The sequence below is a fragment of the Chenopodium quinoa genome, unplaced genomic scaffold (assembly GCF_001683475.1).
Source record: "Chenopodium quinoa cultivar QQ74 unplaced genomic scaffold, ASM168347v1, whole genome shotgun sequence".
NCBI classification, from domain to species: domain Eukaryota; kingdom Viridiplantae; phylum Streptophyta; class Magnoliopsida; order Caryophyllales; family Amaranthaceae; genus Chenopodium; species Chenopodium quinoa.
In genome coordinates, this window is record NW_018745650.1 from 2,071,166 (window position 1) to 2,215,344 (window position 144,179).

General features: G+C 37.7%; 3 protein-coding genes across 5 annotated transcripts; all 3 read right to left on the reverse strand.

The window, feature by feature from the left end:
* Positions 1 to 38,865: 38,865 nt before the first annotated feature.
* LOC110716838 (protein RAE1-like) lies at positions 38,866 to 44,645 on the reverse strand. 2 transcript variants are annotated; one of them, XM_021895484.1, is made up of 12 exons: positions 44,603 to 44,645; positions 44,242 to 44,309; positions 43,975 to 44,061; positions 43,051 to 43,128; positions 42,752 to 42,945; positions 42,194 to 42,335; positions 41,308 to 41,388; positions 40,267 to 40,395; positions 39,689 to 39,766; positions 39,526 to 39,597; positions 39,324 to 39,404; positions 38,866 to 39,214 (listed from the first exon to the last, which is right to left on the reverse strand). In XM_021895484.1, exons 2-12 carry the CDS (start codon positions 44,302 to 44,304, stop codon positions 39,164 to 39,166), a joined length of 1,056 nt encoding a protein of 351 aa, XP_021751176.1. In that variant the 5' UTR covers positions 44,305 to 44,309; positions 44,603 to 44,645; the 3' UTR covers positions 38,866 to 39,163. The 2 variants fall into 2 exon arrangements, with proteins under 2 accessions (XP_021751176.1, XP_021751177.1); XM_021895485.1 differs by lacking the exon at positions 44,603 to 44,645 and adding an exon at positions 44,420 to 44,596.
* Positions 44,646 to 46,656: 2,011 nt separating this feature from the next.
* On the reverse strand, positions 46,657 to 77,460 carry LOC110716996 (dnaJ homolog subfamily C GRV2-like). Of its 2 annotated transcripts, XM_021895639.1 has the most exons (22): positions 76,334 to 77,460; positions 73,395 to 73,628; positions 73,117 to 73,204; positions 72,795 to 73,003; positions 71,218 to 71,319; positions 71,045 to 71,107; positions 68,691 to 70,901; positions 65,016 to 65,378; positions 62,950 to 63,090; positions 60,748 to 61,140; positions 59,974 to 60,453; positions 57,760 to 57,983; positions 57,315 to 57,659; positions 56,668 to 56,962; positions 54,395 to 54,853; positions 53,972 to 54,317; positions 53,549 to 53,892; positions 52,994 to 53,464; positions 51,618 to 51,742; positions 49,854 to 49,977; positions 48,626 to 48,694; positions 46,657 to 47,191 (listed from the first exon to the last, which is right to left on the reverse strand). In XM_021895639.1, the coding sequence occupies exons 1-22, from the start codon at positions 76,820 to 76,822 to the stop codon at positions 46,985 to 46,987; spliced, it is 7,782 nt and encodes a 2,593-aa protein (XP_021751331.1). In that variant the 5' UTR covers positions 76,823 to 77,460; the 3' UTR covers positions 46,657 to 46,984. The 2 variants fall into 2 exon arrangements, with proteins under 2 accessions (XP_021751331.1, XP_021751332.1); XM_021895640.1 differs by lacking the exons at positions 71,218 to 71,319; positions 72,795 to 73,003; positions 73,117 to 73,204; positions 73,395 to 73,628; positions 76,334 to 77,460 and having other exon boundaries at positions 71,041 to 71,107.
* Positions 77,461 to 80,469: 3,009 nt separating this feature from the next.
* Positions 80,470 to 101,300, reverse strand: LOC110716933 (protein SODIUM POTASSIUM ROOT DEFECTIVE 1-like). The gene is made up of 3 exons (XM_021895584.1): positions 100,810 to 101,300; positions 99,157 to 99,232; positions 80,470 to 80,674 (listed from the first exon to the last, which is right to left on the reverse strand). The coding sequence occupies exons 1-3, from the start codon at positions 101,137 to 101,139 to the stop codon at positions 80,553 to 80,555; spliced, it is 528 nt and encodes a 175-aa protein (XP_021751276.1). The 5' UTR covers positions 101,140 to 101,300; the 3' UTR covers positions 80,470 to 80,552.
* Between the last annotated feature and the right edge of the window lie 42,879 nt (positions 101,301 to 144,179).

The following is a 144,179-nucleotide window of genomic DNA, read 5'->3' on the forward strand; positions in this document are numbered from 1 at the left end:
GGACGACTGGTTGTCTGTTTCCAGGATAGATGATCAGTCGGCCATTTAATCAATCGGTATTCGAACTCTTTATTCAATTTGACCAAGTAAATAGAATTACCAAGTAGCCAAGGAATTTAAGTAGGAAAACAAGCGGCGGGTACCGGTTGTTTCCCTTTATTGCCAATGTTGGCCTCTAATTTGTTATTTGTTAACCTAGCAAGAGTATTGGTTGAGAGCCTTTGTTTATAAAAACAAGTGGACGACTCGTACCTTTTAGGCTCAGTACTAAGTTTGAGTGACTATTAAGTTAACATAGGAGTTACTTAGTCTTCGTCACAATCTTGATTGAGTAGTAAAGGTATCAGGCGGCGTAGGCCGGCTAGACCCCTTGATTTACCAATGTTTGTTGGCTATTTACTCAATAGGTTATCCAGTAGGAATAGGGGTTCGAGTGCCCTTGTTTGTATAAAACAGGCGGACGACTCAAACTTTTTAGGTTCCATACCAAATTTGAAGGAGTGACTATGAGTTAACTTTGGAGTTACTCAGTCGCCGTCACTTTTGTTTGAGAAGTAGAGGTACCAGGCGGCGTAGGCCGGCTAGACCCCTTGATTCGCCAATGTTTGTTGGCTATTAACTCAATAGGTACCCCCTGCATTTATCCCAAGTAATACAGGCGGTCATCTGACTCAGATGTCAACTGCTACCACTGGTTTGGTTAGTGATAGAGTTATCCTTGTCTCAAAAACGGCTACGTGGTTGCCCTTGGGGACAGTCGTATAGGTGCCGTGTAATTAGTTTATAGAACAATGTTCCACCCAAAAGGGAGCTGCTCTCTGCGACGAATTTCATCCGAATGGATGCCGCCGGACGCCTGCTATAATGTTGGGACAGGTCGGATTAGTTTTTAAAAGTTAGATCAGTTGACTAGGCGCCTGGTCTGATCATTCGGCCGGTGGCCTTGGTAAGTTCTTGGTGAACGTAGGTGCTAAGTCAAAGAAGGGTAGCCGCCTGTTAGGCACAGGGTCGGCCAGGCCCTAATCTTTTTAGCTAAGTATTGTGAGTAAAATACTCAATGGAGAGTAGCCGACTGTAAAGGTACAGACGGCATGCCCCTCTGATGATAGAGTGAAAAAACTCAATGGAGAGTAGCCGACTGTAAAGGAACAGACGGCATGCCCCTCTGAAGATAGAGTGAAAAAACTCAATGGAGAGTAGCCGACTGTAAAGGTACAGACGGCATGCCCCTCTGAAGATAGAGTGAAAAAACTCAATGGAGAGTAGCCGACTGTAAAGGTACAGACGGCATGCCCCTCTGAAGATAGAGTGAAAAAACTCAATGGAGAGTAGCCGACTGTAAAGGTACAGACGGCATGCCCCTCGTAATACAAAATTGAATAGTAAGTGCCAACTTTATTAAGTAGCTCTTTACTTTACATCATTCAAAAGAAATATTTCTTAAGGTTATCTACATTCCAAGTTCGAGGCAACGGTTGTCCGTCTGGTGTTTCCAGACGGTAGGTACCGTCCCTGACTTCCGCATAGATTCGGTAGGGTCCTTCCCAGTTGGGAGTTAGTTTGCCAGACTCGTTAGCCCTACCAACTGCTTCCATTTTTCTAAGTACAAAGTCCCCTACTTTGAGTGGACGCCTGTGCACTTTCTTGTTGTATGATCTAGTCATTCTCAGGCGGTAGATTTCATGGCGCAAAACAGCATTGCCCCTCTTTTCAGGAAGTGAGTCTAATGCCAGGCGCATAGCTTCCCAGTTTGCCTCTTCGTCATATAGCATTACTCGAAGAGTCGGCTCGTAGTGTTCTATTGGAAGAACAGCTTCTGCACCATAAGTTAGGAGGAATGGAGTTTCTCCAGTCGCCCCTTTTTCAGTCGTCCTAATGGCCCAAAGAACATGTGGTAGTTCATCTGCCCATAGGCCGCCTGCTCGTTCAATTTTTTTCTTGAGACCGTCTGAGATGATTTTATTAAAGGCTTCTACCTGGCCGTTTGCTTGTGGACGGCCGACAGATGCAAAGTAATGTCCAATTCCTTGGTCTCCCAACCAGCTTTTGAGAACAGGCGTCTCAAATTGGGGACCATTATCAAAAACCATAGACATGGGAACCCCGAACCGAGTGATGACGTTTTTCCAAATGAATGAAATTACATCTTTCGTCTTGATTCCCTTTACAGCCTCCGCCTCTACCCATTTAGTGAAGTAGTCAACGGCAACAAGTATATACCTTCTGCCGCCTGTAGCAGGCGTATATGGACCCAGAATGTCCATGCCCCACTTAGCAAACGGTAGTGGGCTGTGAATGGTAGTGAGGTCAGTAGCCGGACGGTGAATTAATTTGCCAAACCTTTGGCACTTGTCACATTTTTTCACCATCTCCATTGCATCTGCTTCCAAAGTAGGCCAAAAGTAGCCCTGCCGCCTTGCCCTTTGAGCAAGCATCCTACCACCTATATGGGAAGCACAGAAACCAGAGTGAAGATCATCTAGTATCTCTCGTCCCTTTTCAGGAGTAACACACTTTAAGAAGGGTTGAAGGTGCCCCCTCTTGTGCAGTTCCCCCTGTATCATTTCAAAACAGGAGGCTCGTTTTTTCAGTGATGCCGCCTGTTGAGGATCATCCGGCAGTGTACCGTTTGTCAGATATGCCCTGATTGAATCCATCCAGGTTGAGCTTCTGTCTAGAATTCCAATAGGATTTTCCTCGATGCTTCTCTTCTCCATTACTTCCCAAAACACAGTTCGAGGAGTATCGGAGGAGGCGGATGATGCTAATTTCGAGAGTGCATCTGCCTGGTTGTTTTCTGATCTCGGTACTTGGATCAGATGGAAATCCTCAAGGGAGCCGACTGCTTGTCGGACCGCCTGTAAATATTTGATCATGGCCGGATGTGTTGCTTCGTATTCGCCATTGTACTGACTCACTATCAGTTGTGAATCAGAACAGGCGTCTATTTTCCTTGCCCCGGCCGCCTTACACATGCGGATCCCGGCTAGTAAAGCTTCATATTCTGCCTCATTGTTTGAAGCCTGGAAACTGAAGCGTAGAGCATACTCGAACCTGTCGCCCTCTGGAGATTGACATACGACGCCTGCTCCACAACCGTTTGAAGTAGAGCTTCCGTCCACATATACCTTCCAGACTTGGTCTGGAACTTGAGAGTCAGGAGGACGAGTCATCTCTACAATAAAGTCAGCAAAGGCTTGCCCCTTCACTGCTTTTCTAGGCTCGAAAGTAACTTCGAGACTCTGCATTTCTATGGCCCATTTGATCATTCGTCCGGAGGACTCCATGGTGGTAAGGGGCCGCTTGATCGGTTGGTCGGTATACACGACGACTGCATGTGCCAGAAAGTAGGGCTTCAATTTTTTTAACAGTCATCACCAAGGTTTCTCAGAGCAGTCGTCCCAACTTTGACTGTTCGGTCAGGGCGGGAGTCGTCTAATATCAGGTCCGTATGCTCACCAGCCGGCTGAGGGCGGAACTCATCCGGCCGGTCCTCTGCCAATGATTGCTATTTTCTTGCCTTTCTGGCGGACTCTGTCTGGGACGCCTTTCTTTTTCTGTCGCTTGTTTCTTGAACAGGCGCACTTTCCTTGACATTGTCAAGGTCTGTTTTTTCTCCACTTGAGCCAGTGGCCTTAGCAGTGGGTTTGACATCCGAGAGATAGCACTCTCGGGCCATCCTCTGATCTCCCTTTAGGGAGCCGACTGTTCCATTGTCCCTTTCAAACTTAAGCAGCATAAGTGACGGGATTATAACAGCCTTGGCACTATTCAGGGTTGGGCGACCCAGAATCATGTTGTAGGCAGAGAGTTCCTCTACAACTAGGAATCGGACTACCATGTGTCGTCCTTCCCCTTTTTCGCCCAGGCGGACGGGTAGATCAACTCGTCCCAGTGGGTGGACGACTCCTCCTCCAAACCCTATTAAAGGGTGGGAGGCCGGATGTATGCAGTCCGTCTGATATTTCAGTTTTGACAGACATTTGCTGCTGATGAGATCTGAAGAGCTCCCAGTATCTATGAGGATTCGACCAACTCTCTGGTTGGCCACTTTACATTCAATAACGAGAGGGTCGTCATGCGGCCCCCTTATTCCTCCTAGATCCTCTTCAGTGATGACAATCTCAGGAAATGTATATTTGGACGGTCGTTCTTGGTGAACGGAATTTACATCTAACCGCCTTATATTATCTTTGTTGCCCCTAATAGTGGGGCCGCCTCCTGAGAAGCCGCCTGCAATGGTGTAGACGACTGCATCATCTGTATCGGAACTGTCGGCCTGTTGATTCTTTTTGGCCGACTGCTTTTTTGAGGAAGTATTCCCCGTAGATTTCTTGACATAAGTGTCAAGATCACCTTGATCAGCCAAGCGGTCTAGGTACCGCATGAGACTAATGCAGTCGTTGGTGTGATGACCAATGTCATCATGATAAGCACAGATTTTGTCTTGGTTCCGGTTGCTCGCAGAACCCTTCATGGGGAGCGGTTTCTCAATTGAGAGCCGTCCCTTTATTTCTTTTAGGATAAACTGGTTATCCTTGTTAAACACATACTTTGGGGAGTATGGTTTGAATTCCTTTTTCTTCTTGGCCGGCTGTTTAGAGGAATCAGCCGCCCAGACCCCTTTTCTTTTTTCATCTTTGTTGGACGACTGTTTCTGTCGTCCTTCTCTATTGTCGAACCTCCTCCCGTCCGACTGTTTCATTGTACACAGATCAGTCGCCTGTATATAGGCTTCTGCTTCAATCAAGGCCTCTTGAAGAGTCGCCACCCTTTTTCGAACTAAATCAAATTTGAAGGTAGACCCGTCTTTGAGACCTCTAAAAAAGTCAGTATAAGCTACCTCATCCGGTAACCCTTGAATCTGTATTCTCATCAGGTTGAACCGCCTGATGTAGGAACGAAGCCCCTCCTTTTCACCCTGCTGAATTGTTCCCAAATCAAGGGTCGTTTTCTTCGCAGGGATGTTCATTGCAAAGTTGGAGGCAAATAAGTAAGCAAGCGTCCTGAAACTGTTTACACAACCAGTCGGCAGGTTGCCGAACCATTGCTGTGCAATTCCCTTGAGAGTTGCTGGGAAACACTTGCACCAAGTGGGATCATCCAACCCTTGAAGGTACATCAGGTTGGTGAATGCCATCAGATGGTCTTCCGGGTTAGTAGTGCCATCATAGGCGCCTACTAAAACATTTTTTACTTTGGCCGGCTGAGCGGCTTCAGTAATTTCCTTGGAGAAGGCCGACGGCTGTTCACCAAGTCTAAGCAGCCGTAGCTGCCAGTCCATAGGTTGGACGTTTTTTGCTGCAGGTCCACCAAATGGAGGTGGCTGCATAAAATATTGTTGTTGCGGCACAAATGGCAAATTTGGTACCGCCTGCGCACTATGAAAGCCAGACTGTCGGGAGGTGCCGCCTGACTGACTCTCATGGTACGACTGAGTTGGCCTCATCGAGGCATTTCGCAAACTGTCCTGAAAATTTGAAGTAGAAGCCGACTCTGATAATCGGTCACTCCTCTTCTGCTCTAGCAGGTGCCGAGCATCTGTGAACGTTTGCTTTGACCCGTCCGCCTGAATATGACGAACCGGTTTCCTATTTCCCGTAGGATAACGGAGTTTTGTGAAATCAAGAGCAGACGGCTCCCGCTTCTTAGATTTAGGATGGGGAGTCGCCTCTCGCCCTTGAACTGGCTTCCTCTTCAGTGAAGTGGAAGGTTTTTTGGCCGCCTGCTCTTTGACTGAAGCAGGCGGTTTTTTGTTGATCAACTCTTGGATCTCTCCCTTGAATCCCCTCATGAAGGTCATGAGTTCGTTCCTTGTGATGGGAGCAGACCCATCAGTCGGCTGTTGCCGAGCAAGCGGTGCGCCTGCTGGCTCGCTTCCTGTTTGAAGATACCCCCGTTCCCTTATTTCAGTATGACGGGTACGGCGGGCCCTTAGGGTCCCGTCTGGAGCTGTATGAGTTTCAACTTCAAATTCACTTTCGGTATCATGGTCCGACTGAACTTGAGGGTCGTCTAGGGGACGCCTCTCTTCTGGGGTCGGTACAGACTTGGATGCCATCTCTGAAGTACTCTCCCCACAGACGGCGCCAAATGTTTCGGGGTTTTCTGATGTCCTGCGGGAGAGTTACAATTCCGAGACTGGAACCGGACGCCTGTACCTGCAAAATAACGGAGACTCCTGAGAGCTCCGCCTCCAACGGTCAAGTTAGTACCTGATTAAGGAGTAATTAATACAGAAATTAAAGTAATAAGGTCTCTCTAGGTGAGAGTATTTAATGTAGGTAATCTGCTTTGCTAGCGAGATCAGCCGGTTATTAATGTGTTCCGTAAATTATTCGGTCCCTCGATTAATGAGGATTAATCGAGTATTTATAGCCTTGGGAAGCGTGCAACTCTCTAGGTTTAAGGTAAACCTAGGGCCGATCGGGCTTCTAGACTGAAATGGGCCTTGATGGCCGGTTGTCCCATTTGGCATGGGTGGACACGTGGCGTGTCTTAAGTGGTCCGTGGAGGACGCGTGGCGGAACCTGGTTGGTCCACTTGTCAAACGGCGCTTGGTGGATAAAAATCCCCTAATCAATAATCATAACATATCAAGGCAAAACTATAACTATTTAGTTAATTACTTCTAGACTTATAGAAGAGTGATTGAGGGATGCTTATATGGAAAAGAGTTGGTCTCACGTTAAAAATTGGATTTTAGCACAACTTTTATACTCTCTTATAGTGGGTGAAATAAATTGAGATGAACGGAGTATATCTCTTATGTTCCGTTTCGGTAAAGGTGTACTCAATACTTGATACATAGTACATGCCTCTAAAACTTGCAACTATACGTAGTTATTGGATGGATTAACTCAATGGAAACAGAATTGTTAGACGATAAGAGGAATTTTTTTGGACAAGATTTTTAATGGGTTAGATTTTTTATTAAAAAGGATTAATACATGACCAAAATGTTAGTCCACTTATTCAAATGTACAACATACTTATTTTTGTTTCTCTCTATAATTTTATATCTTTGCTCGTTTATTGGTCTGATTGTGATCCATATTGAACCAATTTGCTTAATCACGATCAAATTTGACCCTCTTCTAACTCGACATGCTATTAGCCATGACCTCGCTCGTACAATTGCATACTAGCAACATACATCCTTCACATGTTAGAAAAGTATGTAATTAGAGTAGATAAACTGCAAAATTCATTCATCGAAATAGATTTTACCAATTATGATATATTGGTTAGATGATTAGTTATCGATCTACTTTGTAACTTAATTTAATTCAATTATCAATTTACCTTTTCTAATTACTTTTTCTTTTTTTTAAAACGGTAAAATACGGGGAGAGGTCCCCACCCTATCACAGAAATGGAGGCTATGAGCCTATGATGAATCGAACTCCCATCACTTGGGGGGAGATGAAGGGACAACCATCTCTCCATCTCTTCATTCTTCTAGTCTAATTACTTTATTACATAGCATGTCAATGTGTTAAAAGTTTTATAAAACAAAGTATGTATGTATGTTCCCCTCTTCATGATTAATTATTGACTTTTAAGATGTTTAATTCCTTACCGTTAATGACACCGTACTGACACATGTATCACTCTAAACACCTTACTTTTTCAAAAACAAAAGCTTCTCATAAAGTCGAAAGGTTGTAATTTAGTTATGCGTAAGATTCTTAGAAAATGATCGCATAAGAACATATCAGCCACACTACTAGCAATCGAAAAATGTAGTTCAAAGAAAAAATATATTTTATAATATAGAGTAGGAATAGTATATTTAAGTTTAATTTTTGATTAAAAAAGAAAAATACAAGCAAGTTGCCATCACGAGAACCGTCTTGCTATTTAAAACTCCAAATAATTGAAGAGTGTATAAAAAACTTGCTATTTTTTGTATAAACAAATAAGGTCAGAAATTGAGAGACCCCATATTACGTCTAGGTTCATCCATATCGAATTTGATGGATTTTCTCAATGCCAACCCAACATAAGCCAAGTGAACCCAATTAAAGAGTTTGAATTGGTCTCCTATAATACGATATATAGTAGTAATAATTTATATACATAAAAAAAAATTAGCAAACATATAAATATAACAATATACTCCGTCATATCTTTTCACTTAATTGTATTTTATGAGCTTTGTTAAGTTAATTCATTCGTTTCCAATTGTTCTATTTATTTTGGAATTTGATATAGTATAAACATATTTTTGGATCTCAACCATCAGCAATCATAAGCTAAAGTTTTTAGTTGAGTTGGTCTTTTAACATGATATCAGATCCAACATGACATAAACCCACTTTCAAGTAGAATATTTCGCACAGGGTATGCGGAGGGTACATGTTGCATCCACATTTTAAGCCCAAAGGGTTTTTATGTGAGTAGGCGTGATAGAGTATAAAACGTATTCGTGAGCCTCAACCATCAGCAATCATATATAAGCTTAAGTTTTTGGTTGAGTTGATTCTTTAACAGGAATAAAAAATTTGGAATCAAGACACTATTCACAACAACTTAAGAGAATTCTCTATATTCTCTCCATTATACATAAACAACATAGTACAAGAATTTAATCAAATGGTAAAATGTGCACTTTTTGGACAAATTTTTTATTAACGGTTTAAAATATGCATTGACAGATGTGTCAAAAGAAAATGAGAAGAAATACAAGGGACGATGGGAGTAAAACTATTAATTTTAATACTCCCTCCGTTTACTAAATATTTTCCTTTTACACCTATTTCATAATATTTGCAACATTTTCTTATTTGGTAAGAACCCACTATTATTTTATTATTTCTCTCTCTAACTAACAGTTAAATATACCCCGCGTTTTCTGTATGGTTGGCCATACCGTGTTGTCGGCTGACACACACTAAAACATTGATAAGGTAACCCCTGACCGATCGAGTAAACCAACACATGTAACCTTGACCGACCGAGTAACCTCAACCATACAGTGTGACCATCCACATATGAAACTTTGTGTAACTATCCTCATTAACTATATATACTTTATATTATTAAATTCCTTATTTGCTCCTACCATATAAATTTTCTAAAACTTTGTGCAACACTTAATGTTGCGATTATTACGAAATGAAGGGAGTACCATATTTGTAAATAATTTGAAAAGTTAATATTGTGAAACTAAATCTTCAGATGAATTGAATCTAATTATATGGTAAATTTTCAATAAATCTACACAAGTAGTGCAAAAGTTCGTCTGTCTCACTATAGTAGAGTCATTAGTTTTTGTAATTAGTTTAGTTATTTGTTTTTAGGGATTTTTTGTGTGTTAGGGTTTATTTAAAAAATAAAATAAAGGTAATCATCTTTTGCCCTATTATCAGTTTGCTGGTAAAGATTTATTCGGGATCGCAAACGGTTGTTAAATTTTCAAATACGTTCAAGTGAATCAAATGAAAAACATCCTCATGGGTACAACAAATCGTTAGACTGTCACTCTAAAAAGGCTTTATATTCCAGCGATGTATGCGAGAGATGTACCACAGTGCAAGATCTATTCCACGATCGTAGATTTGATGAAAGAAACCCTTATTTAATTGATTCAATTTTATGTATTTGTTAATTTAGATTTCATTTGTAGATGTCGTATGATTTTTTATTAATGATAATTTATATTTTCAAATAATAATTTATTATCGTATATAAATTAAAAAGTATAATTAAAGTTTTCAAAGTTTGACGAAATACATGCCTATCCTTGGATCTTAATTGTTTGATTGCATAGATAATATAAAGCTTTCCAAACAATTAGTGAGCTCCACATTACTGTGTTATGTATCATCAAGAGGTCAATTCCAAAGCTTTTATATTTAAACAATACAAAATATAAAAATTTATGTAATTATATAAACTAATGGCTGACAGAACCATGTTAGCTTAATTATATTTAAAGGAAGTTGGGTTTTCAAAATAATAGCAAAAAAGTTCCATTAAAAAATTTCATTTTACCTGAGAAATTTCTATTTTACAATGATGGGTTATGACTTATGACATATTAAGGCAATTCTTTTCTAGGTTTTTTTTTTCCATTAATTATTTTACTTCCCTCTAATCTCCATCTTCGAAATTATAAGGGTATTTCAGTTGACATTATCAATTTAGGGCAATTTGAGTAAATGAGGGAGTACATATATTGAATATAGATAATAAGTAATGAAGTCTCGTACAGAAGCAATGTTGAAATCTTCATTGTGTATACTTGATCGAATACTTTCACACAAGAATTAAAAGTGTATTCAATTCACTTGATTTTCAATTATTTGATTATAATATAGTTGTAAATTGAACTTGATCAGAATATCCTTTACTAATTGTTATATGATCAAAACTTTTTTTTTTCCCCAAATTTATATGAAATTACCAATCTCATCATTGTCCAAATTTATCTGAACTTAATTTTCTGAAATAATAAAAATAAGGCAAAACAAGACTTAACCGACCATTTGGTAATAGAGATTTTGGGAGTCAAATAAATATAGTTTTTAGTTAATATATATATATATATATATATATTTTTCATATATCTAAATTTGAAACTCAGGTACTAAATTTTTTTATCTTAAATTATTAGTTGGGAACTAATGTAATATAAATTTAGGTTAGATATGTTAATGAAACCTATGAGCTCTTAGCCTAGTGTCAATAAAAGAGTTGAGGGTCTATGTACGGTAACTCGTGATTTTATAGATAAGAGGGTTTGTGAAGGATGAAGACTTGATAAATGATAATAATATGTAGAAAATTTACTAAATACCCTTATTCAGTATCCCTTTCTATCGTCCCTCCTCCATTCTTTTTTTTTTTTTGGAAAGATCCCTCCTCCATTCTTCATAAAGGTAATATTGCATCCCTTACCATGCCTCCCTTAATTCTTTAAGCATAGAATTGATGTAATAGCTAGTGATGTCCCTACTCCTATTGTAATCCACTTTTCCCTAATTAAACAAAAAATTAGGTCTATACAGATAAAAAGATACTTCTTTAGTCAGTTGTAACCAGCAATTGTGGAATAACTATTGCAAATATGCAATCCATTACATTACACTTTATATTGTTGTAAGTTATTATGCTTAGTCAATGTGTACCATAAATTAAGAATGTTACAAACTTATGTGTAAACTGCCAGCCCTTTTTTTTTTTCTTCTTCTTCTTCTTCTATGAAGGGGAGGGGATAGCCTATTTAAAAGAGGCTACATTAGGTTAATAACACTCTTTATATGTTCAGATAAGTTCGGATAAATTCAAAAAAAATGAAAAACAAAAGATTAAAAAACACTCTTAGAATGAAAGCTCGTACAAGAAAAAATACCCCTTAAGTGATTTCGCAAGGGTATGCAACATATATTCAAGAACCTTACAATTCACAGAGGTAAATTCACTCCAAAGTCCAAACTAGCAAGTAAGACCTTTTAGGAGTAGTAGATGAAAAAAAGTTCACGAACTCTCTACACTTAATCATTAATATTGATTTTTTTTGGTTGATAAGGAGAAGGTCTTACTGGACCGAAACATCTCGCAGATCCTCCCGACCCGGATTATCCTTCCCCCACTCCCAAAGTGCCTTTAGTGGAATTTGATCCCACTGACACTAGACCAAGCCATGCTTGATAATATAATATTAAATATAGTTTGCCTATTTTTAGTCAATGCATATTGTACATACGAGTAACTATATACTTAGTATACTATATACTCCGTATATGGTATACCAAACACGTGCAGATGTGCCCCTAAATTCTTATCCCCTTCTACTCCCATCATCTTCATTACAAAATAATACGAGTTATCAAATATTTTATAAAACAACAACCGGTCACCATAAAATTTGCCATTGATAAAGATAGGAACTTCAGCTATTTAAAATAAATGCACATTTTTTTATTTTTATTTTTTTTGAAGAAAAAAAAAATGCACATATTTAATCATAGCATAACAAATTAAAATTAATAAGATGTTCTTTTCAAAATGAACGATTTTCATATTATTAAAAAAATTTCCAGATAATATAATCTACACTAAAACTAAGTTTTCATATGATGAAATAATAAAACAAAAAAAACTTACATGGATCAAGAGTATGGTCGTCGTCTCACCTCGTTCGTTTGTTTGATCAATTAATGCATTGATAATTTGATACGAGTATCATCAAAATCTTCATTGACGACTTGTACTTTTTATTTTATTTTGTATTAATGTTTACCTTCCAAATTTGCTTAAGATATGAGATTCGATTTTTAAGGGCTTTTCCAATTCCTTTTAATCTAAAAAAAAAAAAAATCATATTTTTATCATTATTAAGTACTTATTTATGCATATTAAATTACTCTATTTAAAAAAATAATTTATTTGTTATCGAATTATATCTACAAATTCTTATACTTCCTCCGTTCTTTTATTATTGCACCTTGAGTACACTTTTTTGGTAGTGGGAAAAAGGAAGGGAGAGAGGGGTAAAGTACAAAATTATCCATATGATGTAAACATAAACTAAAAAATCAAGTGTTAAAAACAAGGTATATTAGGTAATTGCAGTATGAACACATATATTTTGTTTCCTAAAATGATATGGTGCAATATTTGTGAAACTTCTTTAAAAGGCAAGCGGTGCAATACTTAAAAAACAGAGGGAGTATGTTATTTGATGGTGTGTTAGCTGCACATATACAATTAGTTGAGTAATAGAGTTATAGTGATGATTAAATATGTTACCTGGATAGATGTAGGGTTAGTTCAATGAAAAATAGGGTTATCCTTATAAATAACTAGTTTTGTGCCCCGTGCGATGTCCGGGTATTTTTATTAAATTATAAAATAAAACTTTTTATCTAAAATATATATGTTATTTGAAATTTTTACTCATGGATTAATATTCACTTGACAATCATACTTGTCGGTTTATGGGTATTTTATGATTAATAATCACTTGGCAATCTAAAAAAAATTAGATTTAATAATGTACAACAAAAAAGAACGATTGTCTAAAGTTGTGATCTCTTTTCATTTTCTCTGAACATCTAGGGAAAGACTGGTTGTGTTTGGGGTAAAAATATCCCTGACAAATGGACCTATACTAATGCAACACGTGTCCCTAAGCTCAGCGCTCAATGAGCCAATTAGAGCATGACATGTGTCATTCAAAGGGGAAAACGGGCTTTAAGCCCATAACCCTAGAAACCGTAAAACGGTGGAAGCCCATCAAATTAGGTTAAATAACCTAAGAGGCACTTGTCCCAAGACTCTATAAATACTGATCATTTACATCAGTTGAAGGGGGATTCAATTGAATACACATTTAATCCTCACAAATCAGAGAGCTAAAAGCTCAGATATTGAGGTTGTCTCAGACAGCCGGATGATCACTCCACTCTTAGGAGGAGCCTGATCCTATTTACATTCCGCACTTATTACATCCGTACACGTTCTAACTTGATCGTCGGAGGCGGAACTCCCACCCCCGGGAGTCTCCGTTGTTTTGCAGGTACAGGCAGCCGGAGGTCAGTCTTGGTGTTAAACTCTCCCGCAGGACATCCAAAAGACCCCAAAACATTTGGCGCCGTCTGTGGGGGAGAGTACTACTAAGATGGCTTCACGGCAGTCGGTACCGCCTGCTAATAAGAGGCGGCCAACGGTCGAGGTCAAAAGCCGAGTGCCCCCTCCCTATCCTGAATGTCTGAGTCGGCTTCAACGTCGACCAACCCAGACAACTTTCAAAATACCTCAATGAGGTATTTGCATTCAAGCGGAGTCAGTCAGGCGGCTAGTCCGTTCACACTGGCCCTCGAATAGTCCATTCGGCTCCGTATGCGCCTCAGTAGTCATACCGCCGAAAGGACAACCATGCATGCAGCCGACCCCCTTTGGAGGTCAGGCGGCAGAAAATGTCCAACATTTGGACTGGCATCCCTATCTGTTGCAGCTTGAGGAACAACCTTCTGTGTTCTTCAAGGAGATAATCTTCCACGGACGGTATTATCTTAACATCCTGGTGCGAAAGAGTTAGGCGGCCAAGTACTACAGGCGTCATGAGGCCAGCTTTCAAGCATAGCAGAGGTCAAATCATAAGGCCAAATGTCAAGTACTACAGGCGTCATAAGGCCAACTAGAGAGCAAAGTTTCGTGAGAGCAGCAATTCTTGTTGAAAGCATACTCCCTCAAAGGATCATTCTAGCATTCGCCTGTATATAGCAGGTCTTTCAAAAGCAATCAAGCCCCTCAACTCTGCAAATGCAAGCGGCAAATATGCCGACTCACATTACGGAGGACAGGCGGCATTATTGGGCTACTTGGTACCCTAGGCGTCTAAGCGCTCCCTTGCAAGCATGGTATACAAACGGTAATCACACCAAACAATAAAAAGGGTCAGCCGGGCCTGCAGCCAAAGCATCCCATATACACAGGCGGCACTACGCTTGACCAGCTGTGTTATTTGAGAAGACCAGCTGTGCTACTATCGTGGTAAACCGATCGGCATGCCCAAGCTTGTTGGCATACAAGCGGACTTGTTAAGCACCGCCTGGGGTAGATAGCGGCACTATAGAAGAGCCTCTTGATTGAGCATAAGCGCCAAAATACAAGACCCTCAGCTCAACCAACACACCGGTGTTATAAGCAAGTAGCCATTGAAGCCGGCGCCTCGATGATTGGCATTGGTAAAGCGACACCTTTTTTGGTCCTCAAAATGGCAGCAACCGGCCCAATCTCAACCACATACATACAGCCGGCTGGGGGCTGGCATAATGAGAGGTGGCAATATTATGATTGAGACTATCATATATTAATGAATATATGTAATCATATTACATTGGCAGCACCGCCTGTATGCATAAACTCAATAAAGAAAGCCATTCGTCCTTGAGAAATTTACAAGCTGCATAAGAAACCTTGGGAGTACAAGAGACAAGCGGTGTTATGCACCCAAGTGGCCCCTCAATCAGTCGGTATGCCCAAGCACCTTGACATGCAAACGGTAATCATACCAAAGCAATTAAACAAGGGTCAGCCGGCATTTGGTTGAAAGTGCGTGAGCTACTACGGTTCTTTATACTTTTGTCAATGGGGCAGCCAGCATTTAGTGGCTAGATGACCGTGAGTTTACTATTGAAGCCGGCTGTGTACATGCAAGTAAGCGGCATAGTTAAAAATCGGCTTGTGGGTCTTGGTCTTGTTTAAGAAAATCAAGCATCCATTGCCGAAGCTCTCCAGAGCTGAGAAAAACAACTTAGCGAATTGTTCAATCACACAAACGGCTTGAAATCGACTCCTCATTACCAAGCATCCGGTTGCTTATAACCATCCGGCCAAATTCTAAGCCGGTTGTAGGATTGTGAGATGAGCCATGAGCTGTCCGGATGGGTGGTGCATGTATGCATTACACCATTAATGCCGGCTGTGGGTGTATGTATCAATACCATGCCCAGCTAGCAACATGGCATTCGGCTAGAAATGCATCTAACTAGCCAGCACCAAATCAGGGCCCTATGCCGGCTGTGCGTAGGCCAAGCAGCCACGAAGGATCCGGTTGTCCAAGGCTATCAAACAAATTCTCATGGACGCCTAAGCTCGAGTAGCCGGCACCTACCTTGGTCCTCGCCATTAAGCTGGCATACGGCAGCTCAGCACATCCTAAACGCTTGGTTGCAGCAGCTAGCATGAGCATTCGGAAACTCAAATGCCAAACATAGAAAGAAGAGTTGAATGGCTTGTTGCTTCGAACACATACAAGCGGCATCCCTCTTGATTGAGTTTACATCTGTGGGTGCCTACGTACAACACCATGGTCAGCTAAAACCAAGCTCCCGGCCAGCTAACCGCGCATCTGGCACGAGTAATCCGGTTGTGTTTATACGGGTTAAGCATTGAGCAACCGACATTTATCGTCCATGAGAGACGGTCTTTTATGTGGTGGTTATCAAGGGGGTCAACCGGTGTTTGAGGATTATATCGAAACCCGGCTGTACGTACATGAGTGAAGCCATGAATAAACGGCTGTATATGCATGAGCGAAGTCTCGTGATTATAATTTATTATAATTCTCAACAAGCGTGATGAATATTCAAGTATTAGCATTAACATGAGAATCACTATTATGATTAAAGTAACGGTTGATAAAAATAAATAAATAAATAAAATAAAAAAACGAGCAACCAGCCAGCTCTAACCACCATTGAAGCCGGTTATGGGGGCATCCTTGCTAAAGCCGGTTGTATGTATGTGGTTTGAGCCATGAGCTGTCCGGTTGGGTGGTGCTTTTGCTACACCATTGAAGCCGGATGTGGGTGCAATGATCAATGAGTAGCCGACACTTAATGGCATTATCACAAATCTTTGAAGCTGAGCATTTGAAACAACCGGCCTTATCATGAGGCGGCCTCCGTGTGTAAGCACAAGCGTGGCTTCGAAGCTAATAGATTGGCCGTATGTATGGCTTGATCATTACCGCATGTATATGGGTCAATGCAACCTCATAAAATGCCATGGGTAATGACCGAGTGTGTGGATGTCTTGCCAAATAATTAGAGCTCGAGGTCGAGCTTGAAAGCAAGCAACATGATTGAAAACCGCATATTATAGCTCTGTTGGCATGAGTATTCAAGTTTTATCATTATTATTGTGATTGTAAAAATCATTATTATGATTATGATTGAAAAAAAAAGCAGGCATCTCAATAGAGAGCCGTCTGTATAATCCGAGAGAAAATTCGTTTCTCGAGCTCAGTTACTCGGCGTCTCATGGCCGCCTGTCACCATTGGAAGAGCTCGGTACCATGAATCAAGCAGGAGGTATCTCAATGTCGTCCAGCATATTGACAAAAATCCTCCATCAAAAGGTACCATTCTAAATAACTCAGTATAAACTGTGTGCTTCCTTATCGTTATTGATTAATTTTCAATAGTAAGACGGTCTAAGAATGTCCGCATCCTACTTGATTTTTTGAAAGTATTTAATATTGGTTTAAGTCTCCCTCAAGAGCAGCATACCGACCGAAAAATATTTAAAAAGTATGTTGAAATGGCTTAAGTAGAAGCACCGCCTGTGCAATGTGCAGGCGGCAAATAAATCAACCATCTACTCCAACATGAGTAGATATAAGTCTAAAAACTTAGCGGCTATGTGTTGTTCCTTTTAGAACAACCAATTGAGGCCAATGGCCGGATGATCAAATTAAGGCCAATGGCCGGATGATTTTAATAAATTAAACAATCCGTCAGCTCCAGCATGAGAAGGCGTCCGACAACACCCATTTGGGTGAATTTGTCGCAGAGAGCATCTCCCATTCGGGTGGCACATTGCTCTATAAACTTAAAACAAATGGCCCTATCGACTGTCAAAAAAGGCAAGCTCGCAACAATTTGAATTGATCAAATGAGACTAAGATAACAAAACTGTCGGTTGTTAAATACCAGCGGTACCCAGTTACTATCTTGGTCAGATGCCGCCTGTTGTTGCTCAAAATTTGAGGATATAAGCTAAGTCCAAAAACTTAGCGGCTAAGTGTTGTTCCTTTTAGAACAACTCTATGAGGCCAATGGCCGGATTATATTTAAAACCGTCTGCTCCAAACATGAGCAAACATAAGCTAAGTCCAAAAATTTAGCAGCTAAGTGTTATTCCCATTAAGGACAATCTAAAGAGGCCAATGGCCGGATAATATTGAGCGCTTACCCCCTACTCGATGGTCGATAGTCCGCCTAATCTGGGGCTATCATCATAGTGGGGCTAAAAGCAATAAGAGTCGACATCTGTCTAGTTCAGTGGCAATCATTATTATGATTGATTAACTTTGAAAATATCATACCGTTCAAGGTATCAAAATTTTCCAAGTTAATCAAGTCCCTTTTTCATTGAACTAGACAAATGCCGACCACAGAGGCATAAAGGGTCTCATCTTCGAAAGGAGAAATCCCTCTTAAAAGAGAGATTACTCCTTCCGAGGGGCTAATGTTTGGGGTAAAAATACCCCTGACAAATGGACCTATGCTAATGCAACACGTGTCCCTAAGCTCAGCGCTCAATGAGCCAATTAGAGCATGACACGTGTCATTCAAAGGGGAAAACGGGCTTTAAGTCCATAACCCTAGAAACCGTAAAACGGTGGAAGCCCATCAAATTAGGTTAAATAACCTAAGAGGCACCTATCCCAACGACTCTATAAATATTGATCATTTACATCAGTTGAGGGGGGATTCAATTGAATACACATTCAATCCTCACAAATCAGAGAGCTTAGATATTGAGGCTGTCTCAGACAGCCGGATGATCACTCCACTCTTAGGAGGAGCCTGATCCCATTCACATTCCGCACTTATTACATCCGTACACATTCTAACTTGATCGTCGAAGGCGGAACTCCCACCCCTAGGAGTCTCCGTTGTTTTGTAGGTACAGGCAGTCGGAGGTCAGTCTTGGTGTTGTAACTCTCCTGCGGGACATCCAAAAAACCCCGAAACAAGTTGCATGTTAAAACTTAAGAGAACCGTTATATATAATAACAGGTGATTAGGGGATTTTTCCCCACCAATCACCATCTGACAAGTGGACCAATCAGGTTCCGCCATGTGTCCGTCACATGGGCCAATAGGAGCCTGCAACGTGTCAAGCAATGATCCGTCCACTATGGACCAATTACGACACGACACGTGTCCTTCCCATGACACCTGGGATAACCGGTCACCTAGGCCCAACTTCCGAGGAAAGCCCAATCAGCCCAAGGTTAACCTAAACCTAGATTGGCACGTTTCCCGAGGTTATAAATACCTCCCTTAATCCTCATTAAGGGAGATTACGCAAAAAACGCAGATTACACACATTAAACACTCTCACCTAGAGAGACCCAATCACTTTAATTTCCGCATTAATTACTCCTTAATCAAGTACTAACTTGACCGTCGGAGGCGGATCTCCAATCATCCGGAGCATCCGTTTGTTTTGCAGGTACATGCGTCCGGTTCCAGTCTCGGAATTGTAACTCTCCCGCAGGACATCAGAAAACCCCGAAACATCTTGGCGCCGTCTGTGGGGAGTATACTTCTGAGATGGCATCCACGTTTGTACCGGCTCCTGAAGAGAGATGTCCCCTGGACAACCCTCTAGTTCAGTCGGACCACGATACTGAGAATGAATTTGAAGTTGAAGCTCACACAGCTTCAGACGGGACCCTAAGGGCCCGACGTACCCGTCATACCGAAAGGAGGGAACGGGAACATCTTCAAACTGGAAGCGAGCCAGCAGGCGCACCGCCTGTTTGGCAGCAGCCAACTGATGGGTCTGCTCCCATCAGAAGGAACGAACTCATGACCTTCATGAGGGACTTCAAGGGAGAAATTCAAGAGTTGATCAACAAGAAGCCGCCTGCTCTGGACAAGGAGCAGTCGGCTAAGAAACCCTCCACTTCACGGAAGAGGAAGCCAGTTCAAGGGCGAGAGGCGACCCCTCATCCTAAATCTAGGAAGTGGGAGCCACCTGCCCTTGATTTCACAAAATACCGTTTTCCTACTCCAGGAAATAGGAAACCTGTTCGTCATATTCAGGCGGACGGGTCGAGGAAAACATACACAGACGCTCGGCTACTGCTAGAGCAGAAGAAGAGACCGATTGTCAGATTCGGTCTCTACTTCAAATTTCCAAGACAGTCTGCGAAATACCTCGATGAGGCATACTCAGTCGTATCATGAGAGTCAGTCAGGCGGCACCTCCCGTCAGTCCGGCTTTCATAGCGACCAGGCGGTACCAAACTTACCGTTTGTACCGCAACAACAATATTTTTTACAGCCACCTCCGTTTGGTGGACATGCAGCAAAAAATGTCCAACCTATGGACTGGCAGCTACGGTTGCTTAGACTTGGTGAACAGCCGTCGGCCTTCTCCAAGGAAATTACTGAAGCCGCTCAGCCGGCCAAAGTGAAAAATGTATTAGTAGGCGCCTATGACGGCACTACTAACCCAGAAGACCATCTGATGACATTCACCAACCTGATGTACCTTTAAGGGTTGGATGATCCCACTTGGTGCAAGTGTTTCCCAGCGACTCTCAAAGGAATCGCACAACAATGGTTCGGCAATCTGCCGACTGGTTGTGTAAATAACTTCAAGACGCTTGCTTACTTATTCAACTCCAACTTCGCCATGAACATCCCTGCGAAGAAGACGACCCTTGATTTAGGAACAATTCAGCAGGGCGAGAAGGAGGGGCTTCGTTCTTACATCAGGCGGTTTAACCTGATGAGAATACAGATTCAAGGGTTACCGGATGAAGTAGCCTATACTGACTTTTTCAGAGGTCTCAAAGACGGGTCGACCTTCAAATTTGATTTGGTCCGAAAGAGGGTGGCGACTCTTCAAGAGGCCTTGATTGAAGCGGAAGCCTATATACAGGCGACTGATCTTTGTAGTACGGTAAAACAGTCAGACGGGAAAAGGTCTGACAAAAGAGAAGGACGACAGAAGCAGTCGTCAAACAAAGACGAGAAGAGAAAAGAGGTCTAGGCAACTGATTCCTCTAAACAGCCGTCCCAGAAGAAGAAAAAAGAATTCAAACCATACTCCCCAAAGTATGTGTTTAACAAGGATAGCCAATTTATCCTAAAGGAAATCAAGGGACGGATCTCAATTGAGAAGCCGGTCCCCATGAAGGGTTCTGCAAACAATCGGAACCAAGAAAAATTCTGTGATTATCATGAAGATGTTGGTCATCACACCAATGAATGCATCAGTCTCATGCGGTATCTGGACCGCCTGGCTGAGCAAGGTGATCTTGACACTTATGTCAAGAAATCTACGGGGAACACTTCCTCGAAAAAGCAGTCGGCCAAAAAGAATCAACAGGCCGACAGCTCCGATACAGATGATGCAGTCGTCTACACCATTGCAGGCGGCTTCTCAGGAGGCGGCCCCACTATTAGGGGCAACAAAGACAATATCAGACGGTTAGATGTAAATTCCGTTCACCAAGAACGGCCCTCCAAATATTCATTTCCTGAGATTGTCATCACTGAAGAAGATCTAGGAGGGGTAAGAGGGCCGCATGACGACCCTATCGTTATCGAATGTAAAGTGGCCAACCAGAGAGTTGGCCGAATCCTCATAGATACCGGAAGCTCCTCAGATCTAATCAGTAGCAAATGTCTGTCGAAACTAAAATATCAGACTGATTGCATACATCCGGCATCCCACCCTTTAGTAGGGTTTGGAGGAGGAGTCGTCCACCCAGTGGGACGAGTGGATTTACCCATTCGCCTGGGCGAAAAAGGGGAAGGACGACACATGGTAGTCCGGTTCCTGGTAGTAGAAGAACTCTCGGCCTACAACATGATTCTGGGACGACCAACCCTGAATAATTCCAAGGCTGTTATAATCCCATCTCTTATGTTGCTCAAGTTTGAGAGGGATAATGGAACAGTCGGGTCCCTAAGGGGAGATCAGAGGATGGCCCGAGAGTGCTATCTCTCGGATGCCAAGCCCACTGTTATGGCCACTGGGTCGAGTGGTGGAAAAATAGACCTTGACAATGTCAAGGAGAGTGCGCCTGTTCAAGAAGCAGGCGGCAAGAAGAGAAAGGCATCCCAGACAGGGGCCGCAAGAAAAGACAGAAAATAGCAATCATTAGCAGAGGAGCGGTCGGATGAATTCCGCCCTTAGCCAGCTGGTGAGCATACGGACCTGATGTTAGATGACTCGCGTCCTGACAGAACAATCAAGGTTGGGACGACTGCTCTAAGGGACCTGGGTGACGACTTTCACAAACTATTGAAAGAATACAAGGACATCTTTGCATTCGAAGTCCATGAAATGCCAGACATTAGTCCTGATCTGGCGGTACATAAACTGGCCGTGGATCCTGTTTCGGGGTTTTCTGATGTCTTGCGGGAGAGTTACAATTCCGAGACTGGAACCGGACGCCTGTACCTGCAAAACAACGGAGACTCCTGGTGGTGGGAGCTCCGCCTCCAACGGTCAAGTTAGTACTTGATTAAGGAGTAATTAATGCGGAAATTAAAGTGATTGGGTCTCTCTAGGTGAGAGTGTTTAATGTAGGTAATCTGCTTTGTTAGCGTGATCAGCCTGTTATCTCTGTAATCCCCCCTTAATGAGGATTAAGGGAGGTATTTATAACCTTGGGAAACGTGCCAATCCTAGGTTTAGGTTAACCTAGGGCTGATTGGGCTTCCCTCGGAAGTTGGGCCTGGGTGGCCGGTTTCTCCATTAGGCATGGAGTATGCCACGTGTCATGACATAATAGGTCCAAGGTGGACGAATAAGCGCGTGCCACGTGGCAAGCCCTGACAGTTTCAACTGGGGGACACTTGGCAGGACCTGATTGGCCCACGTGGCGCATTCCGATTGGTGGGAGCAAAATCCCCTAATCATTTGCCCCTCACAGGTGGCACGTGACTGGTCACGTGTTACCTGTGACAGGTGCCGCACTGTAACAGGCGACAGCCTGCTACAGGTGTCACTCGGCGAAAGGCCGAGAGATTCTCCCGCCCAAATTTTGAATTCTGGAAGTGACCCTTCGCCTTCCCACTTCGCCTATATATAAGGGAGTGTTGACTTCAGTCATTCACACTTGAGAACTTTGTGAGAGAACATTCGGACCCCTGAACTTGCTCTGACATTTTGGACTCTTTCTGCCTACCGCCTGCTCTGACAAGCCGACTGCAAAGGATTTTCAGAACTTAATCAACCGTCACTCGTTCAGGTAACCGTCGGTTCTCTTACTCTTAATTTTCTCTTTATTTTATTCTTTTTTGAAATGGCACCACGGAAGCACACGACACGACCTAGGTTAGTGATCAGCTGGTCACCGGGGACGGCTGAATCTAGGACTAGGAGTGCCGCCTGCCCTTTTCCGGACCCATCTTTTCCCTTTATACAAAGTCCGACTGTATCTGTGTCTATGCAGAGCATGATGGCCAGAACAAAAAAGACTGCTAGGATCTCAAATTCAGACGGCTCCTCCCACAGGGTGCCGATTAGTGAAACATATGACCAGGCGCCAGATGTGGAAGTGAAACAAAGCGGCTTGAAAGCCGGCTGTTCTGAGGGAGGAATCAAAGTGACCCCTTCCCATTTCACAGTTGACAATTCTTCATTCTCTCCTGCTCCTTTTAAAGGAGAGGAGGCGGGCCCCTCCGGGAGAGGGGAGGAGTCGTCCTCTTTGGACTCGTCAGAGGACGATTCCGAGTCTAGCTCTTCTGGCCATGCTTCTCTGGACACAGAAGAGAAAAACAATCGCCTGCAAGAGGCGAGGCTTTCTCACGCAGTTGAGAAGGGGGACAATTAGGCGGAGCCATCCGCCTCTTACCGAGAGCAAAATACCCCCTACTACTGCACGGTACCTCGGGGCCGGATCACGGCCATGCAAGAGAAAGTGGAGAGCTTTATCGCAAACCACACAATGGGCCCCAGCTTTTTAGTGTTTGTGCCGGATCCAGAAGACACAGTCGTCTGGCCGGCTGGTACCAGTTATGATAACGCCTGCTTTGGCTGCTACAAGGCGGCCATCAAGGCTGGGCTGCGCTTCCCATTACATCCGGCTGTTAGGCGGATCTTGGATGGGTATGAGTTGGGGTTATGGCAGTTAGCCCCGAACTCCTGGGTCAACGTACTCGGCTATGTGGCCGGGTGCGAACTGCACGGGGTGGAGCCGAGCTTCGAGGCTTTCGCCCACATGAACTACCTCAGCCGGACCCCTAAGGCAGGCGGTACCGGCTGGTATCAATTGACGAGCCACATGGGCTACCTCATGACGAGAGGTAAAGCAAACAAATGGAAGGACTGGCGGTGCACCTTCTTCATCATTGAGAGTTCAGACACAGAGCTGAACAAGCGCCTCAACAGGTGGAACAGGAATCCGCCCCTTCTTGCAGGCGGCCGCAACATGCCGCCTGTTCCCCCCAAAGCTAAGAAAGAGATCCTGGATAAAGGACTCTTTAAAGTAGAGTCGAGGGTCGACTCTACTTCAGGGGTACGAGAGCAAGTACCCCTGCACTGCGTCCCGAGCTTCCAATGGCTCTACGACGAGTACTTTTTGGCCGCCTGTGGTCTCAGCAGTCGGTCCTCAAGAGGTAGTCGGCCTGTCGAATACTCTGTTGTTCCGTGCATTTTGGTTATAACTTTTATTAACTTTGCTGTTTGTTTTTGCAGCGGACGCTATGAGCAAAATTACCGCCTCTAAGACTGCGGCGACCATGTTGCGGGCCTCCATCATGCAACAAGCTTCAACCGACTCCCCCAACAAGGGGGCACCCTTGGTGGGCTTCGAACCTTTCACCCTCTTTTTGGAGTTGTGTTTATGCATATACTGACTTTTTTCTTCTTTTTTTAGACGGGCGCTCCAAGAGCTTCTTCTTCCCAACAGCCGGACCCCAAGGCCCGGAGGACGACTGTTGCGAGCTCTCCTGGTTCTGCCAGGAAACATGCGGCGGCTGAGAAACAGCCGGCCACTTCTTCTAAAACTCCAGCTGGGCCGCCTAGAAGTATGAAGTTGTCCTTGTAAATTTTAGACTTGCTCCCTTTTTTACTAGGTCTAATCCGTTTGTTTATGCTTGATGCAGCCGGCCCTCAGGAGCCTGACTTGGTAGAGGTGGCCAAGTCTATGATCAAGGCCGTCCCTCCAGCTGAAAGGGAGGCGGTGAGGGGTGTCGGCACCCTTGACCTAGACGGGATTGCAGGGGTCCTTGCTGAGGTATACTTAGCATATTTTTGAGTATTTGAATTCCAGGACGCCTGTTTTCTTTTTGTTTGGAAACTGACGCCTGTTCCCCTTTTTACTTAGGCCCTGCTCCGAGTGAACGGCCTTCGCAAGCCGCTTGACCGGAAGAACAAAGAGGTAAAGGCTGCAAAAGCTATGGTCGCCTCTGACTGTGATAAGGCAATGTTTCAAATTGCCCAAAATGAAGTTCTGACCATTGATATTCTTTATTATCAAGCGCAGGCTACCGCCGCTATACGGGCTCAGTTAGAGGCGGCCCAGAAGAGGAATGGCGAGCTGGAGGCGACCATCAACAATATCAAGGCCGAGCTGAGACCTCTTCGCCAAAAGATGTCCTCATACGAAACCTTGGAGAAATCCTTGGCGAGCGTAAAGGTACGCCTGGTGACCCAGGAGAAGAGTCTTACTCAGGAGCTCTCGGAAAAGGCCGAGCAAGAAAAGAAAGAGCTGGTCCGGGAGATGATGGAAGACTCTGCTCAAATCCAGCGCATGACTTGGGGCCGCCTCTTCCCCAATGCCGACTTTGCCTCATGGGAAAAAACGTACCGCAAGTGTTCTAACACATATAATCAAGAGATCCTGGCGGCTGCTGAGGAAGAGGCGTTGGAGGAAGCGTTGGAGGAGGAGGAGCAGCCGGTAGTGGCGCTTGTGCCGCTTGGGGGTAATGCATCAAAGAAGGATGCAGCTGAAGCCGAGTCCAGCAAGAAGAGTGCTGACCAGGCGGCAGCTACTATAATTGAAGATCTGCCCCCTTCTTAAGCTTTATGTCTTCTTTCCACGGCCTGCGTGCCGTTTGTTTTGTATTTACCCGGCCAGGGGGCCGGGGCTCTGAATATTTTGCCGGTCTTTGATGACCGGCTTCTTTTTAATGAATTTTTTGTTTTGCTTCCAATTTGTTTAAGTATTGAATATTCTGATATCCAATTGTACATTATACCGACTGTTTTACATGGCCGATAGTTGCAGACAGGTACGAATAGTTAGTCACGCTGCCTATGCCCCTGGACGACTGGTTGTCTGTTTCCAGGATAGACAATCAGTCGACCATTTATCCAATCGGTATTCGAACCATTTTAAAGACTGGATCCCCTTTAGGAAGGCGGTCCTGTCATTTGTAAAATTTACCAAGTAGGAAAGTGGTTTGACCAAGTAAACATGATTGTTACCTAGTTTCCAAGTAACTGAGTAGTAGAGGTATATCTGGCAAATGGTACCCTGCCGGATGATCATCAACAGGCGGCAGCACTGAAAAAACGAGCAACCAGTTTTGAAATAATAAAGGGAGAACTTCACAAAAGGGGGTACCTTCAACCCTTCTTAAAGTGTGTTACTCCAGAAAAGGGACGAGAGATACTAGACGATCTTCACTCTGGTTACTGTGCTTCCCATATAGGCTGTAGGACGCTTGCTCAACGGGCAAGGCGGCAGGGCTACTTTTGGCCTACTTTAGAAGCAGATGCAATGGAGATTGTGAAAAAATGTGACAAGTGCCAAAGGTTTGGCAAGCTAATTCACCGTCCGGCTACTGACCTCACTACCATTCATAGCCCACTACCGTTTGCTAAGTGGGGCATGGATATTCTGGGTCCATATACGCCTGCTACAGGCGGAAGGAGGTACATACTTGTTGCCGTCGACTACTTCACTAAATGGGTAGAGGCGGAGGCTGTAAAGGGAATCAAGACGAAGGATGTAATTTCATTCATTTGGAAAAATGTCATCACTCGGTTCGGGGTTCCCATGTCTATGGTTTTTTATAATGGTCCCCAATTTGAGACGCCTGTTCTCAAAAGCTGGTTGGGTGACCAAGGAATTGCACACTACTTTGCATCAGTCGGCCGTCCACAAGCAAACGGCCAGGTAGAAGCCTTTAATAAAATCATCTCAGACGGTCTCAAGTAAAAGATTGAACGAGCAGGCGGCCTATGGGCGGATGAATTACCACATGTTCTCTGGGCCATTAGGACGACTGAAAAAGGGGCGACTGGAGAAAATCCATTCCTCCTAACTTATGGTGCGGAAGCTGTTCTTCCAATAGAACACTACGAGCCGACTCTTCGAGTAATGCTATATGACGAAGAGGCAAACTGGGAAGCCATGCGCCTGGCATTAGACTCACTTCCTGAAAGGAGGGGCAATGCTGTCTTGCGCCATGAAATTTACCGCCTGAGAATGACTAGATCATACAACAAAAAAGTACACAGGCGTCCACTCAAAGTGGGGGACTTTGTACTTAGAAAAATGGAAGCAGTTGGTAGGGCTAATGAGTCTGGCAAACTAACTCCCAACTGGGAAGGACCCTACCGAATCTGTGAAGAGGTCAGGGACGGTACCTACTGTTTGGGAACACCAGACGGACAACCGTTGCCTCGAACTTGGAATGTAGATAATCTTAAGAAATATTTCTTTTGAATGATGTAAATAGTCAAGGGCTACTTAATAAAAGTTTGCATACTTAATATTCAATTTTGTACTAAGAGGGGCACGCCTACTAACAAACAGTCGGCTACTCTCCATACTCAGTTTTTATTCTTACTTAAGAGGGGCATGCCTGCTGACAAACAGTCGGCTACTCTCCATGTTTAATTTTTATTCTTACTTAAGAGGGGCAGGCCGCCTATACATTTACAGTCGGCTACTCTCCATTGAGTATTTTACTCTATCTTCAGAGGGGCATGCCGTCTGTACCTTTACAGTCGGCTACTCTCCATTGAGTATTTTACTCTATCTTCAGAGGGGCATGCCGCCTGTACCTTTACAGTCGGCTACTCTCCATTGAATATTTTACTCTATCACCACAGGGGCATGCCGTCTGGACATATAGTCGGCTACTCTCCATAGAAGAGGGCCGACTGGTTCCAAACACACAGCCACCCCCCTTATACTTAACTAAAAATGATCAGGGCCTGGCCGACCCTGTGCCTAAACAGGCGGCTACCCTCCTTTTACTTAGCACCTACGTTCACCAAGAACTAACCAAGGCCACAGGCCGAATGATCAGACCAGGCGCCAAGCCAACTGATCCAATCTTCAAAACTAATACGACCTGTCCCAACATCATAGCAGGCGTCCGGCGGCATCCCTCCGGATGAAATTCGTCGCAGAGAGAAGCTCCCTTTTGGGTGGAACATTGCTCTATAAACTAATTACACGGCACCTATACGACTGTCCCCAAGGGCAACCACGTAGCCGTTTTTGAGACAAGGATAACTCTATCACTAACCAAACCAGTGGTAGCAGTTGACATCTGAGTCAGATGACCGCCTGTATTACTTGGGATAAATGCAGGGGGTACCTCTTGAGTTAATAGCCAACAAACATTGGCGAATCAAAAGGTTCAGCCGGCCTCCGCCGCCTGGTACCTTTACTACTCAAGCAGGAGTGACGGCGACTGAGTAACACCAAAGTTAACTCATAGTCACTCTCTCAAACTTAGTATGGAGCCTAAAAGGTATGAGTCGTCCGCCTGTTTTTAGCAAACAGGGGCTCTCAACCACTACTCCTGCTAGGTTAACAACCTATGAGTTAAAAGCCAACAAACATTGGCGAATAAAGGGGAACAACCGGTACCCACCGCTTGATACCTCTACTACTCAGTTACTTGGCGACTAGGTAACAATCATGTTTACTTGGTCACTCCTTAAAAATTTAGTATGAAACTAAAAAGGTGTTCATACAGCACCTGTTCACACTAGATTAAATATGGCGGGGAACAGTCGGCCTAGACGGCCTAAAGTCTCTAGCCTAAAAACATGACAAGTAGGAAACCACTTTCCTACTTGGTTAATTTTATATGACAGAACCGCCTGCCTAAAGGGGATCCAGTCTTTAAAATGGTTCGAATACCGATTGGATAAATGGCCGACTGATCGTCTAGCCTGGAAACAGACGACCAGTCGTCCAGGGGCATAGGCGGCGTGACTAACTATCTGTACCTGTCTGCAACTATCGGCCATGTAAAACAGTCGGTATAGTGTACAATTAGATATCAGAATATTCAATACTTGAACAAGTTTGAAGCAAAACAAAAATATTCATTAAAAGGAAGCCGGTCATTAAAGACCGGCAAAATATTCAGAGCCCCGGCCCCCTGGCCGGGTAAATACAAACAAACGGCACGCAGGCCGTGGAAAGAAGACATAAAGCTTAAGAAGGGGGCAGATCTTCAATATTAGCAGCTGCCGCCTGGTCAGCACTCTTCTTGCTGGACTCGGCTTCAGCTGCATCCTTCTTTGATGCATTAACCCCAAGCGGCACAAGCGCCACTATCGGCTGCTCCTCCTCCTCCAACGCCTCTTCCTCAGCAGCCGCCAGGATCTCTTGATTATATCTATCAGAACACTGGCGGTACGTTTTTTCCCATGAGGCAAAGTCGGCATTGGGGAAGAGGCGGCCCCAAGTCATGCGCTGGATTTGAGCAGAGTCTTCCATCATCTCCCGGACCAGCTCTTTCTTTTCTTGCTCGGCCTTTTCCGAGAGCTCCTGAGTAAGACTCTTCTCCTGGGTCACCAGGCGTTCCTTTACGCTCGCCAAGGATTTCTCCAAGGTTTCGTATGAGGACATCTTTTGGCGAAGAGGTCTCAGCTCGGCCTTGAGGTTGTTGATGGTCGCCTCCAGCTCGCTATTCCTCTTCTGGGCCGCCTCTAACTGAGCCCGGATAGCGGCGGTAGCCTGCACCTGATAATAAAGAATATCAATGGCCAGAACTTCATTTTGGGCAATTTGAAACATTGCCTTATCACAGTCAGAGGCGGCCATAGCTTTTGCAGCCTTTACCTCTTTGTTCTTCCGGTCAAGCGGCTTGCGAAGGCCGTTCACTCGGAGCAGGGCCTAAGTAAAAAGGGGAACATGCGTCAGTTTCCAAACAAAAAGAAAACAGGCGTCCTGGAATTCAAATACTCAAAAATATGCTAAGTATACCTCAGCAAGGACCCCTGCAATCCCGTCTAGGTCAAGGGTGCCGACACCCCTGACCGCCTCCCTTTCAGCTGGAGGAACGGCCTTGATCATAGACTTGGCCACCTCGACCAAGTCAGGCTCCTGAGGGCCGGCTGCATCAAGCATAAACAAACGGATTAGACCTAGTAAAGAAGGGAGCAAAACTAAAATTTACAAGGACAATTTCATACTTCTAGGTGGCCCGGCTGGAGTTTTAGAAGAAGTGGCCGGCTGTTTCTCAGCCGCCGCATGTTTCCTGGCAGAGCCAGGAGAGCTCGCAACAGTCGTCCTCCGGGCCTTGGGGTCCGGCTGTTGGGAAGAAGAAGCTCTTGGAGCGCCCGTCTAAAAAAGAAGAAAAGAGTCAGTATATGCATAAACACAACTCCAAAAAGAGGGTGAAAGGTTCGAAGCCCACCAAGGGTGCCCCCTTGTTGGGGGAGTCGGTTGAAGACTGTTGCATGATGGAGGCCCGCAACATGGCCGCCGCACTCTTGGAGGCGGTAATTTTGCTCATGGCGTCCGCTGCAAAAACAAATAGCAAAGTTAATAAAAGTCATAACACGAAATGCACGGAACAGCAGAGTATTCGACAGGTCGGCTACCTCTTGAGCACCGACTGCTGAGGCTACAGGCGGCCAAAAAGTACTCGTCGTAGAGCCATTTGAAGCTCGGGACGCAGTGCAGGGGTACTTGCTCTCGTACCCCTGAAGTAGAGTTCACCTTCGACTCTACTTTGAAGAGTCCTTTATCTAGGATCTCTTTTGTTAGCCTTGGGGGGAACAGGCGGCATGCTGCGGCCGCCTGCAAGAAGGGGCGGATTCCTGTTTCACCTGTTGAAGCGCTTGTTCAGCTCTGTGTCTGAACTCTCAATGATGAGGAAGGTGCTCCGCCAGTCCTTCCATTTGTTTGCTTTACCTCTCGTCATGAGGTAGCCCCTATGGCTCGTCAATTGATACCAGCCGGTACCGCCTGCCTTCGGGGTCCGGCTCAGGTAGTTCATGTGGGCGAAAGCCTCGAAGCTCGGCTCCACCCCGTGCAGTTCGCACCCGGCCACATAGCCGAGTACGTTGACCCAGGAGTTCGGGGCTAACTGCCATAACCCCAACTCATACCCATCCAAGATCCGCCTAACAGCCGGATGTAATGGGAAGCGCAGCCCAGCCTTGATGGCCGCCTTGTAGCAGCCAAAGCAGGCGTTATCATAACTGGTACCAGCCGGCCATACGACTGTGTCTTCTGGATCCGGCACGAACACTAAAAAGCCGGGGCCCATTGTGTGGTTGGCGATAAAGCTCTCCACTTTCTCTTGCATGGCCGTGATCCGACCCCGAGGTACCGTGCAGTAGTAGGGGGTATTTTGCTCTCGGTGAGAGGCGGATGGCTCCGCCCAATCGTCCCCCTTCTCAACTGCGTGAGAAAGCCTCGCCTCTTGTAGGCGACTGTTTTTCTCTTCTGTGTCCAGGGAAGCATGGCCAGAAGAGCTAGACTCGGAATCGTCCTCTGACGAGTCCGAAGAGGACGACTCCTCCCCTCTCCCGAAGGGGCCCGCCTCCTCTCCTTTAAAAGGAGCAGGAGAGAATGTAGAATTGTCAACTGTAAAATGGGAAGGGGTCACTTTGACTCCTCCCTCAGAACTGTCGGCTTTCAAGCCGCTTTGTTTCACTTCCACATCTGGCGCCTGGTCAGATGTTTCACTAATCGGCACCCTGTGGGAGGAGCCGTCTGAGTTTGAGATCCTGGCAGTCTTTTTTGTTCTGGCCATCATGCTCTGCATAGACACAGATACAGTCGGACTTTGTATAAAGGGCAAAGATGGGTCCAGAAAAGGGCAGGCGGCACTCCTAGTCCTAGATTCAGCCGTCCCCGGTGACCGGCTGATCACTAACCTAGGTCGTGTCGTGTGCTTCCGTGGTGCCATTTCAAAAAAGAATAAAGTAAAGAGAAAATTAAGAGTAAGAGAACCGACGGTTACCTGAACGAGTGACGATTGATGAAGTTCTGAAAATCCTTTGCAGTCGGCTTGTCAGAGCAGGCGGTAGGCAGAAAGGGTCCAAAATGTCAGAGCAAGTTCAGGGGTCCGAATGTTCTCTCACAAAGTTTTCAAGTGTGAAAATGACCGAAGTCAACACTCCTTTATATAGGCGAAGTGAGAAGGCAAAGGGTCACTTCCAGAATTCAAAATTTTGGCGGGAGAATCTCTCGGCCTCTCGCCGAGTGACACCTGTAGCAGGCCGTCGCCTGTTACAGGGCGATACCTGTCACAAGTAACACGTGACCAGTCACGTGCCACCTGTGAGGGGCAAATGATTAGGGGATTTTTCCCCACCAATCACCATCTGACAAGTGGACCAATCAGGTTCCGCCATGTTTCCGTCACATGGGCCAATAGGAGCCTGCCACGTGTCAAGCAATGATCCGTCCACTATGGACCAATTACGACACGACACGTTTCCTTCCCATGACACCTGGGATAACCGGTCACCTAGGCCCAACTTCCGAGGGAAGCCCAATCAGCCCAAGGTTAACCAAAACCTAGATTGGCACGTTTCCCGAGGTTATAAATACCTCCCTTAATCCTCATTAAGGGAGATTACGCAAAAAACACAGATTACACACATTAAACACTCTCACCTAGAGAGACCCAATCACTTTAATTTCCGCATTAATTACTCCTTAATCAAGTACTAACTTGACCGTCGGAGGCGGATCTCCAATCATCCGGAGCATCCGTTTGTTTTGCAGGTACAGGCGTCCGGTTCCAGTCTCGGAATTGTAACTCTCCCGCAGGACATCAGAAAACCCCGAAACAACAGGTTTCTTTAATTTTTCATTTTTTCCTTTTGTACCTCTTTGAGCTGAATCCACCATTTTGTATAAAAATATTAGTATTTTATTGAAAATAAAATTCTAAATCAATGTTTTATTAAAAATAAAACTCTAAAATAACTTTTTTATCCTACTAAATCTATTCAAATTTTATTGAAAGTAAAACTTTAAAATAATTTTTTTTTATCCTATTCTACAAAAAATATATTCAAATCATACGTGTCATATTAATAATTAATTATATTACCTACATGGCGCTGCTAAAAGTTTAGCTTTATATACTAGTTACTAGTTTTGTGCCCGGGCGATGCTCGGATGGTTGATAAAATTTTAAAATAATATTTTTACTTAAATGTTAAATACGGTCAAATAATTCATTTTGATAATGTAGAATATTTAGACATACGATATCATATGGAGTGTACTTTGTATAGTTTTGTTTGTAAATATTATTGACTTGAAATTATTTGTATTAAATGAACTTAAATTATTTTCACTGAATTGAAAGTATTTTTACCAAACTATAATTATTTTTACTGATTAAAACTTATTTTACTTATTCTCTAATATTTTTTAAAATAAATTAAATAACAATGCATTTTGTATGCGACTAACTACACCATATGGCCGATCGAGTAACCCCTGTAATACTAAGTGAGTAACCTCTAACACTGACTAAGTAACCCCTATCTATAACACTGATTGAGTAACTACTATAACACTGACCAAGTAACCCATATAGCACTAACAAAGTAACTCTTGTAATAGTTGGTGACACGATTTGGCTAGCTACGTATAAAAGTTTGTAATTAAATATATTATAAATGGATCTTATTTAAAGAACTTTTTAAAACGAATTTGATGATGGAAATATAATTGAGTTATAAAATATTTATTAATATTTATAATTAATTTTGTTTATATGAAATATTAGAATTCTATCGATAATAAAACTCTATACAACAATTTTATCTTAAAAAATCTATTAAAAAATCGCTTACTTAGCATCATATGTGTCGTAATAATACCTATTTATCTAGTACGTGGCATGAAATTTGGCGAAAAACTGGAATGTCAAGTGTCGTTGTCTCGTGGCCTGGCTGCGAAACCATTTTTATTTATTAGTGATATGATGTGATATGATTAGAGTTATTTTTTTTATTAGTGAATATTAGAAGAAAAAAATTACTCAAATAAACAAATAAGATTTTTTTTTAATTAATTGATTTTATTCGTATAATAAATTTGAGTTATTTTTATAGACAAAATAAGGCTATTCTTATGAATAAATGAATAAAGTTACTCTTATAAACAAACGTGGCCCTTATTGAAATAATACGAAGTAATAATAGTAATAAAAAAAAAAACCACAAATGTGGCCACACTTGTACTATGTGACTAACTACAAATTAGACTTAGGTCATGTTCTCTTCATTTTATTTTTTCTAAACTGAAATCATTTTTATTGAATTGAAACTATTTTGATTTGTTGAACTTAAATTATTTTAACTAAATTGAAATTAATTTTACTAAACTTCAATTACTTTTACGGACGGATTCTCTATTATATTTCTTCTTTAGAATTACTAATTTTTTTAAGTTAAAATTATTTTAAGGTGAAGACAACACAAGTATTTAAGTTTTTGAAGCCTCTCCTTCGCACACATATGAATTTCCTTAATACAATTTTTAGTGCAAATATATTTGATTTAATGTATGTGTTTTTCTAATACACTGAAAATATTTACTACGAAGTACGAAGTATAATTTTGTTCTCCTTTTTTTTAAAAAAAAAAATATATATATATATATATATTTTTGTTCTAAAACATATTTAAAGCTAGTAGTTGCGGAATACATTACAAAATCACGCGTAAATCAGTGTAATTGACGAATATATTTCATTAATTTTTTCTTCTTTTAGTTTTTTATGCGTAGTCCTTATGGTTATATATACTCCATAGCATTTTCCTTTATATCTATACTAGGTGCGAAGCCCGTGCGATGGACGGCTTTGATAATTTTTTTATTATTATTATTAAAATTATGATTCAAATAGGTATGATAAATTTATTAAAGTTGAGTTATTAGAATATAGAGTTTTCTCAAGTTTATCTTTTATTAATAAGATCATTATTAAAATTATACATAAGTATCATTTTGTAGAATTTATCATAACAAAATTAAAAGGATGAAGACCTACCATTGTAAATTTCTCAAGTTTATCTTATATTCAATAAGATTATGATATAAAAATTATACATATTTTTTTTGGTGCAAAATTTTTAAGTGTTTTTTAATTATGATAAACATTAATATGCACGTTATTGACAACTATATAACATACTCTATAGTCTTGAGTTGGTGATGTTGTTGTCGTCGCCCACCACGTAGCACCATTAAGCTACTTAATCACATTTTTTTAATTTTTATTTTATATAATTAATCTTATCTTCTTCATTAATCAATCGATAATGATTACTAATTGTCCTAAATTAGCGTTTAGGGAGAATGAATTAATATTATGGTTTGATCTTGTTTTAGCTTTATGTTTTTATATTTTTTTTTGGATTTGTTATACTCGTAGTAATGATTTAATAAATTTCTCTTTACCTACATTATTTTACCATTAATTTATAAATAATTTTATTCTTGGTTTTTAATCTAAGCACGGCTTTGTTTTTGTTATTATTTAAGATTTATATCTTATTATATAATAATAATTTATTATTATTATCATTGGTAAACTATTAAAATTGATATAACAATTCAAAAACAAAGGTAAACAAAAGTATTAAGTATATGATTTGTTGTTAATAATAAAATATATATAAAAGAAAAACTAAAAAGCTAACATAAGTATTATTTGTTACGTTCATCTAAATCTCTATTTCTTGAATATGGTGTTTTATTATGTTTCGAGAGAATCCTTGATTCATAAAACTAAACCTGCATCATACACAAAATAAACAAATTAAAGTGTTAATATTAGTATAATATTAAATAACATATAAGATGAAATTAGAAATAGTAAGAAATATCTAAATGAATTATATATATTCCAAAAAATATATACCTTTATCTTCTTTGATGTGATTTGGTCGGATGAATCATGACCCTTTTCCGTTGAATCGATATTATTAAAAAGGCATTTTGCGGTTTCTGCAATGACTGTAACTTTATCTTTAGAAGTATCTTCACTATTTTTTATGACATCTTTATTCTACATCAAAATCATTTATGTAATGTTTTAAGAAATTAAATTTTAAATTCATGACTTCTAAATAAACATTAAATATTTGTAACAATTATTTAGTACCTCAATGACACTTTTGTCGAAAATTCTCATCACCGTAAAAGTTTGTCGAATTGTTGTACGATTATAAGCGGTGATTTTAACTTTGAACACTAACTCTCTTCCAATGATATTTGCAAAAATGATAACACTATAGAATTTTTTTTAAAATAAAAATTGAAAATATGTAAATTATATGCCAGGGAGTGTTGCATTACTACGGAACTGATCTAAATGTTGCAATTGAACAAAATCAAATCTATGCAATGAAATTTTATTATTATCTGCAATGCCCTTGACAGTTGTATTTTGAAAATGTATCATTATTTTGTTATATCTCACAACACGATATTCATTCTTGTTAGGTACAACTAAAAAATATAGAATTGTGTAAACTTTGCCTTCAATTAGTTTCGAACGAAATTGTTGAACAAATTTTCCTTTGATTGAATCGTGGACATAATCACCCTACATATGCAAAATAATATTGTATATTAAAATAATATTGTATATTAAAATAATATTGTATATTATTCAATGAATTTAAAACGATAAGTATTATCAAATAAAAAAAATAAAAAATTAAAGACATACCTCTTCATCAATTAAAACCATGTCCAAACTAATCAAACTATTATGTTTCCGAAAATTCATAACGTCAAAAAGCCTTGATACGTTTACTTTTATTTTTCAATCGTTTTTGGAAGAATTAAGTTCCCGAATCGACGAAGTAGACCTAAGAAAACAACGGAATGAAAAAAAAATAGTTAAAAATAATATCACCAATAACTACGATTTGAAAAAAAAAAAATTGAGTTTAAGGAATTAGACCAACATTTTCTTAAACCACAATATAAAATTCTAATTTTTTTTTGTATGAAGTATTGTGTGATTCTTTAGTGGTGCGTGAATTAAATTATTGCCTATTTATAATAATAACAAATCATAAGCTAATTAAATCAATTCATATCTTTTTCCTAACTTAAATTTTATCATTATTCGAATTGTAATCATTAAAATTCCTAACCGTCTAAGTAATATGATAAGCATATATTTTCTGAAAAGGATAAATTTAATAAGTTTTTTTTTAGAAATAATAATAATATACGTAGCCAATATTAATATAATAGGGATGTAATCTGCTGCTAGAACTATATTATATTATTTTCGTACCTTGAATTGCGTAGTTGAAGTGTTTAACTTGATATGAAAATATATTTGCCAGTTGCTAACTTGATAGGATTACTGTTTAATGTAGTATTTGCATATTCATTTTTCAACACGTAAGAGAAGGCCGGTGCACGTGGAATTTAAGGTAGAAGTTTCTCCATTTGAATATTTTATTATTAATACTTGTATTTACTTTGTAATTAATATTAATATGACATTAATCACATAAATATCAAATCAAATTAAATCTACAATTAATGTCACATAATCAATTAAGGAATAATTTTTATTTCTTATCATAAACACTATCAAAATTTTAAAGATAAACCCTATATCTAAAGATGATTATTTTAAAAGATAATTTTTAGCATTTTAAATAAATTAAATCCTAAAAAATCAATATTCGTTGTTTTTACGACAAAATTCTGAAATCTCATTTGTCACTTTTGTTTAGGTGGCAAATAAATTTTTTAATTCCAAAATAAAATCGAAATTACGTGGCAAAATTCTTAAATCTCATTCGTCACTTTTGTTTAGGTGGCAAACAGATTTTTTAATTCCAAAATAAAATAGAAACCTAATTTTTAATTGGTCAAAAACATACCTTTGCTTATGTGGCGCGACGAATGCTCTTTAAAAATGCCTACTTTATTTATATATATTAGATATGCTTAACTTTGCACATTTTCCAAAAAAAAAAAAAAAAAAAAAGCCTGCTTTGCACATTGGAAATTAAATGAAAACAATAAAATCATACATCACTATTAATTAAAGCCGGTCTCGCAGCCAGGCCACAAGACATCGACACTTGGTATTCCAATTTTTCGCCAAGTGTTGCGCCACATAAGAGATAAATATGTATTATTGTGACACATATGATGCTAAGTATGCGATTTATGGATAGATTTTTTAAGATAAAATTGTTACATAGAGTTTTATTACGATAAAATTCTAATTTTTCTTATATACAAAATTAATCATAACTTTTAATAAATATCCTATAACTCAATTCTATTTTCAAATTAAGTAAAAAGTTAATCTTAAAATTTTATCTTAAGTAAAAAGTTTATATTCTATAAATAAGCGATATGATACGTATGTCTAAATATACTGTATTATCAAAAGAAATTACATATCCTAAAATTTTATCAACAATCCGGGCATCAACATGCATTATCAAAAGGGATTATATGATCATATTCACATTAAGTAAAAAGTTTATCTTAAAATTTTATCATCAATCTGGGCATCACTAAAAAAATAATAGAGAATCAACAAAAATAAGTTTTAACTAGTAAAAATAATTTTGGTTTGGTAAAAAAATACTTTCAATTCTAAAAATAATTTAAGTTCAATAACAATAATTTCAAGTCAATAATAACATATATAACTTTTTACAAACAAAATTACAAAAAGTGCACTATTCAATAAATAAGCGATAGAATATCGTTTGTCTAAATATCCTGCATCATCAAAAGGGATTACATGACTGTATTAATAAATATTCAAGCCAAAAAGTTTATCGTAAAATTTTATCAACAATCCGGACATCGTCCGGGCACAAAACTAATATTTAATAAAGTAAATTTGCCTTTATTGTAAAGAATTACTCTATTAATTTAGATTTATAAATTAATGCACCAGTGTTGGAAGTGTACACTAGGTAAGATTTCATATCGGTACTAGTTAATTTAAAAAACAGCTAAAAATACAAAGTACTCCATAGAAAGTAAATAATTTTTTTTTCCAAATGCATTAAAAAATTGGGTAATATGTGTTTTAATTTTCCAGTATATTTTACCCTAATTCATCAAAGAAAGAGTTTTAATACCCATTAGGCAAAAACTATCACTGAATAGTAACCAAGACACATTCGTATGCAAATGGAAGCTAATTTTGCTGATTGAAGTTAAGAACCTCAACTAGTCAACAACATAGCATATTTTTTCGAAATATTAAACTATCTACCAACATATGAACATATCAAGCCCTAGGAAATCGACATATAAGCAGGGAGCAAGTTGACGTTAGAAAGGAAGCTCAGTGGTTCCAAGACGGTCCCAAACATCCGCTACTCGAAAAAAGAAATACTACTCAATCAAGCTAAGCCAAGTATATCCAACTATTTGCCATGTACACTGCCGGAAAACTGTTTGAGCTCCAAATACCAGGCTTCATCGTCGGCCAGTGCTGCCAACTCTTGGCTTCCCTTTAACCTCTGTCTCCTATAATATTGAAAGGAGAATTATAACTAAAGAGATTTACAGAAGCTAAAGCCTCCAAATTGTGAACTCGGACAGAAACATTTTAATAGGTGATTAGACTAAACCATACCTGTGGTAAGTGTAAATATATGTAAGACTTGGCTGTTGCTGGGTTATGGTTCTCAGCACCTTTACTCCAGTCGTAACATGACTACAATAGGAATCAAAGAGACTCAGTGAATACTACTAATCGTAGGGGAAGAAGATGAACGCAAACTAATAAATTTAACATGAATTGGAATTTTGAGACTGTAAACCTATTAAGGACATACCGAGTATGCAAATATAGATCCATCACTGTTGAATGCACTACAAGTTATTGGTTGACTGCATCTTGACATTGCCTAAAAATGCATAGTGCTATTAATGACCAGTAATATATGTGAGTAAAACAACATCAAAAACAATGACCAAGCGCAAAGTATTCCTAGATACCTTCAGTCTCTGTTTACTGTCTTTGTCCCAGAAATTAAAACCACCATCAGATCCTGCAGTTGCAAAGGTACCATGGACCTGGATAAAAGCATAAATTTCTCAGGTTAGGCAACAGAATGTATTTCAGACAGATGCTTATTATTTAGAGCAGTTAATATCATTTGCTAGCCCTACAAGTCTACGACTCAAAACATAGTTACATACACCATCATCTATGTTAGACAGACTCTCATATCTCGTCAAGTACCTAAGTCCAATCCTTGACACTTTGACAAGAATATGGATACATGTAACTTAATAATAAACCAAAATTCAATCATTTATAACAAGATAGCCGAACAAGACAATTGGAAGGTTGGACATAAACATATTTTTGAGAGAGAGAGAGAGAGATTTCTGTAGGCATGCAGTTGGGAGATAAGCTTAAAAACCAACTAAATCTTTAATGATAAAGCCCTACAGCTAGCCATTTACCAACAAGTTGAGAAGATAAAGGCAATGGGTTTATTTAAAAAGTAAGGCAGTTATGTTATGAAATGCATAAACTACAGGACAGAAAATCAAAGAATGCAACTTACAGGGTGGAAGTTCAAAGAGTTGACAGAATAAATCTCATTGCCCTCTCTGTGACATTTGAAAGTGAAGTTCTTGGATTGTTGTGCATCATCGAGGTGATGAACTCCTACTCGTCCCTCAATTGATCCAACCTGGATATTTAGATGATGAAATTCAACAGATATCAGAATAGCTAGTATAGCATTGAAAAGACAGATGGAATCACAAGAAAAAAGGTATTATAAGTAAAATGACGAGAATCACTAAACTTACAAGTCTGGAACAAGAAATGAGTAACAGAAAAAAGAAAAGGTTTATAATAATCAAACAGAAGCAGAACCTTCAGTGATTGAATTCTGATAGCTAAAGGAAGATATGACAACTAACAAGCCTATAGACACAAGAATGAAGTAAATCCTTCAATACAGACAAATGATAGAAGCAGAAAAGCTAAACTTGATTCACTAAACATTCCTCAAACAGCAATCTTTTGCGAACATACAACAGAGTGATGTACATACTTCTATAATTTATTATGATTGATAGCGTTGAAATTCATAAATGAGACCACATTCATAAATGAAGTCCTGTGAGAATGGTTTTGTCAAACATGAACTTGGATAGAAAGCACTTGACCCATTAGCATTTCCAAAATTAAAAAATGCAAAATTTCAGTACTAGTCAGAACATTTCAATAGTTTGTCTACATTTAGAAATTACAGAGCTAAAACATTCCGTAGGTGAAGATGCAAAGAAGGTAAGCCTCTTATCTTAAGAGCTACGACTTCTCAGTAGCATGTAATTTATAATTTCCCAATTAAGGTAAGCATCTATCTTGGTATCAAGCATTTTGCTAATTAGCATAATCAACTGTGCTTCAGACAAGAAATAAGCATTGAATATCAAAAGGAGGATCATAAAGTTTAATAGATTTGCCAATTACTATAGTCTATAGGCATACTTCGAGTTTATTGTAAATTTGTAATCAAAAGATTCAAAACTACCCACAGGAGACAAGGTTGCATCATTCTACCTACAAGAAAACAAGTTGAGTTAATTATTACCAGGAATCCTTGTTTATCAGGAAAAGCAGCAAGACACCTTGTCTGGTATTTCAGCGGTGACATTATCCTTTTGAATTCAGCCTGTCAATGGGAGATACAGATGAATGTAAAATTAAACTGATTGCAGCAAATAATTGATACACAAAAAATGTCATCTCAAAAAAAGAATTTGTAGAGTTGAGCAACTGCAACAAATCAATGGATTGAACAGGTGAAACTAAGATTTTTAAGGATTTAATTTGATATAGCCCCAGTTTGGCCAGGTGCATTAAGAATCTACCAAAAAAAAACCCAGAATTCTCTAACAAAATAGTAACGTTAGTGCAAACTGCATAAATAGTTTGCCACCACTGCATAAAGAAGAAATGGTAACACATGGCTTGAACATTGTTTTCATCCACCAAACTGAGATCCATTTACCATCAATCCGGATGAGCAAATAATATGAACCAGGATACCAAATAATATGTTTACATCATAGCGAGGAGTGATTTATGATTGTTTTTCAATTACAGACTCAAGAATACCTTTCTCCCCCAATGTTATGGAAACAGGGAGTGTAAATGTGGCACAAACAGAAATCCATTATTATGTCAATTACATTTTATTCCTTTGTTCTCAAGAAAGTGGGATCTTGAAGAAACACAATTAAAAAAAAGTTTTATGTTGTACCACACACATGTTCACAAAGTAAGTTTACGGACTCAAGGCCAACTTTCATACACAGGGACTAGCAATATTTTACAGTTCTAGTACTTCAAATTTTCTAACCACTAAATAAAAGAAATTAGTGAGTAAATTGAAGTTTGATGAAGTAAAACAGCTAATACGGACAGGATAAAAAGATTGTAAAGAACAGAAATGCTAGTCTCAAAAGATAAGTCACCTGAGGGTTCTGCAAATTGAACACTACGAGATTTCTATCCGCTGTTCCAACAACCAAAAGAGGATGCCGCGCAGTTAAAGAATAGCAACGCTCTGGGAGTTGTTGGGTATGGACGGGAGTTTGCTGCCTTAAATCCCAGTACCTGAAAATAAGCTGTTCAGTTGATAATCTTAAAATAATTGCAATGAAACAGAAGATACTCTTCTGTTATCATCTTTCAGTTTGCAATATGATTGTCATGAGGTAGTTGAAAACAGAGTTTCCATTCAGCAATTTAAATAGTGCCAAAGCTACAAGTTCAAAGGTGAAAACACAAACATTATATTGAAGTCTTAGCTTCATCAAGCTCAAAGAAAACTATGTCCATCAATGAAGTCATTTCTCAATTTAGCTATGACTAATTCATGTACTCTAGATATAATCCCATGCTTGTTGAAATAACTCGTGCTAATGGATTATGCATGCAAAGTTAATCCATGTCAAAGCAAAAGTAATAAGTTTAAAGGTCTGGATAGCAGCAATAAAAGAGAAAAAAGAACAAACCCATTCAGTTCTCACCTAAGCGTTTTATCCCAGCTCCCAGTAACAAGAACATTCATCTCAGGAATCCAGGCCATCTCTCTAATTGGAGCATCATGCATAGCCACAGTAATTGGTTGCCCACCAGACAACAAAGGCCACATCTTCACCTGTTTGTCACAGCCTCCTGAGAAGACAGTTGTTCCATCATCCTTCCAAGCCGAGCACAACACCTACAACAAAGTTCATTGGTTTATTGACATCCCATTCACAAGGGCAACTAACAGACATTACTATCTTATTCCATGTTTAAGTTTGTAGAATTAATGAATTATTACAGGCTGATCATGAGATATGGCTGCCTTTGGTGTACTATTGACATTTGCTCCGCTTTGCATTATCTCCCAACAACGCACCTACAAATCATATAAACCATCAAATGCAGGAAAACATGTTAACGACAGCTTCAAGTCAAAATGCTCTATTATACTTTGTGTAAGTAACAATGCACCCAACACAAGATGACTAATAAATAGTCAAATACTTAACAAGCCAATTTTGTAACATTTTACAATTAAAACATGTTAAAAGATATACTTTCTCATATGTTACTAACCCCCTTCAGCAAAGTGGCCATTTCAAACCCAAATGTTCTTTTCACTTTCACTTTGTTATCATGTTTTAGTCACGGCATTCTTCCACCCTCTATTGTGGAAATCATGGAAATGAAACCATAGTTGATCTAGCTTTCTAAGTGACAAGCCAAACAATTTAGTCACAAACTAGTTACTGTTCTAATATACTCCGTAAGTTAAGCTACACCTGTTAATCTAACAAACTAAAAAAAAAAAAAATGCCTGTAAAGGTATACTATGTAACGAAATTCATTACCAATAGCTTGGTTTTTTTTTTTGGTGCAAAAGAGGGGCTAGGCCCCAGTTACCAGTTTTGTTAATATTATGCACAACCTTATTAAGTAATAATAGACTTAATAAAGTTGTTAAAGCTTAGAATTAGCATCACTATACAAGACAAAAAACAAACAAGCTAATTATGTTTGCATAACCAAAAACCAATGTTTACCGATTAATACTACATTAACATTGTCCATTACCACAATCGAGTGTGTAAATACAGCAACCCAATAAAAGAATGCAACACTATTGTATAGAAGAAACAAAGCACACCACAAAATCATAGGACAATTATATAGCAATAATGGAAAAATGGAAAAATGTAAAAATAATTTAAAGAAGACCAACCTGATTATCCCATGAAGTAACTATAAGATGATTGGCCTTGGGACTGAAATTAAGGCTAGAAATTGAATCAGCTGGTGGTTGAGGTACCTGGGAGTTCATAAATTAACCCAATTTTTCATCATCAATTCATTATTCATCCAAAAATTACTACTACATTGTAGTTATTTGCTTGTATTTTCATAGATAATCAATAAAAACAATCTACATTAGGGTTTATACCTTAAATTAAAAGATCAGTAATATAATAAAATAAAATTGAAAACTTACCTCATATGATTTGTTGGGATTTGGGTTTTGACCCAAATTCGTAAGAGATGTAAAATTCGACATTAGAACTGAAAATAAAGCCAATCAAAAATAAAATTAAAAGGGGTTCATCAAAATTAATCAAATCAAACTAAAACATCGACAATAAAAGAAAAACATTATGGAAAAAGCTGATTACCCAAATATAAAATCAACAATTTTATGAAGAGAGAACAAAAGGGGTAGAAGAATTATTGAAAATCACGCAGAAAATGAGAGTTGCGGGTATTTAAATGGAAAGAGATTGCAATGTTAGCGTTAAATGAACGCAGTTGAGAGTTCGATCGTTAAAAAACGCAGTAGAGAAAGTGTAAGAGACTACCTTCAAAATGCCTAGTAACCTAGCCGCTTCCCCCCCCCCCCCCCCCCCCCTTTTTGGCTCCTCCTCAGTACTTTAAGGTCCTGTTTGGTAATGTAATGATAACTTATTCAAAAATTGAAAGATGGAGTCTCTACTTTTTAATTTGACTAATCGATTAAATTAGCTAATTGGACTAGCTTTCGATTAAATAATTTTAGGGTTATTTACTGGTCTATGATCGGACATGATCGAATCCGAAGATCAGAAATTTAAAATTCAAGATTCGGAGTCCATGATTCGACCAATATAACCGGTCTAAAATCCAAACTAAATTGGTTTTTGATTTTCTCTATATTACTCGGATTAATAATTTTCATTACATCTATATTACTCCGTATGAAAAAGAAAAAATAAATATATCCTACTTCATCCATTTCCCCCCTTTGCATCCACTCTTAAGAACTTTTGAAAACAAAGGTATTACATTGTACTTATTTGCTACCTTTCTTATAACTAGGGTAGTTAATGCGCATCATAAGACTTGTAACTAGTCATGTCCAAGAAGTTCTTTCTATTTGGCGTTGTATTATAACTTTAGTTGTTAGTAGCGTTAATAAGGGAAAATATGTAAACATATATTTTAAGGGTATAAATGTCCATGTACTATTTTTAAGAGTTAAAAAAAACAATTGACATTAATTAGGACAAATATGTAAATAAACATTTTAGGGAAATAATCGTCTCAACATTATTTATAAAAGTATGACCGTACTTTTAAAAGAGGTAAATACATAAATAAATATGTTTAAAGACATAATCGTCTCAACACTATTCTTACTCGAGTGCATATAGGCGCATAGGGCCATGTGTTTCACAAGCACATAGAAGGGCATTTTGGGATTTTTTTTTTCTCTCCCTCAATGGTACAGCAATACATTTAATGTACCATTATGCATGTAATAGTACTTTTTGCCACCAAATTTTGCACCACCATTTTTTCTCGTGTTTCCATTATTTACATAGATGTCATCCTATTTATTTTATTGGCACATATGCCCTATGGGCCAATACTTCTCCATTCTTACTCATATTTATTTTTAGTAGGAATATGATCAACATCCAACATGGGCTTAAAAAAGAAAGAGAAAATGCAAATCCCATCAATTAACTATCCTTCTTCATAGCTTTCTCTCTACTAACATTTTCTCACCCCCACTGTTCCTCACCGCCGTTGCCAACTTGCCGGTGAACTGGGTTTGATACTTTTCATTGATTCCCATCGTACTTGCCTTTTCTAAGTATGAGTTGGCTAGTAAATTGTGGTGTTTTAATTATTGTACTATGTTTTATGGAGGCTTTTTCCACGTTTCGATCTTTAGTATTTGCTTCACTCTCAATCTTGCTGCTTGTGCTTTGAAGCTTCTTGATTATACTAGTGTTGTTAAGGTCTTAACTTTGTACTAGATTTGATTCAAGTCATAACAAGGCGCTTTATAGGAGGACGTTTGCTGATAAAGAATTGGGCAATCTACGTTTAGCTAGGAATTATTTGGTTAAGGCTGCTAAGGGTGATCCGAAAAATAAAGTGTTAACAAAATTGCAATGTGTTGAGGGCTTGTTATAGTGTTAATTGGATGTTTCTTTGTTCTATCTGAAGCTGAAAGGTAAGGTGGTTCAGTCCGTTACTCAAGTCGAATCAACTTCCCAAGTCCCCAATGATTTTGAAGGAAGTTATGAGTTACTTTATTCTGGTTTGCTCTGTCAAGGAGGATTGTAGTGTTATAGGGTCAGTAGATGAGATTGCTCATGTACTGATTTTAATTGCGGTATTTCAAGTTCAGCTGTATTCTCAAAGCAAGTATTCTTGCCCGTTTCAGTTGGTATGCTAAGGAATACGAAACGCCAAGTCCCATCAGATTCAGTTAGTGTTGATATGGAATGTCAATTAAAGTTGGATTCTGTCAATAATGTACTACAACCTAACTTGCAAAATGTATACTAAATTAAAACAAATGAACCGTTTATAATGGCAAAAAATATATATTTAATTCTTTATAAATAATACGAAGTACTTCTTTCATCCCAAAATATTAGTATGAGTATTGATAAAATCCTAGGGGTATTGGAGGCAGTAAACAGGTTTTGTTAAGTGGTTAGTGATTAGTGGTAACATGCACTAACATCAGACTAATTACTTGCTTATCTACTGTACTTCGGACCAAAAGCAAAAAATGCCATTTACAATGATCGTAGCGTTATACCTATACAAAACCCACTCAAATCTGAACAAGATCGAGCCACAAAAAATAAGAAAGCAAAACAAAATGAGAAACTTTACAACAAACCTATACACAAACTTCAAGGTCCTTTAGAGAAACCAAAAGACTCTTCTATAGTTTCTTATTATTGGTATAGGTCCTGCCCCCCATTTGATGTAGACGGAGATGACCTTGTTATGGAAGATTGTGATGGCCCTGATGGGGGTGCTGTTAGGGCATATGTCATTCTCGAAGAATCGCTTTCAATTAGGCCAGCAACACCAGCAGCAGCAGATTGGGCATTCGAAGGAAGAAAGAGGTCATGCCTTTGATCCTTGTAGGCATTCCATACCTGCAAAAAGAAGTGAAACACCCAATTTTTAGATAACCAAACACTGAAACTAGAGGGATAACCATTTCAGTCTCGGACTCTCAGAAGAGGTAATCTATTATATGGTCTATACACTATAAGGCAAAAATCACCTGAAAGAATATAACAAAAAAATGTACAGTTTTTTGTTTTACCTAAAATCCCCACCAATTTCTTCAAGTTAATGCATCTCCATACAATTATACTCCCTCTGCCCAAGATTAGCTGACACATTTTCTTATAAACTCTCTATTTAGTTGACATAGTTCTATTTCTTTCAATAAATGACATGAATCCACTATCCACTTAACTATAATAGAAAAAACCCACTACCCACTAATTATAATAAAAAAAAAAAAAAAATACCCTACTACCATATAAAAAAATAAATAAAAAGAAATTAATTAACTTTGCCTATGACTGTGTCGATCTAAATTTGCACACACAAAAAAAAAAAAAAAAAAAAAAAAAACTGTGTCGAACTAAATAGGGATATGGAAGTACTAATTACCGGTTTACATAATACACATTCGAAAATATTGAAAAATTAAGGAAGTTTTTACTTTATTAAGAACAGTAACCTGATTTACTAATCAACCCCACTCACCCCCTCAAAACCAATGGACTGCAATCCAAAAACAGTGAAATGGTCATATGAGTGGTACCATTCTGGATTAAACTTACCAAACTAGGTATCAAATCGCGTCGCGTTAGCATACCTGATCTTGCATTGTGAATTGGGTCATTAATTCAAAATTAAAATTTATTTTCAATGTACATGTGATTTAGTAAGACCTCATTCGTAAGAAATCTCAACTCTCCTAAACACATCGACTTGATTAATGAAACATTAGAGTTTGGAGATGTAAGCGAGGCACTTTTTAGTCTTTTAAAAATATGCTTGCATTCAAAGCTTAAAAAGGGAAGAAAATGCCAGAATTTAACATAAGGTACTTCACAAAAAAAAAAAAAAAAAATAAAAAAAAAAAAAAAATCAGGTGTTTTCTTACAAAAACGTGGTTTTGACAACAATTTTTAATTATTTTTTGTTTAAAAACACGATTTGGTCAGGCCGTCAGGTATTACCCATGTTTTGTTACATTTATCCGATTAAGCATTCAGATTCAGGTCATCCACCTCCATTAAGGCAGCAAGACTAACCCTAGCTGGAGTGTGAATTAGGGAGCTGGCTAGCCATTAACTCATTGCACCAGGTGCCTTAATTGGCTTCCTTCTCTAAAAAATGAAAAGAGCAGTGATAGTAGAAAAAGAAGCCATTCATTATTTTCTTCTATTATGTTGCTGTCAGATAATCTTATATTCACACTTTTCACTTCTCCGTGTAGTAAAATTTTGCGACATGCCACATCCCTCACCCAAAAAGAAAACAGTGACACCTAGGAAAAGTGAACTTACATCAGAGGCATCCAGTATCTCACGCACACTACTGCAATGGGCTCCTTCTGTTGCAAATGCATGCAACACCTGGATAAGCAGCATAAAAAATATATTAGATGATTACATATAGGCAGAAAATGTTCAAAAGTTGTGTAGCACATCTGCTGATAAGGATTAATATTTCACATGTCACTAGAACTAGTTACTAGGGATGTGGCAAAGGGTAACAATGATCCAAAACAATTAGTGAAGTTAAACTTGGGCTTAGAAAAAAGCTCCTTAAAAATTTATTTTAACAGATGAACCAAGATTCAACAAGTATATATTCTTGTTCAGCAAATAAGATTGAATCCTTGAACACTAACATAGGGATACACATATATGCATATATATGAATTGTTTGTTATTATATTCGAGAATGACAAATTCATTTATTTTAAAAACAAGAATGACCACTTATTTTTGTTTAGAGAGATAGCTTGAAGCTATTTTAGTTTTCATTGAATAATTTAAAGTATTATTTTTACAAAACGAGTTCAGTTATTATTATTATTTTTTACAGGTAATGTACACGGGGAGCCCCCTCCTATCACAGGAGGGGGGGATGAGGTCCGAACCCCCGTCACACGGGGGGAGATGGAGGGACTAACCATCCCTCCATCTTTATTATTGTCATGTTATTTAAGATACTATATGTTAAGGTTAAACTTGCGTTAAGAGTGAAGAGAATCAAGCTTATATAAGTTACTATGATATAATTAAACAAGCTATAAGAGATCAATCTTGCTTATGAATTTAATTTAGAAAAAGAGCAGCCTCATTAGAGCTGAGTTTAAATGATACTAATGCTGTGCTCAAGCACACTAATTACAACATAAACTGAGTTTGAAAACATGTTTTAGCTGCTTATTTGAAGGATCAAAGTTGAACTTTAAATCAAACTTGATGATGAACTCGATCGTGAACATGAACATGGGAACACTAAGCTCAGTACACACTGAGATGTAATCTTGGTCACATGCAACATTTCTCTAACATTATTAAAATATTAAGCCTAACTAAAGCACCTAAGAATTCATGACAAGTAGATAGTGTGGAATGTGGAGTGCGTAGGATTAAAACGAGAATTTTCACTCATTCAGTTTTATAAGATTGGTTATTGGGTCAACAGGCTGATATGTATTTATGAGTTGAGCTCAAAATAAATTATGCTTGAGATGAACTAACAGTATAGAGTAACCACAACCTCAACAGCAAGCACACGGCCAATTGATGCTTCAGATTCGTTCCACTTCATCTGTGAGCTAAATCCATTCCTTCCACCTGCTCGCCAGTCAAGCAGACCAAGAAGAACATCGACAAGCCCAACCCTAGACAAATCACGAACCAATTATGAGAATAGTTATCGACACTTGGTTGTCCAGAAGAAAAGAAAATCCAAAGACACTGGCAAATATAACATGTCAGTGAATTCACCAAAGTGAAGCATATAATAAGTTTTTGGCATTTTTTTAATGAACATAAGTAAGAAGATAAATGTGGAAAGCAACTCTGAGTCCTTGTGAATTACCCAACTCTTAATTGAGTTGCGAACAAAAGCAACTCTTGATTGTGAACAAAAGTAAGAAGATAAATGTGGAAAGCAACTCCGAGTCCTTGTGAATTACCCAACTCTTAATTGAGTGGCTTCTCATTAATTATCTTTGTCAACCATCTAAAAGTCAAAACTTCAAAGGATATTGCATAATTTGTATTCAGGAAGATAGCAAAAACTTGTTTCCATACTTTCCAAGGGAGCAGGGATACGAAGGCAAATTGTAAAAAAGTTAACTACACTCATATTTACTCCCTCCGTTCCTTAAAAAATGCATCACTTGTATGGGCACATAATTCTAGGAGAACTTTTGGACAATACCATTAGATTGTGAAAGTAGGGGAAGAGGGTGAATAATTTATTCTTATAAAAGGGACTTTCATATCTATTAAATGATAGAAAACCAATAAGAATCAACAACAAAAACAACAAAACAAAAAAGAGTGAGACCATATCTTACGAAAGAGACAATAATAACTACTATAGAAAAAAAAAAACCCATTTATAAAAGTCATGCATTCACATGGGAATGGCTAAATAGGACAAATGATGCGTTTATTTAGGACCAAAAGGAGCAAATCTTATGAATAAACAACCAACTCCTGAAATCCTTTCTGCCTTAGTTCTTAAGGTTTAAGGATTGTTTCAATAGCTTAACAGAAAAGGTTAGATTTATATGGGTGCAGATCCAAAAGTTATGATATAATATTTTAAATAATCTCACAGAGTTACCAATCATTTATCCCTGGGTAGATTGATTAGAAGGAATTCCAGTCAGCAACATTCAAAGTCCATATTACATATAGAGAATTGTACAATTCATACAAAAGTTCTACGACTTTTGTCATCTTCCCTTTTTCTCTTTTATATTCTTGCCTGGAGAGTAGGAGACCAAAGCAATAACCAACACCATCAGTATGGAATCCACCATGCACCAAATCTTAATAGGGACTTAACAATTATTCTTTTGTAAAATTAAGCCATATCACACCAAATCAGGTTTTATCTCCGTTAGCTTACTGCCATATATCTTTAAATCCTTATTAAAAAATTTACAGAGAATAGATAATTGGAAATTAATATGAATGTAATAAGAGCCTGCTTGATAATTTCTTTTATACAAATGAACAAAAAAGATCAAAGACTAGGCATATCAAGAGAGCAAATCAGACAAGTCCAAACCAGACAAAAAAAAAAAAGCATATCAGAACTATATTACGTAATCTAGCTTAAGTGTTTCAGTGGTCATTTCTGAAATTCCTCCAGATCCACTACTTATTCCAGAGTTCTCAAATCCTCCCTTACCCATGGAAAGAGAATAGCAAATTTTATAATGTAGCAAATATTGTTCTATGAGGAAGCAAAGTATACTAAACTAATTATTGGCCAAAAGGAATTCAAACTTCAAAAACTTACTTAAGCCCCTGTGCGACAAGTGCATCCCTGGCACGATTTCCAGCAACCACAACACGTTTAAGAGTCTCAAGGGCTAGTATGCTTCCACCTTGCCATCCAATGGCTTTCATCAAAAGTGGAACAACCTGAAGAAAAGGAGTAGAAAGATAGAACACATGATTATGTATATGAGGTCATTGAGTAGTCAGATGAAAGTGTTTAATCATCATCAGTTAAGACTGACATTGCATAATATATAAAACAGTCCAGAAATGCATAGCTTTAAGACTGACATTGCGATATTTTATATTACCAAACCAGTTAAATCCTGTGCAATGCACGATTTTAACAATAATTTTTTTGCTTATTTGTTCGTAATATGATTAAATGATTATTTTAACCTTTTTTTTTAACTCCATACAAAATTGTGTAGTTAGTCCATTTAGTCATAAAATCTTTTAGGAAAATGTATAATTAGTCTACCCTTCCAAGTCTTTAGCTTGAAAGGGGGAAAAAAAAAAGAAAAAAAAAAGAAGAAGATGATGTCACATATAGTTTTGGTGGGAAATTGTTTTATGAGAAGTCAACACATGTACAATAATGATTTCAGCGGTTGATATTATAGTTACTGTTATAAATAATTCATAATTTCAACTCATAGTCTCAAATACTAAATGGCCGTAAATAAATAAGCAATGTTTACCAAATTACCATTATGTAACATCTTAAACCAAATAAAGCTAATGATACAAACAAAATTAGGCAGAGCCATCCCTCTATTTCTACCATAAGAAAAGAGTTACAGTATATGTACCTCAATACTACCTCTATTTCAGAATTATCTTAACACTTTCCATCTTGGTTTGATACTAAAAAATCAAAACACTTTCACTTTATTTCATTATTGGAAAACCCCTTTTACTACATTACACCTCTTACACATAATATTTTACCATTTCCACTTACACCCCCTTACTTTATACATCTTTTTTTACACCAATTTCTCTCTCTTATTTTAACCACGTTTTTCTTTCACCCACTGACTTACTTTCTAAAAATTTGTGCAAATATTAAATGTTAAGATCAAATGGAAACAAAGGTACCATATAATTTGATAAGAATAAAATTGATTAAAGCTCAGTAAGAAGAAAACTAGGGGAAACACAAAAAATATACAAGTTAACCCAGTTCAGTTGTATCTCTCTAATTGGATGCAGTCTATACGCTCCAATTTCCTTCAAAGTCGAAATTTAAATGCAAAATGGCATTACATAACAAAAATTCATAATATTGTAGATGATGCTCTTTTTCATTATAAAATAGAAAACAGGCTATCATGCAGCTCTAACTTTGGTGTGATGTTATTTGCTCATTTTTGGGAATACAGCAGAGTTTACCTGAGGAGTTCCTGCACTAGTTGCGGCCATAGCCTCAGCACATGTTGTACTTGCTGCAAGTTGATGCAACACACGCAAACAGCTAAGACGAATACGTTCTCTTGGAGTTTGTTTATTGGGCTGTGATGAAGCATCTTCAGTATCATAGCTACCATCCACATCCAAGCTTCCACTTTTAGCATCACTTGAAGCCATTGTCTCTCTCCTTCCTTCATAAGCCATTGCAGCAACGAGTTTTGGCACATACCCAAGGTATCCTACATGATCTGCAAGGGTAGGGTGCACTCGTAGCAGTGATACAAGCGCAGCAGAAAGAAGCAGTGGAAGTTCAGGATCAGAAGCTTGTGTGTCATAATGTGTAGCGGCCACTGATGAAACATACTGGTCAAGGAGTCCTTCTAGGAATCTTTTTGGATTTCTAAGAGGAAACTTCGGATCCTTCAAGAATAATCTCACATATATTCCCGCAACCTGTGACCAATATTGTGAGTTTACTCGCGAATAAAACAAGTAAATAAACTATACAAATTACATAACAAAAACATGATTGCAGACCTGTGGCTCATCTCTCATTTCTTGCTGGTTGGATGCTTGTTCAGGTACATCCCAGTCAATAACAGGGCCCTTCATCTGTTCCTTATACAAATCTGAAGCCATAGTTGCAATTTGTGCAGATAATGAAGCTGCCATAGCTGGGGTCCAGACAAGTTCTGGTGTCTCAGTTGTTTGATCAAGGACATAAACCACAGCTTCACCAGGACCGTCTCTAATTATTGATACCAGACCATCTGGAAAGAATCGTGCCAATGTAATAGCAACACGAGGCCCATGCATGGGCTGGCCAACAAGTCTACCTAACAAAGAGGCTGCAGCCGCTCTCTGCGGCAAAGATATTTCTTCTGTGCAAGGAATTAGGTATTATTAAGAAGGAAATGACGCTTTTGTGAAAACATTAATTTGAAGCCAGTCCAATCTTACCTTGCAAAGGAAGCAAAATTTCGAGAATGTAAACTACTCCACCATGCTTCGCAGCTGCCCATGCAAGTTCTGATGTGCTTGCTAAGGCTGAAAGTACATGAAGAGCACCTTCACGACAGCTCGGAGAAGAATGGAGCATTTGAAGTAGTAGAAGAAGACTAGATCCATCAGCAACCATAGCTTCTAAACAGGGAGCATAAGCAGTCAAGAGAGACAGCACATTCAAGCACAGTTGAGATATTCCAGTAGTGGATGCATCAGAAACCGAAAAGCATTCAAATATAGGTAAAAGCCTTTCCTTGGTTGAAAAAACGGAAGCCAAATTTGGATTACTAGTCAACAAGTTCTGCAACACAATTAATTCAATAAATACAATTTAATAAGGAGCTCACACTAGAATCTTCAGCACAGGAATCTATATACCTTAAGTGAAGTCAACGCAGACTGTAGTTTTTTCAGCACACTTGAATCATCTTCTTTTGAAACCTTTGCATCAGAAACAACAAAAGAATCATCACGACTAGTAGTCAGCTGACCATGTGACTGATCTTCCAATTCATTTTCATATTCAGACTTCGTATTTTTGGAGGTACTTAGATCTTCAGTACTCGGAAGTAAAGTGGTAGGGCTTTGCTCATGTACTATAGAATAGATAAAATCAACAAGGGCAATACAGAAACCTTCTGGTTCACTGATCTCAAAATCTGGTTGATCATTGTAGACCCTTAAGTAAACATTTCCAACACAGAGCTCCTTGGATAGAGAAGTATATGTGAATTCATGTGAATCTTTAAGATCATATGAGCCATCAGGACCTTGTGATGTACGCTGCTCCTCAACAAACTTCAACAGTTCAGACCGTGTTGAAGAATTCCATATAATCTGTACTTGAGAAAAAAATTCTATTAAAATCCTTAAAATAAATATTAATACATAAAATACAATTATAAAGAAAAATTGGGGGTGCAGTGTCCGGGTATTAGAAATCGATAATAAGGCTAGTCTGACATTCTACTGTGAGCCTCTCAACATCCAAAAGCATGTATTCTCTATGCAAGCAGGAGTGAGATGGAGCCCTGGGAAAGACCAGCCTGATCTTAAGGCCAGAAGTTTCAAGACAAACTGGAGATGGGCAGCATTACTATCTATAAGCAAAGTTGAAGAAGTTCTACTGGGAAAATTAGGTAGTTTATCAACAGCTCAGCAACTATGGTAATCAACCTAAAAAGGCTCCTTATATGGGCAACTAAAGGGAGCCAAAGGGCTTGAGTGATTAATAAATGCCAGATTATAAAACTGTTGATATATTTCTACATTAATTCAAATACTGCTGAATCCTGCGGCTCCAGGGATTGCCCTTATATTATTTTTCTTTTACAGGATATATTGGAGTTATAACATTTGAATTTCTTTTAAATTACATCCCCCAAACGGCTTTCCTACTGTGTAGTGCAATGTATAAAAAAGCTCAAGGCGACCAAGGCGTTTCAGCGCCCTAAGGGGCGCCTTTATGCGCCAGAGTGAATCAATCAATCAAAGCCTTAATCCCGTAAGTGGGGTCGGCTACATGAACCAAGAGTGATTATTCCGTAGAGTCGTCCACAAAAATCTTCCTCCTCCATCCCCTACGATCAAATGCCTCATTCTCATGCAAATCCATATGCTTCATATCCTTCCTAACTCCTTCCAACCAAGTCATTTTCGGTCTCCCTCTCCCTCGTTTAACCCTTCCATGGTCCTACTTTTCCACTCTTCGTACCGGTGCACCCTCGGGTCTCCGTCTTACATGCCCAAACCAACATTTACGATTTTCCTTTAGTTTGTCTACAATGCCTGAGACACCCACTTTCTTGCGAATAACCTCATTTCTGAATGTATCTCTTAAAGTGTACCCCGCACATCCATCTTAAGATGCGCATTTCTGTAACCTCTATAGGCGAATATAATATATAATGAAAAAAAATTCTCAAAAAAGCTGTTGTGAGCCTAAAGCTGCGACTTCGTGCACCTCATCAAAATAGCTTAGCCTAAACCAAAAAAAAAGCATGACCTGTAACGCCCTCGCACCTTAGAGCCTAGGTGCACTTTATCAAACACTAGAGCACTGTTAAGTTTCACTATCCTTTGGCTTTTGGATACATTCCACGCCAAGGGACATAGAACCAAAGAATAGAGCTATTAAGAGAATTGAAGGTAAACCAAGTTTGACCACGATGGCAAGGATATAAAAAGGGCATGACATAAATAGGGATTCTGGATTGACATGAATGCCTATGGAGATGACATCTTTGTTAATGTTAACGGAGAGGACACAGAGCAGATTTTTATTATTTCAAAAATAAAAAAAGCATGTAGAGGTGACCTTGAAGCATATTGTTGGTTGCACCTACACAACAGCTTCAATTATTATGGATGCAGAAGGCTCCTTACAATTAAGTTTCCAAAATTTTATCTTAAACTCTGTTTAGCTGTTCTTATTATAATGCAAAGCTACAATAAGACTAAAATGGAATGCTTCTGGATTCTCATTGACATCATTATTGTGACATCTCAATTTATACACATCAAATGGACATTAAATAATAACCACAAATCATAAAATTGTATCTTAGCCTGAGTAAGGAAATATATGCACATGTTTTGGCTTATAAGTTAGTAGTAAGATAGTCATGATGGATAAAGAAAATCGAATCTACCTCTGGGGACTCCAAATTGGAATTTACTTTTGACAATAGTTCTTTTGGTGTTTGTTCCTTCAACATACTAGCCAGCTTAGGGGTTAGCAGAGCCTGAAGGGCAACAACTGTAGCTTCATTATATGGCACTGGAACCACATCTGTACATAGACCACTAAGCCTCGATAGGGCATCAGATGCTCGAGCAGCATGCAAGTTTTTAGCAACTTGAACACTGGCACCAACGCCATGTGTCTCTATCACATCAGATTCTTCTGCCGTAGAATCATACTGAAGCAACAAAGGCAATAGGTACCTGAAAACCACCACATTTAACTAATTAGTCATCATAGGAAGCTACAAACCAGTTCACAACAAAGGTTACCAACAACAGATCTGGCTTTCTGGTTTATATCATGAATCATCCAATAACAATCGGCACAAATTTAGAACCTGATTTCTATTCCATAAGAACTATATAAAATGTCATTCCAACACAGCCTATATTACTAGAGTGAGTAGGCTGCCCTAATACAAACAACCAATCACACAATTACCTTCCTTCCCACCACATTCATCTCCCCATATCTTATGTCTCACCTCTTCTCTTAGGGGCCAATATCACTACTCTTAACTAATAAAAGCAAATATGCACTTCAACCACATACCATAGCACCCCTGCCTTTATCAGTGCATCTTGCAGTTCAGATGAAACAGAAAGATGAGCAATTGTCTGAAGAGCAGCATCAACCGCTCCAGGAGTCAACTCAAGTTCAGTGCAATGTACAATATCCTCAATTAGACCAGATAATTGAAGCATCTCAACCCTAGCAATCTCAAATTGGCTCAAAACAGCAAATGTTTGCATCACATTTGTGACAATAATTGCAGAGGGTTCACTCGCCGCAGTAGTTGGCTGTACAACACACATACAACGAGAAAGAAGAGTTGCAAGAAGCTGTATCCCACCATCCCTCACAAGCTCTTCTCCATTCAAAGAGGAAGATGCACATCTACACAGAAGAAAGCAAAAAAATTATTACAAACAGGAAATACATCAGCTACAATACCTATAAAATACAAAATTCAAACATTATATGAGTAGCTGTATACGTGAGGAAAGTAAGCTCAGAAGCTGCAACGAGAAGTGATGCTCTATCAGATGACAAAAAATTATTATCATCTTTGTCCACAGTGATTGCACTGAGCAACATTGGATATCCAGCATACTTAAACGGTTCTAAAACATGTCCATAACGTCTGTATAAGATACACTGTCCCTTCAATAAAAGCAGCACCCTCCATAGCTGTGGACCTTGCAAACCTTGCATAGAAGCCTACAAAGAGTCACATAAGGTAAACTGATCAAAAGACTGCACAAGCCTTTCATATCACACTTAGTCAAGAAAGCCTTTATAATTTTTTATATGGAGTATGTCATAAAAAAATAATAACATTAAAAAAAAAAAAGAAAAAAGAAAAAAACAATATATACAGTCACTTCACAAGCAAAGAGGCAGTTCTATCTTTGAGAACAAAAGTAAAAAAAGAAGTAAAAGGGGCTTAATATCAAGCCAGGCCTGCAATTAGATTCTTGAATCATCAGATTATGTCCAACCCCTTTAAGTATCATGACTAGCATATAATTTTAATATCATCTACAATTTAAGAAAGTTGAAACTAGATAAGGGCCACCCAAATTCAGCTCAATGCATACTGAGAAAGCATAAATCGCATGGCAAATTTAAAATGGTCATTTTAACTCGTTTATAGAGCATTTAGCTTCAAAAACAATATAATACTGGCAGGCAAGACCTTCTACCAAGTAACCTAGTACATTGTTTATTGAAATGTGTTCATTAATCCTCATAGGTTCAGCAATCTGCTCAGTACAACAGCAACCAGAGCTAAAAGAAAAAAGAAAACAGAAGTAGAGCTCACTTCCAGCAAAACTTTGTGTTTGACAGAGATGTAAATATATTGACACAAAAGAAAATGTTGCAAATTGCTTTTAAAGGTACTCAAAAACCATGAAGAAGTCAGTTGCCAAATTAAAAATCGTGTAGAAGTCAGTTGCCAAATTAAAGGGAGTAAAGAGATGGATGGGTGTAAGAAAAAATTGAATGAAGTAAGGGAGTGTGTGGGAGTTGTGGGAAAAGAGGCATAAGATGGTTAAGGGGTATGCCAATAAGAGAATAAGGCAAAGCAAATAAAATAAAATAAAATAAAATAAAAAAAATAATAATAAAAAAAAAAGAACAGACAAAGGTAGGAATTGAGTAGACATGGTGGAGGGAGTAATGAAATGACCTTCCACTTCTTATAACATACAAAATGGTCTGAGCACAGACTGGAGACAAGAAGGATTTCAAGCAGCAGTCATTTGAGGTCAAAAAGATATGTTAAGGGAAACATAGTTGGATAATCAATTTAGCATTCCCTTCTTAGATAATGATAGCTATTAGCAAGTGAAACTTGTATAATACAATATTTTACATTATTTCAACCTAGAATAATGTTTTACTCTCCAAATGATCAAAAACACTGGCAAAAAGATCCCTATAGTCACAAACCCAACGAAACAATAATACAAGCGTCATATTCAAACGGTCAAACCTTGAAGTTGGAGGCCCGTAAGATTCATCCAACACCCTACAACATTTTCACAATTCCCTTGACTGGATGGCCATATTTGATTTTCACCTTTCCCTCTTTAATCCCCCTCCTCTCCCAGGCTCACAATTTCTTAGGGATTTTACTGCTAATCCAGGCTGAGTTAGACGGCGCAGGGTTCCAGCCCCATAGGGCCTTCTCCTTACCCCCATTCATCCCCCCCCCCCCACCACCACCACCAACAACAACAACAAAAAAAAAAAAACTATTTTAATTTACTTATTCTACTATTTATTTATATAGATGAACAGTCAGCAGAAAATACACAAAAGTGGACGAGGTATGAATTTTTAATCCTTCTTTTATGACTGGTTTATTCTTTATAATAAAAATACTGACAATATCCTACACTCATCTATATTTTACGTATAAAACAGTGCCAAACCCCTGTTGTGAGAAACATTGTGAAGGCAACGGAAGTAATGTAAATGTAGGGAGGGAAAAAATAAAATAAAATAAAATAAAATAAAATAAAATAAAAAAACCCTCCAAAAGAAGTAATGTAAATGTAGGAGGAAAAATAAACCTATTGTAAGACGTGGGACAGAGGAAGTAATCAGTAATATACATGTAAAACCTTGAATGCATTATGTAGATCATACATGTAAAGTTAACAAAGACAAGTAGATAAACGAACATTAAATCAAGAGCTACCTGCAGGCGCTCATAAGCTTTCTGAACTGCAAGAAATATTTCCCGTCCTTCAGGATTTTTGTCAGGATGATATTTGATTGCCAATTTCCTATACTGTCGTTTCAATTTTTCTTCATCAATATTCTCAATTTTCTTGGACAAGCTCCCATTTTCCTCAGAACTTGTTGAGGATTCTTCAGCCGACAAGTCCTCAAAACTTATCTCCAATATCTTGCAAGCTTCTTCCTCAGAAAGATCCATGGGCTTTCGTGTCAGCTCTTCACGCCACATTGCCAATAATGACTGTAGAAACTCAACATGCTCAACGATAGGCCAATTTGGAAATCGTATCTCGTCACACAAATTCCTGAGATAATAACGATGGCACCACATTTCATCCCTTAGTTCAGGATAAGTAACTGGTGGCATAGGAGCATAATCATAAAGTGCATGGCAATGTTGGGACAACTTCTGAGGAAAGTCACCAAGATGCTGCAAAACCTGTTAGAAAACTCCAAGCTTTAGGTATATGAAAAGAAAATATTACACCTCTTGGTGATAATATGCAGATAACCTAAAGCATAATGAAATATGATAATATTTATCAGATTTATCAATGTATAAGTAGTATAAAAATGCAGTTAAAAAAATTAAAATAAATAAATAAATAAAAAACGAGCTAAAGCATAATGAAAAATAATAATATCTGATAAACTTCAGGAGAATTAATCAGATTTATCAATGTATAAGTAGTATAAAAAATGCAGATAAAAGAATACGAGCTCAAGTAATAACCTGTCGAATGAGATTCTCAGCCCTCATTTTGTGTGTCCATATAATCTCTGGAGTATCAGAATCAGAGACCATAGCTGCAGCGAATGCAGCTGGTCCAGAGCGCTCTAATACATATAGCAAGGATTCTGGGAGGAGGCCACCCAAAACACTACGTTTAGCCAATGGCAATGAAGAAGAAACAGCTGCTTCTTCCCCGCCATGAAATGCTTGATGCACATGCGTCATGTGGAAAAGTTGTGAAATGGAATGAAGATTAGACCCAGGGTAGGCAAGGGCAAAATAAAATGCCCCAGTGCTATAAAGCCGTATCATTGCCTTGGGATTTCTTGTAACAACAGCCTTTAGCAATGCAGCAGCAGCTTCCACAATACTCGGTTCTCCAGAGAGCATAGCCTATTTTACCAACAACAGGTAAACATATTTACTGGGGATTCAGTCAGTGAAGTTTAAATTATGAAGGATTTAACTAAAATAATATTATAGTGAAATAACAGTAAAACAGTAAATTATTCACAATAAGGCATCATCAAGCAGTATCATACAAGAAAACACTGAAACATATTATTTATACCAAAATCCTTGACAGGAGAGGAACTTAACTACACCATACGGAAGGTGGAGAAGACACTACGCTATTGTTTTTATAAAACAGATCACAAATTAACTCTCATGGACACCGCAAAGGCAAACCTCTTACATTTAAAGCACTTTTGGGTGACTTTGATGCACTTTTCAACACATGGGCAATTATTACTGAAGGGCTTTGATTAAACAGAATTCTGAACATTTTCCTCAATTTAAACTTATTTTGTTGCCAAGTGAATGGTGGAGGTTCTTATAATTACATATCTAACTGCCAGCATTTCCATGTTTTATCATTTTATGCAGTTAAAACTCTTACAAGTACTAGGTATATGCTTCCTAGTTCCTTCATATACAAATAATAATCACTTCTCCATGTCCAGAAAATAGTCACTCGTCTATAATGTTACCTTCAACAACCTATGATTGCACAGACAAATTATTATCTCTTGAATTTGTAGAAAAGAACAATGTCAAGTAAAGGGTGCTGCATCAGGAATAGTTGCTGCTTCAAACTCATTATGTCCTGGTATGCATCTGTATCACTGTAAACCTCTAAAATGTTGCACAATTAATGAAGATGGATAGCCAGTGAGATTAATGTTAGTATTTCATTATTCATTTTTTAATTTATTAGAGATAGACTGTTTTGCAACCTCAAGAAAAGTCAAAGCAGAACACCATTTTACTGTCATCTATAATGGGGGGGACTTGAACAATTTTGTTGTGCCCCCTTCTGTTATTAACAAGGAGGTCAGAGATGTATACCTTAGATTTTGTCATCACTCACTCCTAGATCATGTTAAAAATTTGACCAGGAGGTGCATAATGCTACAGCCGAAAGCTTATCAAAAAACCACACCCTTCAATCTGACATTAGAACTTCAATAGGATGGAGGACAGTATTTGGTGTTTGGTCAAAACAAGCCAAAGTCTTAACTTTGAGGACAAAATTATTTCAGCTTTAATTGTCGAAACAGGAAGTATATATAGCAGATGGCTAAGTTCAAACTGAAAATTTTCTCACACTTGTTTCTCTTGCCTCTTCTTCATTTTCTTTCTCTTTCTTGCCTCCTTGCTCTCACTCTGTTCATATATGAACTGCATGACTCCAGGTGCAATCTTAAAGCAGAGATATCTTCATACATAAGTATTAAAGCTTATCTTGCACGGTAAATGTTAAATCCCTAATGAGTAATCAACTAAGACTGTATGTTCTGTAATTCGATTAATCAGTGATTGAATTCTATTAAATCACTCAGATTAATTCAAACAGCTGTAGCTGACGCATGCTGATCTACGCCCAAGTAAAAGAAGCCTAATAATAGAGGGCAATCCAGAGCCATTCATTAAAGAATATCACCAAAAAAAATTCAGAATGTGTAGTTGTACTGAGATTCTACATCTATAGCATCTCATACCAAACTTCATGATAGATGCCATTCCATGCAATGTTGATAATATAACTATGTGTCAAGCTCATTCAGAGAGGAAAACAGGTACACAACAAGCAGGACAATTGCATCTGTAGGCTGACAAACATGTATCATACAGATACCAAAATTGACAATAAAGGGGAACCAAACAAGGAAATGATTTGAAAAGTAAGCAAAATAATACCTGAGAAATATGCGGAAGACAACGTAGGCTGGATAAGATACGCTTCACCCTAGGTGTTGGGGTGACTATCTCACCAGCATCATCTAGATCAGACCGGGCGGCAACCATGCTATGCAAAATGGACAATGCAGCCTCCCCAACCTTTTTAAGCATATAGCAAATGGAATAAGAAATTGGCACTAGAAAGTTGAATAAAGAGGCAAACACTTCATGTCTTCTTATAGAGAAGTTCAGATCTAAAATAAGTTTCAGATAATTTCAAACAGAGGCTAAAATTTTCAACTCACAATTTCATCAAGTTAATTTAATGGCTGATAAATTCATATAAGTTTAGGGCTAATAAGTTCTTATAAGTTAAGGGCTAATAGGTTCATACAAACTAAGGGCTAATGCGTTCTTATTAACTAAGGGCTAATAAGTTGTTACAAGTGAAGGATCAAAAAGTTCAAAATAAGGTTGAAAAAGTTCAGATCAGGGTATTGTTAAAAGAACATAAACTTATTTTCCTTACAGTAATCCTTGGAAAATTATTTTACAGGCACATTGAAAAAATTCAGATCAGGGTATTGATTAGAAAGAGAACATAAGCTTAATACCATTACACTATTTCTTGGAAAATTATTTTACCGGCATCCTGGCTTTTATATTCCTCAATTAAATATATATATATATATATATATATATATATATATGAGGATTGCATGGTATTCATAAATATGGTTATATGATAGCAAATTTTAACACCCTTTTCCCCTACGCCTCTTCGGATTGTCACCAGCACAATCCTCTTGTGGTTTCAACTTTAGGAGGTATCCATAGGTAAGAGAGTGGAGAGAACTTATCTACCTTTTTGACCATTCTTGAATCCTTTTGCCAGATTACCAATCATCGGGATAATAGATGACTTTTCAGATCTAGTTACATGCCAGATTTTTAACCTCTTTATTTACCTTTAAGGGGCTGCCTGGAATGGGTGTAATGAGAGGGGGAAAAAATACATGAGTAATAATTCTGGATTTTTTAAAGTTTGAATCTAGGGTAATTAATTAGTGGGATAACCTATTCCCCTAAAAAGGGGGTTAAATATACCCACCTGCCCCTAGCGTAACTATTTCCCTTGTAAAAAAACACTCTCCACTGCTATACTGTATCTTCCTTCTCCCCTGCTATATACTATCTCCATCAACCCCATATCCCTCCACCCAATTGAAGATGTTGGCCGCCATTATAGCCGCCCGATGGAAGCTGCTAGCCGCCACCATGGCTCATCAATTCCAGCGAATTACGAACAAGTACCTTGAATCAGAGCCATTGGTTGAAGAGATAGTTGAACAAAAGGTTAGGGCTTTTGATCCTTTAAGTGAGGTGATGCTCGTGGTGGTCTCAAATTTATCAACGACATGGTGGTTGCCGCCGATTTCCATGAAGTGGTGGTTTATTACCCCAAGATTGTTGCCAAACCTTAGAAAATGAATTATTACTCTCTAAATCAATACTCTAGTAGAATCTACCCGATTAGATATTACCCCCTTCATAATTTCTGGAATTCCAGGCATGCCCTAAGAAGGCTAAGGTTCCCCAAGCAGGTGAAAACAGTATTGTGCAATACTAGTATGAAAAACCTATGAAAACGTGTATGTGTAAAGTGTTTTTTTAGGGAAGAGATGAAGCACTGCTCGTTCTGGTGTAGCTATAATGCACTTCTGGCATAACTATAGCTGGGTACTTGGGTTGTTATTCTAACGTAATACAGGACTAAAGGCTTTTTTTTTTCTTCAGATTCTTTGCTTTCGATTGGTTTATATCCTCTGATACGAGCATAAAGCCATGACTGTATTAGAGAAGACAAGGCCTAGCAAACAGAAAAGTAGATCTTCCAACCTATCTAAATTCAGAAATAATCTGAGAATCTGGATGGAAAAGACTAGCTGTTTGAACCATAAGTGAGCAAAAACTAAAATGGAGCAGCCTTGTAGGAGAAAGGAATATATAAGACAGCCAAAAAAGAAATTACAAAAGAATCAATGGAAAGGTTTACAACACATTAACATTCGGAATACACCTACCTGTGTAGGAGTGAGAACTGGCACTCGAACAGCCAGCGCCCACCGAAGCTCACGAATATCACGCAACTTTTTCCAATCTGTCATTCCTGATGCCTGACATTTTGTTGTCCAGTCGATTTCATTCTTTGACCACAACCTTCTAATAGCATCCTTCTCCATTGGCCCAACTTGAACACCAACCTTGTCAATGAGCGTCCATTCTTTCATGGGCTCCATAAAAGCAGTTGCAGCAATAAGGTTAGATTGCAGCGGAATGGTAGTTCTTTCAGAAGTTTCATGAACCACTGTCAGTAAATCTACAGCTAATACACATCCTCCAACCAAGACACAGGCCTCAATATTTGACAAAGCCTTCATCAACACCTGAACAAAGTAGAATTAAACATGTTACACCATCACCACCCCTCTTCAAAAAATATTATGATAATAAAGAAAAAAAAAATTGTAACAATCAAAAGAAATATAAAGTGATAAAAACGCAGCAGCACAATCAAACATGTAAATCATTAAAAAGATTCAAATATTCTACATTGGCAAGAGAGAAATGAAATTATAATAAAAAATAACTGAGCCCTTGACCTTATAATTCTAGAGTATAATAGAAGGGTGCAGCGTTCCTCAAATTTTTCTTAGGTTTGTTTCTTCCCAAGCAACACAACATTATAGGAAGTAAGAAATCTGCTTTCACTTGATTGGATATGCAAGAAGGTACACCAAAAAATAGATACATTATAGAAGTCTTTCAAGCATAAACAAAGAAGGATTTCAAAGATAGCAAGTAGGTAAAAAACTGCATGACATTTAGCACAGCCAAATACCAAACAAACTCCAACAACATACTGCACGTAGATGGAGAATTTTATTTTTATTTTTTTACACTCCCAAACTTTTAAGGGGTTCTTTATTTTAATCATTATGCAATTACTTATCAAGTCATACGTTATTTTTGCCTCACAAGACAAAAGCTTAAGAAAAGTAATAATCATATCCCTCGGAACACTCAATAATAAATAAATTAGAGGATGTAGGCCATAACCAAAACAACAAAACCAAAGCTTCAATCCCAAAAAGATGGGGTCAGCTATATATACACGATTCAATATCATCCATAAAGATTCTCTTACTCTATTCGCTTCTACCTAATGTAGCATGCCCTAGCAAACTCCCTTTATTCACATCATTATAAGCTCCCTCTATAAAAGTCATCTTTGGCTTCACACGAGCTAATATTATTTTAAATCTCCATCATCAAAACCCCCCACCATCCATGGTATAAAGCCTTGGTCACATAACTGCATCATGAGTTCATCACCACCTTGTTTACAAGGTTTTGAACTGTGACAGCAATATTAACCCACAACACCCACAAACCATACACATTGCCCACAAAAGTAGTTCTCTTACAGTTGCATCTGACGTTTAAAACATGACCAAACGTAGCCGATTTTAAGCAGTTGTATCCTAACTTTAGCAACTCACACATCCATCCCAGCATCTACAACAATTCATCTTCATAATATGATCCCTCTAAAATTCTCAATCATAAGATATCATCTGTCAGATTGTCGTCCCACTTAATTCTCTTTGAAACCTTAAACGCACAATACAGTTCCACAATGCTCTCCATTAAAGCATTCTTCTATGAGTTACACATTAGTAAATATCTTTACTTCTTTGTAAATATCATACAAGGAACTCCTTACCATCTAATGTCACAACATCCTTGCTCCTCCCCCTCCCAATAATAAAATTGCACAACATCCTAAGCCCTCGAGGTTCTAATTTTTCTTTCAACTTAAGTACTTAATATTAATCCAATCATGTTCCTACATTCAAAATTGTAGTAAAGAAGAAAGGACTTACAGGAATCGTGGGGAACCCACCATTATAGAGAAATCCTCCATAACCTGGCATACCCTACTTCGTCATAGATCACCAAAGCACATCTCTCGACACCTTGCTTCTGCATTCTTTGGATCAATGAAGACCATGAGCAAGTCCTTTTTTATAATAAGCCATTAATTGTCTCAGAAGATGAATGGCTTCTATGTTAAATTGTCTCGAAATAAACCAAAATTGATGCTCAAAATAATAATACATTTCCTCCGTCTATGCTCAATCACATGCTCTTCACAATTTCATGGTTTGACTCACAAGCTTTATCCTTGAACAGTCTTGTGCATATCCTTCGTTTTTATAAACAAATAACAAAGTAATTTTTCCTCTTATATCTTGGTTGTCTCCAATTCTATTTAATACATCCACTAACCGTTCAATACCAACCTATATTAAGCGTCTTTGAGCCTCAATTAGAATAATATCTAGCCTAATTGCTATCCTCATTTTCATCAACTCAATGATTCCTCTACCTTTATTTTCTAAATCCTTCACCTCCATCCATCCTAAAAGTTAGTATCTTGAAGAAGAATATGTTACTTGTTCACCATATAGAGGTCCTTAGCCATTACTTGTCACATCCTAGGCTCCTAGCTATCCAATAAATATCTAATTCACCATCCTCAAAGGCTAGTTTGTCATATGAATCCTAATATATTTTCACTTAGCCTCTAAAACAAATTCTCTCACTATCTTTCTGACACCTTAAAATTCGAAATAGTTATTTCAGCTCTACATTTTCCAACAGCTAATAAAGCAATTACATTCTCTATTCTACTGAATTGTTGCTTTTACATCTTTATTCCACCATTTTGTGTCCTAGTACACTGGTGGTTTACTGTTCAATTGTCCAAGAAGCTCCATTGCTACTCTACAAATACAATCATGTATCAGAGTAGTTGCACTTTACCCTAGTACTTCCTTTGTTCAAAAAGAAAATGCAATAATTTGACTAGCACGATTTCAATGTTTAACATTAAATACATAAATATTCAATTAGTTTTTAATAAAAAAAAAGTTATGTTATGAAAATTTACGAAAAAAACTAATTCAATAACATTTTAATTGATAGCATTTACTTTCTAAAAATTAGTAAGAAATATGTAGTTAAAGTTTGCATATTAGTGCAAAATTATGTTCTAATTTGCACAATTAATACAGCTCTATCTACCATTCTTTCCAAAACAAAGTTGATTTGAGTTGCATTTGTTCCACTTCAACATGCCACCAAATGGATAGGACAAAAGATTTCAAAGACATAAAATACATGCTCATCACATTGCTTTTTAGATGTTATGCAAGAAAAGACCATACACAAAGACTAATACTTTGTATATCTTTAGACTGTCAGATGATCAACATAACAATAGATAACTAACAGTTGAAAATCAATGAAAAATTAATGGACTAATATGTTGCCATAATATGAAAAGCACGCGTAGCTCATTAGACAAGGGGAGTATAAGCAAGACAGTTATCATTTTATCAACCTGCAACACAGAGAGAATTAGAAAATGCATAAAACAGCGCAGAAGGTAAACTAGACATCTAACAGAGGGTAAGGCATTAGATCATCCTCTGAATCTGTAAAATAATAGCATATAGAGATATGAACATTGAAAAACAAGCTACAAACCATACTTTGGGGCAAGATTCCCTTTTCCACAAACATATACTATATCATAATTGCACCATTTACACATTTTTAACACATGTATTTCAAGTAAAGATTTATTGTGATATACCACTACAAAACAGAAACAGTTGAAGTACATGTACCTTCAGTAGAAGAAGCAGACGGTGCCTCAAGGCTCGATCATCAGTCCTATCTAGGAGCACAGTTATATGAGCAGTGCCTTCAAAAGGTCCAACAGTGAGGCAATGCTGTTCATAGACAATCGCCATAGCCCGTGCACACAGCTCTCTTACAGAAGACCCGCCTCCACCACCAAAACCATCCAGCCTTCCCATATCACACCAATCATCAGTTTTGCCAAGTTCATCAGGTATAACACCATCCACAGTGAGCCCTACATCAGCATCGCATAAGAACCTATGGTATAGAGCTCTAAAGAAAGCAACAGGGTCCCGGAGTGGAAAATCTTGTGCTCTGCCACTATTGCCAATCTCAAGAAGCAAACGAAGATAGTATTGACCCACACAAACTTCTTTAGACAAGCTAGGATACCTAACAGAAAACTCAGAGTAGTTCCATGATATTTGAGGCACATCATTTGACCCAGCCATATTCTCAGTGGTTGAAACTCCAGGAACTATATCTTCTGTACGCTCTTTCTCCACATCCAGATTATGAACCTCTGCCTGCAATGATTCCCTAAGCTCTTGCCGAGAACGTTCATTCCAGATAAGATCTGCACGATTATGATCAAGGCTGAATGCTCGCCAAAACTCAGGCCAGTTAAGCAACAATCTCCCAGATCCAACTGGTGCGCTCTCTACAACAACCTGAGCAGGAGCAGGAACCCCTGAGTTCTGCAGCCCACCCACATTCACATCGGAATCAGCTGAATTTGAAGCAACAGTATCAAAAGGACCATTATTGGCTGATTGACCATCAAATGGAACATCAGAACCTGTATGATCATGTTCTGGAGCAGAAGGGGGCATATCAGTACTTAGGTTTTCTCTTGGCTGAACAGGTGTAGAATGCGCTCCAGCATGCATCTCCGGTATAGGTCTCTGATCAAGGACCCTATGGGCATCTGTCTGCTTTGCAATATCATCAATATCATTGGTATCTGCAGATGTCATGAGATGCTCCTCGGTTATGGAGGATTTCACAGTCCGTCGCTTCCTCTGTTGAAGTAGTCGTCTCTGTCTCTGTCTCCGACTGATTGACGTGCTTAATGGATCATTTGAATCTTCAACTTCCTCACAGCGTGTATGTAGATATGCAACAAGCCCTGGCGGCAGGACTCTTGACAATAAATCAAGAGCAGGTTGATAAGAGTCAGCCCAGAGAGCTACAAGCTGTCGACTAATATCACGCCTTTCACCTACAGGTAGGAAAAAAGCATGCAACAAATGCCTCAACAAAGCACCATCTCGCAAAGCAGCATCACGCATGGATTCAGCAGCTATGGCATCTTCCTCAGCTATTGTGCGCATGAGGACTGCAACTGTCTCCCTCACACTTTCGGCAGGATGAGCAAACAAGGCAAAAAGGCGACGCCGTAAGCCAGCAACTTGTCGCAATAGTTCAACAAATACAGTGTACTGAGTTGTTTCTCCATGAGGCTCACAAATCATAGCTTCCAAAACCTCAACTACTGCCATAGATAGCAACGGTGAAACTGACATGGGTTTCAATCTGTTCACAAGGATGACTACATAACTGTGATGGGAAAACAAAACTGCCTTTGTATGCATGAAAGTTGCATGCCTCTCCCCTTTGGTGTCAGTCAAAGCACTTGTGTCGCCAGGACCACCACCAATCAATAATGCAACAAGGGTAGCAGCTTCAGCAGCTACACCTTCAGAACCATTTCTAAGCAGACCCATTATTCTTCCGACAGCCGCGGGAAAAGAAATGACATGAGAAGCTGCACTTTTTGAAGCCAACAATCTACGTAGGCATGATATAAATCCAGTAATTGTCGCAGCTGCTTTGGGAGAAGGTGGGGGCAAGGGTGGGGACTCTGGAGGAAGATTTGGTGTGGCAGGCAACATTGTTATTAAAGCCATCAATGTCACTTCTGGTACATCAATGTTTGGAGGCACTCCACTGTATGGAATACATGCATTGAATTCCCTAATTCTGCGCCAAAGCTTAGCTCTTGAACCGGGAATAGAACCGCCTTCAGCAACAGCATCTTTGGCAGCAGCTGCAAGATGTTTCAAATGCATTGATACACTTTCAATATCAGCAGCAGGATGTTGCAACTTCAGCAGACGAACTCTCCCACAAGGTGGGTCAATGCGATGACCAGGCATTGTTAATCGTGGTAGAATTGGCACCGCACACTGAACCTGCTCCATTCCAAAAAAAAGGCTCTTCTTATCAAAACTATAATGTAGTTTACAATTTCTTACAAATAATAATAATTTGTTACTATAACTTTTCACTAATTAGAGTCAAAAGCTGTTAATCAAGAAAGAACACATCTACCTACTTCAGTCTGCAACAGATCACGAACTGCAGCAAGCAAGCTATCACGAGATGTGCTTGAGTAGACCTAGCAACAAAGGGGGTCAAGAGTTGCTATGAATGTGATTATGCAAATGCATCAGCATAAAAACATTTACAAAATTATCACAAATTGTACAAAAAACACTGTGTTCTCACATGAATTGGGCAACCATCATTAAATTCAATTGCAAACATCTGTGGCTCTTCAGCGAACCGGACAAGAGCACTAACAGCAGATAATGGACGAACGATGACAGCCTGCACACGTCAACATATACTCATGTCGCATAATATAAACTTGCAATTAGTGAAAATTTTCCACATTCAAATCAAGCAAAAAATAACATGCAAGATACCAGAACTCGATTTTAATTAATACAAACTATACGCAGTAAATTTCTAGAGAGGAACAGCTTAAGGATATTTTTTACTCACTTTGTGGTTGCTAGGTTGTGTTCTTTTTCATTTCCTTTCCCAGATTGTTCTAGATGTGTCTACCCAAAATTTGTCTTCCCCCCCCCCTTTAACACCAATGCCACCACTGTTACCTCCCTACCTCCCCCCCTCCCCCCCCCCCCCAAAAAAAAAATAAAATAAAATAAAATAAAATTCACGCCAAAATTTTTACCAATTCTAAATGCTGGGGTAGATCCTATACATTGGTATCATGGACGGCAGAAATGGGAGCATCATGTAAAGTGGAAAAATCATATAATTGTGGGAAACTGACACAAAAAGATTGTTTCCCTATCCAAACATCTTTCCAAAAAATAATGGGATGGCCATTCCCAATCTTGAAACTCACAAAAGAAAAAAAGGAGGTGTTTTGTTTGCATAGGGTAGAGGGAATGAAAATAAGAAAAGCATATAAGAAAAAAGGAAAGAAAACCCCAACTTTCACATGTTTGTTAATACAGGATAAACAGAAAGAAAAAGGAAAAAAAAAAAAAAAAAACATTATCCTTCTCTCTGTTGGACAACGAAGAAGATTGGATGGCTGTTGATTGCCGCTTTGTTGTTGAAGTTCATTTTTGTTGTGGGGAGAGAGAGAAAACTACAAAAAGGTTGTGGAGAATGAGAATGGGAAACCTTAGGGGGTGAGGAATGGACACAAGGATGAAGGCAAAATGAAAAAAGGGTAAACTGGTAAAGGGAATGACAAAAGTGACCAACAAAACAACACCAAAGGGAATTTGTTATTTCCATTCCCCTTTTATAAAGATCCCAAACCAAACGCCCCCTAATACAGAGCATACTTGTGATGTAAATTTCCATACAAACCACACTAAGTATCTCACCCATGTAGTGATTCCCATACTTGCTCCACAATAAAAATAAAAATAAAAACACAACAACAACAACAACTACTACTACTACTACTAATACTACTACTCCACTACTATAAGTATCATACTTATCATCATTATGTCATTTTTTTATATATATATTTGAGCTGCAAATATGAATACATTCTGAATCATTCAGGGTTTTACCTCGAAAAGACATGCACTCCTTTTAAAGTAAAACAAAGTGAGCAAAAAATATGGAAGGCATAAGTGAAATTACAATATTTATAACACGACAGTGGACATCCCATGATCATTGATCAACGACACAAGTAAACAACATCACCTGGCTCATAAAGCAGGATATATATGGAAAATCAATGAGTAGTTTATAAATTCATGAGAACTTAAATGCTACAATATACAGCTTTACTTCCAATTGCATACCTCATAGTTATCTGGCCGCCTCTCAACCAGAGAGACTTTTGTCAGTATCAGTTGACGTGATACAGCATCGCCATAATCCCCTAGCCCTCCTCTTGGCCCAATCCCTAAACTCAAACTTGGAAGATTTACAGTTCCATGAGCCGCAGTTCTGAGTCTTGTCACCAACCAACCCCCACAGGGAGTTTCATCTGCTCCAACCGCCTCTTTAGCTGCAGTTTCAGAGAGAGGCAATGTCAAGAAAGGGGGCAGGAGGCAGAATATAAAGTCAAGAAGTAAAGAAATAACGCATCAGACGCTTAAATCAGAAAAAGGAAAAGCCTACCCCTTTGCTTAATATACTCGACAGCAGAGAGCGATTGCGAACTATCCACAGAAAGTGATACCCCAACCATGGTTTTTGCAACTTTGGTCTGCACAAATTTTATCAGCAGATAAGATCAGTGAAGTAAGCATTAAAGAAATTCATACAATCAACATTTTTCATATCTCAGAGAGTTAACCCCTACCAAGGGCATCTGATTGCCAACTGACCAGAGATTCTAAATTAAGGTAACAGCAAGAAGCAATCATGGGAAAATGCAGCTAAGAAACCATGCATACCAGGTTTGATATTATCACATTGGTTGATGTCCCAGAAGCAGCTTGAAATGCTTTTGACTTTCTTCCATATAATGGGCAAAGCACAAAACCACCATGCTCACCACCTTTTCTTCCATAGGTATCAGACAGCAGAATAATAGCAGGGGAGTTCATGTCTCTGAAATCTAAGCACCAACGAAGGTTCCCAGAATTCAAGTCAACAAGTTCAACTCCGATTGATGTAACCCTTATTTTCTGAATAGAGCCAATGCAATACAAAAAAATGTAAGAAAACAAGACTACAATAACATTGAAAAGAAAATTATACTCAAATATAAAACAATACAAAGGAGTAGCTACAAATATTGAGAAATTTCTCCGGGATTATTAGTGTTGCAACTTGCAAGCAAATAGCATTTACTTGAATTTATCATACTAAAATGATAGGTTGAATTTCTCCATGTAGGTCACTTAAGCTCTATAGTGTGCTTCTAAGAGTGACCCCTAGATAAAGTATTTTTTGAAATCCTACCATTGAAAAATGTCCATTTAAATGTCTGAATCAGTCATGGCGAACATAATTCGATTCAGACACTCACAAATACAGCCCTACTTTATCATCACAAATTGCAATTAATTTTTATGAGGCTTATATGGTTTATGAGAGCTGCATAAGAAAAAGGGGGGTTAATAGATACTATGGGCCAGAAAGGGTTGATAAAGAGATGAGGAAACATTAAGGAAAACAGGCATTGACCAGTAGAGCTCAGATGAAGGGAGCGAGAATGAATATGAGAAGAGTAGAAGGAATTATTCCCTACTTAGTTACCCTTCCCTTCTGCACTTTTAAGGAACTGGCAAACAAGTGGGCTAATCTCAAAACAGTTCACTAATTAAACCTTTTTAATCACTCTTCCCCTTTATTAGTATGAAGTTAAAACCCAATTCCCTTCAACAACTTGTGACAACAGCCAAAAAAACAAGTTGAACCTAGCAGAATGCATAAAAAGTCTTACGTCATTTAAACCTTCTACACAATAGTTCAATTAGAAGAGAACCAAAATAAATTCATTTGGCAGGTATTTCCAGATTTCTTACTCTGGTAGAGTGTAAATTGGATAAGTCTAGAATTTGTTTTCAAAAGGCACAACACTAAATTAATACCCATGAATCCGGAGCAGAGGCACAACAGACATGGAGCATAAGAGGCAATACCCATGAATCCAGTCTGTTGGGTTTATAAGCTTAATTTTACTGTCATGAAACAAATATAAGATGCCTCCACTAAATTCATCCTAAAAGAGTGATGAACCTAGAATTCTAAAGCAAGTAAAAAGTTTTTAAAAAATATTGCTCTTGCCTGGGGCCTAGCACACACCAGGCCCTTTTAGACAAGTGTTCACTCTTACAAAAACTATACCATCTACAACAAAGACAACCAGGGATCCCTAAACATTGATAAAGAGAATATATGCATGGCGTTAACCAACAGAAAATTCAGGTCCTTAACAGGCCACAAAAGCAAGAATTCACAAGATTAAAGAAAGGCCAAGTCGACAGATCTACCCCACAGTTAAATGAAAAGTGTATGCCATAAGCCAGTCAGTTCATTCCAGCCACAACACCTTTTTTTTTTTTTTGCATTGATAGAGTAAATGGCATGGACACCAATCCGCCCTATAGGAAAAAGGGTGGACCATGGTAAAAATAAAAAAATAAAAAAAAATAAAAAATAAAAAAAATTAGCACGCATATTATCAACATAGTTCATAACATTGACGGCCAAAAGAACATTCATCTTCTAGTCTTGTACCATCGAACCAATGGAAGAAATTTCAGATTTGCAAGTGCAATAGGAGAAATGAAGTATACTTCATCACCTAAAATAACAAAAAATGCAGGGTAGACAAAAAAGTTGCAAGATCTCAATGCAAAAACAAAAAGAATCCTCAATTCTAGTCACTCCAACAGACATCCACATAAGTACATAATATAATAAGAAGTTAAGCACAGTGGAAGAGAAATGACAGTATTTGACCTTGGAATCTAAAATTTATCATAAGTGTTAAGTGCATCGAAAACTAATGTCCTAGCGAAGCCTATAATTTTTTGGAAACCAATAGTTTCTATATAATTTGGACAGAGGTGAGAATGAGCATTTAAAGCTGCTCAAGTGTTTATGAAAGGATTTGCACAAAAGGATGGGGGAGGAACCCCCCCCCCCCACCACCCCAAATACCATAAGAGTATCCACAACATTGTAATACCTAAAGACCTTAAAAATCTATCAGCTCCCCAGTCCCAATCATATAGGATTTCCACTTTATTGAATGTTTTAACAGGTGATATCCCCTTCTCTTCATACATCAGAAACCACGAGTATAATGTAGCAAATAAGGACAATAATGCCGGGACAAAAGGCATAAAAAGATTGTTTTCGTTCACGAGATTTTCATAGTAGCCAACCTTCATAGTTACCTGCCATATATCTTGCCAAGGGAGTAGAGACTACAATTATAGGGCAAGTGATTTTACGCCTACATAAGGTATGTCCCCTTTAAAGTCATTCTAACAACATCCAAATTGGAATAGCTATGAGTTGCATGTAATTTTATAGCCTTCCAATTATTCGCGTTTTCATCTTAACTGGAATAAGCATATAATTGTTTCATACAGCAATTTATCTAACACTCTAAGAAGATTTGACATAAGCATATAATTGTTTCATACAGCAATTTATCTAACACTCTAAGAAGATTTGACATAAGCATATAATTGTTTCATACAGCAATTTATCTAACACTCTAAGAAGATTTGACATAAGCATATAATTGTTTCATACAGCAATTCAGCTAGATACAATACATAATCAGCTCATAATTCACACTGTCCAACAAGAAACAAGTACAAATAATCCAAACTACGATTAAACAAACCAAAGTTAAAACAATGAAACTTACATAAGGAACCCACTCGGAATTCCGCCTCCGAAGATGAAGCACAGGATACTCAGCCACAGCACCAACCTTAATCCCTTTAATCCTATACAACTCAGTCAAAATACTAGCTCGATACCTCGACGAGAACTTTATAGACTTAAACTTCCCTTTCCCATCAGTCCTAACACTCAAATTAAACTCAACAGAATTCTCATCACGCCCCAAAATCGGGGACGCCCATTCGAAATCACTCCCAACATCATACGAATTCGTGACTAACAATGTAGAAGGATCAAGCGTAATAATACCCACATTAGACAAGCACAATATCCTCTTGTACCGCCCTCGCCACGAATGCTTAATCACTAAGTACCTAGCCAAGTACTCAGGCTCCTCAGCAACAGGCGGGGCAGAAGACGAAGGCGGCACAGCGGGTTCCGGGTTACGGTGTTGATCAGCAGTGGTGGTGGCAGTTGTGGGTGTCGCGGAATGTCGGCTTACAAAGTCCATTTGTGGAAGGTATTCTAGAGTGTGAGCTTTGGGGACATTTGAGCGTAGAAACCAGAACCCTAAACCGGCATTTGCCGGTCTTTGCCGAGACTGATTCGCCCCCAGTTCTTCTGATTATACCTCCCTTGATGAATCTTCTCCAGGTTTATCGATCAACAATTCAACTCAATTCAAATTCAATCACCAATTCCAATCCCAATACCAATTCCAATCCCAATACCAATTCCAATTCCAATTCAAATTCAAATTCAAATTCCACCATTAACAAACGACGATGATGAAGATGATGATGAGGAGGATGAAATTGAGGAATTCTTGAATGTTAATCCGATGAAATTCGACAAGAATTGATTCAGAAATCAAATTGGAAGCAGAAATTGAGTGATTTGGAAGTGGGAAAAGAGGAGAGAGAAAGAGGAGTTGAATTGGGATTGAAATGAGGTGATCGACAGAAGAAGAGAGAGAGAGAGGGCGCCAGGTAAAGGGGGCCGGCAGCGTTGGTGTCGCCAGCTCTGTCGAAGCGAACTTTAAAAGAGGTACTGAAATGTGAAATATGATGCGGCAAATTGGCGAAGTGGGTGTGCCTTGGTTGTAGTAGTGTTGGGATGATGCTACTAGATTTTTTGAGTTTGAGAAATACAAGTAGGTTGCTAAAGAAAAATGTGGAAAGGTAGTTGCAAAGAAATTGACGGGGAGAAGGAAATTCACATTATTTTCATGATATGATGTATCATGTAGTCCAAATAATATACTTGAGAAAAAAATAATAATGGTACTTGGTAATTATTTTGAAGTAAAGCAGGTCTACGGTGGGTGAATGCCTATAATAGTTGACATTAGGTCATTAGCTACGTCCTAATTTAATGTAAGGTAAAAACTTTTTGCCACCTATTTATGATATGAGGATGTCCTCATTGACCTATTAGATTAACGTAACGTACTTCGTTGATCCAGTGGTGTTATTATAATATTGAGTAACGATAGGATTGTGTCAGCTCCTTACTTATCATTATCACTTGTTGAGTCAGATTCAACGTAAGGTTGGCATTAACTACATCTTCTTCATCTCACATTAACTCCATTTAAGAAGCTCGAGCTTTTAACTCCACCTTCATCTTCTTCATCCTCACCCACCTTTCACAGACGACGCCAACACATTCCACCACCATTTTCAACAGCTTCGCCATCGAATTTAACGAAATATCCTAAGAAAAAGGGAGAACTATAGGGCATGGTCCACCCAAGAGGGTGGGGGTGACGTGTTCATCCATTGAAGTTGCCCATGAGCCTGAATCTCTCCATTAAAACTTCTGAAATTTTCATTGAAACTCTTCTAATTCAAGATCCTCTATTATCGTCATTACACAAGTTTTAATAGTGTTAACTTCTTTTATAGTTGAAATTACAAAATTACCCATATTTAAATGCGTAAATTGTCCATTATATCCTTAGATAAACAGATTTCTTTTACCAAATAGATCAACTCGTATATTCTCATTATAATACATAACTTGTCTATTTTATTTTCATACATAGTTGTGGAAAGTAGCTTGCAATTTCTTTTTTTGTACAACATTTATAAAACATAACTTGTCTATTTTATTTATAGCTTTTTTTTTAAGATTACCTGACCTCTTGAATATACCAAGGTTCTCAAACCACCACAACTTGCATCCCAGTATGATACTTATTCAAACTTTAGATATTAATATTTTGATTATACAAATTTATTAGAATATTATATGATATTTTTATAATTGGATGAATAGTAAGGGATAACTCACCCTTTATTAAAAGGTGGATTATCCCCCCCCCCCAATTTTACCACATAACTCTTATTTCCTTTTAATCCAAAATCACACAAATGTTTTCTTCTTCCTCCAATCACCATGCTCCCTGCTACCAACCGACATACTCCCTACCTTTTCACCTCTAAGGAAGATTTGAGAAAATTAAACAATATACTTAGTTTCAATTAAGGTATTAGTAGTTTTGATAATGGCAATGATGATGTTCATCATCATACACAAGAAAAGTTGGGATTTTTTCGACAAAGAATTAAAACAAAGTGCACATGGTTTCAGTAGATTATAAGTGCATTTAGTTAAAATGAGTGTGTATTTTGTAATTATCAATAATAAAAGTTAAAATTTGATTAGATTGAGTAAAGAAGATTTTTTTAAAACACACACACGCATGCATGGAGAGGGAAAGGTGCAGTCGATCGCTGCTACCAGTGATGCTGGTGGTAGTCAGCCGATTATGCGTGAGGGAGAGGGGAGGGGGAGTCGTGAGGAAAGAGGAGAAAAGGAGAGAAAGGTGGGGGTTTTTACCTTTTTGAAATCAACTTGTCCAAAAGTGTGAGATTTTTCAATGATGGGATATTTATAGCTTTCTCCATTTTAAGTTGGTTAGAACTACAATTGTGCTATTAATGAATGAAAAGACAAGTTAGCCCCTCTTCTTTTTATATTAGAAAATACTAAAGCTTACTTACTTAAAATATTCTAAGTAAACCTTATGTAATTTAAAATCAGAATTTAATATATGTTTGCCCCATTTTTTAAATCATAAAATATTATTGACTTAATGATTCTTAAAAATACATTTTATAACTATTAAATTAACTTATAAAATGCTTAAAACTATACGGGGTATTACAGCATACTCTTTAAAGTTAAAAACCTCCAAAAGTTTCTCCTTGTAGCGTCCATCTACAAATAAACGAACTTAATAGTCTTATTACTTAAAAATCTCCAAAATTTTCTCCTTGTAGCATCCTTCTACAAATAAACGAATTTAATAGCCTTATTAGCTATCTAAAAACATGGACCTAGTCAATTACTTTTTAAATAAAATATTAATTTTTTAATTTAAAAGGTTTAAGTTTAAAGGGTGTTACAAATTGGTATAAGATTCATGTTTCTCTTAGCTTGGGTTGATATTGGAATCTTCATATCCTAGAGTCGGTATTAGAGGTTTAAATTAAATTTGTGATTTTATGTAAAAAAAAAAATTATAATTTTATAAATAAAATATCTAAAACTGAATTTTTTTTTACTGATTTTTTAATTAATTATTACTTTTGAATTAATTAACCCTAATCATGCCTATGGTTAAATACCCCATTATACCCCATTTTTATCGTGCAAATTCATTGTTAACCCTCAAATAATAATTTTTCATCTGCATTCTCCCATCACAATAGTCAATTCACTCAATTGTGCAATGTTGAATTAGGGTATAATATGGGAGAAAGTAAAGATATCTTAGCCCAAAAAAGGGTTCTTTGATTATAACTATTCCTATAAAAAGTTATTGATCAATACCTTTAAAAGTGTTTAATTTAAAGGATTACTTTTAATGGACATGGATGGGATTATGGGGTGAGATGGGTAATTAGATTGTATAAGTGAAGTTTGCTAAGCCATGTGAGGCTTTCTTAATTAATGCCACTTATTTTAATAGTTATGAAGAAAAGTGTGTGTTGCTAATATAAGAAATTGAAAGAAGTAGACAAAAATAGATAAGGACTAAGCTAAAAAAAAATAAAATTAAAAAAAAAAAAAAAAAAAAAATAATAATAATAATAATAATAATAATAATAATAATAATAATAATAATAATAATAATAATAATAACAGACATTGAATTTAAATTGGATAAAGCTACGCTAGGCTGCTAGCTAATGAAAACTCAAAAGTCATGAGAAATATCTCGGCTTCTTGAGTTAACATGTCCAGAGTTCTGCCCTTTTAATCTTGGAGATGTTTTCAAGGACTCTTGCAGGTGACAAATTTCCCATAACTGTAACTCTTTTTGTTTCCAAGTCTATGTTGAATGATGTAACCCCTGCTAATCACCAACATTAAATTTAAGCTGTTTGAAAATCAAAAATATCGATAATATATTGTTTGATTTATGTGATACAATAAATAACATGGGGTAAAAACTCATAGTTTAATAAGTGTATGTATTACAGTATCAGAAATACCATGTCATCCTTTGTGCTTTTGGATTTCATAATTAAAGTAACATGATACTGTACAATAAATAGCATGGTTATATTAACACGTAACATGATGATAAATGTAAATAAACTCTAATTTGAAAATAACATCATGGTAAATTAAAAATGGCAAGGTTGAAAATAGCATGAGGATGAGATAAAAATAATTAAGTTCAAGAACATTGGAGTATATGTCGAGATAGGGTAGGACCCTCTTTTGAGTTTTATCGTAATAAATAAAATTAATTCGAAAATAACATGTTTTTGGTTAAATAATGTGCATCCAAACCGTGGTTATATTTTTTATTTAACAATAAAGAAAAATAACTAAATCAACCCATTGAGTACTACCATTGTTATTTTTGTCATGAAATAATGCAATTTTGGAAGGATCCGACGATGGAAAAACTGTTGTGGAAACCCTTATTATTGTCGTGAAATCAAAGAACATTCTAAGAGTCCCGTCATAATATACTTAGAAAATCCAAGTTTATCTTAGATATAAACTTGCAAACACATCTCATCTCACAATCAAATCCTTTTCTTTTATTTTTCAAGTAATAAAAGTTTGTTTTTTAAATAAAGTGGCACGAAAACAAATGTATCAATTAAATTGTGACAGGAGATTCGGAAGTTAACCTGACAGGCTCCATAATATATACGGAGTACCCTTTTTATTATTTTCGTTTTTTTTATGGAAAATGTGAATTAAAGAAGGATATAACCCTCAACTTTGATCCCATTGAGAATTAGACACTACTCTTTTGAAAGTTGGTGCTTCGAGTGAATAAACTACAATCCTAGGAAAATTAAAGTTATAGCCTAAATTTTTTTTATTTTTTTATTTTTTTTTTATATTTTTTCATTCTATATTATTATAGCCATTTAGCCCTTGTTTAGTTTAACTTATTTTTACTCATTTTCGAAAAAAATAGTTTAGATCAGATGAAAACAGAAAAAAAAGTTCAGATCAGAAAAAAAAAAAAAAAAAAAAAAAAAAAGTTCAGATCATCATTATATGTGCAGTTTTTTATCGCTAAATATCTTTAATTTCGTAATGAAAAAAATTATAAAAATTACATATTAATAAAATACACATTATTACGAATCTAACAAGACCTGTTTCGGGGTTTTCTGATGTCCTGCGGGAGAGTTACAATTCCGAGACTGGAACCGGACGCCTGTACCTGCAAAACAAACGGATGCTCCGGATGATTGGAGATCCGCCTCCGACGGTCAAGTTAGTACTTGATTAAGGAGTAATTAATGCGGAAATTAAAGTGATTGGGTCTCTCTAGGTGAGAGTGTTTAATGTGTGTAATCTGCGTAATCTCCCTTAATGAGGATTAAGGGAGGTATTTATAACCTCGGGAAACGTGCCAATCTAGGTTTAGGTTAACCTTGGGCTGATTGGGCTTCCCTCGGAAGTTGGGCCTAGGTGACCGGCTTCTCCATTAGGCATGGAGTATGCCACGTGTCATGACATAATAAGTCCAGGGTGGACGAATAAGCGTGTGCCACGTGGCAAGCCCTGAGAGGTCCAACTGGGGGACACTTGGCAGGACCTGATTGGCCCACGTGGCGCATTCCGATTGGTGGGAGCAAAATCCCCTAATCATTTGCCCCTCACAGGTGGCACGTGACTGGTCACGTGTTACCTGTGACAAGTGTCGCCCTGTAACAGGCGACAGCCTGCTACAGGTGTCACTCGGCGAGAGGCCGAGAGATTCTCCCGCCAAAATTTTGAATTCTGGAAGTGACCCTTCGCCTTCTCACTTCGCCTATATAAAGGAGTGTTGACTTCGGTCATTTTCACACTTGAAAACTTTGTGAGAGAACATTCGGACCCCTGAACTTGCTCTGACATTTTGGACCCTTTCTGCCTACCGCCTGCTCTGACAAGCCGATTGCAAAGGATTTTCAGAACTTCATCAATCGTCACTCGTTCAGGTAACCGTCGGTTCTCTTACTCTTAATTTTCTCTTTACTTTATTCTTTTTTGAAATGGCACCACGGAAGCACACGACACGACCTAGGTTAGTGATCAGCCGGTCACCGGGGACGGCTGAATCTAGGACTAGGAGTGCCGCCTTCCCTTTTCTGGACCCATCTTTGCCCTTTATACAAAGTCCGACTGTATCTGTTTCTATGCAGAGCATGATGGCCAGAACAAAAAAGACTGCCAGGATCTCAAATTCAGACGGCTCCTCCCACAGGGTGCCGATTAGTGAAACATCTGACCAGGCGCCAGATGTGGAAGTGAAACAAAGCGGCTTGAAAGCCGGCAGTTCTGAGGGAGGAGTCAAAGTGACCCCTTCCCATTTTACAGTTGACAATTCTACATTCTCTCCTGCTCCTTTGAAAGGAGAGGAGGCGGGCCCCTCCGGGAGAGGGGAGGAGTCGTCCTCTTCGGACTCGTCAGAGGACGAATCCGAGTCTAGCTCTTCTGGCCATGCTTCTCTGGACACAGAAGAGAAAAACAGTCGCCTACAAGAGGCGAGGCTTTCTCACGCAGTTGAGAAGGGGGACGATTAGGCGGAGCCATCCGCCTCTCACCGAGAGCAAAATACCCCCTACTACTGCACGGTACCTCGGGGCCGGATCACGGCCATGCAAGAGAAAGTGGGGAGCTTTATCGCAAACCACACAATGGGCCCCGGCTTCTTAGTGTTCGTGCCGGATCCAGAAGACACAGTCGTCTGGCTGGCTGGTACCAGTTATGATGGCGCCTGCTTTGGCTGCTACGAGGCGGCCATCAAGGCTGGGCTGCGCTTCCCACTACATCCGGCTGTTAAACGGATCTTGGATGGGTATGAGTTGGGGTTATGGCAGTTAGCCCCGAACTCTTGGGTCAACGTACTCGGCTATGTGGCCGGGTGCGAACTGCACGGGGTGGAGCCGAACTTCGAGGCTTTCGCCCACATGAACTACCTCAGTCGGACCCCTAAGGCAAGCGGTACCGGCTGGTATCAATTGACGAGCCACAGGGGCTACCTCATGACGAGAGGTAAAGCAAACAAATGGAAGGACTGGCGGAGCACCTTCCTTATCATTGAGAGTTCAGACACTGAGCTGAACAAGCGCTTCAACAGGTGGAACATGAATCTTCCCCTTCTTGCAGGTGGCCGCAGCATGCCGCCTGTTCCCCCCAAGGCTAAGAAAGAGATCCTAGATAAAGGACTCTTCAAAGTAGAGTCGAAGGTGAACTCTACTTCAGGGGTACGAGAGCAAGTACCCCTGCACTGCGTCCCGAGCTTCAAATGGCTATACGACGAGTACTTTTTGGCCGCCTGTGGCCTCAGCAGTCGGTGCTCAAGAGGTAGCCGGCCTGTCGAATACTCTGTTGTTCCGTGCATTTCTTGTTATGACTTTTATTAACTGTGCTATTTGTTTTTGCAGCGGACACCATGAGCAAAATTACCGCCTCCAAGACTGCGGCGACCATGCTGCGGGCCTCCATCATGCAACAGTTTTCAACCGACTCCCCTAACAAGGGGGCACCCTTGGTGGGCTTCGAACCTTTCACCCTCCTTTTGGAGTTGTGTTTATGCATATACTGACCCTTTTCTTCTTTTATAGACGGGCGCTCCAAGAGCTTCTTCTTCCCAACAGTCGGACCCCAAGGCCCGGAGGACGACTGTTGCGAGCTCTCCTGGTTCTGCCAGGAAACATGCGGCGGCGGAGAAACAGCCGGCCACTTCTTCTAAAACTCCAGCTGGGCCACCTAGAAGTATGAAATTATCCTTGTAAATTTTAGACTCGCTCCCTCCTTTACTAGGTCTAATCCGTTTGTTTATGCTTGATGCAGCTGGGCCTCAGGAGCCTGACTTGGTCGAAGTGGCCAAGTCTATGATCAAGGCCGTACCTCCAGCTGAAAGGGAGGCGGTCAGGGGTGTCGGCACCCTTGACCTAGATGGGATTGCAGGGGTCCTTGCTGAGGTATACTTAGCATATTTTTGAGTATTTGAATTCCAGGACGCCTGTTTTCTTTTTTGTTTGGAAACTGACGCCTGTTCCCCTTTTTACTTAGGCCCTGCTCCGAGTGAATGGCCTTCGCAAGCCGCTTGACCGGAAGAACAAAGAGGTAAAGGCTGCAAAAGCTATGGCCGCCTCTGACTGTGATAAGGCAATGTTTCAAATTGCCCAAAATGAAGTTCTGACAATTGATATTCTTTATTATCAGGCGCAGGCTACCGCCGCTATCCGGGCTCAGTTAGAGGCGGCCCAGAAGAGGAATAGCGAGCTGGAGGCGACCATCAACAACCTCAAGACCGAGCTGAGACCTCTTCGCCAAAAGATGTCCTCATACGAAACCTTGGAGAAATCCTTGGCGAGCGTAAAGGAACGCCTGGTGACCCAGGAAAAGAGTCTTACTCAGGAGCTCTCGGAAAAGGCCGAGCAAGAAAAGAAAGAGCTGGTCCGGGAGATGATGGAAGACTCTGCTCAAATCCAGCGCATGACTTGGGGCCGCCTCTTCCCCAATGCCGACTTTGCCTCCTGGGAAAAAACGTACCGCCAGTGTTCTGATAGATATAATCAAGAGATCCTGGCGGCTGCTGAGGAAGAGGCGTTGGAGGAGGAGGAGCAGCCGGTAGTGGCGCTTGTGCCGCTTGGGGGTAATGCATCGAAGAAGGATGCAGCTGAAGCCGAGTCCAGCAAAAAGAGTGCTGACCAGGCGGCAGCTGCTAATATTGAAGATTTGCCCCCTTCTTAAGCTTTATGTCTTCTTTCCACGGCGTGCGTGCCGTTTGTTTGTATTTACCCGGCCAGGGGGCCGGGGCTCTGAATATTTTGCCGGTCTTTAATAACCGGCTTCCTTTTAATGAATATTTTTGTTTTGCTTCAAATTTGTTTAAGTATTGAATATTCTGATATCCAATTGTACACTATACCGACTGTTTTACATGGCCGATAGTTGCAGACAGGTACGGATAGTTAGTCACACCGCCTATGCCCCTGGACGACTAGTTGTCTGTTTCTAGGCTAGACGATCAGTCGGCCATTTATCCAATCGGTATTCGAACCATTTTAAAGACTGGATCCCCTTTAGGCAGGCGGTCTTGTCATTTGTAAAATTAACCAAGTAGGAAAGTGGTTTCCTACTTGTCATGTTTTTAGGCTAGAGACTTTAGGCCGTCTAGGCCGACTGTTCCCCACCATATTTAATCTAGTGTGGACAGGTGCTGTATGAACACCTTTTTAGTTTCATACTAAATTTTTAAGGAGTTACCAAGTAAACATGATTGTTACCTAGTCGCCAAGTAACTGAGTAGTAGAGGTATCAAGCGGTGGGTACCGGTTGTTCCCCTTTATTCGCCAATGTTTTTTGGCTTTTAACTCATAGGTTGTTAACCTAGCAGGAGTAGTGGTTGAGAGCCCCTGTTTGCTAAAAACAGGCGGACGACTCATACCTTTTAGGCTCCATACTAAGTTTGAGAGAGTGACTATGAGTTAACTTTGGTGTTACTCAGTCGCCGTCACTCATGCTTGAGTAGTAAAGGTACCAGGCGGCGGAGGCCGGCTGAACCTTTTGATTCACCAATGTTTGTTGGCTATTAACTCAAGAGGTACCCCCTGCATTTATCCCAAGTAATACAGGCGGTCATCTGACTCAGATGTCAACTGCTACCACTAGTTTGGTTAGAGTTATCCTTGTCTCAAAAACGGCTACGTGGTTGCCCTTGGGGACAGTCGTATAGGTGCCGTGTAATTAGTTTATAGAGCAATGTTCCACCCAAAAGGGAGCTGCTCTCTGCGACGAATTTCATCCGGAGGGATGCCGCCGGACGCCTGCTATGATGTTGGGACAGGTCGTATTAGTTTTGAAGATTGGATCAGTTGGCTTGGCGCCTGGTCTGATCATTCGGCCTGTGGCCTTGGTTAGTCCTTTGGTGGACGCAGATGCTAAGTAAGAGGAGGGCAGCTGCCTATTTAGGCACAGGGTCGGCCAGGCCACCATCATTTTTAGCTAAGTATAGGAGGGTGGTCGTCTGTCTTGGAATCGACTGTATGTCCAGACGGCATGCCCCTATGGTGATAGAGTAAAATATTCAATGGAGAGTATCCGATTGTAAAGGTACAGGCGGCATGCCCCTCTGAAGATAGAGTAAAATACTCAATGGAGAGTAGCCGACTGTAAAGGTACAGACGGCATGCCCCTCTGATGATAAAGTGAAATACTCAATGAAGAGTAGGCGACTGTAAATGTATAGGCGGCCTGCCCCTCTGAATCAGTATCAAGTATTGAAATCATTTCAAGTGTTAGAGCAGATGGATCACCTAGTTCCCTTCCATAAAGGATGGATGGTGTTATTAATGAGAGTCGGCTGCTTTCATAGCTACGAGACTTCATTGTATAGGGGGCCGACTACTATTCATGCCGCCTCTCTTACTGTCACACAAATAAGTGGAGGTAATCCCTGAAGGGAGACGGTCTTTAATTGGTTACTGACTATGCTGCCGGGTTTAATAACCTTAGGCAATTTTTTTTTTTTATTTTTTTTTTAAGAATAAAAATTAAACATGGAGAGTAGCCGACTGTTTGTCAGTAGGCATGCCCCTCTTAAGTAAAAATGAAAACTGAGTACGGAGAGTAGCCGACTGTTTGTTAGTAGGTGTGCCCCTCTTAGTACAAAATTGAATATCAAGTATGCAAACTTTTATTAAGTAGCCCTTGACTATTTACATCATTCAAAAGAAATATTTCTTAAGATTATCTACATTCCAAGTTCGAGGCAACGGTTGGCCGTCTGGTGTTTCCAGACGGTAGGTACCGTCCCTGACCTCTTCACAGATTCGGTAGGGTCCTTCCCAGTTGGGAGTTAGTTTGCCAGACTCATTAGCCCTTCCAACTGCTTCCATTTTTCTAAGTACAAAGTCCCCCACTTTGAGTGGACGCCTGTGTACTTTTTTGTTGTATGATCTAGTCATTCTCAGGCGGTAAATTTCATGGCGCAAGACAGCATTGCCCCTCCTTTCAGGAAGTGAGTCTAATGCCAGGCGCATGGCTTCCCAGTTTGCCTCTTCGTCATATAGCATTACTCGAAGAGTCGGCTCGTAGTGTTCTATAGGAAGAACAGCTTCCGCACCATAAGTTAGGAGGAATGGAGTTTCTCCAGTCGCCCCTTTTTCAGTCGTCCTAATGGCCCAGAGAACATGTGGTAATTCATCCGCCCATAGGCCGCCTGCTCGTTCAATCTTTTTCTTGAGACCGTCTGAGATGATTTTATTAAAGGCTTCTACCTAGCCGTTTGCTTGTGGACGGCCGACAGATGCAAAGTAGTGTGCAATTCCTTGGTCACCTAACCAGCTTTTGAGAACAGGTGTCTCAAATTGGGGACCATTATCAAAAACCATAGACGTGGGAACCCCGAACCGAGTGATGACATTTTTCCAAATGAATGAAATTACATCCTTCGTCTTGATTCCCTTTACAGCCTCCGCCTCTACCCATTTAGTGAAGTAGTCGACGGCAACAAGTGTGTACCTCCTTCCGCCTGTAGCAGGCGTATATGGACCCAGAATATCCATGCCCCACTTAGCAAACAGTAGTGGGCTATGAATGGTAGTGAGGTCAGTAGCCGGACGGTGAATTAGTTTGCCAAACCTTTGGCACTTGTCACATTTTTTCACCATCTCCATCGCATCTGCTTCTAAAGTAGGCCAAAAGTAGCCCTGGCACCTTGCCCGTTGAGCAAGCGTCCTACCGCCTATATGGGAAGTACAGTAACCAGAGTGAAGATCATCTAGTATCTCTCGCCCCTTTTCTGGAGTAACACACTTTAAGAAGGGTCGAAGGTACCCCCTTTTGTGAAATTCTCCCTTTATTATTTCAAAACTGGTTGCTCGTTTTTTCAGTGCTGCCGCCTGTTGATGATCATCCGGCAGGGTACCATTTGTCAGATATGCCCTGATTGGATCCATCCAGGTTGAGCTTCTGTCTAAGATTCCAATAGGGTCTTCCTCAATGCTTCTCCTCTCCATTACTTCCCAAAAAACAGTTCGAGGAGTATCACAGGAGGCAGATGATGCTAATTTTGAAAGTGCATCCGCCTGGTTGTTTTCTGACCTCGGCACTTGGGTCAGATGGAAATGCTCAAGGGAGCCGACTGCTTGTCGGACCGCCTGTAAATACTTGATCATGGCCGGATGGGTTGCTTCGTATTCGCCATTGTACTGACTCACTATCAATTGTGAATCGGAACAGGCGTCTATTTTTCTTGCCCCTGCCGCCTTGCACATGCGGATTCCGGCTAGTAAAGCTTCATATTCTGCCTCATTGTTTGAGGCCTGAAAACTGAAGCGTAGAGCATACTCGTACCTGTCGCCCTCTGGCGACTGACATATGACGCCTGCTCCACAACCATTTGAAGTAGAGCTTCCATCCACATATACCTTCCAGACTTGGTCTGGAACTTGAGAGTCAGGAGGACGAGTCATCTCAACAATAAAGTCAGCAAAGGCTTGCCCCTTCACTGCTTTTCTAGGCTCGAAGGTAACTTCGAGGCTCTGTATTTCTATGGCCCATTTGATCATTCGGCTTGACGACTCCATGATGGTCAGTGGCCGCTTAATAGGTTGGTATGTATACACGACGACTGCATGTGCCAAAAAGTAGGGCTTCAATTTTTTAACAGCCATGAAGAGTGCAAGACCAAATTTCTCCACTAAGGGATACCTCAACTCGGCATTTTTCAGTACGTGACTGACAAAGTAGACCGGGAGCTGACAGCCGTCTCTTTCAGCAAGGAGAACAGCGCTTAACGCATGATCAGAGACGGCCAGGTACATGTAGAGTACTTCTTTGGGCAAAGGGCTGACCAGCCTCGGCAAGGAATGCAAGTGAACTTTCAATTTCTGGAAGGCCGCCTCAGCATCCGACCCCCATTCAAACCTTGCCTTTTTCTTAATTGCCTGGAAAAAGTATAGGCATTTGTCGCCTGATCGGCTTAGAAATCTTCCCAAGGCCGCCAGACAACCTTTTAACTTCTGAACCTCTCGGATGGTACGAGGCGACTGCATGTCGATGACCGCCTGCACCTTCTCAGGGTTCGCCTTTATTCCTCTCTGATTGATAAGGAATCCGAGAAATTTCCCAGACTCAACTCCAAAGAAACATTTCCTGGGATTGAGCATGACATGGTGCCGCCTGAGTGTGGCGAAAGTTTCTCGGAGGTCCGACAAATGATCTCTCTGAAGTTTAGACTTGACAATCATATCATCAATATATGCCTCGACATTTCTCCCAATCTGATCAAAGAACACAGTGTTTATCATTCGCTGGAAAGTGGCCAGGGCATTCTTAAGACCAAACGGCTTGACCGTGTAACAGTATAACCCCTGATCAGTGACGAAGGCCGTCTTCTCCTGATCTTTCTTCCATAAAGTAATTTGATGGAAACCAGAGTAGGCGTCCATAAAGCTCATCAAAGCATGGCCGGCTGTTGAGTCGACCGGGTTATCAATTTTAGGCAGAGGGTAACTGTCTTTGGGGCACGCCTTGTTTAAGTCTGTGTAGTCTACACACATTCGCCAGGTGCCATTCGGCTTTTTAACAAGCACCACATTTGCAACCCAGTCTGGTCGTCCCAGAATCATGTTGTAGGCCGAGAGTTCTTCTACTTCCAGGAACCGGACTACCATGTGTCGTCCTTCCCCTTTTTCGCCCAGGCGGATGGGTAAATCCACTCGTCCCACTGGGTGGACGACTCCTCCTCCAAACCCTACTAAAGGGTGGGATGCCGGATGTATGCAATTAGTCTGATATTTTAGTTTCGACAGACATTTGCTACTGATGAGATCTGAGGAGCTTCCGGTATCTATGAGGATTCGTCCAACTCTCTGGTTGGCCACTTTACATTCAATAACGATAGGGTCGTCATGCGGCCCTCTTACCCCTCCTAGATCTTCTTCAGTGATGACAATCTCAGGAAATGAACATTTGGAGGGCCGTTCTTGGTGAACGGAATTTACATCTAACCGTCAGATATTGTCTTTGTTGCCCCTAATAGTGGGGCCGCCTCCTGAGAAGCCGCCTGAAATGGTGTAGACGACTGCATCATCTGTATCGGAGCTGTCGGCCTGTTGATTCTTTTTGGTCGACTGCTTTTTCGAGGAAGTGTTCCCCGTAGATTTCTTGACATAAGTGTCAAGGTCACCTTGCTCAGCCAAGCGGTCCAGATACTGCATGAGAGTGATGCATTCATTGGTGTGATGACCAACATCTTCATGATAATCACAGAATTTTTCTTGGTTCCGATTGTTTGCAGAACCCTTCATGGGGACCGGCTTCTCAATTGAGATCCGTCCCTTGATTTCCTTTAGGATAAATTGGCTATCCTTGTTAAACACATACTTTGGGGAGTATGGTTTGAATTCTTTTTTCTTCTTCTGGGACGGCTGTTTAGAGGAATCAGTTGCCCAGACCTCTTTTCTTTTCTCGTCTTTGTTTGACGACTGCTTCTGTCGTCCTTCTCTTTTGTCGGACCTTTTCCCGTCTGACTATTTTACCGTACTACAAAGATCAGTCGCCTGTATATAGGCTTCCGCTTCAATCAAGGCCTCTTGAAGAGTCGCCACCCTCTTTCGGACCAAATCAAATTTGAAGGTCGACCCGTCTTTGAGACCTCTGAAAAAGTCAGTATAGGCTACTTCATCCGGTAACCCTTGAATTTGTATTCTTATCAGGTTAAATCGCCTGATGTAAGAACGAAGCCCCTCCTTCTCGCCCTGCTGAATTGTTCCTAAATCAAGGGTCGTCTTCTTCGCAGGGATGTTCATGGCGAAGTTGGAGGTGAATAAGTAAGCAAGCGTCTTGAAGTTATTTACACAACCAGTCGGCAGGTTGCCGAACCATTGGTGTGCGATTCCTTTGAGAGTCGCTGGGAAACACTTGCACCAGGTGGGATCATCCAACCCTTGAAGGTACATCAGGTTGGTGAATGCCATCAGATGGTCTTCTGGGTTAGTAGTGCCGTCATAGGCGCCTACTAATACATTTTTCACTTTGGCCGGCTGAGCGGCTTCAGTAATTTCCTTGGAGAAGGCCGACGGCTGTTCACCAAGTCTAAGCAACCGTAGCTGCCAGTCCATAGGTTGGACTTTTTTTGCTGCATGTCCACCAAACGGAGGTGGATGTAAAAAAAATACTATTGTTGCGGTACAAACGGTAAGTTTGGTACCGCCTGGTCGCTATGAAAGCCGGACTGACGGGAGGTGCCGCCTGACTGACCCTCATGATACGACTGAGTATGCCTCATCGAGGTATTTCGCAGACTGTCTTGGAAGTTTGAAGTAGAGGCCGACTCTGACAATCGGTCACTCTTCTTCTGCTCTAGCAGTAGCCGAGCGTCTGTGTATGTTTTCCTCGACCCGTCCGCCTGAATATGACGAACAGGTTTCTTATTTCCTGGAGTAGGAAAACGGTATTTTGTGAAATCAAGGGCAGGTGGCTCCCACTTCCTAGATTTAGGATGAGGGGTCGTCTCTCGCCCTTGAACTGGCTTCCTCTTCCGTGAAGTGGAGGGTTTCTTAGCCGACTGCTCCTTGTCCAGAGCAGGCGGCTTCTTGTTGATCAACTCTTGAATTTCTCCCTTGAAGTCCCTCATGAAGGTCATGAGTTCGTTCCTTGTGATGGGAGCAGACCCATCAGTCGGCTGCTGCCGAACAGGCGGTGCGCCTGCTGGCTCGCTTCCAGTTTGAAGATGTTCCCGTTCCCTCCTTTCGGTATGACGGGTACGTCAGGCCCTTAGGGTCCCGTCTGAAGCTGTGTGAGCTTCAACTTCAAATTCATTCTCAGTATCGTGGTCCGACTGAACTAGAGGATCGTCCAGGGGACGTCTCTCTTCAGGAGCTGGTACAAACGTGGGTGCCATCTCAGAAGTACTCTCCCCACAGACGGCGCCAAAATGTTTTGGGGTTTTCTGATGTCCTGCGGGAGAAATACCATTCCGAGACTGGAACCGGACGCATGTACCTGCAAAACAAACGGATGCTCCGGATGATTGGAGATCCGCCTCCGACGGTCAAGTTAGTACTTGATTAAGGAGTAATTAATGCGGAAATTAAAGTGATTGGGTCTCTCTAGGTGAGAGTGTTTAATGTGTGTAATCTGCGTAATCTCCCTTAATGAGGATTAAGGGAGGTATTTATAACCTCGGGAAACGTGCCAATCTAGGTTTAGGTTAACCTTGGGCTGATTGGGCTTCCCTCGGAAGTTGGGCCTAGGTGACCGGCTTCTCCATTAGGCATGGAGTATGCCACGTGTCATGACATAATAATTTCAGGGTGGATGAATAAGCGTGAGCCACGTGGCAAGCCCTGAGAGGTCCAACTGGGGGACACTTGGCAGGACCTGATTGGCCCACGTGGCGCATTCCGATTGGTGGGAGCAAAATTCCCTAATCAAGACCCAACTTGATATATTTTTTCTTTGTAGATTATCGTACTGTTAAGGTCACAGTTTGGTCAAAGACAACTAGATCAAATCAGATCAGACCAGACTTTATCAAATCAGATCATATCAGATTATTAAACCAGATCAGATTAGATTAGATAAGCAAAAATAAGGTGAACCGAACTGATAGAGTTATGAGAAAGAGAATGTTGGAAAGCTTATTATATTAATGATTATACCAGAGTATATATAATACATGAGTAAGCAATAGAATGCGACTAGATACATTTGAGTATTTGACTAGGTACATTAATTAAGATTTAGGGATATCTTTGACAATCAACCTAAAAGAGTAAATCAAGGGATTTACATAATTTAAAGAGTAACTAATAATAATAATGAAGATATAATCATCATTATCCTTTACACACCCCTGCAACACGGACGTTCAAAACGAGAAACCAATCTTGGATATAGCATCTCAAATCTTGTTCAATGTATGAATTGAAGTGGTGGTAAGAAAGGTTGCATTGCATTGTAACTCTCTGACAGGATTTAGAGAGAGTCGAGCATTATTAGAAGGGTGTTTTTTTTTAAAGAAGAAAAAGAAGCGTATAAAAGAAGGGGGTTTTCTTTTTTTTTTTTGGGGGGGGGGTTGCGTGAAGCAGTATAGGAGTTTTTATTTTTATTTATTTGTTTTTTTTAACTCAAGGGGATGGAAGAAAAAAAAATTGAGATATAGAGGAAGGAGATGAAATTGTGGTCGTTTTCCTAGGAGAAGAATTACATATAATTATCATTGAAAGAGAGGAGTTTGGGTTTCTCCATAAAAGTTTGGAGATCGAATTGAGATTATGATTGGCAACATTTGGTAGATAGACTATAGAGGCCAATAGGAATTATTTCTCCATAAGGGGTTTGGAGAAAAAAAAAATTGATAATTGACATCTCTTGGTTGATGAACTCCGGGTTGTCGGTAGAGTTAAGCGGAAGTTTTGATTTGGGTTTGAAGCTTTCCGGGAAAGGAGTACAAGTATGGTCACCATCATTTATCGATGGTGACAAAGGTTTTTGATAGTGTAGCCATGGAATAAGAGGATGTAGTAGCAAAAACAGAAAAAGAATGGATCAAGAGCTCTGATACCATGATAGAGTTATGAGAAAAGAATGTTGGAAAGCTTATTATTTGATGATTATACAAGAGTATATATAGTACATGAGTAAGCAATAGAATGCAACTAGATACATTTGAGTATTTGACTAGGTTCATAAGTTCAGAGTTAGGGATATCTTTGACTATCAACCTAAAGGAGTAAATCAAGGGATTTACATAATCTAAACAATAACTAATCATCATCATCCTTTACATAAACAAGCCCTTAGTTTCGCCGTGCTGGATGTAATGAGCTATATCGCTTGAAAGCAAGTATTGAGCTTCGTTTGAACTGTCCAAGGCTAATAGAGTGAACTAATAGCAAGGTAGGGGTTTAATACAGTCAAAAGTGATCTTTCTAATCCTCAATCAATTGTAGTGGAGGAAGAGAAATAAGAAATACGAAAAGGAAAATTAAAATCGTCATCCCTCCCATTCCCTTGCTGAAAACCAAGCCCCCACCCTTCCCCCGCTCCCGGAAAACACCGACCAACCCTTCCCTACCCTCGAAACCTCTTCCTCCCTTCCCCACCCCGTAAAACCATCACCCTCCCCTATCCCAACCCCGTAAAACCACCACCCTCCCCTAACCCAACCCTCAAAACCACCCCCCTCCCTTCACCCACCCCCGAAATCAACCCCTGAGCAATTTCCGGGAGTAGGGTAAGGGAGGGGGGAGGTTTTGAGGGTTGGGTTAGGGGAGGGTGATGGTTTTACGGAGTTGGGTTAGGGGAGGGTGACAGTTTTATGGGGTGGGGAAGGGAAGGGGGAGTTTTCGAGGGTAAGGAAGGGATGGTCAGTGTTTTCCGGGGACGGGGGAAGGGCGGGAAAGGTGGAGGATGGGTTTCCGGCAGGGGAAGGGGAGGGTTGGGGGCGGTTTCCAGTGAGGGGAGGGGGGCTGATGGGTGTTTTTTTTCATTTTCTTAAAAAATTATTTTGATTTTTTCTTTAATATTTTGGACCAATTAGGGTCTGACATGTGTCAAGTAATCTGTTATAATATATCGTTGACTTTTGTTGACCGGTCATGATCTGATTGAAGAAAACGCCCCCAAATTTGGGATTATTTAGGAATAATCGATAGTTGAAATTAATTAAAGTAAATGGCCAAAAGTTGAGATTAATAATACCAATTTTTCTTTTATCAATGTGACTATTAATTCTGATTAAGGGAGCATAACAATTAACATCTCATTGCCCAGTTTGTTTACTAGACAACAAAAGTGTTATAGTTTCATGGGATGGAAGTATAAATATAATTTAAGATTAGATTAGATTAAACTGAATTAAAGATCTAATAGCAAGATAAGTTCATATGTTAATTGTGACTTGAAATCTAGTGCAATGGCAAATGGCTAACTTCAAACGCACATATCTTCCAATTCATAAGTGATCTTAAGATGATTCAAGTTGGAGGTGATAGCTCATATGCCCAATTCCGATAAGAAACGAGAAAGTTATGGCCGTTTTGCTAAAGACTGCTGAAGCTGGAATTTCTTATGCACGCCTAGCAGCACGCCTGTGCCAAAAACCAGCACGTCTGCACTTCATCGAGGATCAGCCAAGGCGCATTTTGTTTTCCTATTTTCGAGTACGCTTATGACGGCTACTAATGTTATTCCTTGGGGAATAATTTAATGTTTCCTTATGTTGTATAAGGAGTCGTTGGGTGGACAATTAGAAGTACGTGCTAAATATTGATTAATTAGCCTAGCCAATTCAAGCCGTTATGTAACTCCACTTGAGTGATTTTGTGAAATGGAGAGTGTTGTATCTCCTTTTGTTTATCTCTTGTTTATCCTCCATGAAATCTAATAAGAAAATATCATCCCTTACCCCGTGGATGTAGGTCTTGTTGACCGAACCACGTAAATCTGTGTGTTCATCTCATCTATTTTCTACTTATTTCTCAAATTTAGGTTATATATATATTGTTGTCTATGTTCTGCGCATATCAAACACATAACCTAAATCAATCGTTCCTCGTCTATTTCCTAACATCATAGTATTTATAACTAATACTAAGTAATTACCGCCGACATCATAGATATCCACGTGGCAACTTTTTATAAAAAAAAATTCCCTCCAAAACTATTGTTGACATCATTCTTTTTTTATTTTTTATTTTATTTTTTTAAGGTAAAGCTACACATTTAAAATTTTTTATTATAGCTATGAAGTTAATTAGAATATTTATGTCCTTCATTTTAGCACAATAAATTTGACGAGAGGGATCACGATTTATGTTACACACTTACAAGTGAATTTTTTTATTATTAAAACTGTGCATCGCACGGGACTAACCTAGTAAGATAACTATAATCAACAGGGTACATATGCGTTGATCGATAGAATTATTAACCTAGTAAGTTCAAATTTTGTTTAATATGAGACATCAAATATATGATCACGAGACCTTGAGTGATGGACACTTGATAAGTTACAAAAGTACATAAAATTCATTGCCAAATTCATAGAAAATCCTTATAAAAGGGATTAAAAATGAGAATGATGAATCCTAAAGGGTATTTCATAAACTTCATCAATTTAATTTCATAAATTTTGGAAAGATTCTTATTATATTGTTAGAATAATTGTATAGTTAAAGAATCTTTTATGTCTTATTGTATTCTATGAAAATCCCTATAAAAGGGCTCATGGACAAACATTAGAAATCTCTTTATTATATTGCAACGAAAAGTTAAAAAGATTGAAATTTCATGAAATTTAGTTAGAAGATAATCAGTCGCATAAGTCAGTTCAGACAATTGTAGTAGACCCTCCATCCCTAAAGTCTTTGCTCTAAAATCAACTATTTATTTTTGTAATTCAACTTAATCAATCAAATAAAAAAAATATTATTTTTTGTTTTAATCAAAATTTCTATTATTATTTTATACTTCCTCTATACTCTGATTAATTACAACACTTTAATTTTTCAATCGTGTTTAATTAACTATAACACCACTCTATTTAACTAGTAAGGATCCACTTATATTTTATATTTTTCCCTCAATAATTTAACTTTACTTGTACTAGGAGTACTATTTTATTATTTCTCTCCACCATTAACCCCCATTTATACTATTTTTTATTTATTTTTTATTTCTCTTTCCCACTAATAGTTTATTATACTCCCACTTATTATAAAACTAGGTTAAGTCCCATGTCATGCACATTCATATTTAAAGTTTAAAATAAATAATAATGGTGTTAATTCAACAATAATTTATCCAAATAAAATATTAGTAACAAAATAACTTGAATTTTAATTTATACCAATACCAAATACATAAAAGTTATTGAATTGGATAGTATAAAAAAATAGTATAGCAATAGAAATTTAGAAGCTATAAGGTTTTATATAAGAAAATGAAAATATTAGCTTAGATTAGTACCCATATACGAACTCATATACATTTGTCCTTATATTTTGTTGACACACTTTGACCGACGTAATATGAAAATTTAGTTGATTTCATTTTACTTTAGGATAATTAGTATTTCGTAATTAACTTATATATATAGTGAGTAGTAGTTTTTTTTTTATAATTAATAATCACAAAAATATGTAGAGTAATTAGATTGAATTTTCCAATATATGTTATGTATACTATAACAAAATGATTTTGTTCGGTTGATCTAATAAAAGTTATGTATAATTTTAAGATTTATATACAAAGTATGCTACTAAATTTTATTTTTTTTTTTAATTAAAAATAAATATTATTGTCAAATTAAATGATAAAAGTTGGAGCAAAAAATTGATAATATTATAATAATCTTGGATAATAATATATTCCAATGCCTTATTTTTAATCTATGTTAGTATTTTTTTGTAACTAAAGTTTTCTAGTATAATTGGATTGAATATGTTGTCAAAATGGAAATAAGTATCATTAGATTTTTGGCAAAAAAAAAAAGGAAAGAAAAAAATAGACGGGAAAACTTTTAACTAGGAAGTGACAAGTGTTATTTCGGATTTCGCGTTTAGTATATAGTTATTTGATTTAGACTTTTATCCCTATTCTTTTTTTTTATATAACTTTGTGTAAGGCATAATATTGTGATTACTCTGAATGGAGGGAGTATTTACCATGGATCAACCAACCCTCATTTTTCATTCACCTTAATCAGTCAAATCAAAAGACCTATCTTCTTCTTCTTCTTTTTTTTTTTCCACTAATGCGTATATTTAATCGTTAATATGTTAATATTAATGTGTAAAATAATAAATATTTATATCTGAAAAATACAAAATTGAGATAAATTTAATAATATAAGACGATGACTATGTTTTTTCCTACAAGAAGATAATCACCAATTAAAAACAAAATGTAGTGTATGAATAGTGTAGATTTAATTTCAAAGTGTTTAGTTAAAGAGAAACTGCAAAATAAAACATTATGTAGTATTGTATGTGGATGTAAAGAATAAAAAACAAGTGATCGAAAGAAAGAACATTCAAATTCCTATTGTTGAAGAATAGAAAGATTATTACTCGCTCTGTTTTTAGTTTAGTGCATCAAGTCATATAACTTTGACCAAATGTCTCCTACGGTCTATCTATTAATAAGAGAGATTAAAAGATTAATATAATGAAAATATGCAAATCCAATAACCTATTTAAAGAAAATTAATAACGAAATGAGAGTAAAATGCAAATATCAAAGTGATGCAAAAACAAAGGCAGTACAAATTCAGAGTATAAAAAAAGTGGGTAAAAACCATGTTTTTGATGTAAGTGATTATTTATCCAATAGGTTTAAGCAACATACCTTCCATCTTTGATAAATGTTTCTTGACTTTACCAGCACAACCTTGGCAATGGAGCGACACTCTTAGGACCACCACCTGTTTCCATATTACTCTCATTAGGAGTTAGGACCAGCATTATTGGACTTTATATTATATTAAAATTTATGACCAAACGTTAAAATTATTGATGTTAACATTAATAGTTAATTTTCGAAATTTGCATAGAAATTGTAATGTAGAGTTAATCATTATGGCTTTTTAAAAAAACCTTTCAGAAAGCATTTATTCCGAGAATGTAATTTAATTACTCCGTACTTATAATAAGATAATTAGCACATATTAACTAGAGTGTTCTCGTCCAAAAAAAAAAAAAACAACTAGTGTTAAAAATTCACGACTATTAGATTGGTATGTTTATTAGAAATGGCTACAAGAGAATGTTACCAAATTTGAATGCAATGATGTGTGAGTGTGGTTAAATTATATTCCTTGTAACAACTTATATGTATGAATGTATGATCTTTTTCAAGATAATTTTTTTTCAAGAACAGGAGACACTATTAAAATGTAACATATATACTAGTCTTTACTATTTTATTTATTTATTTTATTTTTTTCTTATATAGTTTAGTCTTTACTACTAAACTATGTTAGATTTAATATTATCTATTTAAAATATTAGTAAGTAAGATTATATATTGACTAGAGATGCAGTTACAATGTTTATATATTATTTCAATTACTACTATTAATATAAGGATCAGAGTAATTTACTAAATAAGAATGATGTACAAGCTAAGATTGCCAATTCTATCAATTGTCATCTTCATATTTGTTGATTCCAATTGATTACTCTTTAATATTAATTGAGTTTTAATTTAATTTTTAAATCATTTATTTCCACCTTTGTTTATTTTTTTGTTTAACAAAATCAGAGACTTAAAAAAAATAATTAAAAAAACCCCTTGTGTCCATGCTATATGAAAAGAATAATAGGCCATTAATGTACACTAAGGCATTGTTATTAATTTTCAAATCATCATATTATTCGTTGCAAAATAACCTCTAGAACGACAGATAATCAACTAAATAAGGATATCACTAACTAGAAATTGATTTGTGAAATCCAATATTATTTAAAAAGTGAGCTCTCTGAAAATATTAGTTAAGCAAATATAGATTAAAAAAAAAGGTTGTTTAGTTTCTAGGTAATTCTACATTACTTGTATTAAATAAAATTCGTTTTTTTTTCTTTTTTTACATAAACATTTTCTCTGCTTTTTTATTAGATGAAACATTTTAATTTTAACAATTTTCAACTTCAACAAACCATCATTAACCACTTTAATTATCAATAATTAGATATAGATTAAGTAGTATAAAATTTTGATAAGTGAAAATTGTAAATTAAGACAAATCTAAAAAAACATGCATTACATGACGACTATGCTTCTGCTCATGAAAAACTAATTAAAAAATAGAGATTGTATAGTGTATGAATAATAATATACTGTAAAGTTCTAGTTTTTCATCTTTAAAAGAACGTACAAAAATTTATACATTTAACATGAAGAATACAATCACCATTCCACCTTAAGTAAATAAAATTAACTAAAATTGCAAAAGAAAATAAAAAATTATCTTAAGAAAAGCTAGAAGTCTAGAACTCTAACCTGATATAAGTGAGTTGCACCAGAAGAACAGTTTTGCAAAGACTTAGGCTTTTGTTGTTGGTGAGAAACTGATGATTTATGATCACCTTTAACCTTATTTCTATCATTCAATGGCAACAAATTCTCTCTTCTTTTACAACCCTTTACTAACAACCTTTCTTTTTCTGATGAATTATCAACAAGCCTAGAATACCTACCACTATTACCAATCCTCCCATTATTACTCTTACACGGCACGATTACGGACCTCATATCATCCGGCATACACCCTACAGCCGTGGATGCCGGCGACTGGCACATAAACCCTCTCCTCATTCTCACCATACTCATACTCGTACTCTTTATTCTTACTTATTTCACCTTATTCTATATTGTATTTGTATAATAGAATAATGGAATATATACTAGTGAACAAAAAGTTAACATGGTGTTTTAATGACTTATCTAACAGAATTGTATGTATGGTACATTGGTACATACCCAAGTGCCTTGTTTAGTTGCGAAAAAAAATTAAAATGATTGTTGAATCAAGCAATTAACCCTTTATACTATAAAGTCATTTTCAAAGGCTTAAATGTTATACTATACTACTGTTAGAATGTAATTAATTTTCCTTATCAGAAACTTTTGAGTTGTAAAGAAACAAACAAATTCTTAGGCTATTGTTTCCTTAATTGTAAAATGAAACAAATTTTTAAAAAATCACAACTTTTTTGTTAATTGTCATTGTCTTTTCTGCAACAATTTTTATTAATGAGTATGGTAGGGTCTTACTGTTATATCTGCTATTCCAAGTACAGGAATGGATCAAACAGAAGGCGAAGGTTGTAAGAATTACTAATACTAGTTATTGACCTTCAGAACCAATCACATGCAATGTATGTATATAGTACTTGATTCCTACATTATGATCTTTCTGTTTTGTCGTTCCGTACGTTACACTTATCTGTATGTGTACACCGATCTCTTTGTTCGAAATTAATTATCACGTTGATAGTGTAATTTGAATTTTGAACTAGTAATAAGGAGACCATATCCGGGTATATGTTGTTTTAATATGTTGAAAATCTTGATATATACTCCGTATATATTTTCTTAGAAAGGTTTGTTGTTTAATGGCTGGAATTTCGCAAGGTTGCAATATGATGAGTTTTGTTGAAGAGGAAAAGCTAAATAATGCAAATTCATTGTACTATGGCCAAATGGGATGTATCATACTAATAATTTTAGCTATTTTATTACACCCTTTAACCAAAAAAAAAAATAAAAAAAAAATGCTATTTTATTAAAGTTGATGAAAATAAATTCTATTGAAATGTTAAAGTGTTTGCAAGATAAGCCTTATCAATTTGATAAGCCCAAATCCTTATTTTATTAAACATTTGGGCCTATCTCAATCCTTAAGCAGTTAAGCCCAAACTGGTTATGCTACTCAATAACTCATTCTTTATTTCATGAAATCCCTTAAATATTTGAGTTATTTAATCTTAATTTGTACATCAATAAAAAATTTAAAAAAAAAAAAATTTTTTAAAAAAAAAAAAACGATGAAAACGAAAGAGCCTTTGTTTTTCTTCTTATAAACATGATTTGGTTATCAAAGGGTTAAAATTACAATACCATAGGCAAAACCGCTACTTGAGGGTATAACTGTTATTTCAAGTAGTGGTTTAAGGTATAGTCGCTACTTCAAGTAGCGGTTATACACTTATACCTATGAGCAATGGAACAAAGATACATTTTATTTACAACTTTGCTACTTGAGAAACGTATTTCGTTTATCAGTAAGAGAAACTTAAAATTTCTTGGATGAAACAAGTCCTTAAACTATTTTAACTAGATTTATTCTCATACGATGAACTTTTTTTATACAATCATTGACCGCCACTGATGCACCATATTTGTCTAGAATATTTATCCATGGGATTATTTTTTTTTCCTTTTAATTGTGGACAATATTTATATATTCTGATTATATTATATGCCATTTGATACATACATATTCATGTTGAAATTTTAACAGCAAGCAACAACTTTTGAATGATGAGGTGCATTGAGCCAAAAAAAAAAGAAAAAAAAAAACCTTGTATTGGCTTTTTGTGTACCCTCAACTAGAGTTTAGATTTCCAAAATCCATGTTAAGACTTCGACTAATCTTGCTTCAGTTTATTGTACAAGACACAAACTCTTGCATGTGAAGATACATCAATAAACTCAACCTAAACATTTGATATAATCAATTATCTTACTACGCGTAATTTTAACATTTTACCAATTTTAGGCTCTTTTAGCTATTTGTATTCCCTTATTTAGGCCCTATTCTTTTGAGCTTCTGAGCAGAGTAGATTTCAGCAGAGCAGAGCAGATTTCAACAAAACAGAGCAGAGAATATTTCAAAATTTTATTATTATTATTATTATTATCGCATTATTTTATTATTATTATTATTATTATAATTATTATTATTGTTATTGTTATTATTATCACATTATTATTATTATTATTATTATCGCATTATTATTATTATTATTATTATTATTATTATTATTATTATCACATTATTATTATTATTATTGTTATTATTATTATTATTATTGTTGTTATTGTTATTATTATTATTGTTATTAGTATTATTATTATTATTATTATTATCGCATTATTTTATTATTATTATTATTATTATTATTATTATTATTATTATTATTATTATTATTATTATTATTATTATTATTGCTTCTGCTGCTGCTGCTTACTATTACTATTATTATTATCATCATCATCATTATTATTATTATTTATAATATTATTATTATTATTATTACTATTATTATTACTATTATTATTATTATTATCGCATTTTATTATTATTATTATTATTATTATTATTATTATTAATATAAAATATTAATTATTATCATTAAATATTAGTTATTATTATCAATTAATATTATATATTAATTATTATTATCTATAAATATTAGTTATTATTATTAAATATTAATAATAATAATTATTATTTTTAAGCAGAGCAGGACAGAGTAGAGCAGAGCAGAGCAGAATAGCTTAAAAGAACAGGGTCTTTTTCCATTATTTCATTATTATCTTAAAGTGTAATATTAAACGCTGGGTATGGTAGGATCCGTGCTACATCCACACTTCAAATCCAATGGGCTCTCATGTGAGGAGGCGTGATACAGTATATAAACCAATCCTAAGCTTATGGTTGAAGCCAGGAATATGTTTTATACTCAATTACATACATTGTTATCAAATATAACAAACGCAGCCAAGATCAACCAAACAAAACCGCACCCAAGCTAAGCTTGATCTAGTGGGAAAGATTGTACCTTCCAACCTTAAGGTTGGGGGTTCAATCCCCACTAGAGGCACCTTGAGGGTGGGGATCCCTTACCCTTCCCCTTCTCTCTCAAAGTGTCTGACCCGTAAATATCGGAGCAAAAAAACCGTGAGAGTTGAGGTTCGGTCAGAGTCCTTCTCCTTAACGTAAAAAAAAAATAAAAAATAAAATAAATAAATAAATAAATAAAAAAGCGTAAGAGATCTAACCTTTTAAATGAGTGAAAATTAGAACATATCGTGTATACATTGACAACTAACCAAATGTAAAATAGACATGTTGATATTGATGTGTAAGGTAGTGAATGATACAATAAATGTTTGTTTGTCGATAAAGCTAGCTAGTGTTTTCATTCATCCTTTTTGTAGATCACCAAAAGGCTTCTTTTGCAACGTTGTTATCCCTGATAAAGTGAGCATTATTAGAGATAAACAGATAACTATTATATCATGCAATGATGTATAAATGCTTTTGTTCTGTGTTGGTGGTCTATGTCTCTTTCACCTTTCACCTAAATGGCTATAAATGATAATCGAGGTCGACTTCTACTGGTGCACTTAACGGTATTACATGGTGAAGGTTCGTTTCATTTGAGATATTTTACAAGAGCTAATGAAATACATATTTATATGGAAATTTCGTTTGTTACCACTAAAAATACCACTTTGACTTTTGCTACCCATCTAAATTTTTATTTTATTTTATTACCACCTAAAAGCAAAAAACATATGTCTTGCTACCACTTAACAGAATTGGTTACTATTTCTGTTAGCGGGGCCCAACCACCGTCCAGCCACACCTCCATCCTCAACCACCCTCACTGCCAGCCCCCCTCCCCGTGCAGGCTACCGGCGCCCAAACGATCCCCCGACGACCCCACTCCCTCCCTCTCCTCCATCCACGCTGCCCGCCTCTCCCCTTTTCCCATTCTCAGCTGCCCTCACCCCCACCCCTACACCACCCATCCCCCCCTTTCCCCCAACTGGAAACGGCCTCCTTCCCCTTCCCCTACCTAAAATTGACCCCACATCCCCATCCCCCACCATGAATTGACCCCCTCCCCTTCCCCCATCCAAAAATCGCACCCCAAACTCTAAACAACACCCTGAAACCATCCTAAACGGGTACAAACGGAATCCTAAAACCCGTTTAGGGTGATGTTTAGGGTTAGGGGTGCCTGTTTTTGGGTGGCGGGTCAATTTAGGGTGGGGGAAGAGGACTGGGGCTGTTTCCGGGTGGGGGAAAGAGGGATGGGTGGTGTCGGGGTGAGGGTGGGGGAAAGGGAGGGGGTGGAGTCGCCGGCTCCGGGGTATCGTTTGGGCACCGGTAGTTGACATAGAGGGGGGAGGGGCGGCTGAAGGGGAGGTGGCTAACGGGCTGCAGTGGCTGGGATTTTTTTTTTTTTGAAGTTTTTATTTAAAATAAAATAAAATTAAATCATTATTTAATTAGATACTAGGCCCCATTAACGAAACCTGTAAACACATGATTATGTCTCTCCAAAAACCAAACCCAGTGATGAGTATCTTTCACATCTTTGATTATCGAGTTAGGTGAAGAGTTGAAGAGTCTCGTGAATTTCCTTTAGCCTTGACCATTTATAACCTTTTCTAAAATGTTTTGAGCCAAAATAATTTATTTCGTGTCTTTAAACCCAATTTCGTGTCTTTGAAAATACTCGGTACACAAGCCGGAAATACAGACGGCCACCAAAAGCTTATATTTACTAAGATGGGGCCGTGGGCACATCCTTCGCAGGCGGACCAGGAGCAGAGGACACCTGGGCTTCATCTTCTTGTTTCTCTTCCTCCTCATCCTCCCCCGCACCATCAGCAACCTCCTTGCCGAGTTCTTTTTTGACCCACTCCTGAAATGGCTCAGGTTCCGGCTTCCCTTCAGTCCTTGCTGAGAGAACAAGATCTGCGTATCTGTAGGCCAAGTCCCAGATGTCATACTCAGCATCCGGATACACTAGCTCCCAGGCCATCTTCATTCGGTCTTCGCAGTCTTGCTTATTCTCCTCAATGAGCCGGCTCTGCTCAGCCTCCAGGGTTGCTCTTAAGTTGCCCTGGGAGGCAGCCATCTCCTTCTTCAGACGGTCGACGTCTGCTTTGAGAGTGGCGTTCTCCTTGTTGGTCTCCTCCAGGGATTTGAGGCCCGCCTGAGCACTTTTGAGCTCCGCCTCCAGATTTGAGGCCTTCAGGTTAGCCTCATCAAGGGCAGCCGTAAGCTGCTTGATGGAATCCGCCTATGACAGGAGCTCAGCTTTAGTCTCAAGGTCATGTATTAAATTTGAATATTGAGCTACATCAGTGGACTCAGACGCCTCTCTTTTGTCTTGCCTTACCTCTTCTTGCTTTCGAGCATATGGCTTTTTCAGCCCCTCTACTCGCAACATCGTCTGTATACATGCAAACGGTGTTGGAAAGAAACCAGTAATATACTTGGAAAAATGTGAGTAAAGCTGTTATACCTCAGACAGCAGAGAGAGGATGCGGTCAACATTAAACGCTTGGATCCCAAGGATGGCCTCCTTGTCCTCCTTTGGGATGACTCTCAGCATGGCCTTAGAGAATTGCGCACATCCGGCCACCGGGGGGATTGATCTGCACCAGAAGGTAGATATGGTGAGAAAGCTACATAAGCGCCACCAACAGAATGCCGGCTGCCTGAAGATCCCTCTGATTGTAACTGTGAATGTGATTTGACCTGCATGGGCCAACCCAGCTCAAAGGGGGAGTTGAAGGGGTCAGCAGTACCTTGGGGATAAGGATGTGGGCTCAAATCGCCTACAGCCGCTGCACAATCGCTTGCAACTTTGGGTGGTTGGCCACCCTTTGGCACCTCAGAGGTACCCGACTGGAAAGAGAGGTATATCCCCAGACTGACATTTCGGATACTCTTTCCCCCAACAATCATACGACCCATCCCAGATGGAAGCCCAGGAGCCGACGAAAGCTTCCTGGATTTGGTAGAGCTAGTGACCTCGTCATCTGGCTTCCGCTTGATAAGCTTGGAAAGGGATTTAGGAGCTCCCTTGTTTCCATCCTGAAAAACAAGCCAGATGTCAAAAATACAGTCGGAACCAGGACTTAATCATACAGTCGGTTTGTAACCGTCTGTATACAAAAATAAGGCAATGGGGAAGAAGATAGGGCAGGTGGTTTATACCTAGCCTTTAGCCGCTAGAGCAGCTTTCTTCTTCTCCGCATTTTCTCTACGGATGTCTGCTGCAGAACGAGCAGGCGTTTTGTTTTTTGGAAGCATCCTTCTGGCGGTTTCTGCAAAAAGAACCGTCTGTCAGATCATCAAGCAGGCAAAAATAAATCACAAAGAAACAATAAAGACGGCATAATATTGTCGGATGCATGCTCTACATACGTCTGCCAAACATGGTGCTTAAACCGCAGGCGGACAAAAACCCCTCGTCCCTCATAAACTCGTGTTTGGGTACCTAGTTCTTGGGTACACTAATTAACTCCCCGGATGAGAGAGTGGTGGTTGTAAGTTCAAAAAACCCCGACTCTATTATTTTTTCATAGTCCTCATCCAGGACATGTGGAAGTTTGCATTTTTGCCGCAATAGATCCGGCTTCTTGTTGTAAGTGCGATATAAAAAGTTCTCTTGCCGCTTGGGGGTAGAAACCAGATAAAACCGGTTCTTCCAATCAGACCACTTAGACGGTTAATGTGTACTACGCTCTCCAGCAGCCTAGGCTACGGCTCAGATAATGCATGTGGGCAAAAGCCTCCCAGCCGGGATGGAGACCCTGCATCTCACAGGCGGCGATGTAGCTCCGAATGTTAACCCAAGAGTTTGGGGTTAACTGCCACACTCCCAGGCCGTATCCTTACAGGATAGCCTTGATTGAGTCATGAAGGGGGAAGCGAAGACCGACTAGGAAAGCCGCTTCATAGCAGCCAAAATAATAGTTGGCATTTGGTTGGTCATCTTTCCAAGCAATGGTCCCCAATTCAAGCGGCACCCGGATGGTATATCCTTCGCCAAGAGGAAGTTTGAATTTGAAGGCCTCCAGGTGCTTCTCTATGTTTGCCCTGTCTCTGGCAGAGACATGGATCCGGAATGGATCCCCCTCATTGTTCCATTTTAATCTCTCCTCCGCCTCGCTATCCTCAACCGGTGATAGTGAGTTGCTGCTCTCTTTAGGGCTAGACCCAGAGGCAGACTCACCCCCGCTTCTCTCAAGGACAGCCTCATCCGCCTCCTCTAAGCCAGACACAGAGACGCATCTTCATCGTCTCCATCCTCAGATTTAAGGATCCCATCACTAGGAGTGTTGGGTGCACCCGGAGGGGATCCTCTTGCCTCTTCAGCCTGTTCTACCTCAGGCGGCGCACCTTCTATGCTCTCTTCCCTATAATCCGGATCTATAGTTGTTCATCTAGTCCGAGCCATAGTGTCCTGCACAGAAACAGAGACGGTCGGATTTGGAGATGAACAAGAGTGGTCCAAGCACCTAGAGGCGACACCCCCAGTCCTAGACTCAGCAGTACCAGGGGACTGGTTGCCTACTAAACTAGGTTGTGCTGTGTGTGCTGTTGGTGAATCCATTTATGGAGTGATATGCACACAAACGGAAAAAGAATGAAAGAGCTGAGAGGGGTAGAGACGGTACCTCTAAGATGTGCTGAAAATGAAGTCAAGTGTTGACCGGCTGTAACTAGCAGGCGGAAGTCGAGCAATTGCTTGCAAGATGCACACATGGTGACCGGATGTACCCACTTGGAAAGCAAGTGAATTTTCTGGAAAAGTACCCAGACGGTTCTAGGAAGTTTTGTTTGTTGGGTACATAGGCGGATGACCGGCTGAAACCCCTTGAAAAAGAAAAATTGTTTACAAAGTACCCAGGCGGTTCTTAGAATTTCTCCTATCTGCCAAGAGCACAGATGTTATATCGGGTGTATCTAGTTTGAAAAAAGATAATTATCCTGAAGATACACAGGCGGTTGTCAGATGCTCTCTCTTTAGAAACGGTTGACTCTCTTCCTAAATTTTGGAAATGTCCGAAAAAACAGGAGGGTAAAAAGCTATTTAAGGAAGGGTAATTTCAGGGGCATCCCCGTAATTTCCCTAGATAGTAAACAGTTAAAACTGTTCACCAATACCCAAGTGACAAGTGTCACAGGCGCCACGTGCCACGCCACGTCACACCTATGAGGGGCAAATGTTTTGGGTAAAAATACCCAAGGCCACGTGGCCCAATAAAATGGTGACACGTGTCACCCCATGAAAGGTTCAAAATGAACCAATCCTCAGCTGACACGTGGCATCTCCAATCATTGAGAAAAAGACGGCCCCAAGGCTCAATTCCCAAGAAAAGACCGTATAACGGCGCAGCCCAACATTCCTAGGTTTCCGTAACCTAGAAATGTGGCACGAATCCCAAGACCCTATAAAAGGGAGATGTATCCCACCTAGGGAGGGGGGGAACACATTCATTATTTACAAAAAACCAGAGCAGACAATAATTGCAGATAATTAACTCTCACCACCGAAAATATACCTGATCTCGGAATCCGAGAGGATCCCACCTTTCTTTCCGCACTTTTTACGTCTTCCGAACACGTTCTAACTTGATCGTCGGTGGCAGAACTCCACCCAACCGGAGTCTCCGTTGTTTTGTAGGTACAGTTGCCCGGAATCCATTCTTGGTGTTGTAACCTCCCGAAGGACACAGAAAACCCCGAAATAGGTGTGACCGAAGGGTTCAGTCAAGATTAAGCTGTAATATTAATTATTCATTAACATTACTGATCGGAAGCGGTCTCCAGCTAGGCATTTCGATCACTTGACCTCACTGAATAATTAGCTTTCTAATTATTTCGAACCCTCTATCGGAATAATACACTTGTTCGAAGGACACCATTCCTTTAACATACAACATGCTATAACACCTTGCATGAATAAAATATGAACATAGGGATACATAAAATTCTAGCCTATATGCCCTTTCTTTCCTACCTAATCCCACCACATGCTTTCAAAAACAATTAACACATAATTACATACCTTAATTCCTTCGCATACCTGCACACATAATTTTTAAAATTGATATTTTTTAAACTTTTGAAAATTAACCCGAACGAAAAAAAAAATTCGGACCTTTGAAAATAAAATATAAATTTTGGCCCTCATAAAAATAAATTTGGAGCATGTAAAAAAAAAAAAAAAAAAAAAAAAAAAAAAAAAAAAAAAAAAAATCCTTCTTGAAAAAATAATCGGACTTAAAAGAAATTAGAGTAAAATAAAATAAGTACTCTTTAAAATAATTCAAAACCACTTAAATAAGCACTTGGCCAAGTTTTAAAACATAGGTACCTAAAAAGACATTTTTGGCTTTAATGGTAATTAAAATTCAACCAAAACTCCCAAATACAACTTTATAATATCCTAGAAATTTCCTCTTTTTAAAACTCCCTCTTTTTTACCCTTAGAAACTCATTTTAGAAAATAACCAAAATATTACCACCACCGTGATAACGGCTAAGGCTTTTCAAAGTCATACAGCGGAATTCTTAAAACAAAAAGAAAACTTTTGAAATAAATAACTTGAGTTCACAACCTCAAAACCAAATTAAAGCAAAACATTCACAAGTTGAAACCAATATAAATATGGTCCTTCAAAAACCAAGTCAAAATAAATCATCAACAATGTTAGTCCAAAATAAATCATCAATCAACTAAAAATAAAAGTCTAAGAAAGCATAACAAGTAACTCTCAACACTCATCACATCATGCTCTTCATGCTTCGAGTACCTGCCACATTCTCTTTATTTCAACCCTTCTACTCACCGTATGAAATGGGTCATAGTAGGGCCAATCCAAAGGAAAGCCAAACAGAAACAACAAAGTAGAAATCAGTGAAAGTTGAGTAGATATGCACCTATAAAAGTAGCACACTAACATGATCATCCTAGCAATATTAATTAAAACATGCTCGCCATACAATTCACAAGTCAACTTACCTTTGACTCGTAACTAGCAATATTAATACTTGAAAATATATGTATTGCTTAATAATTTCATGCTTCCTTAATACTTGAAAATAATACATACTATCATGAGAATTTATACATAATTCAACTTGTATCATGCCTCAAATAACATATTCACATGCTTGCATAAACATTCATGATCAACCAACAACAATTCGTAGCATTTATCAACCAAACATGCTATTAGTTTGTCCCTTGATTCATACTTTAAACTCCTAGCATGATACTATGCATACACCATTAATTAGTTTTACGCGCATACGTACCTTGAATATTGTCTTAATTCGGCCACATTCACTAGAAATCACCTACCTCGAAACTTCCTACATATAAAAGTACATAACCAAAATTAATTCACTACTTACACAAATTTCAAGCAACTATTAAATGATTTAAACCTCTCTAATTAACCCAATTTAATGATTTAAAAGCCTTAAAACCTTTTCTTTAAGTGGGTACTTAAAACTCTTTCAAAAAGACTTAGTTTTGCTGACATAAATTAAATTCCAGTATACTGATTTTATATAAAACATCATTAATAAACCAGAAAATCTTATTTAAATCATTAAAAACCTTTTCCTTTTTATGGGTAATCAAACCCTAACATAATAATTGAAAAGTAGTGTGTATAATAAATTTTCAGCATTAATTGAGGGCTTAAAACTCATTAAAAATATGTTATAATAATTAATTTATCAACCACAACAATCTAAGATCAAACCCTAGCCATAATAATTGAAAAGTAGTGTGTATAATAAATTTTCAGCATTAATTGAGGGCTTAAACCTCATTAAAAATATGTTATAATAATTAATTTATCAACCACAACAATCTAAGATCAAACCCTAGCCATAAATATCAAATTCCCAAATTCTAGCGTTTTTAAATTGGGGGTGTTATTCAAATTAAAATCTGAAAATTACTAAAATAATTAACTACACCAAATATTCATAAACAACATCAATTTATAATTAAAATCATGCCTTGAATTCAATCAACAAACTGTAAAAATTAAAATAGGAGAAAGAGAGATTTTTTTCTTTTGTTACCAACACTGAAAAAAAGAAGGAGAGGAGAGAGGTGGAGGCTGTCAGTGGTGGCTGGTAGCCGGCGGTAGCTGGCGGTCACTGGTAGTCGGCGGTGGTCCATGGAGGAAAAAGAGGAGAAAAGAAGAGAGAGAAAAAGAGGAGAAATTGTTTAGGGTTTTATGAACTCTGATAAATTAAACTTAAGTGGAAAATTTTTGAGCTTTTGTGGTATTTACATCCCCTTTTAAAACCAAAAATCATTTATTTACAAACTTGTCATTACTAAATCTTATTCCCTTTCAAAATCTCACTTGGGGCTAGTGTGTTGGGTTTTTCAAATTTTCTTTCTTCCCAACCAACATGTCCGAAGTTTTAAACCATTTCAACCCAATTTAAAATATTTAGTTGCCCCAATTAATTGCTCATATTAATTTATACACACTTGTTTATTAATTAAATAATTAATTCATTAAAATGAAATGAATCATTTAAATTTATAAATAAAATATATAGTTTATATATACTTCCTCTGGTTCGTTTTTACTTGACCCGCTTTGACTTTTACACTATTCACCACCCCTCCTTTGACCGTCTTTTGTGAATAATATTTAAGGAAATATATTCATGAAGGATCTTTTTGAATTCGTCTCAATAAGCCTATCATATTATATAACTTTTATAATTTTTACTTATGGAAAATCAAAGTTATTGATCATTAAAGTTTTGCATTGGCAAGCATGATAAAAGAAACTGATCAAGTAAAAAAGAACGGAGGATGCATAAAATAATATAAAAATATGGGGTATTACTATTGCATGAAGACCACTAATGTGACTTGAACCGACACCCTGTAGGCGTAAATCGAAGCGCGCCTATTTAAGCATGTTGTGAATATGCTTGGCAATCATAGGAAGTGGGAATAGAATTGACATTATACGATTAGGGACAAGGAAAGTATAGGGAGCCGCCAACAAGTTTTTAAGCAACTTGTAAACCGTTCATGGATCATTTAAGGCAACCACGAATAAGGGCCAACGATAGACAATAACGATTGACCCGTGAAGGTTACACCCCATTCATAATCCACAAGATTACTAACTCCATATGATTCAGAACCACGAAAGGAGGATCGAAAATGATGGTATGAAGTGAGTCATGGAGTCACATTCGCCCATATTGGCCTCTAATCGATTCTTATAGTGAAAATTATTTCCTAGGATCTCAAAGGCATACAAACAAAGATTCAATTTACTCCAAACTAAATTAGGCTGAATTGGCTGAATATCAATGCACACATAATTCTAAAGATTTGTGACCACTTGAATTAACAACAAGATTAAAAAGGAACCTAAACCGGTCGTCCAAATTATCTTATTAGTCGTTATTTCAATTTTATATTCCCTTTAAATATGTAATATGGTGATCAATAAATATATAAAATAAGCATTAACATTAGAAGCAATTTAACCATAATAAGAACGATTGATATATATGACAAACATAATAAAAATCGTTAGAAATATAATAGCAACAAAAGGAACATGATTCCTTACTTTGATTGCATTTGCTTGCAACTATAAATCAATAAACACGGTAGTAACTTCAAGGCAATTATTTAATAAAATGGAAATTAAATCAAACTAAATTAGAGTTGATTTGGGGCCAAACCCTCAAACAGTTCTACCTTTCACGCCTTGGCTTAAGTACGGAACTTCGGGTAAAGTACGGACTCCGGGAAGTTCTTAGGGAATGAATAGTGAAATTAGGAAGGTAAGTGTATAAGGCTACAGCAAAAGAGAGAAAGAGAATCTGAATTCGCGCCCAAACTGTAAATTAGCCTCGTATTTATAGAGAGAAAATAAAGGATGAGGTCCGGAACCCTAAAAGTAAGGCACCGCAAAAGAAAAATGCACCGCATCACGGCATTAGGCGCCATAGCACGGTACAGAATGTCTTGGCACGGTAATTGTACCGTGGCACGGTACCAACCAAATTCTATTATTTCTGAAAAAGAAGCGCGTTAAGAAAAGAATCTGGAAAATTCTTGGTATCGTGGCACGGTACTAGTACCGTAACACGCCAATAAATACCGTGGCGCGGTACTAGCCACGGTACATTTCAATTTTTATGCATTTTTAAAACATCCATAATTTTTGATCCGTAACTCGGAATAAGGCATACAATATATCATTGGAAATATATTTAAGTCTAATTTCCAACCCAACTAAAATCAGGTCAAAAGCTTTTGTAGATTTTAAGATATGTCCATTTTAGTGCAAGAGTGTTGGTTTTGGGCCAAATGTTAATGTTTTGCTCATATCTTCTTCGTTTTAAATCGAAATTGGGCTTTTGATATATCGTTGGAAAAATTATTTCAAGACCTATCCAACCAAATAATATTTGAATCAAAGTTATGGGGTCACAAAATCATTTTTGCTCGGCTTTGTGGTGTGGACATGAAAAGAGAAAAATAAGTTATGGTTTGGGGAAATGGGCTAGGAACTGGGTTGGTTTAGGTGAAATAAATGAAATGTTGGGATAAGACTATGGTTTTAAGCACTCTGCATATTGAATACACATCTTGAGCAATAATGACGGTGAAAGGTTGTTCATCATCGGGTTTGATTTTGGGGAGACATTTTTAGGTGTCTCCAAACCCCTGAATCCCAAACTTCTGGTACATCATGGCCAGATCCCTGTGTCACTTTTAGATAAGAATTTAAACTATTAGCAGGTAACCCAATTAATAATTTACATGAAATCATTTTTTTTAGAAAAACTTACATGAAACCATTTACAAAATAATAAATTACATAAAACTATTAAAAATAATATAAAATCAAATAATTTTTCAATGAAAATATTAATCTGGCTATGATTATTTATATTGTTTGATTGAATGACCAACTCAATTTACGAAGCAGATTTGTAACATTAACAAATTCATTCGGGTCGTCACTCCATTTGTAAAAAAGGGGAATGATTGGACTTACTCCTCCCAAATCCTCCTCTACCATGTCACTTTCATTTCCTCGATAATGAAGTTCAGTATAGAGTGTGAGAACGATAACTTTAAAATTAGACAAGATTATTATGCCACCAAATGTGATACTTTTTATATTAAAAATCTCACAATTTATAATTGTCCACCAAATGTGCCGGATAAATTTTTAAGGTAAAAAGATAATTTTGTTAATTTTAAAATAATTTAAACCCTAAATCACTATTCATAGTTTTTTTAACGCGCATAAAATTAAACTTTCAAATCCCATTTGTTAATTTTGTTTATGTGGCGACTATTTTTTTTTATTTAATGTAATATTTTTTTCATTGGTCATGCCTTTCATCCTTTGTATATGTTATCTCATTCATAGATATAAAATTTTTAATGTAAAAAGATATTTTTTGCTATTTTAAAAAAAAAAAAATTAAACCCTAAATCATTATTCATAATTTTTTTTTATCTACGTGGCACATAAAATTATGCTCTCAAATCCTATTCGTTAATTTTTTTTATGTGGCAACTGATTTTTTAATTCTAAATTAAAATGTGAATGACTTTTTTCATTGGTTGAAATAATACCTTTGCTTATGTGGCGCACCGAATGCTCTCAAAAAATGCCTCCTTTGTCTATATATATATTAGACTAGTTTTGTGCCCCGAGCGATGCCCGAGTTGTTTATAGAATTTTAATATAAATTTTTTATGTATATGCCAAATTTTAAAACATATCTTGATACAAACAATGTTAAGATAAACTTTTAGTTTAAGATATTTTAACATAGGAAACCATTGATTTTTGAAAGAACGCAATATATATTATAATAGAAATGTACACTATTTATGAGGAAAATATTCGAATTCTCTACTCATGAATTAATAATCATACATGATATATTAATGATTAGTTGTTACTTATGTGGCACGACACTTGACAAAAAAATTAGAATGCCAAGTGTTGATGTCTTGTGCACTGATTAATTGTACGGCTTACGTTTTGTTGTATTGTGACTTTACTAATTGTGCAACTTTATGTACTTAATAATGACTGAAATTTTAAGTCGCTTTTTAAGACATACGTGTATCATAAATAAATTTATTTTGAAATACTCTTCAACATGATATTATGATATTAAAATAATAAATTTATAAGATAATTATTGAAAGTTATAATTAAACAATTTTTTGAATAAAGTTATAATTTAATTTGTACATGTGAAGTATTTGTATATTATCAAAAATAAAACGCTAAACTTACAATTTTATCCTAAAAATCTATTTAAATTTTATTAAAAAAAAAAACTCATAATTAAATTTTTTATCTTACAAAATCTATCTAAATCTACCACTAGTAGAAAAAACCAAATTGGAAGCCAATAATTGGAAGCGGTTTATCAAATCCGCTTCAAATTCCTTACAAATACCCGCCCAAATTAATAAAAAAAAAAAGGAAGAATTGGAAGCGGTTTAGGTTGAACCGATTCCAAAAACCAATTTGAAGCGGTTCAAACCGCTTCCCTTTTTCAAAAAAAAAAAAAAAAACCCGGCATTACCTCCATTTTTCCCCTCCATTTCAACGTATTCCTTGTTCTGAATTCCCCTCCATTTCTTCGCTTCCACCATTGCTTCCCTTGAACTTCCACTCTCACACACCTACACTCCACCATAACCACCGTCACTTAACCCCACCACAACAACTAGCAACAACCTGCCAAAAGCCGCTGCACCCACCACCATTGGCGTTGTTTTAGGTCATTGTTGGACTCCACACCCTGCACTGTCGCCGCCTCTACCCGCCGCGACAACCACCACCACAGCTGTTGTGGACGCTTTGCTTCTGCTGTTGCTTATTGACGCTGCTAGCCACCACACTCGGCCTCACCACGACCCTTGCTGCTGCGACGTTGCTTGAGGATCCTGCTGCCCTTCTCACCTTCACACCGAAACACCACCACCACAGGCATTCCTTCTCTTTGTCCCTTACAAATTAGGGTGAGTTCATGCTTACTTAATCTTACTACCTTATTTACATGTTCTTAACAATTTCCCAAATTTTAGGGTTTCAATATTAGTTAATCATATTTTATGTTAGTTATTTTAATAATTATTCGTATACAAAATGTTAATTCTTACCTTAATTGTATAATGTTATAAGTTGTTTGAATTTGAGTAGCTAAAAAGTGATGAATTATTGAATATGGATTGTAAGTGAGCTTAGTTTGCTTGTAGGTAGTCCAATTAGCATTGTATGAATGAATTAACTTGTGTTTTGTTAAATGTCAAACAAATGGAAATTTTTGAATTCTTGCATCATCATTTGCCTAGATACCCGTTCAAGTCTTTCTCATTAGGAGGAAGACTTGAATAGTCCCCGGTTGGGACTGTTCTTGGACGTTTAATCTCACTTAGGTAGTGAATGTATGTCTCTTTTTCGATTTTAAGGAATATCTCGGCCTAGCATTTCGTCTCCATGTTCTCCGGGTGCATATGTAGGTAATTATTTACCTACATTGTGTACTTGGAGAACTGGGGCGAAATGCTGCCGGATTTTCCTTAATATTGGAAAGTTGACATACATTCACTAGTGAGATTAGACATTCAAGGATGAGTTAGGTTGGAGTGATAAAGACCTTTTTGGGAGCATTCATTTTTACACTATATGCATTAACGATATAAATACAAACAATGTACTTTGATTATATGTTGCAATTTTACATTATTTAAAATGTGTTGGTTTGCGTAAAGGCAATTGAAAACGTTGATGGATCGCGGTTGAATGTATGGTAGACGTGATACGTTGGATTTCTTTAATGGGGTCCAAGAGTTTTGCGAGAGTGCTTCACAATATCAGATCAAAACGGGTGTGAATGACCTTTATTGTCCTTGTGTCAACTGTAATAATGTGACAATGGTCGACAGTGTTGATACAATAAGGGATCATGTGGTATGTCATGGGTTTAGGCCTCAATATCATGTGTGGGTTTGGCACGGTGAACAGGGATCGTATAGGGAGAATGTTGTTGGGAATGATACTCACGATAACAAAGCCGAGATTCGTGCGGAAGATGATTATGGTAGTGATGGTGGTGGAGATGGAGATGAGGATGGGGATGAGATCGAGGACGGTGGTGGTGATCACTTGGATGAGATGATGCATAATGTTGAAGGTGAATTTGGTGACCGATGTGATGTATTTGAGTCGTTATCAGAGGCTGCCAAAAAGTCTTTGTATCCCGGGTCGAAAAAATACACCAAACTATCAGCCATGCTAACACTTTTTAACATTAAGTCAAAGTATAACTGGAGCGACACTAGTTTTACTTCTTTGTTTTCTGTGTTATGTGACATGTTGCTTGATGAGAATGAACTTCCTAAGTCGTACTATTATGCAAAGAAACTCATGTGTCCATTTGGTTTGGAGTATAAGAAGATACATGCATGTCCTAATGACTGTGTTCTTTATCGAAATGAATATGAAGAGTTGGAGGAATGTCCACGTTGTGGTCAGTCGCGTTACAAGCGAAAGAACTGCAACGCTGGTATGAAGGGACCTCCTGCCAAAGTGTTATGGTATCTTCCCATCATTCCAAGGTTCAAGCGTCTATTTTCAATACCAAAAGATGCTAAGAACATGAGATGGCATGCAGAGGGAAGAAAGAAAAACGGTTTGCTGAAGCATCCGGCTGACTCTCCGGCTTGGAAGAACATCGATATGAAGTTCAGGGCATTTGGTGATGAAGTGAGAAATTTGAGGCTTGGGTTGTGCACCGATGGTATGAATCCATTTGGCACTCTGAGTACCCAACATAGCACATGGCCGGTACTTTTAGTGATCTACAACTTGCCTCCGTGGTTGTGTATGAAACGAAAATACATAATGCTGTCTCTTTTAATAACTGGTCCAAGGCAACCTGGACACGACATTGATGTTTTCCTTGAGCCCCTTGTTGATGATTTGAGAAAGATGTGGGACGAAGGAGTTTCTGTTTATGATGCCCATAAGAACGAGATGTTCCTAATGCGTGCGGCCCTGATGTGGACCATTAATGATTTTCCCGCATATGGAAACCTGTCCGGGTATAAGAACAAAGGGCATAAAGCATGTCCTGATTGTATCGATGACACACCAAACGTGTACCTTGAACACTACGACAAAGATGTGTACGTGAGGACCTGACGATTGCTTCGGCGCGATCACCCATATCGTAGGCAGAAAAAGGCCTTCAATGGGAAAGTTGAAGAAGGGGTTGTGCCTAGGCCATTGAGTGGACATGAGGTGTATGGTCGAGTGAAGGGTATACCAACTGTTTTTGGTAAAACTTCAAAACCTTTAGACCCACATGCCTTATTTAAAAAGGAATCGATCTTTTGGAAGCTTGAGTACTGGAAAGAACATGATATTAGACATTGTCTCGATGTGATGCATATAGAGAAGAATGTTTGTGATGCAGTTGTTGGGACAATAATGGGTATTCATGGCAAGACAAAGGATGGGAAGAGCGCCCGATTAGATTTGGAAGCGTGGGGTGTTCGTCCGGAATTGTGGGTGCAGCCAAAGGAAGGGAAGGCAATGGTAATGGAAAAGGTAAGGGAAGATGGTGACAATAAACGTAAGGGGGAGCGTAAAAGAAAGGGCATCGGTGTATCAAAGAAGAAAGATGAAAAGGTGTATTTACCTCCAGCTTGCTACACATTGTCAAAGGACGAAAAACGGAAGTTCTGTACTTGTTTGTATGACATTAAGGTTCCCTCTGGTTTCTCTTCAAACATGAAAAGATTCGTTTCCTTGAATGGGGAATTGAAGTTGACTAGTATGAAATCTCATGATTGTCACATGATGATGCAAGTATTCCTACCGATTGCCATTCGTGGTATTTTACCAAAGCACGTGAGAGAAGCTATTACGAGCCTTTGTTCGTTTTTCAACACTATATGCTGCAAAGTGCTCGATCCTTTTACACTTGATGCTCTCCAGGCGAATGTAGTTGTAACATTGTGCAAATTTGAGATGTATTTTCCACCATCATTTTTTGACATCATGGTGAATTTGGTCCTTCATTTGGTTCGTGAGATCAAGATGTGTGGTCCAGTCTTTATGAGGTGGTGCTATCCTTTTCAAAGACACATGGGCACATTACAACATAAAGTCAGGAATCCAGCCCATCCAGAAGGTAGTATGATTCAAGGGATTGTGGCGGAGGAGATTGGTAATTTCGTGGCGAAGTATGTTGCCGTTGCCGAACCAATTGGGCTTCCCACTTCCCGACATGAAGGGAGACTTGATGGTCATGGCACACTCGGGTCGAAACGGATCTCACCTACTCATGATCAGTTCTTGCAAGCTCACTTATTTGTGCTTCATCATGTTGCAGAGGTTCACCCATATTTAGAAGAGCACATGGATAGTTTGCATGCAGAATTTCCATCAAAAGGGGAAAGGGCACTAATGCAGTTCCATAATAAGATGTTTGTGACATGGTTCCATGATCGAGTCATGCGTCAATTGGATGAGAGTGTCTCTGATACTATAAAGTGGCTAGCTTATGGTCCAAAGGAAGATGTTTATTCTTTTGAGGGATATGACATTAATGGGTATACATTCTGGATTGAGCATCGTGATCAGAAATCCTCATCGACTCAAAATAGTGGTGTCACGCTTGTGGCTTCATCAACAGATTTGCCAGTGCGAAGGATACATCACCGGTTGACGCACAATTATCCTACTACGGACGAATTCAGGAAATATGGGAACTAGATTATCGTGAGTTCAAGGTAGGTCTATTTAAATGTAAATGGGTCGATAATATTAGGCGCAACATCAGACACGATGACTTCACTCTTGTAGACCTTGGCCACCTGCGGGATAGTTTGGAACCATTCATCCTTGCATCTCAAGCTAAGCAAGTGTTCTATGTCACCGACCCAGCCGATCCTAAATGGTCCATCGTCCTTGCTAGCAAGAGAAGAATCTTAGGGGTTGGAGATGTCGAAGACGAGGACGAATATGATGCGTTTGATGATTCACCCCCTTTCACTGCCCCTAGAGTTGGCGTATCAAATGATGTAGACAAGGATGCAAATTATATTCGAGCAGACCATAATGAGGGAATACTCGAATGAGGTACATTTGTTTTTGCATCGTAATGTCAATCTTCTTTTTTGCCAATTTGTACATATTTTTCTACCTACGTTCTTGTATTAGCATGAAATCATTACCTTTATCGCATTTTCAACTAGTAAACATGTTTTGTATACCTAATGTGAGTTGTTAGAAGGATTAGATGTGAACTAGGAATGAAATTAACGAAGTTGGGAAAGGTAGAAGCCCTTTTTTTCCATTTTGTACATATTTTGTTCACTTCGTTGTTGTATTAGCATGGAATCATTTCATTTATCGCATTTTCATATTTTAAACACTTATTAGTATACCTAATGTGAGTTGTTACAAGGATAGTTGTGTGATAGGTATGAAAATAACGAAGTTGGGAATGGTAGAAGCTCAGTTTTGCCATTCTGTACATATTTTGTTCAATTCGTTCTTGTATTAGCATTTTCAGCTTGTAAACATGTTTTGTGTACTAATTATTTGCATTACTTGTGGTGGTAGGTGTGTACATAAAATGGTTCGTGATGAACACATTCACCACGCAGAGGTTATGGATGATGAAGACCATGATAGTTCTCAATCTGGTGACGAGTTGTATGATGTGAATAAGGAGCAAGATTTGGGCGAACCAGAAGACCAAGCTCATGATGAGTTGCAGCGCAGGTTTGACGCTTATGAGATGTCAGCTGAATGTGCCCCCTATTGTGGATGATATTGTCTCCGAGTTTGTACAAGATTCAAATGGCCAAATGGAGAATCAACGTCAACTGAAAACCAGCAGTACACAAAAGGCATCGGGAAAGAGAAAGGTTAGGGGTCCAACAAAAGCATTTAAGAAGCCCGGGGAACAGATGGTTCTAGAGTTAGACGAGTTGGGTCAACCTACTAGGCAATGGCGCAGCAAATATTCCACACACATTGGCATCCTAACTCGTAAAATACCGATTACACTTGACTGGGCAGAGATTCCAAAAGGGTTGCTTCAAATGTTTTGGGATGATACAATGGTAAGTGTTTATTATTTCAGTTTTGTTCATGAAAATTCGAGTCAAAATGTATGCATTCGTGCGTAAAAACCAAACTTCAAGCCTAAAAACAAAAATTCGTGCCTTAAAAACAAACTTCGAGTTCAAAAAACAAAAATCGTGCCAAACCACCAAACTTCGAGCTTGCCTCAATGTTGGTGCAGCATGACAGGCCTGGCTGGGCTGCCTGCCTGGCTAGGTTGCCTGCCTGGCTGGGCAGGTCCCTGCCTGGCTGGGTAGGTCCCTGCCTGGCTGGGCAGGTCCCTGCCTGGCTGGGCAGGTCCCTGCCTGGGCAGGTGCTTGGCAGGGCAGGTCCCTGCCTGCCTGGCTGGGCAGGTCCCTGCCTGCCTAGCTGGGCAGGTCCCTGGCTGGCTAGGCTACCTGCCTTGCTGGGCAGGTCCCTGCCTGGCTGGGCTGCCTGCCTGCTTGGGCAGGTGCCTGGCAGGGCAGGTCCCTGCCAGCCCAACTGGGCTGCCTGCCTGGCTGGGCAGGTCCCTGCCTGCCTGGCTGGGCTGCCTGCCTGGCTGGGCTGCCTGCCTGGCAGAGCAGGTCCCTGCCTGTGCAGGTGCCTGGCAGGGCAGGTCCCTGCCTGGCTGGCTGGGCAGTGCCTGCCTGACTGGGCTGGGCAGTGCCTGCCTGACTGGGCAGGTCCCTGCTTGCCTGGCTGGGCAGGTCCCTTTTTTTTCGTTTCTCCATTTTTTCGTCATTTTTTCTGTTCACTTTACTGACATGGAATTTTGCGATTCTTATAGAGTGTGTTCAATATTCCCGATGGCCCAGACAAGAGGAGGTCGTTTGAAGTTTTTGTACAAGAGAGATTCAAAAACTTCAAAAGTTTGTTAAGAACAAAATGGATCCATAAGAAGCAAAGGCATAAACCCAAGAAAACTTCGATGGGTAATGCAGGAGAGGATGAAGTTGAGAATAAACCATGGGATGTTTATCCACAAATAACGAAGGAGGACTGGGAGAAGTTCGTGGCGAAATCAACAAGTACTACTACACTTGTATGTAATCTTGTATAAATTACAGTTACTGTGAAAAATTTACTGACTGCATATAATGATGCGAACAATTGATAATGTGTAGGAAAGAAGTCAACAAGCTACGCGCAATGCCGAGAAGAAAATGTATAACCATCATATGGGTTGTAAGACATTTGCGGAAAGTCGAGAAAAGTGGATCAAAGAGGGTTTGTACCCCACATCCAAAATATCTTCACCTGATACACCGATTCCCTCCACGGTGACATCTTTGGTGAGTCGTGCCAATGACTGGTGGTTGCTATGCATGGAATCGACAAGAACACCGGGAAGTATGTCATGCACCCGGATACCAAAACTGTAGCAGATGCACTTGTAAGCACCTTAATCTATGACATTTATGATAATATTTTACCGTTATCATTATCTAATATTTCGATAACGACTACGTCTAACTTAGAATGATCATTTTTTTTTGGTGTTATTGCAGCTCGAGCATACGTCAGAAGTAGTTGAAGGCAAGCTCACTCCAAGCATTGAGAACGATCCTTTTACCTTGGCTTTGGGAAAACCATACCACCCTGGGCGAGTAATTGGAGCGGGCGGCAAGCAACTTGGGTGGGAAAAGGTTATGGGTTCAGAATACACTAGATCAGGAAGATCTAGATCAAGTGTTAATTCGCCCTACCGAATGGATGCCAAGGAAAAAGAATCCAATAAAGGCGGAGATTCGCAAAGAGGTGCAAGAACAGTTGCAAAGTCAATTCAATGCTATTTTGAAGCATATGAACTTGCCAACCTTGTCTATGCCCCTGGTAACCCCAGTTGACTCATGTAGTCAACCCAAGGATGCCATGGACGATCCACTTGTTGGCAGCGAGGTAATTGTTTTACGATTGAGTTCAATGGCCTCCATATCATCAAACGAGGCCTTAGCATGACTGTTTTGAACTTTTGTAGAATCCTAGTCCGACGCATGCAGATTCAAGAGGGATTGCAAACCAAAGACCTGATCCTTTTCCAGATGTTCAGGTAATTTCCAAGTCTCAGTAATATGTCCTTGTAATAGCATGACGCTGGTTAATTAGGTTATAACTTGTCCTAATAAAATGTGTAGGAAGAGACGCCATGTGAGCTCCTTCACCCCGAGAGAAACATGGATGGTGAGTTGGTGGGGTATGGTAGCGCACAACCGTTTGACAAGGTCCATTTCAAGTCTACTACTAATACCCACTACATCTCCGTCGGCATCAATCCCATAGTACCTGGGTTTGAGGACTTGCCACTACCGGTGCCTAGAGAGGAATATGACTTCATCACGCTACTTGATGCGAAAGGTAGCTTTGTGCAATGGCCACGTGATCGAGTGAGGTTGATAGGAGGGGTAAGTGTACACAACATTATTGGTTTTTAAAACATGTCCCAAACAGCTTGTAATTTAACCATGTGCTTTTATGTTACAAATGAAAATCAGTCATCCAAATTGAAGAAGGTGGAGAAGCCAAAATCTAAGAATGTCCAACAAGGACAAGGACAAGGGTTGACGAAGAGTTCGAGAGGTTCGGCTGCGAGTTGTACTCCACTAGTAGAAGCGGATATACTGAACTCGTTTTCCAAAGCATGTACTTTTCTTCACAACCGTGTGAGCGAGTTGCCTAGGGGTAGATCTATTGAAGTGACTTTACCTAAGGCAATGTTCCACTATGATGACGATGGGATCGCACTAATTACAAAAGAGGATGTGAAGGAATTTCTATCGGGTGCGATGCTTAACATTTCCATCATTCAAGCTTTCATGAAGTAATTCACTTCCACTAATCATAATCACCCTAGCTTTGCATTTTCGAATATAAACAATGTAATTAATAAGTAATCCCTACATTACTGTCGTGAAGGGCACTACAGGATCACCTTGTTAGTGGATGCAACTCTGAGGCTGCAATTGGGTGGTTATGCCCCGAGCAAACCTCCATTACCAAATGCTTAAGCAACCCTCGTGAAGTGGAAGATTACCTAGAAAGGAGTATGAAGGAATCAACTCGTGGTGGAGATAAGTTCATATTGGCCCCTTGTTTTGAGGAGTACGTCACAAAATGTCATAATTTAGTTTTTTCCTTTTTTCCAAATTCTGAAATTGCAGTTAGTTGAGGCGTATAATATGTTCACGTTTATGTAAATACCTGCAGTTCTCATTGGACCCTTTTGGTGATTTGCGTATCCAGTAACACAATCTACCACTTTGATTCTATTCGACAGACTCCACCACGGAGGTTGCTAGTGAAGAACCTTCTAAATAGGTACATATTGCTTCCCTTTGTTGATTGCCCTAAACTTAATCACTGAGAATTTATGTTTCTAACTTAGAACTTATTTTCCTAAAGTGTTATGGAGAAGTTAAACTGTCGTTCTGTTGCGGGTCCTAAGTGGAAATATGCAAAGGTAATGCCTTGAGTTAGTGATTTGTTTAATATACTTGGCTTCGGTAATGGCTACGCATGATAACAGTACCTTTGTGGCATGTCAGTGTGCGCAACAAAACAACGGACTTGATTGTGCCCTATACGTGATGAGGTTTATGCTTGACATAGTCAACAATTGCTCGGAAGCACAACAAGTAGATGAGGTATGCTTTTACTGTATTCAATCTGTACCTTGCTTCCATTATTGCAACCGAACATAAAACAAGCGTAACACATGGGGGGTGCTACATACTGATGACAGTGGTTGATTTTTGTTGTCATCTTTAATTTTGCAAGGTTGAAAGTGTAGGTCCGTTGTCAAGCAAGGAAATCAATGAAGTTCGCGACATGTGGGCTTTTTTCGTCACGTTTGATGGCATCTAGGTAGAATCGGTGTAATGGTGATAATGGTTATATTTGGGTAAGTAAGAAGCTCAATTGAGAAATTTTCACCTACTTACGCTCCTATTACCTCGTATTTGCATGAAAATGAATACTTTTAAGCACCTTCAACCTATAAACATGTTAAATATACTAAATATGGTATGTTAGAGTAGTTGGATATTAGTTTATACAGAAATCAAAGAATTTGGGTAAGTAAGAAGCTTACTTATGCCATTTTCTCCTACTTATGCTCCTATAACGCTGTATTTGCATGAAAATGAATACTTTTAAGCTATTTCAACCTATAAACATGTTAAATATACTAAATATGGTATGTTAGAATTAGTACATGTCAGTTTACAAAGAAAACGCAGAACTTGGGTAAGTTAGTAGCTCACCCAGCCAGGCAGGTGCACAGCCCAGCCAGGCAGGCAGGGACCTGCCCAGCTAGGCAGGCAGCCCAGCCAGGCAGGCAGGGACCTGCCCTGCCAGGCACCTGCCCAGCCAGGCAGGGACCTGCCCAGCCAGGCAGGCACTGCCCAGCCAGGCAGGCAGCCCAGCCAAGCAGGCACTGCCCAGCCAGGCAGGCAGGGACCTGCCCTGCCAGGCACCTGCCCAGCCAGGCAGGGACCTGCCCAGCCAGGCAGGCAGGGACTTGCCCTGCCAAACACCTGCCCAGCCAGGCAGGCTGCCCAGCCAGGCAGGCAGCCCAGCCAGGCAGGTAGGGACCTGCCCAGCCACGCACCTGCCCAGCCAGGCAGGGACCTGCCCAGCCAGGCAGGCAGCCCAGCCAGGCAGGCAGGGACCTGCCCTGCCAGGCACCTGCCCAGGCAGCCAGGCAGGGACCTGCCCTGCCAGGCACCTGCCCAGGCAGCCAGGCAGGGACCTGCCCAGTCAGGCAGCCAGCCCAGTCAGGCAGCTGCCCAGCAGCCTGCACACGCACGTGATGCATGTGATTTTTGTGCATTTCGGCCATTTTCGTGATTTTCGGTGAATTTCTATGATATTGGTGCATTTCGGTGTTGTGATACTCATGACAATTTTGGTTTTTTCTTATTTTTTTTTTCTCTAAAGTTTTGCAAGGTTCAAAGGGAATGCCCGTTAACAAGGAATGAACTCGATCAATGAAGTTTGCGACATGTGGGCTTTTTCCAACACATTCGATGCCATGTAGAATTCCCGTAATGGTTATATTTTTGGTTTGTTAGCTTGACTTTATTAATTACTTATTATTGTCAACATTATTTTAATTAAGTACGCATTAGTATGTATGTAGTATTTCTAATTGTAATCTTAATATATTTTGGTGTAATTAAATATTGTTGTTCATTAAATATATTAAATGATGTTACTTTTTATATATATAATTGTTTTATTTTGTAACTAATATTAATATTATTATTAATTAATAATATTAATTTTATTATTAATTAATAATAATAAATTTATATCGATTAATAATATTATTTTATTATTAATTAAAAATACTGAAATTATTGTGAAAGGTCACTAATAATATTATTATATTAATATTATTAGTTATAAATTATAAAAAAAAAACTACAATTGGAAGCGGTTTGGCGCCAAAACCGCTTCCAAATGTTGAAATTTTTTTTTTTTAATAAATGGGAATTGGAAGCGGTTTGCCGCCAAAACCGCTTCCAATTGTAGATTTTTTTGTTTTTAAAAAATGGGAATTGGAAGCGGTTTGGCGCCAAACCGCTTCTAATTCTCCACTTTTTGAAGCGGTTTGAACCGCTTCCAATTCTAAATGACAATGGCAAGCCCCCCAAACCGAACCGGTTCAAAACCGCTTCCAATTATGGGGTTTGAACCGCTTCTAAATTAACATTTTGTACTAGTGTACCCAACTTTTTAATCTTATAAAAGTTTATTAAAATAAATCCTGCATGTCATACTAATAATTAATTGTTGCCTATGTGGCACGACACTTGGCGAAGAATTAGAATGTCAAGTGTCGTTGTCTCGTGGCCTGGCTAAAAGTATAGCTTTATATATTAGTTACTAGTATATACCCCGGGCGTTGCCTCGGATTTTTGTTTTTAAAGAGTGTACTTATTTTTATACTCATGCTTCGTAATTTTTTATGGTACCCATTATTATTATTATTATTATTATTATTATTATTATTATTTATAACTTTTTTTTTTGAAGAAAATTATTTTTAACTTTTGTTACTTTTAAATAAATTACTATTGCCTCTATTATTGTAATATCACATTTGGACTTTTGACACTATTAGCTTGACCTACTTCGACCAATGTTCCTCTTTGGGTTTAATACTTCCCACAATCGAGTGATCCTCGCTTTCAAAATCTAGTCTTGTCTCTCGTTATTAATTTCTAAATCCTTGATCAAATGTTATATTCTTGTTCATGTGATGTTCTATACCTTTGAATTGTTAGATTAAAATATTATAAATCACTTAATTCCCAAATCTAGATCGTTTTTGTGAATATTTTTTTTTTATACAAAAGTTTTTGAGAAATTTAAGTTAACATTTAAAAAAAGTCAAAAAGAAACTAATTGTAGTACTAATATAAGTAGTGCCTTTTACAATTTATCGCATCCATTCTTCTTCAAATAAGCTAGAAAAAACAATAATAATATGATTAGGATGAAAATAACTATCTACTCTAGATTATATCAAAACCGAAAACATTGAGGAGCTAAGGCAGGGTATATAATTTTAGGATTGACAAGATAATTATGATTTTGGTTTAGAAGTCGATTTTATGATGAGATACCTAATATTATTTTTTTGTGTCAATGCATTCCATTGTTTTTTGTATCATATCTATGCTATTAGTATCGAATTATCTTGAGAAATTGGATAAGAATTGAGAAGTACTTGGACACATGTAAAAGGAGAAGACATGTACACAAATACACTATCTATTTACGTAGCGTACACTATTTAATCTATAAGTACAATATACGAATAAGCCGCGCGGTTTAATACATTAAGGAGTCAAGGCATAAACAATAAATTAATGAAACCGAAAACAAAATCATAAACGTAAACAAAAATTATTAAAACTGAATATAAAGAATACTTCATTGATAAAGCTTTGATGGTAGACTAAAAAATTAATGATACTCGACCTTATTTATAGTTATAATTATGTGGTGTATTCGTATAGGAGTAAAATTCTATTATTAATTGGATACTCATATTAATTATAATTATGTGGTGTATTGATAAAAATAAATTTTATTGTTAATTAGATATTCAAGATAGATGTCAATGTTTTATCTAAGTATATTCTATCATTTAAAAAGAGGAATTAAAAACTAAAAAAAGATTAAAAGTCTATCGAAATTAAAACTCAAAGATAACTTTTTTATACTAAACAAATCTATCTAATAATCCTTACATGACATCTTGTGTGGCATGTTTATGTATAGTTATCTCTTACGTGGTGCGACACTTGGCGAAAAACTGGAATGTCAAGTGTCGCTGTCTCGTGGCCTGGCTGCAAGACCAGCTTTATATATTAGTGACTAGATTTGTGCACAGGCGATGCCCAGATGGTTGATAAAATTTTAAGATAGCATTTATACTTGAATGTTAAATACCATCAAATAATTTGTTCTGATAATGTAGGATATTTAGACGTACGATATTGTATGGCTTATATTTATTTAATAATACTTTTTGTAGTTTTGTTTGTAAATAGATATCTATGTTATTATTGACTTTAAATTATTTTTATTGAGCGTAAAATATTTTTACTGAACTGAAAATATTTTTACCAAACTAAAATTAATGTTACTGATTAAAACTTATTTATACTAATTAATATTTTTTTAAATAAATTAAATAACAATGTATTTTGTATACGGCTAGCCACACCGTCTAGCTGAACAAAGTAACCCTATAAAACTGACCGAGTAACCCTTGTAATACGAACTGAGTAAACTCTAACACTGACTAAGTAACCCCTATCTATAACACTAATTGAGTAATTGCTATAATACTGACCAAGTAACTCCTATAGCACTAACGAAGTAACTCTTGTAATACTTGGCGACAGAGTTTGGCCAATTACGTATAAAAGTTTGTAATTAAATATACTCCCTCCGTTCCTGAAAGTTCGACCCATTTGGCATTTACGCGGTCTCCAATGAACATCTTTGACCATGAATATCTCCGGTTATGTATAAGTGAAAAAAAGTTGATATTAATATAGAAAATTTGTAATAAGGAGAATCTAACAAGATCTCACATGTTTATTTATTTCTACTGTATAAATCATAACGTACGGTCAAAGTTATTTTAGTTTGACCACATGAATAGTAAGTGAGTCGAACTTTCAGAAACGGAGGTAGTATTATAAATAGATCTTATTTTAACGAACTTTTTAAAACGAATTTGATGATGGAAATAGAATTGAGTTATAAAATATTTATTAAAAGTTATGATTAATTTTGTATATATGAAATATTAGAATTCTATCGATAATAAAATTCTATACAACAATTTTATCTTAAAATTTTTATCCAAAAATCGCTTACTTAGCATCATATGTGTCACAATAATACCTATTTATCTCCAACGTAGCGCGACACATGGCGAAAATCTGGAATGTCAAGTGTCGCTGTCTCGTGGCCTGCTGCGAGACCGGCTTTATTTATTAGTGATATGATATGATAATTGTACTATTTGTAGTTTTGTTTGTTAATAGATATCTAGTTATTATAGACTTGAAATTATTTTTCTTGAACTTAGATTATTTTGACCGAACTGATAGTATTTCATTTTTAACAAACTAAAATTATTTTTACTAATTAAAACTTATTTTTATTGATTCTCTATTATTTTTAAAAATAAATTAAATACATTATAAATGGATCTTATTTTAAATAAATTTTTAAAACTTTATGATGGAATTAGAACAGAGTTATTGGATATTTATTAAAAGTTATGATTAATTTTGTATATGTGAAATATTAGAAATATATCAATAATAAAACTCTATACAACATTTTTATCTTAAAAAATCTATCCAAAATTCTCTTCCTATGTGTCATATGTGTCACAAGAATATCTATTTGTCGCCTACGTGGCTCAACACTTAGCGAAAAACTAGAATGCCAAGTGTCGCTCTCTCGTGATCTGGCTGTGAGACCGGCTTTATTTATTAGTGATATGATATGATATAATATGATGATTATGAAATGTTTTATAATAAACATTCAAAACAGGCTTTTTACAAAAAAAATTCTTATATTTATATTTTTTCCTTAACGTTAAAATCGGTCCAAACTAGTCTAGTCCAGATATTAGACTAAGTATATCGGTCATGTTCAGATATGGTCCAAGCAAAACCGCCAGGTCTCCGTGTCTTGAATCTTAAACAAGTGTGTGACCCGGGCTTTGCTCCGGGTGATACTTTGAATAATTTCATTTTTGTATTAGACGTCGTAATACCCCGTATCTTTGAAACGTATTTTCTAATTAATTAATTAATTAATTAATTAATTAGTATTTTCTTAAAAGGGTATTTTAGTAATTTATTTTACTATTTGACTTTTGGAGCCAAAATGATATTTGAATTTTGGCGCCAAAAACATTTTAAAACTCAATTGTTATTTTGGATAAGATTTATTATCCATTTATTTTATTTTAAAAACCGGATTATTTATATATGTTTCGGATATTTTAATTAAGCAAAATTATATTTTATTATTTAATTTAAAAGGGCCGAATTTCCCTAATTAATTAGCTAGGATTTTCAGATTTTCTAAGTGTAGAAAATCTGATTTTCTTAGTTAAATTAATTAGTGAATAATTGGTATTTTTCTAATTAATTATTTTATATAAAATATATTATTTACACAATCATTTTTATTCCTTAAAAACTAGCAAAATAATTGCCTAAATATTTATAGGGAGGTCCAAAAATATGAGCTTTGGAAAGCTCAAATTTTCGGCCACTATATTGTATTTTGAGCAAAATTATTTTGGTAATTTTTGTATTTTAATTATCTTCCTCAATCTATTATTTTCCTTAATTCTTATTTTCTATCTCCTAAATATTTGATCATCTTATTTATTTACCTTAAACCATTCTTGATTATTTTCCAAGCAAAGCCATTTACTATTTAATATTTCAAGACTACACACTTACCTTATTTCTTCATTACTTAATCACTATAACCTAGACTTTCCATTATTCTTTAGCTCTCTTCTCCAAGTAATTTCCTTAAACCAATTTACCATAATTCTTTTTACATTCTCCTACCATAATTCTTGCATGAGCTAGCCTATAGATACCCCCTCATACCTCTCATATTCTTCACACCAAAAACTCAATTCTCTTCTTCTCTCTTACTCTTCTTTTTCCTAAACCTTTACATACTTTTCTTTCTACTCTTTTTATACATAATCAGTCCGTATATCTTTGGAGCCAATTTTCTGGAACTTCTGGTCAGTTTTGGGGTTTTGCTATTTCACGGAAAAAAATTTCTCTCGAAAAATACTTGAGGTTAGAATCAAGAATCACCCAATTCAGAGTTATATTGAAGAAGTTATGGCCTCTGCAAGTTCTGCCTATTCTTTCCAACACAAATCCAATTCTCTTTAATCCTATTCCTTTATTTTCTTCATGGTTAATTTTCTAAAATATAAATACCTATTTAAAAGCTATAATTTTATATTAAAGTATTTATTTTTAAAAAGATTTTTATAGTCCATGCACATTAGATTTGGGTTTATGCCTAAAGATGTTGTGATAACCTTATGGTTATGTTAATTGCAAGGTGTATTCGTGATTGAACTTTGAAAGTGCGAAGTGTTGATTGAGATTCGGAATCAAGGTACGTTTAATTGGCTAGATACCTTCGAAAGTGATTGGTTTGAATAGCATGTTTTATATGATTTTATTGGTGATTGAATTAAATTGATTAGAATTCTGATTTATGAAATAAAGTATGGTTAGAGGAATTGATTTTAAATTTGTTTTAATAATGTATTTTTGAAGGTTTGATTTTAACATCATGTTTTGAATGGTTTGAAATTATTTATTGTGTTTAAAGGAATTTGGTTTTTAAAAGTATGTTGGATTGATTTAAAGAGTTTTAAAAAAAGGGTTTTTAAAGTTTGATTAATTAAATAAAAGGTTTTTCAAAGGAAGAGTTATTGATTTTGAAAAGTTATTAATATGAGATTTAATTCTCAAGTATTTATTAAAAGGTTGATTTTGAAAGCATGTTGAATTAAATAAAAAGGAGTTTTGAGTTAACCTATTATAAAGGTTGATTTTTATTCAAAGAGGAATTTTATGAGGATTGATTGAATTATTTATTAAAAAGCTTTACAAGCATGATTATTATATTAATCTCACTATGCGGATTCATTGAATACTATGGACTTTGTATTACCTAGTCTTTCCTCAAGAATAGCCTTGAAATAGTAGGAGACTAGCTTGGGGGGTGTGCACACTTAGAGAGGAGATTGAGTTTTCGAAAATAATTGATTTTATTGATCATTATTATTGAGTTATTGGAATTATTTTGAGGATATTTGAGAATTGGTTTCAAAAGAGGAATTGGTTTTATAAATCTTTTCATCGAATTATTGAATTATTGATAATTGGCTTGAATCATGAGTTTTGGAATTCATTGGATTAATTATTGGAATTGGTTTTAAAAGCATGCTTGCAAATAAATTGAATTTACTTATCTTGCACTTATCGTACGTAGCATATTTTGCTAATCCGTATTTCTTATTTGTTTTGGTTCGCCCTGTTTACCGTAATGGTAAGCAGTGCTGACTATTTTCAGGTGGAGTCAAGAATTGAGCATATGGGAGACCCGAGAATGTTCTTCACCTAGAATTAGGATTGTTGGTCTTTGTTTAATAATGAGTACTCATGACAGTGGTTTCTATTTATAGTTATTATTAATAAAGAAAGAGTTTGAATTTCCGCTGCAAAGTATTGGTTTTGGTTAGTAGTTTGAGTAGCCTTGCGTAATCACGCGGCGATAATACGCTTAAGTCTATCTCTACAGTATAATTATACGTATTATACTAATATTTCCGTAGAGGGAGATTTGGGGGTGTTACAGATGTTTAAATGACTTATTAATTTTTGTAAGGTGGGTAAATAAGAATACAATGACAAAAATAATTATTTTGGATTTTTTGTTTGTTTTTAATATAGATTCTAACACATGTATGTGTTTATATATAAATATGGGTTAATAGAGCATGATTTAATTCTAACTAAGATGGTAGTACATATGGTTTTTATTTAATGAGGTTTGGGGTTCAAATCTCTTTATATGCATTTTTAATTAAGATCATTGAATGATGACATGATATAAGGTTGTTATATGATAATAAATAAATAAATAAATAAATAAATAAATAAAATAAAATAAAAAAAAACCTGTGAAAAGGCATGATGAATTCGAGGTATTTAGGAACGGTGATATAGTGGTAGACTGATAGTATGTTGTAAAGTGAACCATATCCATCTAAATGTGGGTGGAGTAAAGACTCGCTAGTCCCTCGAATAGATATTATGGAGGTGGTGCTAGGTGGCTGGACCGTAATTAGTGGCGGATCCAGAAATTTAGGTATGAAGGTACAGAATTAGGCTCGTTAAAAAAAATTATAAAACACAAAACGTGTTATACCAGAATTTCAATTAATTATTAATTCCACACTCTTACTCTTGTTAATCATTGCATGTATTCCACCTCTATATTTGTCTATAATTGAACAAAACAAATAAACCAATCGTTTAAATTATAATTTTAAGCTAATGACTATACATATACTCTAAAAGGTACTTGTAATATATAATTGTATTAAGTATAACTAATCACATACACATACTTTGATACATTTTCATAATCTAACACACGCGTATATTACTTGAAGGATATGTATATGATAGTACAAGCAAATTTACAATGAAAAATACCTAAGGTTTTTTTTTTTCTAAAGAATTGATATAAATTTGTGTGAAAATAATTACAAAGTACAAAGAAAATTATTGTCACACCCATGAGCATATAGGATTTCATTAGAAAAAAACCAAGAAAAAAAAATAAAAAAAAGAGTTGCTTTTATAAAAAATCAAAATATCACACTTAAGAGACCTGTTATCCATAAACACAGGTCTCTTTTTTTAATTTTACAAACAACAGACGCTAGATTGTTAGGTTTGCTACTATTAGCAACGTAAGAGAGCAGTTGTTCGTAAAAGTAGTCTCGTTTTGTTTTCTCCATACAAACAGCGCGCACTCGCGCAGCACGCAAGGTTGTTAGACTTGTTACTATGACAGTACCTAAGAGACTGGTTATTTCAAATAACCGGTCTCTTTGGTTAGCAATTTTTTTTTCTTTGGAATGGGTTTACAATTTTACCTCTGTGTACCCCCCTGAATCCGCCACTGACCGTAACTAAGTGAAATTCTCTAATAACCTGAAAATTTCATCAAAAAATATGCCCATTTTACACTCAATGTCACAAAGTTGCACATTTTCCATATCTAACCAATCTAAAGATTAAGAGGGAAACAATTCACACTCCTTTAAGGCTTCCTCTCTCTTTATTCACCCTTTAATGCGGGGTACGAAAAATATACTTGCAACTTAGTATATGATGTCAAAAATTGACCCAATTTGACTAAGTTCAACCTGAATTAGACGTAACTCGATTCAATATTTTAGAATAATGAACACGATAAATTTTAGCATGCATAATTTATACTCGTATCAGATTAGACTTGATCAGAATCCCACCCAATAATGGACCGAATTGACATCTCTACTTCTAGTAACATGTTTGATTGACCAACCATGCATAATATATTGATATGCAATCTCTAATTTAACATTAGTTTCTTGTCAAGTTTTTGTTCGTTTTCATTTCCATAAAGCTTTTTTTTTTATTAGCACTATATTTAACAATTAATTTGATTTTATGATATATATACCCTTTGATTGTTTTTTTGAATGTTCCATTATGATTAGTAGTGTTGATCTTTACAACTACAAATGCATCATCCATGTTATATATCTTGCCAAATTATTTTTGGATTAGCGTAAATATTATATGCATAGTATAATTGTCGTATAGAAATCAACAACATTGACAAATTATTGTTGAATGTTGATCTTTAATTAGGTAATAATTAGTAGTATTTTATTTGATTTTTTTGTATCTATAATTATCACTAATCATTGAGCTGTCCTATTGGATTGGCAAGAGCATAAATTTGGTCAAAGAACTCATAGTTTAGTCGTGTTTCTTTCTCCTTTCTACTTTGTTTTTCTCAACTTCACAAGTACGTGTTTGATTTGTATAGTCCATACTAATAATAAAATAGACTAATATAGAATCAAAGCAATAATCTTATCACTTTTTTTGTTATGATAATAATGAATAATAAACAAGTATAATCTTGTTGATTCCCGTTGATCTTATACGCATGACCAAAGTTTAAGGAAAAGGATGTTATAAATTTGAATGGACTTCAGTCATGTTGCATATGGTCCTTTCACTTTATTGGTTATTCTCTTTTAGTTGATTCTATTAGAAAAAAATATAATTAACTTAAGAGTTATATAAGGTCATTCTCGCAAGGAAAACGCCTTATGAAGTCCTAAATCATATAACAACCATCTCAAGCTCGAAATAATTAATTGCACTAATGTGTAACAAAGCTCGAACAAGGTGTCGGCAATGTATATGCCAAATTATTTAAGTCATTCCAACACCTTTTATATAAATTTGGGTACACAAGATGAGTAAGAAATACCCTTAATTACACCTTACATCTAGGTCTATATAATTTATTTTTTTTATAAGTAATGCCTTGAATATCATTTCTAAATTCTAAAAGACTTTTTCTATTAATTAATTTTAAACCAAATTTTCTCTCTCTCTCTTTTTTTTTTTTTTTTTTTTTTTTTGAGAAAGCAAACCAAATTTTCTCTTAATTAACACTTACCTTATTATGACGCACTACTCTCTTCACCTTAAAAAAATAATTTTCAGCACATATTAAGTCAATTTAGTAAAATTAATTTTATCAATGACGCACTACTCTCTTCACCTTAAAAAAATAATTTTCAGCACAAAATATGTCAATTTAGTAAAATTAATTTTATCAATAAAAATCAGTGATATAATAATAAAAAAGAGAAAATATAATAATAAAAAATCAGAAAAAAATTATTTAGTAAAATCCAATTTAGCCTTTTTTTAAAATAAATTAATAATAATAATAATAATATTATTATTATTATTATTATTATTATTCGTGAACTTTCACAATAATTTTAGTATTATTAATTAATAATAAAATAATATTATTAATCGATATAAAATTATTATTAATTAATAATAAAATTAATATTATTAATTAATAATAATATTAATATTACAAACAATAATACAATGACATATATAACATGAAATAATTATATATATAAAAAGTAACATCATTAATATATTTAATGAACAATAATATGTAATACACCAAAATAAATTAAGATAACATTTACAAATACTACATACTACTTATAAATTAATGTTAATATATTAAAAACATATATAACTACTTAAAATAATGTTCATAACAATAACTAATAAAGTCAATCTAACAAACTAATATAACCACTCCGACAATTCTAGATGCCATCAAATGTCACAAAAAAGCCCACATGTCGCGAATTTCATTGATTTTCATGCTTGTTAACGGGCCTTTCCTTTGAATCTTGCAAACCTTTAGAGAAAAAAAAAAAAAAAAAAAAAAAAAAAAAAAAAAAAAAAAAACATATCAGCTTATGGTGATGATTTTATTATATATAAAAGGATTGATTCATAAATAAAAAGTCATGTGACATATACAAAGAGAATTAAATCTAACAAATACATGAAAATTGAATCAAGTTAAAACATCTTTTAGCAAAAAAAGTTATGATTGATTGTTATTACAAATCGTACAATCTTCATATCACAGCCTCTCCCATACCGTTTTGATTACAGTTTTCTTCGGAGCGAGGTCTATTGATCTGTTGTAGCAAAAAATTCTCGTTTGATTCATATGTTTGTAAACGAAATATTAAACTCTTTTTCAATCCCACATAAATTTTTACTTATGAACACTACTAGAAACAGGCCGATTTCCGACGGACCATTTCCGACGGACATGTTTTCCGTCATAAATTTCCGACGGGTTTTTATTCCATCAGGAATTTACGGCGGATTACCTACGGAATAAAAGTCCGTTGAAATTTATGGGCCTTCCGACGGATTATTCCGTCGGAACCGTGATGTTTTGACGGAAATAAAATCCCTCGAAGATTTCCGACGGAATATTCCGTCGGAACAATTATTTTACGACGGATTTTTCCGTCGGAATATATTTACATAATAAAAAAAAACCTAACAAACACTAATAATAAAAAATAAAAATAAAAACCTAATGCGCCTCTCTCCTCCCTCATTTCTCTTTCTCTCTCCTCTCCTCCCTCATTTCTCTGTGCGCCTCTTTCTCCTCCCTCATTTCTCTTTCTCTCTCATCTCTTTCCTCTTCTCTTTCCCCTTCTTTTTCCATCAATGAAAATCACAAAAATTCAATGTTTTTAATTCAATCTCCCTCCTCTCATGCTAGTTCAAGCAACTTCGAGCGAAAATCCGAGCAACTCGAGCCAAATCTCAGCAATTCCAGCCAAAATTCGAGCCCTCAACAACATGTTCGTTCGTCAGAGGAATTTTATTCGTTTTTGTAGATTTCCGATTTGTATTCTGTTTTTTGTATTATTAACTGCATAGATCTGGTTTGAATATAATTTTTGTTCAGATTTGTATTCGTTCGTCTGCTCTAATTTGTATAAAATACGATTTTTTTTCAATTTATTTTCGGATCTGTATTTTCTTTTCAATACTTTTCGTTTTCTTTTTTTAATTTTTGCCGTTTGGGTTAGCTAGGGTGGGGTAGGGTGGTTCTGTGGTGTGGGTTATGGTTAGGTAGGGTGGTGGTGGGTCAGGGTTATTGGTGGGGTGGTGGGTATGTGGTATGGGTTAGTGGTGGGTTGGTGGGTCTGGGGTTATTAGTGGGTGGTGGGTTGGTAAAAGGTGGGGCTGGGTGTGGGTTGGTGTGCGTGAGGGTGGTGTGGGTGGGTGTGCGTGAGGGTGGGGCTGGTTGTGCGTGAGGGTGGGGCTGGATGTGCGTGGTCTGGACAGGAGGGGTGGTTTGGGTGTGGGTGGGGGTGGGGATCTGGGTAAGTTAGGAGGGTAGGGGCTGGGGTGGGCTAGTGGTGGTGGGGCTGGGTAGGGGGGTAAGGGGGTAGGGGGTGGGCTGGTGGGTGGGGATCTAGGTTTTGGTGGCAGTGGGTGGGCTGGTGGTGGGGGTGGTGGGTGGGGTTTTTTTTTATTAAATTTTCCGACGGAATTTTCGTCGGAATTTTCCGGCAGATTTAAGTTCCGTCGGAAGTTTCCGATGGACTTTCCGGTACCGGAAAAACCTCTTTCGACAAAAAAATTCCGTCGGAATAGTGTTTTCCGATGGAATTTCCGACGAAAATGGCCGTTTTCCCGGCAAAGTGATTTCCGACAACGTGTTCCGACGGAATTCCGTCGGAAACAGCCCTTTCCGACGGATTTATAGGGTGTACCGACGGAATTTTTCCGTCATAAATAAGGTGTTTTCTAGTAGTGGAAACAACTTGTACTGTTCTTATTAAACTCTGATAATTAAACTTAAACGAAACCCACTATAAGGGCACTTACTACACTCAAAGAATGTTCAACTTACTGGGTTTAAGGGCATAGGTTGTTTTTTTTTTTTGCTGTTCTTATTTTTATTGCTGGTTGTTGTCCTGTTCCTTTGGTCGGGGGTGCCCCTCCTAGAGGGTAGCCCTCTTCCTTTGAGTTCAGGGAGCCTTGTTTTTGGTCCTTGTCCCAAAGGAACCATTTTCAGAAGGTGGCTTTTGTTTCCCGGACCTCTGGCTTGTGTTTTGTTACCCATTGGACTTGTAGTCTTTGGTGGGCGGTTTACGCCTTGTGGCCTTGTGGGCTTGTACTTTTATTGCCGTTTTTGGCTTTTCCTTATGGTAATGTTATTTCTATTTACCGAAAAAAAAAATGTAGTTTTATTGAAATCTATTAACTATTACTAAAACAAAACATACTAATGTCATCAATTCCTTAAAGTATCTTATGTGTCAAGCACTCATTTAAAAATTTCCCTCCAAACTTCAATATAATGTCATCAATTTTTTTTTTTTTTTTTTTTGCCCTTTCATTTTACTTGTTATAAAGTAGGACAAAATAGGTATGAAACTAAAAATCTGAAACTTGAATTTTGTATCAATATTGTTGTATACACTATACTAATTTTGGATATTCCTAATACAGTACAACAATATTTAATAGATATAGATACTATGTGTTTAACTTCCACTCTATACGTATAAGCTCAATAGATAATACAACATTATATATATTTTGTCTAACCATCATTTTAATATATATATTTTCAATAATATAATAAATATTATGATGTAGCATAAAAAAATAACCATTAAAAAAAAATTATGTACATGTTTTTTTATATTTATAAAAAGCATTTTTATACAAAAAAATTAAAAAAGTTATCAATAACAAAAAATATAAAAAAAAAATATGGATTAATTACTTATCACCGTACAACGTGCGGATACTAAATACGTAGTAGCAAAAGTTTCGGCGTAAAGATGCCAATTTTAAAGAACCGTACAGAGAGAAAAGGGAGAGAGGAGAAATGGCGACTAGGATTTGGATTTATTGATTGACAAACAAATATCTCTCCACAAAGTATTGATTGAGGCAAGCCTCACCAAACCACTGGTGAGACGCACATCCGTTGAGCCAGACCCGAATTAGGTTCATCCTCAAAGCACCCGAAAATGTTGCTCATGTCATAGCTTTTGTACTGCACTCTTCCTTCATATTCTTCGTTTAAACTTTCTCTCTCTAGCTTATTTGGTTGATATTCGTTTCAATTGTCTGGATTAAGATAATCTTGAGATAGATTTGTATTAGCTTAAAATTGCTCGACAAACGGTACGACCATTACCACTTTACAAGTTTACAGAAGATGAGCTCCTTTATTCTCTATATATTCCTATTTTTGCCGTCAAAATTACTACTCCACTACTACAGCTGTACAGCACTACTTGGTCTCCCTTGTTTTAAAAATTAAACCAATGTTATTTTATTTTACTCGAGAAAAATAGAAAAAATTGTCAAAAATAAGCTCATTTTTGTTCAGTTAGCTCAAAATAAGTTAATGTTTTAATTAATTAAAAATAAGTTGATCTTTATAAGGTATTTTCTTTAAATGAGCTTCAACCTGTTAAAAATCGATTAAACAAGTTAATATGATACGTGTTGTAATTTTATTGGTCTGACATTTAAAAATTTATTTTAAATTAATTTTAAAGAAAACAATTTCAATTTTTTATTTTGTTAATCTTTTTTCTCTCTCCTCCTTCCACTGTTCCCTTCTAGAGGAGTAATGGATTTTGGATGATATCATTCATTGTTTGGATGATATCATTCATTGTTTGGACGATATCTTTAATTAATTTTTAGGTTGAATGATATCATTCATTGTTTGAATGATATAATTATTTGTTTGGATGATATGTTCAATTTCTAGGTTGGATGATATGATTAAATGTTTGAATGATATCATTCATTGTCCCTATGATATCATTCATTACTCCCTCCGTCTCATAATAGACGTTGTGCTGAACACGTAGTTTAATAAACTACAAATGGGTCCACTTAAAACATTTGTTTTTTGTATTAAAGATTTTCTTTTGTATTTTTATATTGCAAGATTACAAAAAGTGGGGTGGGAGTGGAGTAGGTGAGGAGATAGAAATGTGGGAAAATATTTTTTTTATTAGTCGTCCTATTTCATATTTAGTAATGTGTCAAGTATTGTGGGGCGAACAAAAATAATAGAAACTGTGTCAAGTATTATGGGAAGGATGGAGTATTTTTTATGATACCATCCATTGTCCGGATGATATCATCTACTATGTCCGTGATATCATCTATAGGCTTGATGATATCCACTATTATTTCAATGAGAACTTCTATAAGTTGGATGATATCATCTATTTATAGGCTAGATGGTTTCATCTATTGTGTGTCTATGATATCTCCATTATTTGGATAATATCTTCTATTGGCTCTATGATGTCCTCTATTGTGCCTATGTTATCGTTCATTGTTTCTATGATATCATCTATAAACTGGATATATTATTCACTGTCTACATAATATCATCTACAGGCTGGATGATATACTCTATTTGTTCTATTATATCATCTATAAGATAGACTTGTTTTTTTGAAGCTTGCCTCACACAATAGTTTCTAATTTTTCTCAGAAATTGGATTAATAGTAATTAAAGTCATTACTCCTAAACTAACCGGTAATAAGGTTCCTATTTTTAATTCTTTGTACTTCCCTACTTTCTTTTTTAGAAAGGTTAATTATAACTTGACCATTGAAAGGGCATTCTTAGGATCATTCCGGGACATCTATTACGAGTACTATTTTGTTTTGTAAGATTTCAGCCTTGTTTGGAAGGAACACCTACTCCAGTCTAGCTAAGACACCAAGTTAAGATTATCGCCCGGAATACCCCTCATACAACTCATCATTTCTGTCCCAATACATATAATGACAATCCTAAAACCTAATTAAAAAAGAAAATTTTGTATTTTACCACCCACAAATAACTCACTTTTTGAAATTAATTACCACCAAAAAAAAAAATTATATTTTAAATTACTACTCATTAAAGATAAAAAAAATAGTTTTCACCACCAAAACCGTTAAATTTAACGTTAAAAAAAAAATCTTTAATTTTTATGTCAAAAACGTGTTCTTTAGAGGTTTTGGGGTCATTTTTGTCCAAAAGATCCGATTTGAGGTCACAATTAACAAATAATTAACGAAAAATGCCTCATTTTGTGTGTCACGCAAACCGAGGTATCTTTTAGTACGCAAAAACGAGGCATTTTTAATCATTTTTTGTAAATTTTGACTTTAAATCAGATCCAAAGGGAAAATGATCCCCAAAACATCTAAAGAGCATGTATTTGACTCGAAAATCGAAGAATTTTTGTAAAGACGTGAAATTTAACGGTTTTTTTTGACGGAAAGTGATAAAATCTTTTTTTTATGGGTGGTAATTTTAAATAAAAAAAATTTAGGTGGTAATTTCAAAAAGTGGGCCATTTATAAGTGATAAAATATCAAATTTTCCTAAAAAAAATTGCGAAATTAATATTGCTTCATAAAAAATTTCGAAATTAATATTGCTTCATAAGAAATTAATATATACTTGCATAATTGACAGCAAATAAAAAAAAAAAAAAAAAAAAAAAAAAAGGCAGCACCGGATGCACCGCCACAAAAATTTCACGTGAGACCAACCCTATTGCAAATTGCCTAGCCTTCTGCAAATTCAACACACTCACTCTCTCAATCTTCTCTCTTTTGCTGGCATCCACCGAAAATACCAAAATAATATCATGCATTTACCAACTTATTTCCCATAAAAAAACACCATTATACAGTTCTTCACGGACTCTTGTAAATTTCTACTTTTAGTCCTTTAATGTTTGCCCAATAATAATTAGCAAAATTAAAAATTATATATATATATGTAAGATTAAAGTTTTATTTAACAGTTTTGTAGCCACATACATAAACTTTGTACTTGACCTCTTAAATGACATTTTGGCCTCTCTTCACCATTTTATCACGGGTTACTACAAAACAATTTCTCTATTGTTGTTATGAATATTCCTAACGCATACTTACAAATGCCACTTTTTCAATTACATGTTTTTATCTTTATTTTTTTTATTATTCTCATGTCTTATCTGATGTGATCTTTATTTTTGCGAAAGAGATAGTGAATAGTGGAAGTTGTCTAACTCTGTTGACTCGAGA

Coding starts and splice junctions, on each gene's coding strand:
- LOC110716996 (XM_021895639.1), bottom strand. CDS start 76,822: ATGGACTTTGTAAGCCGACATTCCGCGACACCCACAACTGCCACCACC. Junction 71,108..71,217: donor ATGATGGTTGCCCAATTCAT/GTGAGAACACAG, acceptor CTTTGTTGCTAG/GTCTACTCAAGCACATCTCG. Junction 54,318..54,394: donor CTGCGTTGACTTCACTTAAG/GTATATAGATTC, acceptor ATTGTGTTGCAG/AACTTGTTGACTAGTAATCC.
- LOC110716933 (XM_021895584.1), bottom strand. CDS start 101,139: ATGAGTATGGTGAGAATGAGGAGAGGGTTTATGTGCCAGTCGCCGGCA. Junction 99,233..100,809: donor GTGCAACTCACTTATATCAG/GTTAGAGTTCTA, acceptor ATATGGAAACAG/GTGGTGGTCCTAAGAGTGTC. Junction 80,675..99,156: donor ACATTTATCAAAGATGGAAG/GTATGTTGCTTA, acceptor GGTGATTAGCAG/GGGTTACATCATTCAACATA.
- LOC110716838 (XM_021895484.1), bottom strand. CDS start 44,304: ATGTCGAATTTTACATCTCTTACGAATTTGGGTCAAAACCCAAATCCC. Junction 43,129..43,974: donor TTACTTCATGGGATAATCAG/GTTGGTCTTCTT, acceptor TATGATTTGTAG/GTGCGTTGTTGGGAGATAAT. Junction 41,389..42,193: donor TCAATTTGCAGAACCCTCAG/GTGACTTATCTT, acceptor TCCCATTGACAG/GCTGAATTCAAAAGGATAAT.